General features: G+C 35.9%; 2 long non-coding RNA genes and 1 pseudogene across 2 annotated transcripts; 1 reads left to right on the plus strand and 2 right to left on the minus strand.

Moving 5' to 3' along the window:
* Positions 1-26953: 26953 nt before the first annotated feature.
* LOC126952367 (suppressor of cytokine signaling 5-like) lies at positions 26954-29492 on the minus strand (annotated as a pseudogene).
* A 15218-nt stretch (positions 29493-44710) lies between these two features.
* Positions 44711-104881, plus strand: LOC126953619 (uncharacterized). The gene is made up of 3 exons (XR_007725277.1): positions 44711-45023; positions 46244-46506; positions 104737-104881. It is a non-coding gene; the product is annotated as an uncharacterized LOC126953619 (long non-coding RNA).
* Positions 50547-63917, minus strand: LOC126953618 (uncharacterized). Its single transcript, XR_007725276.1, has 3 exons — positions 63785-63917; positions 60362-60481; positions 50547-50769 (listed from the first exon to the last, which is right to left on the minus strand). It is a non-coding gene; the product is annotated as an uncharacterized LOC126953618 (long non-coding RNA).
* Positions 104882-144179: the final 39298 nt, after the last annotated feature.

Below are 144179 nucleotides of genomic sequence, written 5' to 3' on the forward strand. Positions count from 1 at the left end.
GACTCACAGTTACATGTGGCTGGAGAGACCTTATAATCATGGCCAAAGGTGAAAGGCATGTCTTACATGGTGGCAGACAAGAAAGACAGAGAACCAAGTGAAAGTGATTTCCCTTATAAAACCATCAGATCTCGTGAGATTTATTCACTCCCATGAGACCAGTATGGGGCAAACTCCCTCCATGATTCAATTATCTCCCACTGGTCCCTCCCACAACATGTGGGAATTATGGGAGCTACAATTCAAGATGAAATTTGGATGGGGACACAGCCAAACCATATCACTCTCCTCAGGAGTCCAGCCTGTTGCTATAGGCCCGAGCTGGAGGAAGAAAGAAAATTCAACCTTTAATAAAGAGCATCAGGTTTCTTCCCATGAATTACCTTCTGTGAGGTCAGTGTGTCTGACATGCCAGTCATACAGGGCATTATGTTGAGAGCCAGCAAACCCACCGTGGGCTCTGCTGGAGCAAGAGCAAGGTGACCCTCTGCTTCAGAAGTTGGGGTGAGAGCAACCAGGCCAACTGGCACATACAGCAGACTCAGCAGGAAGGGGAGACCGAGTCCACGGAATGAGGCCATTGAGCTGAGAAAGAGTAGATCCCAGAGGAAAGGAGGTAAACATTATCCACAGAGGCGCAGAATGCACACCGGGGATACAGACCAAACAAGGCAGCCAGAGCCATCTAAAACCCAGGTGATGCTGCCTGAATCAGCTGAGTCTTCCCTCTACCCACAGGGTCACACCAACCCCTTCCTTACATATCTCTGACTCCATCTTAAAGAGAAGAGTACAGAACTAAGAGACTGAGCAGTGTTCCCCCAAACTAATCATGACCTAAAGGGATTGTTTAATTTTATCAGACTAGTTTATAAACTAGTTGGATGTTTGTTGTCTTATCCCCTGCCTCCTAGGCAGTGAGAATGCCTCAGGAAAATCAGAGCAGTAATAGACAAAATAAATAAACATTTGCTTGGCCCTTGGTAGTATGATGAAGTAAATCTGTGATGTTTTCCCTGCACATTGAGCTTGAGCACTTAAATAACATAGCAAAATGTGGGAACACAGATGAAATTCTTATTTGTTCTCTACTTTTAACAAGTAATAGGTATATTTTTCTACTGTTTGTGACTAGAAGCAGGGGCAGTCCTGAACCAAGTTCTTTCTTTAATGTGGTCCTTTCCATGCAGATCATACTTTTTTTTTTTTTTTTTTTTTTTTCACATACCTGGTATGTAGTTGTGCACAGTGCAATGAATGGACAAACAAGGCATCTTCTACTACAATAGTTCATTTAAACTTGATGGTTCCAGGCCTCTGGATGCCTTTGCCCTTCCTGAAGTCCAGTTTCCAGTGTATTAAGCCGCATAACTTAATGACAACATCTGTTTTTACTCTTTCTGAAAATGTTTTGAATTTCATCTCTTTGTCTCTCCACGTTTGCACCCTTGTGCTTTGCATTAGACTTCTGAATGGGAGACATTCCTCTTCATACACTCGTAAAAATCTTTTATGCATTCACTTAGAGCTCTGCATTAATCTTTGCTAGGATCGGTTTTCTTAAGCGTCACTAAACTACTGGACTTTCATCTTGTGCTGCTCTTTGCATCTTAACTTTTCCTGGAAGTCTACTCAAGAAAGCCACTTTAGATAGATTGTATGACCACGAGGTCTGTAATCTTTGATGCCTCCTCTCTTTCCCAACTTGCTGAAATCTACTGCAATGACCTTTTGCTCTACTTACTTGTGGGGACTAGGGCAGCTGGAACCCAACAGTTCTCACCATTTCTTTTTGGTGTCAGCTAAAAAGGGTTAAAGGAAAGGACTTTAATTTTCTCCTAATTTTGGACATGAATAACTTCTGGGTAGTGGGTGGCTATGAAAACAGCATCTCTGGGAATGATGCTTCTTTTCCTTGTTCTTGTAAAACATACCTATTCTTTCACAACATTGGCACAGGGACAAAATACCTAAGTTTAGTATATGCAATTTTGCGATTCATATTTTACCTGGTGCCAGACAAACAGGAAAATACTTAGAACCACTTTAAAAATTTCCCTACAAATATAAAATGTTTATCGATCACCTTGATGTATAAAATATAGACTATTAGAAAATGCAAATGAAAGGTCTGGAAATCTGGAGAAGCTGCTGTCTGAGAAGTCAGAAGTCTCACCCAGGTAGCTGTGATGTAGGCAGCTCACTTGTGCTCTCTGAGGATCTGTTGCCTTTCTCTATAAATTAAAGCAGTTGAAGTAGATCATTGTGAGGACCTTTTCTAACAGGGTATGCCAAATTTAATTAGATATCAACTAGCACAAGGATTGGCTAAGGCCTGCAAGTAAAATCTAAATAAAGTTGTATTGGAACACAGTAACAGTCATTAGTTTACATGTTGGTTGTGGCTACTTTTGCTACAACATCAGTATTGAATATTGTGAGTGTAACTGCATCTCCTACAAAGCCTAAAATATTTATTATTTGATCACTTAAAGAAAAAGTCTCTTGACTAATCGTCAACAGTTTTGAAGTTGACAGGTATTCCATTGATTCAACAATGTCATATTTTTTATTGAAGTATAATACATATGTGTAAGAGTGTACATACAATAAACAAAATAATTGAATTTTACATACCTGTTTAACTAGATCCCAGGTTACAATAAAAACCAGATCACTGCCAACACTCTAGAAGACCTTTTGTGCTACCTTCCAGTTACTACTCTCCCCAAGGATACCCACTGTCCTGATTTCTAACATTGATTTCTATCAATGCTTCATAATTCTATTTTGAATTTCATAGTATGTGCTTTGTTGGTGAATAGCCTCTTTAACTCACATTATGCTTGTGAAATGCACCAGTGGTATGCTGGTAAACCAGCTCTTTGGGGGAAGAAAATGCCTACTTTGTAGCATTTGCTGGTTTCTGTGGCACAAATACACCCGTTGTGGTTGATTTCAAGGTGCCAACTTGACATCATTGAATGAAGATTAGGAAGAGATGCTAATAGTTCTTGCTAGTGGGGGTAAGTCAGTTCTGGCATGCTATTGAGTTATATTGGTGAGGGTAGTTGCATGTTTATTCTCATTTATATACAGTGTTTCATTATGTGAATGTACCACAATTATCTTTTATACTATTGATGGGTGTAAGAGTAATTTTCAATTTGTGGCTTTTATGAATAGTGCTGTCATTAATATTCAGTATATGTCTTTTGATAAACCTATGCAGGTGTCTCAGTTGGACATATCCCTGGTAGTGGTATTGAGAGTCATTGGTATACACACACTCAGTTTTAGTACAGGCTGCCAAAGAATTTTCCAAATTAGTTTTTCTGTTTTATATTCCCTCCAGCAGGTATGGGACTCTGGTTACTCCAAATACTTGCCAAAACTTGGTGTTTTCTAAATTTTTCATTCTAGCATTTTTGGTGTGTGTAGTGGTATCAAATTTTGATTTGAATTTTAATTCCCTTGAATTTATTTTCATATGGTTATTGGACATTTGATACTCTTTATGTGAAGCATTTTGTCTTTTATTTCTCTTGGGCTTTCTTTCATTTCTTATTGATTTGTAATGATTTTAAAAATTACACATACTGTGAATAGAGTGTTTCTTATTGTTGTTGTTGGATACACCTCTTGCAGTTATCTTTAGAAAATTTAGGGGTTGCTTTTTCATTCCCTTAATGATGTCTTTTGAAATACAGAAGTTTCATATTTTAGTATAGTCCAGTTTTTATTGTTTTATGTATGAGTACTGTTTTGTGTGTTATATTAAAGAAATCTTTCCTCCAAGGCCATGTAAAAGCTTTGTTATTTTGCATTTATATCTACAATACCCCAAAATTGATTTTTGCTTAAGGTATGAGGTAGGGATCCAGATTTATTTCCCATTTATTAAAAGAATCATTCTTTTCCCACTGTACTGAAAAGCTGCCTTTGTCAAAACTAAGGTGACCATATATACATATGGGTCTGTTTCTGGACTCCTTTTTCTTTTCCAAGGTCAATTGTTTGTTCTTGTACTAATGCTACCCTGTTTCAATTACTACAGCTTTATAACAGACTTTTTATCTGGGAATGAAAATCTTCCAGCTTTGTTATTTTCCTTCAATATTACTTGGTGGCTATTCTTGGCTCTTTGCATTTGTCAATTTAAACAAATAAAACTGCCATGATTTTATGGGGATTTCATTGCATTTGTAGATTGTTGGTAACTTTAATTATATTTTAAATTGTTTATTCTATGTTTTTGTTTCTAATATATAGATGTATACTTAATTATTTTTTATATAGCCTTGTATCCAGCTCATTAACACTGTCTATGAATTCTTTGGTTTTGTAGCTGTGTAGTATTGTTTCATGCAAATGTTGAACAATTTATTTCTTTGCTTTCCAATCTTAGTTTTTTCTTTCTTTGTCTTGCCTTATTGGACTGGCTAGTTTCACCAGTACAATTTGAATAGAAGTGACAATAGCAGATATTCTTGTCCTATACCCAAACTAAAATGGATAAAATGGAATTGCTTTTACTATTTCACCATTGATATACTTTGACTGCCCTTAATCTTTTATTTCCTTTCTTTGTCCACAGGGAAACAAACTGATCCATGGTCCAATACCCAAACTATATGTTACCTGAATACCCATAACATTTCACTGTAATGCCTATTCACCCATTTGATTGACACACATTTAAGTTACTATGATGTTTCAGGAGTTAAGGAATTTTAGTGATAATATAAACAACCTTTTATTTTTCAACAGAAAGAGACTAACAGAGGGGTTCAGATCTAAATATTCATGGAAAGTAGTGTAGATTGCTAGGACTTTTGTTGTTGTTGTTGTTTATTTATTTTTTTGAGACGGTCTTGATGTGTCATCCAGGCTGGAGTGCAGTGGCACAATCATGGCTTACTGTAGTGTCAACCTCCTTGGCTTAAGCAATCCTCCTGCCACAGCCTCTCAGAGTGTTGGGATTACGGGCATAAGTCACAGTGCCCAGCCAACTTGTGTTTTTAATAGGACTCAATGCCTTTCCTTCTATCTTAAAAAAATTAAGTTCAGAGGTACATGTGCAAGTTTGTTCTATAGATAAACTTGTGTCATGGGAGTGTGTTGTACAGATTATTTTGTCACCCAGGTATTAAGCCTAGTGCCAAAAAGTTTTATTTTCCTGATCCTCTCCTTCCTCTCACTCTCCAACCTCCAGTAGGCCCCAGCGTCTGTTGTTTCTCATTATGTGTCCATGTGTTCTCATCATTTAGCTCACGCTTATAAATAAGAATATGAGTTATTTGGTTTCCTGTTCCTGCATTAGTTTGCTGAGGATAATGGCCTTCAGCTTTATCCATGTTCCTGCAAAAGACATGATCTTGTTCTTTTCTTATGGCTGCATAGTATTTCATGGTGTATATATACCACATTTTCTTTATCTAGTCTACCATTGATGGGCACTTAAGTTGATTCCATGTCTTTGCTATTATGAATAGTGCTACAATAAACATACATGTGCATGCATCTTTATGACAGAAACATTTATATTAAAAATGTATATCCCTTTGGGTATATACCCAGTAATGGAATTGCTGGGTCAAATGGTAGTTCTGTTTTTAGGTCTTTGAGGAATTGCCTGTGTTCCACAATAGTCAAATTAATTTACACTCCCACCATCAGTGTATATACATTCCTTGTTCTTCATAACCTCACCAGCACCTGTTATTTTCTGACTTTTTAGTAATAGCCATTCTGACTGGTGTGAATCATGATAGTATCTCACTATGGTTTTGATTTGCATTTCTCTAATAATCAGTGATGTTGAGCTTTCTTTCATATGTCTGTTGGCTGCATGTATGTCTTCTTTTGAAAAGTGTGTGTTCATATCTTTTGCCCACTTTTTAATGGGGTTGTTTGTAAATTTGTTTAAATTACTTATAGATGCTGGATATAAGATCTTCGTCAGATGCATAGTGTACAAAAATTTTCTCCCATTCTGCAGATCATCTGTTTACTCTGTTGGTAGTTTATTTTGGTGTGCGGAAGTTCTTTGGTTTAATTAGATCTCATTTGTCAAGTTTTGCTTTTGTAGCAATTGTTGTTGGTGTCTTTGTTTAGAAATCTTTGCCCATTCCTATGTCCAGAATGGTATTGCCAAAGTTATCTTTCGGGTTTTTTATAGTTTTAGGTTTTACATTTAAGCCTTAAGTCTATCTTGAGTTGATTTTTGTATATGGTATAAGGAAGCAGTCCAGTTTCAATCTTTTGCATATGGCTAGCTGGTCATCCCAGCACCATTTATTGAATAGGAAGGCCTTTCCCTATTGCTTGTTTTTGTCAGCTGTGTCAAAGATCAGACAGTTGTAGGAGTGTGGCCTTATTTAAGGGCTCTCTAATCTGTTCCATTGGTCTATGTGTCTGTTTTTGTACCAGTACCATGCTGTTTGGTTACTGTAGCCCTGTAGTATAGTTTGAAGTCAGGTAGCATGAGGCTTCCAGCTTTGTTCTTTTTGCTTAGGTTTGCCTTGGCTATTTGAGTTCTTTTTTGGTTTCATATAAATTTTAAAAATAGCTTTTTCTAGTCCCACAAACAGTGTCATTGGTAGTTTGATAAAAATAGAACTGAATCTATAAATCACTTGGGGCAGTTGGCCATTTTAATAATATTGATGCTTTCTATCCATGAGCATGGAATGTTTTTCCAATTTTTTGTATCATCTCTGATTTATTTGTGCATTGTTTTGTAGTTCTTATTGTGGAGATCTTTCAACTCCCTGGTTAGCTGTATTCCTAGGTATTTTATTGTTTTTGTGGCAGTTGTGAAGGGGATTGCATTCCTGATATGGTTCTCAGCTTGATGGTTGTTGGTGTTTACAAATGCTAGTAATTTTTGTACATTGATTTTGTATCCTGAGACTGCTCTGAAGTTGTTTATTATCTTAAGGAGCTTTAGGGCTGTGACTATATGGTTTTCTAAATATAGAAATCATGTTTGTAAACACGGATAGTTTGACTTTTCTCTTCTTATTTGGATGCCCTTTATTTCTTTCTCTTGCCTGATTACTCTGTCCAGGACTTCCAATACTATGTTGAATAGAAGTGGTAAGAGAGGGTATCCTTGTCTTGTGCTGGTTTTTAGGAGGAATGCTTCCAGCTTTTGCCCATTCAGTATGATGTTGGCTGTAGGTTTGTCCTATACTGCTCTTATTATTTTGAGGTATGTTCCTTCAATGTCTAGTATTTATTGAAAGTTTTTAACATGAAGAAGTGTTTAATGTTGTCAGAAGCCTTTTCTGAATCTATTGAGATAATAGGGTTTGTGTATTGATTCTGTTTATGTGATGATTCACATGTATTGATTTATGTATGTTGAACTGACCTTGCATCCCAGGGATAAAGCCTACTTGACCATGGTGGATTAGCTTTTCAATGTGCTGCTGGGTTCAGTTTGTAAATATTTGGTTGAGGATTTTTGCATCAATGATCATCAAGGATTTTGGCCTAAGGTTTTCTTTTTGTTGTTGTTGTGTCTCTCCAAGGTTTTGGTGTCAAAATGATTCCGGCCTCATAGAATCAGTTACGGAGGTGTCCCTCCTCCTCAATTTTTTGGAATTGTTTCAGTAGGAGTGGTACCAGCTTTTCTTTGTACATCTGGTAGAATAGACTGTGGCTCCTTATAGTCCTGGGCTTCTTTTGGTTGGTAGGCTATTTATTACTGATTCAATTTTGAAGCTTGTTGTTAGTCTGTTCAGGCATTCAGTTTCTTCCAGGTTCAGCCTTGAGAAGAGTGTATGTGTCCAGTAATTTATCCATTTCTTCTAGATTTTTCTAGTTTGTTTTTATAATATTCTCTGATGGTTATTTGTATTTCTGTGGGGTCAGTGGTAATATCTCCTTTGTCATTTCTAACAGTGTTTATTTGGATTTTTTTTCTCTTTTCTTCTTTATTAATCTAGCTAGTGGTATATATTATTAATTTTCTCAAAAAACGAACTCTTAGATTCATTGATCTTTTGAATGGTTTTCCGTGTCTCAATCGCCTTTATTTCTGCTCTGATTTTGCTTATTTCTTGTCTTTCACTAGCTTTGGGGTTGGTTTGCTCTTGCTTTTCTATTCATTTTAGCTGTGATGTTAGGTTGTTAAATTGAGATGTTTCTAACTTTCTTTGTGTGAGCATTTAGTGCTATAAATTTCCATCTTAACATTGTCTTGGCTGTGTCACAGAGATTATGATATGCTGTGTCTTTGGTTTCATTAGTTTCAAAGAACTTCTTTATTTTCTCCCTTAATTTCAATATTTACCCAAAAGTCATGCAGGAGAAGGTTATTCAATTTCCTTGTACTTGTTTGGTTTTGAGCAATTTTGTTAGTCTTTATTTATAATTTTATTGCACTGTGGTTTGAGAGAGTGATTGTTATGATTTCAGTTCTTTTGCATTTGCTGAGGACTGTTTTATGTCTGATTGTGTGGTGGATTTTAGAGTATGTGCCATGTGGCAATGAGAAGAATGCATACTCTTTTGTTTTTATGTGGAGAGTTTTGTAAACGTCTATCAAGTCCATTTGGTCCATTGTGCAGTTTGGGTCCTGAATATCTTTGTTAGTTTTCTGCCTTGTTCATCTGTCTCATACTGTCAGTGCAGTGTTAAAGTCTTGCACTGTTATTAGGTGGAGTCTATGTCTCTTTGTAGGTCTCTACGTGTTGGATGCATATATACTTAGGATAGTTAGGTCTTCTTGTTGAATTGAACCCTTTACCATTATGTAAGACCCTTCTTTGTCTTTTTTGATATTTGCTGCTTTGAAATCTGTTTTATCTGAAATTAGGATTGTAATCCCTGACTTTTTTTGCTTTTTTATTTGCTTGATAGATTTTCCTGCATCCCTTTATTTTGAGCCTACGAATGTCATTACATGTGAGATGGGTCTCTTAAAGACACCATACCATTGGGTCTTGGTTCATTATTCAGCTTGCCACTCTATACCTTTTAATTGGGGGCATTTCATCCAGTTACATTCAAGATTAATATTGATATGTGTGGATCTGATTCTGTCATCATGATGTTAGCTGGTTATTTTGCAGACGTTTGTGTTATTGCTTTATGGTGTCACTGGCCTGTGTACTTCATTGTGTTTTTGTAGTGGCTGGTAATGATCTTCCTTTATGTATTTAGTGCTTCCTCCAGGAGTTCTTGTAAGGAAGGTCTGGTGGTAACAAATTTCTTCATCATTTGCTTGTCTGAAAATGATCTTTCTCTTTCGCTCATAAAGTTTAGTTTGGCCAGATATGAAACTTTTGGTTGGAATTTCTTTTCCTTAAGAGTACTGAATATCAGACTCCAACCGCTTTCGGCTTGTAGGGTTTCTTCTGAAAGGTGCACTGTTGGCCTGATGGGCTTCCTTTTGTGGGTGACCTGACATTTCTAGCTGCCTTTAACATTTTTTTCTTTCATTTTGACTTTGGAGAATTGATGATTATGTGTCTTGGGGATAATCTTCTTGTGAAGTATCTTACTGGAGTTCTCTGTGTTTCCTGAATTTGAATGTTGGCCTCTCTAGCTAGGTTGGAGTAGTTCTCATGGATGATATCCTGAAATACATTTTCCAAGTTGCTTTCATTCTCCTCATCTCTTTCAGGGACACCAATGAGTCATAGATTTGATCTCTTTACATAATTCCATATTTCTCAGAGGTCTTGTTTATTCCTTTTCATTATTTTTTCTCTATTCTTGTTTGTCTTATTTCAGAAAGCTTGTCTTTAAACTCTGAGATTTTCTCCTTAACTTGGTCTAGTCAGCTATTAATACTTGTGATTGCATTATGACATTCTTGTAGAGTGTTTTTCACCTCTATCAAATTGATCATATACTTTTCTATACTGGCTATTTTGTCTGTCACCTCCTGTATCATTTTAGTTTGATTCTTACCTTCCTTGAATTGGGTTTCAATGTACTCCGTCATCTCAATGATCTTCATTACTATCCATATTCTGAATTCTATTTCTGACATTTCAGCCATCTCAACCTGGTTCAGAAACCTTGCTGGAGCGATAGTGTGCTCATCTGGAGGAAAGAAGGAGCTCTGGCTTTTTGAGTTGTCAGAGTTCTTGCAGTAGTTCTTTCTCATCTTGCTGGGCTGGTGTTCCTCAATCTTTGACGTTGCTGTCCTTTGGGTGTTTTTCTTTTTTTTTTTCTTTTATCCTATTTGATGACCTTGAGGGTTTGATTGTGGTATAAGATAGGTTCAGTCAACTGGTTTTGTTTCTGGATGATTTTAGGGAGCCAAAACTCAGCTCCCAACTCCTAGACTACATGCTGTAACTCTACGGGACTTGCATCAGGACCAACTTCGTTCTCTGGCTCCTTGAGATTAAGAACCAACTGGTGCTGGTGGGGCTGAGGTGTTCCCTGACCACTGATTACTACACTTTGATAGGTGGTGTCAGCCAAAATCTTTCCTAGGGCAGTGGCAGTAGGACCTATCCTTGTTCACATGTGCCAACAGCGGCAACATCATGGTGGGGTGCGTACTCATTGGCTGCAGCCGGGTGTTAGCAGGTGTCGGATGCCTGCCTCCACGCATTCACAGCAGCAGTGGAGGAAGCACAGCTTGGGGAGGGGGCCCATTGGCAACTGTGCACACAGTCGCACTGGTGGTGGTATTAGCATGGGGTCAAGACATTTGATGTCACAGGAGGCCTAAACAGTCTTCCTTGTTCAATTCTATAACCAAACTAGTCCTCTCAGAAAGGAATGAAAATCAATCCCCACAGAGCAGAACCTCTTACCCTTGACTTATGTTTAGCATCTTTCAAAGAGGGAATAAAACTGTTAACGACAGTAATCAGATTTCATAAAATTTAAAACGGATCTATTCCAGCAGTAAGACTCCTGACCTTCCAAAAATATAGCTAAATCCTCCAGACGGCAAATCTCTCTTAATAGATTCTATAGTGGAACAAGCAGTAATAGACATTCTACAACATGGAAGGAACAATTTCCTCAACTAGTCCTTCAAATTACCTCTTCCCTCACAGTCATTTTGTGATTTCAGTTGGATGAGCTGCCATCTTCTAGATTGTGGTTTGAAGGAGGCTTAAGACAGACTATTTTGTAAAACACGAGAAATCAATGAATTCTCTATACCCCTCCTCTTGACCTCCCTTCTCTCTTTCCTTCTTCTCTCTCTCCCTAACTTTTTGTCTCATTCTAACTTTGACTTTCTCTCATTCACTGACTGTAACTTTGCTGTCTAGTGATTGACTGGACACTGAAAAGAGAGTGACTCCAGTCTCACATTTGGAAACACGTAGGACTTGGTTGAAGGAAACAACTAAAACCCATGCAGTAAGGCCTCCACCGTCCTCTGACAGTGTTGGGATTGTAGCATCAAGATGCTTCTGATGATGGTACAAGCCACAGCAGGGGAATGATTGCTGATCTGAGCACTGACACTAGTTTAGCTCTCTGCAAATGTAGTAGCTGTACATGTTTATTTTTATTTTCACTTTTATTTTTTAGTGTTTTCTTATTATTATTGTATGAAAAGCACAGCTCCCATCCAGCTGCTTCATAATATCCTGGATCATAGATGAAATAACAAAGCTCTGCTGTAATGAGCACAGGAGCTTTTACAGTGTGAGGCCTTTGAGTGTATGCATTACTGTTTCTGAGCAAGTATTGCCACTAGAGGTTTACAAGGTATGAAGAGAGCATCAAAAAGGTATCTCTAGATATTTGCAAGTGCCCTGGCATGCAAATTAGATTTTGTTATTTGTCTCAGGAGTTCTGCGCAGGTTACCTGTTGTCTCAAACAAACAAACATAAGGCATATTTGCATTTTCCAAATTAAAACTCAGTCAATAATAGCTTTTGCCAGGCACTGGCACAAGACGGCTAGTCAGATATCAAATCTGGGGGCAGCCATGCCAGGTTGGTAATAGGAAAGTGAAACCAGGAGTTAGGTTGTTTCCAAGGCCCTGGAGGAGAGGTAAAAATGTGTGGCATCAGGGGAGGGAAGAATAAAGAATAAGGAGCAGGGTCAGTACCAGCTTTCCTCAGAGAGCAGTAGAAGTCTGGATGCTGGGTCAGAGATTAGAGGAAAGGGTCAGGTGGGAAAGAGAAGACAAATTTTACTGAATGATTAGCTTGTTGCCTCTACTAGCTTTCCCTTAGCCAGCTGTGAATCATGATTCTTTGGTTCTGTCTGACATCTAAAAGGCACCATATGATTCTCTGTCATAGCTTTAACATGTCAACAGAGACATGGAGATTAAAACATAGAGTGTGGATTCAGACCAGTTACCGTCTTTTAAATTTTACTTTCTAAACTGGCTGTTCCCTTCAGATATAAGCAGAAGGATTAATTCAAGCTACACAAAGTTCTTAGAAAGGTAGATGCTAGATAATATTCTACTTTGCCTTAGCCATTATAGAAACCAGTTTTATATAAAAATACCATTGTATGGTTGAAAGGTTTTATTTTTTATTTTTCTAATGTGAACAGTAAAAAAAAATTAGGTGGGAAGTAGGAGTTCACTGGAGTAGGACTTAGAAGACTGGGATTCTAATCCTGGCACAAACACAGTGTTGTGGGAAGTCAGGGACCCCAAATGGAGGGACCGGCTGAAGCCACAGCAGAAGAACATAAATTGTGAAGATTTCATGGACATTTATTAGTTCCCCAAATTAATACTTTTATAATTTCTTATGCTTGTATTTACTGCAATCTCTGAACATAAATTGTGAAGATTTCATGGACACTTATCACTTCCCCAATCAATACCCTTGTGATTTCCTATACCTGTCTTTACTTTAATCTCTTAATCCCATCATCTTCTTCTTAAGCTGAGGAGGATGAATGTCGCCTCAGGACCCTGTGATGATTGTGTCAGCTGCACAAATTGTTTGTAGAGCATGTGTGTTTGAACAATATGAAATCTGGGCATCTTGAAAAAAGAACAGGATAACAGCAATGTCAGGGAACACCAGAGATAAGACTTCTGGCTGCCGGTGAGCCGGATGGAACAGAGCCATATTTCTCCTTTTTCAAAAGCAAATAGGAGAAATATCACTGAATCCTTTTTCTCAGCAAGGAACATCCCTGAGAAAGAGAATGCACCCTGAGGGTAGGTTTATAGATGGCCCCCTCAAGGCATGCTGTCTTTTATTGTTGAAGTCGAAGGGATTAAATAAGCCCCGGTCTCCTGTAGCGCTCCCAGGCTTATTAGGATGAGGAAAATTCTTTGGTCAGACAGCTAGCTTGTCTGCTCTCAAACCCTGTTTCCGGATATGATGTTATCAATGACAATGCATGCCCAAAACTTCATTAGCAATTTTAATTTCGCCCCATCTGGTGGTCCTGTGATCTCGCCCTGCCTCCACTTGCTTTGTGATATTTTATTACCTTGTGAAGTATGTGATTTCTGTGACCCACACCCTATTCATACACTCCCTCCCCTTTTGAAAATCACTAATAAAAACTTGCTGGTTTTAGGGCTCGGGGAACATCACGGATCCTGCCGACATGTGATGTCTCCCCTGGACACCCAGCTTTAAATTTCTCTCTCATGCTCTTTCCCTTTATTTCTCAAACCAGCCCAGACACCTAGGAAATAGAAAAGAATCCAAGTAACCATCGGGAGCAGGTTTTCCCGATACACAGGTGTAAACTTAGGCAAATATTTAACCTTTTTAGACCGCAATTTCCTCATTACTAAAAGAAGCACATAATTTTTTCATTTATGTGATAATGCATGTAAATAGCTTTGCATTTTTTTCCAAAGTCAATAAAATAGCCTACTTAATTTTAAGTTATTATGATTGTAAAGAGGCTGGGGCTGATTTTTGTATCATCATTTTATAAATAAAGAACCCTAAGTTACCATTTGGATGGATGATTGTAAGACATTGCTGCCCTACCTTCTGGTAGGAAAATAAAAATCATGTCAAGTGGATGTCTCCTAATTGTCTCCCCAGCATCCATTTCTCCTTGTCCTTTCACAACATGGATCTGAATTTCCCAGCTGAATGGATTTAAGTGAAATGAATGCCCCCATTAATTTTTATAATTGGCTTAGGTTCATCAGAGGTCTGAAGACTGGTTTTTGGAGAAAGGATTTGGTAACCACATCAAGGCTGATCGGAGTGAATCTCAGATATTCTCTGGATGTCAAAGGTAGATTCTTTGTGCTAGGATTAATACTATAAGGATGAGAGGCTTGTTGCAGCCACAGCCACAGAGAGAGAGCCAGGAGCTACTTGCAATCACCCAAGAGGAAACAGAACCTATATGTGGATCCTGGTGATATAATTTAAGTCCATGATAAAATACTCACTCCTACCCTCCCAATTTCCCCTTATATTCCTGGATATTCTAATATAATAAGCCTGTGATCTGGGACCCCAAGGCACTTTTAACCACCTCTGCCCTCCCCACCCCCAGCCTCCATGATCCTCACTTGCACTGGTTTTGAGCATCTCTGGTCCTGTAGATTATTCAGGGAGAGAACCAAGAGCGCTATTGTGGAGATAATCTCATAATGAAAGATTCCTTCTGAACATGCACTTCTACTAACCACATTTATCCATGTCTTTATTTAGAAATTTTTCTTTTGGTACAGTACACTTATATATTATTTACAATTCATTTGTTGACTGATTTCATTATTTTTGTAGTATTATTTAAATACCTATTTAGTGCTAAGCGTGACCATGAGTAGTGGCAGGATGGTGTAAAGGAAGAGGGAATGGGCATGTTCTCTATTAAATTCTGACAGGTAGAGCTATGTAACTTATCTCACAGAGCAGGCATTTTATCAGGGCTAGGTGGGACTGGTTATAAATCCCATTTACCACACAAAATATGATGGATGTAAATATAGTAGGTAAACTTCTCTTGATGTCTTTATGAAGTATATGAGGCTATCTATGTTGAAAGAGAAAGAGATTGATTCCAATTGAGGGAGTGGTCTGGGAAGGCTTCCCAGAGGAAGAGGGACTTGCACTTGACCTTGACAAATAGTTACAATTTGGATATGGAGAGAAAGCCATAAAAAAGGCAAAGCAGTAGAAAAGCATGTCTGGGGCACAATGAATAGACTGGCTAAACTGTTTCAGCTGAAGGTGTAAATCTAGGAATAGCAATGTTTGTCTTCTTAACACGGAATGCTGATACACAATTCCACACTTGTTCTTTCATGAAAATGAAGTCTGTAAAAAAATTTTTATAAGCCATTTACACCTCATCTGTTCACATGGGCAACAGGCTTCGATCTGAATGTAACATGGGTATAATGTAGTAGTGTTGGTCCCTGTTAAGTTTGTTGAAAAGGTGCTCTACCTGGCATGTAGTCAGCCCATTTCGGCCAGCTCTTAAATCAGTACATAAATAAGGAAATCAAGTGACCCAAGGGGACAGAAAGCTTTGCCATGATGTATATCTAAAGGTTCACCTTAAAGAAGTACAGAAAAAAAAAAGTGTTGAAAACTTAGGAGGGTTTAAGGAGTGCAAAGTGCTTTCTTTTTAGCATGCTGTTCTTGGACCCAGGCCATTTTCACAGTATCCAATGGTGTTTTATGTTTTCCCTAATTTATTGGTGATTTTATTTCATGACCCTTAATCCAGGAAATGCCACATAAGAAACACACTGAGGAAACTTTCCTATCATAAATTTTAAATACACAAAAATATGGTCATCTCTGGGCACCGAAGTGCCTTGGAAAGCTTGTTCCAGTGCAGGTCATGGAGCATCATTAAACCTTGAGAAGGCATAGGAGAGAACATTTTCCTTCAACTGTACTGATTACAACAATTAGAACAAGGTTTGATTAGAACACATTATAATACATTTGCCATTAATATAATGTGCCTCAGCAATTCCTTAGCTGTATTAGAAGCAAATGCCAGTTCCATAGGACCACATGGGATGTCTCAGGTTTCTTCTTCAGATGGACTTTTTGGTTAGCACACGAAAGTCAAATTGCCTCTGGTGTCTTTGACACTTGGCACTGTTTCAACCTGCTCCGTTTCTATCTTTGGACACCCTGACTAAGGTTTGTTTCTACCCAGAGGTTCCTTTTAGGTGGGTGCCTCTTGGTTTCTTACTGAATGCAGGCCTAGCCATGATTCAACTTCCCTCTTAACTCTTTGGCTTTCATTTTGAACCTGTAGATTCCAGGTTACGTGCTTTTGGTCCCAGCATGGCTCACCTGGTGAGCTGGAGCTCTTGGCTGCCCCTTTGTATAAAACTCTCTACTGAGCTGAGTGTGGTGGCTCATGCCTGTAAACCTAGCACTTTGGGAGGCCAACGCAGGCAGATCACTTGAGTTCGGGAGTTCAAGACCAGCCTGGGCAACATGGTAAAATCGCATCTCTACAAAAAAATACAAAGATTAGCTGGGTGTAGTGGCATGCACCTGTGGTCCCAGCTACTTGGGAGGCTGAGGTGGGATGATCGCTTGAGCCTGGAAGGCAGAGGTTGCAGTGAGCTGAAATAGTGCCACTGCACTCCAGCCTGGGTAACAGAGCAAGACCCTGTCTCAAAAACAAAAACAGTCCTTTCTGCTTCCTGCTACATTCTTCCAAGTGACAGAAATGACTGTCTCCTAAAGGAAGTACAACACCGATTTAATCATTTGAGATGGAGGGAGATTTAATATCTTTGGTTCTGGCAAAAAATATCTTTTTTTTTCTTTCATCTAGAATTTATCACCATTAAAATTCATGGAAATGTATTTTAAAACAAAACAGCATTTGTTGATATAACCTCTCCAGATTATATCAACAATGGGCCCAAAGCAACCAAATGCATATAATCTAAGTACCTTTGTTTATCTCAACAGGCTATGATTTGGAATTATAGTTTTCAAATTATTAAAATTTATTGTGTAGCAAAGTCAAAAGATACTTCCACAAAAGTTCATCTACATATTTAAAAAACCTTCTTGAATTATCAAACAATTGTTTAATTGGCTAAACTCTCAATATACTTAGTCCTCCGCCTTGATTGTAGGTGTCCGTATCTTTATAAACACAAGTGATTCTTATGTGCAGTCCAGTGTTTCATTGAATGTGTACATGAAACACCTGATGATCTTGTAAAAATACAAGCTCTGATTCGAGAGGCCTGGTTTAGGGCCTTGGTTAGGGCCTAAAAGTCTGCATTTTTAACAAACTCCCAGGTGTTACTCATGCTGCAGATAAACTTTGGGTGGAAAGGCTCCAGACAATGACTTCATCTATATTTTTAGGATCCTAAGGAAACAACCTGTAATACACAGTCTATGCTCAATATATACTAGTTAAATGAAGGAACAAAAGAATAAAAATGAATGTGAATAATTAGGGGAGTTTAGTAGTTTCTTGCATTAAGAGACCCAGGGACAAGTAGAAAAGTAATATAGACATAGGTCATGATCCAAAATGTATTCCATGTTATGGCCTTTGGAATGACACTATGTGATGTTTCTGACATACTTTGCTGCCCTTACTCATGTTGCATTAAGTATACAACAAACTCAACGTGTTGAGACCAACTACATACCAAAGACTGTGCTAGGTAATACAAGGATGACAAAGGAATTAGATAGCCATGTCTGAAAAAAAAATTATTTTGTATTACTGTTCCTGGAAACTAACATTACTCAGGGAATACCTAAAGATAATTTGACTTTCATATCTACCATTAGGGTTACTTAGTCTGTTATAGCTGATCAGTCACATCTACTTACCCAACATCAAATGCAATTCTGTCATGAAACTGATTGCTGAAAATGAAAAGGAAAGGTTCTTAGGTGGGCTAGGACCTTTGAATGGCATATGATAAGCCACCCCACATTTTCAAAGATGGTGATGACAATGTTAATCTAATAAGAATAATAAAACCTTTTATGGAGCACTTAGTATATACTAAACACTTTATAAAGATTACCTTCATTGATTTAACTATCCAAATTTTCCTATGAAATACATACTATAGGTTTTCCTTTTTATGTATGAGAAATTAGACTCAAAGACACATTAACTTGCTCAATGTCACATGGATTAGTAGGTGGTAGAGCCAGAATATAAACCCAAGTGGTATTGACCTTCTGCAGTTCATTCTCATAACTTCTGATCTATGCTGCTGTAAGAGAAGGATAAGTAACTATGATGGAGATGCTAAGGAAAAAGAGGCCCCATGTGACAGAAGGGATTGAGACTTGAAAGATGGTGGAATTTTGATAGGTGCATTAAGATGGAAGGACATTCTACAGACACATCACAACTTGAACAAATGCTCTGAGACCAAAAAGACTGTGACCAAAGTTTTAATCCTGGATTTAAAAAAAATGATGGTGTATAATTAATACTAATAGGAAGTCAAAAGGAAAATGAGGGATTTTCTTGTTTTATTTATCAATGGATTATACCAATTGTTAGAAAATTGGAAACTATGTTCTTAAATTCCAGGAAAGAGATCAAGACTAAAAGTACTAATTTTAGAGCTGGCCACACATTTAACAATAAATTTATCACATATATACTTTGTTTTGATAGTAAAAATAATTAGGAGATGGCAAAACTACAACTGTTTTTATGTGTCTTATAAGAAAAAATACTTACTTTTGAAGTAATTATGACCATTTAATCTCCTCATTTTATTATTATTATTATTATTTTGACACAGGGTCTCACTTTGTCACCCAGGCTGGAGTGCAGTGGCATGATCATGACTCACTACAACCTCAACCTCCTGGGCTCAAGTGATCCTCCCACCTCAGACTTCCAAGTAGCTGGGACTACAGGTGCCTGCCACCATGCCTGGCTAATTTTTTTTATTTTTTAAATTTTTTGTAGAGATAGGGTCTTGTCATGTTGCTCAGGCTGGTCTCGAACTCATAAGCACAAGTAATTGGCTCGCCTTGGCCTCCCAAAGTGCTGGAATTAGAGGCACAAGCCACTGTGCCTGGTCAATCTCCTTGATTTTAATTCTAATAAAATGAAATTCCACACTGAGGAGGCATATTGTATACAATTATTCAAGTTTAGCAAATATTCTTTCTTTAGTGTGCTAATTTAATTAAATCTAATTGGAACATTTGTTACCAGAGGACACGTAAAATTATTAGATAAAATGAATGAGCGTTTTCTTTTTTTATGTCTCAAGCAATGACCCTTAAGTACATGATGTATTGATAAACTTAACTACAACAGTGACCAAAAATAATGCTATGTGTTTTTGCAAATCTTCAATTTGAATCTGGTGCATGAGTAGTTCAGAGTCCTGGCCTAGGTTCAGATCCTGGTTTGTGAGGTTGAGCATTAGTGTCCTCATCTATAAAACAAGAGGAATAATAGACCTACCGTTTAGAACTTTCCTGGGGAATAGTTGAATACAGGTAAATTTCTTTAAGTAATATCTGATATGCAACAATAGTAGCTGACATTTATTGAGCACTAGTTATCTGCCAAGAACTATTTTTAGTAAGAAATTAAGAAACACTAGGTATTATTATTACCATCAATAACCTTTAGGCAAGCCTCACTTTATACCAGGAACATTTCCTTTTAAAATAACTATAAATTATCTGAAAGAGATGAACAAGTCAGTGCATAGTGCATATGCCTTTTTTTTTTTTTTTTTGGCTTTCTTATATTTCTTCAGATTTTAATCCATTTAATCTTTGGAATACTGCTACAGAATCAAAGTTGATATTTAAAGATGAATTTATTCTCCCCCAAAAGTTATAGAAGAGTAAACATTTCCCCCAAAGTGGTACAATGCACGTTTATAACTGGAGCAAAAAAAAAAAAAAAATACTTTCTTGGTATTTTAGGGACAAAAGTTGAAATAAGAACTTGTGAATTATAAATGCAGTTATGTGGTAAGAGTTGTGAATATTTGTTATTTGTTTTAATTGTGAGTCAATTGAATACTAATCAAATTCTACCATTTTTTTTTTCATAGTGGCTGTACCAATTTATATTCTTACCAAATGGTAAGTGCTCTAATCTTTCCATATCCTCGCTAATAGTTGTTATCTTTGTTTTCGATAATAGTCATCCTAATGGGGTAAAATAATATCTCATTGTGGTTTTGATCTTCATTTCTCTGATGATTAGTGACAGTAAGCACTTTTTTAGAGACCTGGTGGTGTCTAAGTATGATATGTCTTCTAAGAGATATTTGCAGCCCCTGTTCATTGCGGCATTATTCACAATAATCAAAATATGCAAACAACCCAAATGTTCCTTGACAGATGAATTAAGAATATGTGGTTTATACATAAAAAGAAATACCATTTTGCCTTAAAAAAGAGAAAATCTTGCTCTTTCCCACAATATGGACAAGCCTAGAAGACATCATACTAAGTGAAAAATCAGTCACAGAAAGAAAAATACTGTATGGTTTCACTTACCTGAGGTCTCTAACAGTCAAACTCACAGAAGCAAAGACTAGAACGGTGATTCCCAGATAATAGAATGTTGGAGAGGGAAATGGGCAATTGGTTTTCAATGGGTATAAAGTTTCTGTTGTACAAGATGAGTAAGTTCTAGAGATCTGCTATATAACAGCATTGTTATAATTAACAGTACAGTATCATACACTTTAAAATATATTAAGAGGATAGATTTCATGTTACATGTTTGCACCAAAAAACAAACACCTCAAAAGAACACAAGGACATTTCTGAAGGTGATGGATATGTTTCTTACTATAATTGTGGTGATGGTATCATGGATGCATGCATATGTCCACCCTCATCAAAATGTATATGTTGTGTACATTTTTCATGTATAAATTATATCTCAGTTAAGGTTAAAACCAACAAAATAACAATAAAAATATTACAGAGCAATTTAAATAAGAAAAAAATCACATCTATGATGTTCAATATAATCAAAACAAAGTTTTTAATATAAACGTAACCAAATAGTCATGCTTTAATATACACACAGAAGCAAATGCACTATGTTTATTATTCAGGTTCTCGTATCTTTGAATCTATGTGGACATCACTTTGACTTAGGAATGTAACTTATATTTTTAAAAGTTTAGTAGATTAACCAAAATTTAAAGAAAGAAATTTGATAAAATGCTTGAGGGAAAATATAGATCGTGTTCACAGTGACAAGACAAATTATAGTAGAGAGACCACGAATTCAAATGCCTCAAGAGGCCAAGAAATTAATATAAGTGTGTTAAAAAGCCTCGTGTAAATCAATGGGCAGGGGTGGGGTTTCAGGAAGGCATCTTGTACACCACACCTGAAAGTATTGTAGAAGCATTTTGAGCCAAGCAAACTACCTGTAGTTTGGCTATGTTTGTATGCACTGACTTGTAATGTGCTGCCACTTATTTTAAGGGATTTGACTTACACTAGCTTTAAATACCATTTTTTTAGCTTCACTGACCCACATCTGTTCGCTCATTTCTACTCCAGGACTGGAATAATAATTTATATCATTAAGTTATATTAGATGTTTGGAAGACAGTTAATAATTTGAATTAACACAAGGAACATATGTTGAATATAAACTATCTGTCATATACCATCTGCTGAACATGACATACAGGCAAACAATTTACGATAATTCGATATGACATATTATACCAGCTACCGGAAAAAGCTTCAGGTAGGCCTGAGGAGAAGCATGTTAATCCATCCTTTCCTCTTCTTATTTACTGGAATGATTTAACCTGGTTATGCGTGTATCTCTGTCACTTCTGTGCTTTTTATTTTGACAAATCATGAGTGACAGCTATGTCCTTAGCTCTGAGGGTTGGGGAGAGGGAAGTAATGAGGGGAAGAAAACAGCAAAAAGTCAAACAACAAACAAACGCTCTCTTGCTTATGAGAACCTCAGGGTATATGAAAGACACGACGTGACAAGGGCTCCGATAGAGCCACTGCTGCTGAGGGGAGTGAGGAGAAGCTTCACAGGTGAGGGGAGGTGGCGTGGGTTGTGGATTGCGCTAGCTCTCTCCACAGGATACAGAGGTCAGAGGAAATTCTAGATGTAGGCAGCTATAGAGGTCTGAAGATGGCTGAAACTGGAGTATACTTGTAAATGATGCCCCTACATCCTGCTTCCAAAAATCATGGTCAACAGCAAGATCAAATGACATGGTTCTTCCGGCAGGCAGAGGTTGCAGTGAGCAGAGGTCACGCTGCTGCACTCCAGCCTGGGCGACAGAGAGAGACTCCATCTCAAAAAATAAAATAAAATAACATAGTTCTTGTGTACTCATTCATTAAAAATAATTAAGTAAATCAATCCCTAACCAGTGGACAGTAAAAGAATGGGTTGATGGATGCTTTCTCTTTTCAATTATTAAATCTTTGCATTAAATGATTACTTTGCTTTCAGCCTCATGTCACAAGAATCTGTTTATCTCTTATTGCTGAAGATTTCACCCAGTGCTTATAACCAACAGCTATATCATGAATATTTTTGATGATGATGGTGTTAATCTACTGTAAAGCAGCCTGAAAAAAAAATTAATAAGAGAAAAATGATAATGTTTGAGATTCAGTACTCACTGAACACAATACATCCTAAATTGCCCTGGATTGTATAGGACTGTGCTGTAATGCAGCATAGGGAGCATGTTAAGTCATTTCGAATAACCTTAACTTCATCTCATTGCTTTATTATCTGTAACATCTTCATCATTCCACTCATACTGTTCTTTAAAATGCCTCTCTTACCTTTCCTATTCCATTGCTCCATACCTTATTTGTAAAACAAAGAAAGGAGTAATGTGTACTCTACAGGCTCTTGAAAATATTAAAATATACAATGTATGTAAATCACTTAGCACCATGAACTGGTAGGATCAATAGTTGTGTGATGATAGTGGTATGGGCTGTATCACTTAGCCCAGAACTATAGCAATGGCTTGCTGGTAGATCTCCCTACACCCAGATTCTTATTTATTTATTTATTTGAGACAGGGTCTCACTCTGTCCCCAAGTCTGGAGTGCAATGGCGTGATCTCGGTTCCCTGAAGCCTTGACAGCCTGGACTCAAGCAATCCTCCCACCTCACCTTCCTGAGTAGCTGGGATTACAGGTGCACACCACCATGCCCGGTTAATTTTTAAAAATTTTTTGTAGAGATGGGGTTTTACCATGTTTCCCAGGCTGGTCTCAAACTCCTGGGCTCAAGTAATCTCGGACTCCCAAAGTGCCAGGATTACAGGTGTGAGTCACCGCGTCTGGCAACTATATCCAGCCATTATCTCCTACTTCCTGTTCCTTAAAGGTCTGGAATCAGAATATCTTTGAGAACATCTGTTTGATGTATGACTTTTTTCCACAACAGAACCGATAAGAATAAGATCTTTCAGATCAGTAGTGCTGAATTTGCACTTTCTAAGTCACTCTATGCCGTGTTCAGTTTAATCAAATAGTTTTATATTTTTCTCTGTGAGCAAAATTCCTCCTTCTATGATTTATACTCACTGGTCCTAGATGTATCCTTTAGCCACAAAAAATAAACCTAATTTCTTTTACATATTTAGATTAAATTTAATTAAGTCTACTCTATCTTTTCTTCATAGATGATTAAAATCTTCAAGTGAATTCTATTTCCTCAAAGATAAATCCCAGATTTCTCTACCTACCATTGAGAGTTTTTTTTTCTTAACCTCAACTTACTTATTTTGCCTTGTTTGCTATTTTAATCTTTATAACATAAACCATAAGTTAGCCAACCTAGTCATCTTGCAATTCTTCTGTTGCCCTTCATTTACTCATACTCTTGCACATTGCTTCTGCTTTCCTTCAGCCAGCCAAACTCGTCTCTTCCCCTCTAGATTTTAAGAGTCTCATGGTTCTTTAATGCCATCTCTCCATAAAAAAATCACATCAGTTTCTATTAATCTTTCCCTCTCTGAACTTTTGTAGCAAACCATCCCCACCAGCAAACTTTACCCAATTCCAGTCTTTGGATGCTATCTGTTGGTTTCAGGACTCATGTTATTCTTCTCTTTCTATTATGTTTATATGCTTAATCACATCTGATATTTTTCTAATTCAGTTTTATGGTTATTAAAGTTAGAAGACAATTTATATGTAATTTTTCATGGTGTTACATTTTTATTTGTTGTCATCTTACCATTTCATATTTGTGAGCTTGGTTCCCCCAATAAGACAATAAGTTCTACAAGGCTTCAGTCTTGTATTCCTTTTGGGACTCAATAACACATCATATATTCTTTTCTAGGACACACTCAACAGTGATTTGATTGAAGACACCATATACTCATAATGGCTACTGCCTACTTGGCTCTATACTGGTTATTGTGAAGAAATATGAAGACAAGGCAGGAACATTCCATCAAACAACTTGTTGGGAATAGATTGTTCTTCCTAAGATGTTATTCTCTTATCAGAAAACGAGATCAAATTATTCTTCAAGGTGTTTAAGGATACAAGAGTTTGTTTAGTTCATTTTTTTAAAATCAAATGTGTATCTCTATCTAGTTATGATGTCAAATCAATAGTAATCTTGAAAGAAAATTTTAATTGCAGCTTCTATAAGGTCAAATGTCTGTGTCCTGGGACATCTTGTCAACACCTCATAGAAATCCTTTTCATTAGATATATATATATATCTAATAGAAATATATATATATATATATATTTCTATATATATATATATATATATATAGAGAGAGAGAGAGAGAGAGAGAGAGAGAGAGGTTCTGAAAACCCTTAGCACAATTCTAAGAACTGATTTAGCAAAGCCCATGTAAGTTGGCCATCTTATCTTGAATGTTTAGGTCAGTATAATATTTATTTCAAACCAGCAGTTAACAGTAATTTCTTGTTTTTCTTAAGAGGTTTATTTTCCAGATACATTATAAGCTCAAGAAAACAGACTCAACAATATAATTATGTCACAAAAACTTAATTGCACATAATGCTTTGAAGTAGGTTTGGATCAAGTTCTCAAACACTTTGGTATTTGATTTTCAGGGACTTTAATTAGAAACAATAGAAATTATTGCTTTAAAATGGACAAGTCCTTGGTTAAAGTTCTGCATTTGGGGCATTTGTTTTTGTTAAGATGGTCCCCAAACCAATTAATGGTGCTGATATATTACTAGTTTACAAGACTTCATTTACTCTACCTCTGATGTGGTGGGAGATTACAGATACTCATTACTATAATATGTCACTGGATAGTTTCAATCTTTCACTGATAAGCAGAGAAATCAATAGGTTTATTATTTCTCTGTCAGTTTTCTGTTATAACCTAAAATGTACAGTAATTTGCAGTAACCGTAGACACGGTTCCACAGTATATGTGATTATGATTGGTAAGCTGTAGAGCATTAAGTTTAGAGTTAGCTTATTCTGATAAGTCAGTATTAGACTGTACAGTAACTCTGCATTAACTATAGAAAGGTTGTAAGTTAATGCTTATTTAAAAACCCAAATCATTCAATTTATAAGAGAAACTGTTGCAAATGTATAAAACAGCAGATACACAAGGAGCACACTAAACATACTTTATTAGAACAAAAAAGTAGCCGTAACAAGATGCCGCAAGTAGAAACATACATAAGCAGTTAAAGGATTAGTGTTCTATAAAATAAAGGTTTTCTTTTTTGTAGCCTTGGCAATAGCCAAAGGGATGTAAAATAACATTCTGTAGCAGTAGGTAACGAAACTATGGAATACTCACCAGTGGTACGGAGCACATTAACAAAAAGACACAAGAATGAATTCAGCTACTTTAGTGCAAAATGTCTAGAACAGAACTGTAGATTCAGTTCAGTTACTAAGAAGCAAACACTAGAATTTAATAACTTCCAGAAGAGCTCACTCAAGTAATAGTACACATTATTTTAAGTGATAAAACAGTGCTAAGTAAAGTTATTTACAGATATGATCATTGTACAGTACCTTTTAAATCTGCAATTTAGGTTTCAGGTTTTCCATTAAGAATTAACTGCACCAAAATTCTATATATTATACTTAAGCAATTCAGCTATGAGCATTTATAAAAAAAGAGATAAATGCTGCCATCTGAATTATTAATTACAGTTCAACAATAATATCAACATCAGCAACTACTGTAGTTACTATTATCTGACTTGTTTGGGCATCTTCTAATCTCATGTACTTCATGGTTCACAAAATCATCCTGGGCATAGGAAAAGATCCAACTGTTATGTGACAAAAATTAGACTGCACATCAACTTTGAAAAATAATCACATGCAAGACTACATTGCAGCAGTTATTTCAAATACCTGTTTTAAGTTAAAGCACTCATTTAAAAAATTAATACCTAGGGCCTTTCAATAAAATTCTACTACTAACATTGTAAGTCTGAAATTTATGAGTGACTTAGAAAATCTGTATTACCTAACAGTACCTTTTGCAGAAGAGAAAAGGAGCCTGAATATAAACTATGTCAACACGTAAGTGAACTGCACTATGCCCTTGTGGACAGAAAATTGCATTTTTTTTTTCTAAAAGGAAAACATTCTTTTTTTTTTGACTTCCAAAGCTTGATTTATAGTAACTACAAACATCATTACTTTTGGAAGTTCAAAGAAAAACTCTCAGAAAAAATAATTTCAAACATTAGTCACACTGTTGAAATACTCATCCAATATTAATGATTTGTTCTTCAGTAAGATACAGAATTCTTCCTAGCAAATGCCCCAGAGGTGTCTCGCTCAAATACTACAACCGTTAAAAACCAAACTGTTAGATAAATCAGCGAAATGTTCTTGCAGTCTTACTGAACATCTGTAGCTCTATCTTCTGTTGTTCCAATAGGCACCATGTTCTTCTGAATAAGTAACAGCAGGTCGCATTTGACAGATGCTAACACTACGCTAACATACTGTATGAAAAATCTTAGCACTGCTATGTGTGCTTTCTATAGGTGTACCGTCTGATGCACATGAAAGCGGACCTAGTGTACACCCTTTGGGAAAGGAGAGTTTACTTTGCCTTGAGTGGTTCTCATTCTAACCAGCGAACTCTAACTTTTTCTTTATAACGATACTCTTTTAAAAAATCCTGTAACGTTGAGGGTAAAGGGAGCCCATCAATTCCATCATACTTAGTGCACCTGCCGATTACCGCGCCACGGATATACTTCAGGCTAAAAGTCCCATTGAGATATAGTAAGCAATGGTTCAAAAAACATGCACGAACTGGGATCTTTATAGTGTTCTAAAAGTCCCGTTACAGTGGAGGAGTGAAGTACACACGAATCATGGGCATCAGAACTAAAGTTGTGATTTCACTGCTCAATTTGGGTATGCGGGGATCCGTCGCCACCGCTAAGCTCAGAGAAAAGGTAGTCCTCTTGCGCAGAGTCCTTGAGCAAAAACGTGCTTTCAGGCCTCAGGTTTCACTTCAAGAAGGCCTTCTGCTTCATAACGGTCCATTACTCCCCAATAGTAGGGATTCCCCGTAATTTGAAGCAAATCAGGCACAAGACAGTGTATGTAATCAATCTGTGTGCGGACTTTCCAAGTTCCTTGTCTGCTAACACGAGCATGGCTGTCTCCAGATACCTAACGGTTCTTCTGCTTCCGTGACTGCAAACACAGGTTGGTTGTATCCTCTTCCGAGTTACAATTAGCTTGTGAAATTGCAGAACTATCCCCAGTTATTTCAGTCATTCCAGGAGCTAACTTTGGTCCCAGTTTACACGATGGATTATTTACCTGTGCGGTAGCTTCAAATGTATGTATTTGTGCATTGCGAGGGGATCAACTTCTTCTTCAGTATTAAGCCGCCTTCTCTCTCTAAGCCTATCTTCATCTTCTAGAAACCAAAGATGGATCAAATGTATCAAAAAATGTTGAATGTAGGAACTGTATGCTGTTTAATCAAATGCCATTTTGGGGCTAAATCTGAGTCAACAGGAAAGGGGCATTTCTCAAGCATTAATTCAGAAAGATGATTTTTTTTTTTCTTTTTTGAGACAGAATTTCGCTCTTGTTGGCCAGGCTGGAGTGCAATGGCGCGATCTCGGCCCACTGCAACCTCCGCCTCGTGGGTTTAAGCGTTTTTCCTGCCTCAGCCTCCCGAGTAGCTGGTATTACAGGCATGTGCCACCACGCCCTGCTAATTTTTCTATTTTTAGTAGAGACAGGGGTTTCACCATAGAAACGTGGTTTCACCATGTTGGCCAAGTTGGTCTCGCACTCCCAACCTCAAGTGATCCACCCACTGCAAGTGATCAAGCCTGAGATTACAGGCGTGAGCCACCACGCCTGGCCTGAATTTTTCTTTTTATTGGAAAGGAAAGGCTTTGAGTGCTTGCCGTAAGCTCTCATGGGAAAACACAAGCCCACAGTATCCTGCAACCTCTCTCTCAGAGGGCGACTTCCTACAGTTTTGCTGGAAGTACCGTCCATGTTGTGTACAGAACTTACGCCGTAGCGCCTCTTTCTACTTTGAAGTCCACTTCGAGTTCCACCAAACTTTTTTTTTTAATTAATTTTTTAATTATTATACCTTAAGTTCTAGGGTACATGTGCATAACGTGCAGGTTTGTTACATATGTATACTTGTGCCATGTTGCTGTGCTGCACCCATCAACTCGTCAGCACCCATCAACTCGTCATTTAGGTCAGGTATAACTCCCAATGCCATCCCTCCCCCCTAACCCCTCCCCATAATAGGCCCCAGTGTGTGATGTTCCCCTTCCAGAGTCTGAGTGATCTGATTGTTCAATTCCCACCTATGAGTGAGAACATGTGGTGTTTGGTTTTCGGTTCTTGCCATAGTTTGCTGAGAATGATGGTTTCCAGCTGCATCCATGTCCCTACAAAGGACACGAACTCATCCTTTTTTATGGCTGCATAATATTCCATGGTGTATATGTGCCACATTTTCTTAATCCAGTCTGTCACTGATGGACATTTGGGTTGATTCCAAGTCTTTGCTATTGTGAACAGTGCCTCAATGAACATACGTGTGCATGTGTCTTTATAGCAGCATGATTTATAATCCTTTGGGTATATACCCAGTAATGGGATGGCTGGGTCATATGGTACTTGTAGTTCTAGATCCTTGAGGAATCGCCATACTGTTTTCCATAATGGTTGAACTAGTTTCCAATGAACTCTGGGCCTTCGTAGAACAGGAACGTTTTTTCTTTCCACCCCATGGAGCATGTCCAGAGTAGGAATCTCTTCGGGCAAGCCTTTTTCCTGGGGTAACGCCAGACTCATTATCCTTTTCAAGGCTTATTTCAACAGTTTGAGGGATTTCAGTGGCACAATTTTGATTTCTCCTTGAAGAATTCTTTGAAGGGCTTAATCCCAGTTGCAAGGCAACATTTTCTCTTAAGGGACTGCTTTGTTGCTGAGGAGTTGAGTCTCTATGCTGATGTTTTTCTCTTTGACAGACAAACATCTGTTGGAGTTCATGTCCACATTTTCACTACGGCTTCCTCCCTCATGACGAAGAGATTCTGACACCTGTAGGTGAAGTTATTCCACATTTTTCCCACTTTATCCATCTATTATAAAGTCATTCGGGGCGCGCAGGCAGCCTCATCCAGGGCACCTGCGGCCAGGCAGGGCTGGTCCGGATGGCGCAGTTACCAGCAGGGCGAGTCCCCTAGCCCTCTGGTGCTTCCCGTCCCCTCCGACTGCCCAGCGAACGCAGCTTCACCAGCCTCACCAGCCTCACTTCCTCTGGATGGAGCCCGGGGACTCCACCTCCGCCAAATGCTCCCACCAGTCCCCACCCCGTTCCCCGACCGCCTCCAGCTCTTCCCTGGCTTCCCCTTTCCCTCCCCTGTTAACAGTTATTTCTGCAAACCAACTGGAAGGACAGTTTATCAGACCACGTCTCCTCTCCTCCCAACTTGTACCAGATTACAGATTATCTGCTGAATGGAAAATTATCTTTTATACTCCCCAGGGGAGTCGTTTTGGATAAAAAACCCTAAATTAGTTAATAAAGCAAAGTTTGATTTGGCAATTTCACCAAAGACTAACAACATTTACATGTGTAACTATTCAAACAAGGGAATGTTTAGATTGTTTCTATTTATTTATTAGTCTTTTAACGCTGATTTTGCCAAAAGTCAAAGATAGCTATTCACAGGTTTCATGGGCTGTTTTCCCTAAGTCAACATTCTGGGGCTTTGCCGCTGGAGAGCAACAGTGGTTGCAATGCAGAATGCCTTTGAGAACTGAGCATTTAGACAGCATCACTAAGTCATAACGTCTGCCTATAGCATTTATTTTTCTGAACATGCTAATGAAGGAACAAGATGCAAAGGTTTTGATTAACTGCAAATGGCATCCAAATTTTGGAAAAATTGGAAAATGCACTTACCAAAGGAAGTTCTGTTTTGAAGATGGTTTCCTTCAGTTAATGCAAGATGAGCTATTTATGTTGTAGAAATTTTGAAAGAAATATACTAGAATTAAAGAGATTAGAAAAAGGATTCTCCCCCAGTGAATTGAACTAAATTATGTTGGCATTATGAGAATTAGGTCTCAAGGACTGAGTTTTAAAAAAAATTTTTTTAAAGTGACTATAGATGATTTCAATGGCTCCCCAAGCTGGGCTTGCCTCCTGTCGGTTAATCATCTGACTCCTACTTAACAATTTCCACAAACCTCAGATGCTTTGGATCTGTAACAACTGTGATACATTAACATCGTAATGATTACATTCATGTGTGTCCCAAAATACTTTCTGTGCCACTGTAGATTATTCAAGATTAGAGGTGCTGGAAAGAATAAATATGGTAACAACATCTTTTATTAATTTCATTAAAAGGTAAAATAAAACTGATGTGCATGGTGTGCATGCGTGTGTGTGTGTGTGTGTGTGTGTCTATTTCCTATGAAGTCTTTTATTTGTAATTTTATTTAGAAGCTGTGGCTAGATTTTGTACTATGGTCATGGAAATTTAGTTTACTTGAAATTTCAATAAATTGTTTTTCCTAAGGTCAACAAGTTTCTTTTGTGTAGCAGGAATACATTTTGTTTAGGTGTAGAGTTTAAATCTTACATTCTCATTATTTTTATGACTTTTGGATAACTCTGGTTGTAAATTTGCTAATAGGTTGGATATAGAATGTTGCTCTGCCATCCAAGAATATCATAATTTATTATTTATTAATTAATTTATATACTAAACAAACATAAATTGGATACTCACTATATAAGAGGCACTTTAATAGGTACCAGGGAAGAGAAATGTAATATGTGACCTCTGCCCTCAACCTAGTGAAGAAGACCCACATCTCCACAACAGGCTAATGCATAATGAGAAATGTACAATGTGTTATGATAGCACAAAGGAGGGAATATGTAAATTCTCTAGGTGGGGTATTTGGGGGAGGAGGGACTTTTCAACACAGCAAACATTTGTGAAAATGTCCATAGTTTGGAAGAGAGGGTGGATTGAAAATGCAGTTAATCTCATCATATGGCAGCTGTGGACTGTAATGAAAACAACAAAAACCCTTAGGTTTTATAACCTTTTACAGCTCCAAAGTACTTTATAAATACCTTCTTACTGGATTCTCAAACAAACTGGTGACATTGAACATTACTGTCAAATAAATGTAAGCCCGGTAAGCTTTTCTGCAAGAGAAATAGGCCTCTGTATAGGCCTCCATGTGGAAGTGCAGGCTGGGTAGGGGGGTGTGGTCATGACCTCACTTGTGACCACACTGTGCTGATGTTGCCTGAGGTAGGGAAGCAGTCAGGAGCTGAGAGACTCCTTATACAGGAGTGAAGGTAAATTATTAATAGCAAATTATTCTCTGTTCTTCACACTCAATAATGTGATTTAGAATTTAATTCTAGGAGCCTTAGTCACATATTGACTCCTGGAATCAAAAGAGAAAAAGTAAGTACAAGTTTACCAAAACTTCAATGTTACTTTCTGGCGAGTAGTCTTGTTCTTTCCCATTTGTACTTTCTTGTGAAACAGTTGAGAATAAGATTGATTCCCTTCCATTTTCTAGGGGGGAGTGGGTTCTTCCCAACTTTGGAAGGGAAAAATCAGTGCTGAATGCATGTTATTTGCTTTCCTTCAAAAATACCTAACTAGGAAGAGCAGAGTACTATGTAATTTTGCTAATCACATGCCTTACTAAGTAAACAAAGAATACTTTAGGATAGATTTTATTTAAAGTCATCACCTTTCATAATCATTTTATTCTGCATCATAATTTCTTAATTAGGCAACGTAATTATAGGGTGAAAATCCTATAATCATATGCATTTAGGTTAATTATGTTAACCATTAATTATTGTTGAACTACCAAAATGGTAACCTGTGCAAATGAAATGCTTATAAAGAAGCAATTCAGGTTTTAAAAATTAGGCAAAATAATAAAAACAAAAAAGTCTAATATTACACAGATTAGAATCCTATATGGCATAAATAAACAATTTTAAAATGCAGTTAACTTGTCAGTATTTAAACAAATTCGATTAGCATCTCTTTCATGTTGACTTCAAGATAATGATAGAATTATGTTCAGATGAATTTTTGATTTATAATTTATGTCTTTCCACAGAACAGTAATAAATACCTTGGGAAGGGATTAACTACCAGATATGCTATAGCTAAATGGTGCCTATTCCCTAATGGAAAACACAATGAAGATAAACTAAAATGTTCACTAGTTGTATTTTCTTTGAATAAATAAACCTGGAATCATTTGCTAATTTAAAAATGTCTTTGCCATTGGGTAAGTTAAAAATGTTTGCATTGATATAGGAATATATTAATTCATGAAGCCATTATTCGACCAGATTCTGTTTGTGGTAAAAATGTATACTAGTCCTGTTATCAGAGCCAACAGAAAGAAGAATGGTGTCTTTCCCTATTCTGAGGACATGACCTTATTATTTATATTCTAAGACCCTCCTTAGAAGAAATTTTAGGCTGGGCGCGGTGGCTCACGCCTGTTGTCCCAGGTACTTGGGAGGCTGAGGCATGAGAATTGCTTGAACCCGGGAGGTAGAAGTTGCAGTGAGCTGAGATTGCACCACAGCAACTCCATCGCACTCTGGAAAACAGAGTGAGACTCTTTCTCAAAAAAAAGAAAAAAAAAAAAAAAAGAAAAAATAATTAAACTGTTAATTGCTATGGGTGTGGGGGAAACTAAATACTGATTAGGACAAAAATAAACTTCTAATCTGAAGCAGATTTCTTCTAGCATGCAGTCGGGTAGCACTAAATCTATTTTATAATTTAGCCTATTTAGTCCATTGAAATATACAGGTAAAATTGGGGTTCATTAAAAAATACATATATAATTCACAATTTTAACTTAAAATACATATTTTAATCTAATACCAAACTTATCCATCAAACTTTAGGTGTAAGGTCAAGGTGATATTGTCAAGTATGAGCCCTTTGAATAGAGTCTGAGGTCATCTTTCCTTGGAAAACTGAATCTGTGGTAGATTCTCTGGTATCCAGTTTCAGATTCTTTAAAATGAAAACAAAACTAAATAAAGCCAAGGATATTTGCTAAGTAATCTGAGCATACTATCCTAGATTTGGCTACTTTAAAAAAGTTTTTGGTATAGCAAGTTGAGTAAGTCATACTACTTATTTTGTGGCCCATTGGTTTGCTCAAGGTCAATTTATCACTTGATTGGCATGAATACCTATTCCCTAATCTTGAGTTCTTTTCCATTCCAATGTGTTTAGCAGGATGGCAACCATTCCAATATGTTTAAGTGTGTAAAATTTGAATTGTATATGTTCTTGTACAATTTGTAGTATTTTGTGTGCTGTATTATAAATGTAGTATAAATTACAGTATATCTCATTTCTTGTCTACTTTCATTGAGCACTATATTTTCAACAGCCCTCCATGTTGCTTTCTGTGCAATTTATCTACTACTTCTAACACTACATGATATTCCTTGATGTGAATCCATTGTATTTTGTATATTCAGTTTTCCATAATGGGCACTCACCGCTACAAAATTACGGATATATTGTGATATACATGCATATCACATACGTCTCATTTTGGCCTGAGAATTTCTTTGATGTAAATATTCAGGAGAGAAATTGTTGGCTCATGGCATATAACATATTATCTCCAGAATATCTGCAGTAGTCTACAGTGCCATTACTAATGCGTAAGAGTTTCTGTATTTGCACAACTTCTCCAATACTTCACATTTTCCAGTGATCTAAGTTTATCAGCCTTAGAAATGTAAAGGGATATTGATTTTTTTATTTTTAAAAATCTTTTATATTTTGAAATTATTTTAGATTTACATGAAAGTTGTGAAGACAGTACAGAAAGTTTCTATGTACCCTTCATCCAGCATCCTTAACGTTAACATAGCCATGATACATTTGCCAAAACTAAGGGATCAACATCAGCCCAATACTATTAAGTAAACTACAGATTTTATTTAGATCTCACATTTCTCCTTGTAGGTCCTTTTTCTATTGCAAGATTCACTTTGGAATATTACATTGCAGTTAGTTATTGTATCTCGTTAGCTTCCTCCTATCTGTGATAATTTCTCAGTCATTCCTTGTTTTTCATGACTTTGAGACTTTTGAAGACTGCTGAACAGGTCTTTATTTTGTAAAATGGCCTTAATTTAGGCTTCTCTGACGTGTTTTTCCTTATTAGACCTTGGTTTCAGATTCGAGAAGTATATAATAGAGACAAGATTCTCTTCTTATTATGTCATGTTAGAGAATACATAATATCAACATGACTCAACTTATCATTGGTAATTAAGTCAAATGGATCTGATTGTTGTTTTCAACTGCATTTATCCTTTTACTAGTCAGTCAGGGTATAGCTTCATATATTCGATAATCTTCTGTAAATGGACTGTTCACATCTTTGCCCATTTTCATTTGAAGATCCTGTATTTTTCCAGTTAATGCAAAGACATTTTTATTTTATTCTAGAGATTAGTCCTGTCAGTTTTAGACATCGAAAAAAATATTTTCCATATTTACATATCAACCTACTTCTTCATGGAAATCTTCATTAACCAGAATTCCTTATTTTTTTATGTAATCACATTATTTTATTCTTTTTGTTTTATGGTATAGGCTTTTGAAGTTTTGAGAACATTTTCCTTCCCTTAGATTACACAGATACTCTCTATTTTTTGTTCTGTTAAACATTTAGTTTTATCTTCAACCTTAAGTGTTTAATCTATCTGGAATCCACATTATGTGTTGTGGTAGGTAGAAATAAAATTTTCTTTTTCTCTATATAATGAACCCATTTTTCAAATTTCATTTTCTAAACAATCTGTTTCTCCCTATTAATTTGAACTACCAACTGTACAATAAATTAAGAGTCTTCTCTCAATTCTCTATTCTGCACCATTGATGCAGTGGTCTGTTGCAAAGTGTGGCTTAATATTTGGGAGGGCAAATCTCAACATTTAATCTTCTTTTGAAGTCTGGTATCTATTCATGCTCCCTTATTATTCCCTCATGTATTGTAGAATACTAATTTTCTCAAATATTCAAATATAATTTATATTGGATTGCACTGAGTTTACAAATTAATAGATAAGAATAATTGATATAAACATCTTTTTTTCAGATTATCTTTTTCTTTTTTTTGAAATATTGAAATTTTATTCATGGAAGTGTTTTAGACTCTTGGTTAAGCTAATTCCTTATAATATTGTGGCTATTGTAAACAATTATTTTTTAAACTGTTTTTCTAATTAGTTATTGCTGGTAAAAAGAGACACTTGGTTTTCAAAATTCGACTTAGTACTCACCAACTCATTTGCTACCTACATTTTATAGCTATCTTGTTCACATTTGATTTTATTCATTAATTCAACTAACATTTAGAGTCTAGTTTGCACCAGGCACTTGGGGGCAGATTAGAAAACAGAATGCTGTCATGGAGATTATATTCTGCCTGCCTCATGAGTACAAACAATAAATATAATAAAAAATAAATAAATAAATAAATAAATAAAGTAGTATATAGAAGTGGAAAGTGCTCTAGGAAAAGGAAAAGCAGTGTAAACGGAATTAGAATTGTGGGAATTTGTGGTCCCACTTGAGAGGTCAGAGTTGGCTGGCCTCTATATTAAGAGAAGATGGCATTTGAATAAAGACTTAAATGAGGCCAGGCACGGTGGCTCATGCCTGTAGTCCCAGGACTTTTGGAGGCCGAGGCAGGTGGATCATTTGAGATCAGGAGCTCAATACCAGCCTGCCCAACATGGTGAAACCTCGTCTCTACTAAAAATAAAATAAAAAAAAAAATTAGCCAGGCGTGGTGGCAGGTGCCTGTAGTCCCAGCTACTCGGGAGGCTGAGGCAGGAGAATTGCCTGAACCTGGGAGGCGGAGGTTGCAGTGAGCTGAGATAGTGCCACTGCACTCTAGCCTAGGCGACAGGGTGAGACTCTGTCCAAAAAAAAAAAAAAAAAAAAAAAAAAAAAAAAAAAAAAAAAAAACTGAATAAATTAGCTACATAAACATCTGAGGGAAGAGTCTTCCAGGAAGGGCATCAGCCAGTACAAAGATCCTGGCAGTCATCTTGAGTATAGGCTCAAAAGGCAAAAAATAATAATAATAATAAAAAAAGAAAGAAAGAAAGAAAAGAGGAACAGGACTGTCAATGAGCAGATTATTTCAATAATCCAGAGGAAAAATGAAAAATAATGGCTTAAATCAGGATGGCACCAGTGAAGCTGCTGAGAAAGAGCTGGATTTTGGATATATTTAGAAAATTTTACATTTTTTTTAAAGCAAGATTCTTGTATCAATCTCTATGAAGTCAGAAATTAAATTTTTAAAGATGTAATCTGTTTTTACAAGGATATATTCATAAGGATAAATGCAACTTAATTAACTAGGGTAAATATAATTTCACAAGGATAAATACAATTTAATTAAATTGGTTATTAAACTAACAAGCAGTACAGGATGAAACCAGTTTGGTGGCTCACGCCTGTAATCCCAGCACTTTGGGAGGCCGAGACGGGCAGATCACGAGGTCAGGAGATCGAGACCATCCTGGCTAACACGGTGAAACCCTGTCTCTACTAAAAAATACGAAAAAAACTAGCGGGGCGAGGTGGCGGGCGCCTGTAGTCCCAGCTACTCGGGAGGCTGAGGCAGGAGAATGGCGTAAACCCGAGAGGCGGAGCTTGCAGTGAGCCGAGATCCGGCCACTGCACTCCAGCTTGGGCCACAGAGCCAGACTCCGTCTCAAAACAACAACAACAACAACAACAACAACAACAAGAACAAGCACAACTGATCTAAGTTTGTGTTATTACTGGAGACATATATATACTAGCATAATGCAAAGTTACTTTCCAACTGAATTTTAATGTGCCCTGGGCAAAAGCCAAAAGTTTTACAGAAGAAATGGAGAACATTGGTTAGTCTAACAAGGAAGCCAAGTGGGGATGAATTCAGAGGGTTTCGCTTTCTCTGCCAGTCTCTGTATGCACATATGTAAGGACATAGGTATGCATAGTCCATTTAACTCCAGAAAGAATTTACCCCAGGTTTATAAACATGGAAAGCATAACAAGGTAAAATGTATTTTGAAGTAAGTAGATGGGAAAAGCAGGTAATAAGGGAAAATACAATCTGGAAAGATACCATAAAGACAAGAAATCTGGTTCTAGCTTTTAAGCAGGTTAAATCGTCACATTAAAAATCCTTTAGGCTGATCCCACATATAAATAATAAACTAACTACACTTTTGGGTTACTTGATGCTAATATTTCTTTCTTTTTTTTCTTTTAGAAATACATTTTAACTGTATGCCATTTAGTTAAGTATTTAGTCAAGGGTCAAGATGTGTGTACATATTATGTATGTATATATGTATATATACACATACATACATAAATATATACTATATGCTATATATAAATACATACTATGAATGTATAATATATTACATTAACTGGTGGTATGTATAATAATGACCACATAGTTCCCTTCAAAGTTTACGTTTTTGTCTTTTTAGGTTGAATTTCAGTGCTTAGTTTCAATTAACAATGGGCATTCTGTAGACTATTTTCCTCTTTGACTTCCAGGAAGCTCAGGGGTGATTGCTGGGGATTTTCTTAATTTTTTTTTCTGTAATAATAATTTTATTTATTCTCAGACCTTCATATTATTTGGCTCTTCTATTTTTAAGTTTTGAAATAATTTTGCTTCATTTTATTTGCGATGCGAACACTTCTAATTCTTTTTAAAAATTTCGTGTGTGTGTGTGTGCACATGTGAATTAACTAATTTATAATTCCTTTCCTTAAAATTAATAAAAATATATCTTCAGCAAAATATATGGAATATACTTTTAAGATTATAGGAGTCAGGACTGTAATGTAGATTTCAGGAACAGAGATTGAAAAGGAATCAGACTACCTGTTGCCCATCAGGTCTGTTTCTCTTTCTTCCTACTGTGACTGGCTTCCTCTGCTTCCTGGACCCCCATGCTAGATGCAAAAAGTCTATCTCAGGTCCTTAGACCAACAGCTTTTGGGACAAACCACCCAAGAGGACTGACCTCAGTCCTCAGTTTCTCTCTTTCTTTTTAAAATTACATAAAATAAGAATTTGATTTGAAAATATTTATCAGGCACTTACTGTGTTCCAGAAGACAGTATTCTAGCTTCCTGATTCTGGGGATGTAAACAACGTTGTTTATGGCTGCAGAGGAATAAATACCTTCCTGCGTAGCTCTATGTCCAGATTGTCAAAAGATGGGTAGATAGCTGAATATCTCTTCACATACAAAATTTAGGGTGGTATATATGTTTCTGTACCCTATACACGTTCCCACATTATATACATGCATATACATTCCTGTTTACATTGACATTCTCTATGAAAGTAGGTCAAGCAAGAATATTGATGAACTAATAAAATCATGTTTTATTTTCAAAATAGCTAATACTTACAGAATGCACAATTACAAGCTTATTCTTCTATTTGCATTATTCCAAAAATGTGTGTATTAAAACAAATAAATAAATAAAACTGCAATGATTTTAAAGCTGGATTTATGTTTATTAGTGAAAAGTGACTTCAGTTCTTAGCCCAGCTGGGCCTCTGAGACAGCCCAGATGCTGGGTCACTGTTCAAAGGCTGCAGCCCATCAGAGGTCAAGGTGTGCTGGCCTCCTCAGGCACCAGAGCCGCAGAGGAGACAATCCAGATGCTTTGGGAAGCAGGAACCTGGAATACCTTCATGGGAGGTACCAGCAGGTATTTCCTAAAACGGAAGGGCAGGGGAGTACATAAACACAGGTCTTGCTCTGGGACAAATCAAGGAGTAACATGAGCATGTTTAGCTTGGTGTTGGTCTTAGCTGAACAGAAAAGGTGGTCAACCATCTCCGCGGTACTTTAGTGTATTGTTCTAGCTGATGATGTGGTCATTTTATCAATAAAGTAAGTAACTCGGTATAAGCACATATTTGATTTCTCATTTCAAGACAAAATATTTAAATATTGACTACTCATTTGATTTAAAACATTGAACATTATAATTTTAGCAAATTAATTTTAAATATTTAATGTCTAATGTTAATGAAGGGGGCGGCAGGGGAAATAATAGGCCCAAATAGGTGCCCCCCTAGGCAGTACAGTATAATATTAATACAATTGATTTAGTTAGACAATCTCAAGTTCCTATTTAAAAGTAATTTGTAGCCTTCTTTATGAAAATCGTGGTGTTTGACAAATGTAACCTTTTCCTTTGCAGTTTCTGCCCAAGAATTCCAAGCATTTCACATAGGAAATAAAAATGAAAGAACACTCACATGAACACTAAGGAATGCTCACATACACACCCAAAGGGAAGAAGGATGTACACATACCATCAGTTTGATTGAATTGGTAACCAATTTGGTGACCAAATGAGACTCGTGAGATTCATTATTTACTTTCAGTTTAATATCTAGTGTGGATTAATTGAATACATTTTTCACTCAAGTTGGTTAATATCACTAATATAGGCAGTCATTTTATTTAGGCCCCCTAAGTCACACTCCCTCGCTTGTGAGATGGCGAGGCCTTGACTTTCATCCTTCATAATACCCTCTGTCATCAGGAAACGCTCTGTCTTTCCTGTCTGGGGTTGTATTATTCCTTATTATTGGTCATCATGAGTTTGTGGAAGTTAATGCAGCACTTTTGAAAAGAAGAAAAACAAATGACGGAATCTCCCCATATTTGATCAGGATGTAATCTAACTTCTGCCAGTAAAGCTCCTGTATCAGACAGGACAGGTATTTTATTTGGTGGCGATGGCATTTAATTCGGATCATTTGCTTTCCATTAAGTAGTGCATATAAAACTGAGCAATGGAGATTTTTACTTGCAGGCTGTGGTGTGATACCTTGGATAATGGACACACCGACAAAAGTTAATGAAGTTCAAACTCCTAGGCAAATAGAGTTTAGAAGGGAAGGTGCCTTTTCAAAGCAAGATTGAGGCTGTCACTCAACACTATCAGCACTAATTGGTGGACTAAATATCTAAGTCAATCAGAATCTAGTCCCTAGGAAAGCAGAGAAAGAAACAGGTAAGAATTCAGAAGTTTCTTGAAGTCAAAAAATGGCGCTTGCTGGCCGTGCGTGGTGGCTCACACCTGTAATCCCAGCACTTTCGGAGGCCAAGATGGGTGGATCACAAGGTCAGGAGTTCAAGATCAGCCTGACCAATATGGTGAAACTCCGTCTCTACTAAAAATACAAAAATTAGCCAGGCATGGTGGCGGACACCTGTAGTCCCAGCTACTCGGGAGGCTGAGGCAGGAGAATGGCATGAACCCGGGAGGCGGAGCTTGCAGTGAACTGAGATCGTGCCACTGCACTCCGGCCTGGGGGACAGAGCGAGACTCTGTCTCAAAAAAAAAAAAAAAAAAAAAAAAAAAAAAAAAAAAAAAAAAAAATCCCTTGCTGTCAAAGTCAATTTAATTCAAGCAGGGAAACAATCCATCTGGTATTATAATTTATTTTAAAATTATGGGAAAATTGTCTTTTCTCCTATTACTCCCTAAACAGTAAGTAGGCTTTTAATTCTCCTTTCTAAAATCTTGGTTAACAAACAATAAGAGCTTGAGAGGATGCACAGTTTGTTTTCAGTGTCTCTCTTTTTTACCCTGTGAGTGAAGTAATATTATTTCTGAAAGCTGGGGGAGAATATTGCAATGAAATTTATTGGTGATGGTTTTCGGGATAAAGAAACCTTCCAACAGCAGAGCTTTTTATATCTGTAACACAATGGAAGGCTTTGGTTTGATTTTCCCTGTCACATATGCCATTGTTGTCTATTCATGAATAGCCTTGAACTCCTTCTGCAAGAAGAACACCACTTTAGATAGATACTTTATGAACTCATAGTGCAGGCAAAATCTCCAGGATGGGGGATAATATGCAGTACCACACAGATTGTGTTGTTTTCACAGTTTGCTGTTGTGTTTCTTAGTAATTCACATTGAACATGGAATACGGGATATTTTGAAGTGATATATATTCATCAAGAAGATGAGCTGCAGCAAAGTCGATCTGTTTTGCTATGTTATAGTAAGTGATGAAAGATTTAGGCTGAAAGGGACTGTGTATTATTTCAAATGAGGAAACGAGGAATGAGAATAGATGCTAGATGTGCAAGTACTGGTTCAGTTTCCATAAGCTGTAGAAAATAAATTCAGTTTATTCAGAAATTCCTTCATTCCGTCAAGATAGTAATTCTTAGAGTTCGTTATCAGTGTCTCTTGTGCCCTCTTCATCCCACTGTCCCCTATCCAAGGTATATGTGGAGCTACTTATTCCTATTTGGGTTCCTTTTTTGACTTTCCATTGATTACTGGGAAAGGTAAAGGTCCATTTGAAAGGTAAGAATTGTTCCCAGCTCTTCTATAGGAATGCAGCATCTTCAGTCTCCTCAGCTTCTCCTATTAATCTCCCGCCTGGCTTTCACCTAAAACAGATAAAGAAGGGACCCTTCAGAACTCTTTTGTTTCAGTCTTTGGCACCTCCAGTGCCCCAGCTAGATTGCAGATTCAACACCATCTTCCCTCCACCTTCGCTTTAGGATCAGAAGTGAACAAATAATTTCGGGACTGGAAGATTAAAGAAGAAACTTGGGAGCCCTAACTTCTAAGTCTGGGTGCAGGTGAAGGCTTAAGGAGATCAGGGCAGAGATAAGATGGCCTAAGAAGAGAAAATATGACTTGGGTACAGATAACTCGTCTGAGAAGGCCAGGAGGAATTTCTAATCCAAGAGGGGAAGTAGGGAAAGAACTAGAGCCAATGATGGATCTAGTTGTCTCTGCATCACCCTTTGTATTAATGAAGAAATCCCTGTCTCAATGATAAAACAAACAATAAGAAGATAATCAAGAAAATGACAAATTAGTAATGTTTTCCAGGACAAACACCATAATGCCTTTCAAATGTGCATCATCACTGTCCACTTAGAAAAAGCCCTTCTGAGAGCTGCTGGTGAACTTCTCTGCCCTCATAAGGGACCCAGTCTCCTCCCCTCTTCTTGATTTCCTAATAACAATTAGGCAGTGTGTGTCAAAGGCCTTAGACTGGACATCATTTTAAAAACTCTGTAATTTTTATGTCTTAAAGAACTTAGGTGTAGTGGTTGCAGAAGAATTCTCACTTTCCTACTTCCTGCATGGAAGTGATTCAAATGAAAGTCTTATTTCCAGTTTTGATTGTGAGGTCTCTTATTTCCTCATTATTAACTATATTTACTTCCCCGGAACTAAGAAAGGTTTTGGAGGAAAATTAATCATCAGAATGCCCTAATGTTAACATATTTCCATAGAGAAGAAACAAAAAGAAGGGATAGAAAAAGGAAGGGAGGAAGGAAGGGAGGAAAGAAGGAAGGAGAGAAGAGAGGAGAAGGGAGGAAGGAAGGAAAATGGAGAACAGGCATGGAAGAGCAGATCCACTGTACTGACTGCTAAGTATGTTTAAATACATCATTCCCTTTGAATCTTTGTAAGACTCCTAAGCTAGATGTGATTCTCCCAGTTTTACAGACAAGGGAACAAAGACTTGGAAAAATTTTAAAAATTTCCCAGGGTCACAGATAGTAAAACCAAAGGAAAGAAGGAGAGGAAGAGAATCAGAAAATGGTAGTTGGTCTGACTGCAATGTCCAAAATTGACCTTTTCCAATAATTTTAGAAGGTGACACGATTATTGAAAGACTATTGTGAAAAGCTATTAGAAGAAGCTGAATGAAATTGAGGGATTCCCCAGTAGTCACAAGACCCGGGAGAAGTTATAGGGGAGAGGCTTGTAAGGCTCTAACAGGTACTCAGTACACAAGGGTAAAATAAGTGACTCCTGCTCCAGCAGCCCCCACAAGCAAGACCCTCGCACCCTCCACACACACACACACACACACACACACACACCCACACCCAGGTATCAGCATGCATGTCGGTTTTGAGGTGATTTGGAACAGAGACTGCATGTCTAATAAGAAAGTGTACAAAGAATAGTGACTGCAGGTAGGCTGGCTACATAATTTGCAGGGATGCTTGTATAAAAATTATTAAGAATTTTGAAACAGTGATAGCAGAGCTTTAAACCAAGTACAGTTTTTCCGAGCATGAGGTCCTGTGCAGCCGTGAGCTGACCCTGGATGCAAGTGATTTTGACAGATGACAACTGCTCTCAAGAACTGAGAATGGCTCTGCCAGTTCTTTCCTCATCTAGGTGAGAATACAATCCACAATCTGTATTTCCACCTTTATCAACCATTGTCTTAATCCTCTTCCCTACTACACGGAGAGGTGATGTCATGAGATCTGGCCTGAGGCCTCCATCCTTGCTCCTTTATCCAGCCTTTCTGGCTGACTTACTTCTTTTCTTTTCTGTTCTTTTCTCTTGTTTTCTTTTCTTTTTTTCTTTTTCTCTCTCTTTCTTCTTTCTCTTTCTTTCTTTCTTTCTTTTTCTTTCTTTCTTTCTTCTTTTTTCCTCTCTCTCTCCTTCCTTCCTTTTTTCCTTCCTTTTTCTTTACTTTTCTGTTTTCTCTCCCCTCCCCTCCCTTCCCCTCCCCTCCCCTCCCCTCCCCTCCCCTCCCCTTCCCTTCCCTTCCCTTCCTTTCCCTTCCTTTCTGAGACAGTTTTGCTGCTATTGCCCAGGCTGGAGTGCACTGGCATAATCTCAACTCACTGCAACCTCTGCCTCCTGGGTTCAAGCAATTCTCCTACCTCAGCCTCCTGAGTAGTTGGGATTACAGGCCACCATGCCCAGCTAATTTTTTTTTGTATTATTAGTAGAGACAGGGTCTCACCATGTCTGCCAGGCTGGTCTCGAACTCCTGATCTCAGGTGATCCTCCCACCTCAGCCTCCCAAAGTGCTGGGATTACAGGTGTGAGCCACCATGCCTGGCTGACTTATCCCATTTCTCCCTATTCTTAGTTGCTTATCTCAAAATCCATTTTCTCTATAAAATTTTCTGTTAAAACTGGCAATTTGATAACTTCCCATCTGATCTCACACTGTTTAATCTGTATATTTAGCCCCTAATGGTGTTTAATTTAGCAGTTTGTTTGTTTAACTTGTTTTATGTCTAATTATTTGAGGTGTGAGACTTCTGTATCCCCCAAATGATGTGTATTTCTTGGAGGCTGGGATTTTACAAAATATTCAGTACTCTGGGAATGAGGCGAAGGGAGTAAAGGCACTGCGGGGCTGGGCTTCCTCCCTCACATCTTCAACAGGCTTCCGGGACGTGGGGAAATGCCAGTGTGTGCAAGTTTCTATGGCAGTGTCCTGACCTGAATGTCGCTAAAAGAATTGCTAAGTGGTCTCTCGTAGGAGTGGAGCTGATTTCCCCAGAGCTGCCCCTCTCAGTGTGGTCCACTGTGAAAACACAGTGAGAGCTAATTGTTTTCTGACAGATTTATAATTCCACTAAATCAATGCCACCATTTAGACCAGATGGAAAGCTGTGGACCAGACTGGCGAAAAGAAATATGGGCTTCCACTTTTCCTTTTCCCTTCTTTTAGAGGACAAGTAGCCATGGAGGGAGTCACAGGTAGGTGGGAACTTGGGTGTGCTGGTATCGCCACATGTGGGATGATGGGGGCGTAGTGATCCTATCTTGCCGTATGTGTGAATATATGTTTAATGTATTAGGCAACAATACTGTGGTGCACATTTATTTGTATTCTTTTCCAGATACCACACACTGAAGGCATTACAATAGCTATTCAGCTGTACAGCTACTTATAATTATACACAGCTTAAATCTCTCTGAGCCACTCTCTCCCTGCTGCAGCCTATAGGAAGCAAACATATAATACATTTGGTTCTCCCCATGCATTTTGACAACTTTTAAAAGGCATCAGGATAATGTTTGCATGCATTATGTAGCTAGAAGAATGAAAACCCCATTACAAGATCTAAAATTACTAGATTCTTTTAAAGTGACATAAATCAAGCCCATTTGACATCACCATTTCAGGCACTTATGTTGCAGGCACCAGGAAGAGTATGCAAATATAAATGGTGCGTTTTAGTGACAGAGAGGGTGAAGCCTCAAACAGAAAGATTTAGAATGCAGCTACATTTGATACCCAAAGATATAAAATACTCTTCCTCTCTTGGTGGACACAAGTGAGTGTCTTGGGCTATTTTAACTGTCAGTGATCATAATAGCTTCATGGTGTCCTATTGATCTGTGTGATTAATATCCTTATCTAATGGAGTGCAGACCGTATTGGATGTTTATAACCTCCACACCTCTTCCCAACACTAATGTGGGCTTGGCTGTGTGTAACAGGGCTATAATTCCCCCATAAGCTCCCAGGGCATCCTAACCTGCAAGTGATGCTACCGTGATTTAGTAATGCCATCAGTGATCTGGGGCCAAATTATCTTTACATGGGCAGTTGTTAGTTGTTTATAATCTACTTTGTTAAAATTTTAATGATAATGGAAGATCATTCTCCTGCTTTGATGGTACATTTTATTTGTTTTTAAAAGGTGAAAGTATCTGTTTAATTCTTTAAGACAACTTTTACTGGTAGCTTTACTGTCTTAAAAGTTCAGATTGTAAAATAAACTATTCTAGAAGTGTATGGTTTCTTAATAGAACATAAAATCTGAAAGCCAACTAATTTGTATAAAAATATCGAGGTATATAGCCTCTGGCATAATCTATTTAAGATGATCTTGGTCTGAATTTTCTTTCTTTCTTTTTTTTTTCTTTTCTTTTTTTTTTTTTTTTTTTCCCTTTTTCTTTGTTTTTTTTAGAGATTGGATCTCACTCAGTTGCCCAGGCTGGAGTATAGTGATGTGATAACAGCTCACTGAAGCAGCCTCGACCACCCGCCCAGGCTCAAGTGATCATCCCACCTTGGTTTCTTGACTAGCTGGAGCACCACTGCCCTGGCTACTTTTTTGTATTTTTGTGTTTTTTGTATAGACAGGGTTTCACCATGTTGTCCAAGCTGATCTTGAACTTCTGTGCTCATGTGAGCTGCCTGCTTCGGCCTACCAAAATGCTGAGATTACAGGTATGAGCTACTACATTTGGCCTGAATTTTCTCAATATTTCTGTTATTTTACCAAAAATGTATGTGAACATCAATTAAGGGTATGTGTGTGTACATGTGTGTGTATCAAAGAGAGATTTCCCAGTACCAGATACTGAGATCATCTTTATTTCAAAATATATTTTTGTAATATAAAGTGGAAAAATTAAGTAACAAAATACCCCTTCAGCTATTGTTTCTTATTAAAATTAAATATGCAAATTACTTTCATTGTTTTAAGAGAAAAGATGCTGCATTTATTTCTACAGTAATTTAACTCATACTTTCTTTAATATTTCATTTGTCTTGCCGTAAGCAAACAAAAACTGACATAAGCTCTGAGTGTACACATTTGCATATGTGCATACACGCATGTGTATGAGCATGAATTTTATGTATCTGTGTGTCCCTGCATATTTTTACATGTATACTAGTGTATGTTTGTGTGCATGGGCATTCATGTGGGCCTTTGCGTGTGTGCATGTTTGTGAATATATACATGTGTGTAAATAGGCAGATTGTGTAGACCACATATTAGGTTAATTTTCAAGTCAACATAAATTCACTGAGCATATACATATGTTCCTAGCATTTAGTGAGACACACACGTATGTCCCTAGCATTTAGTGAGACACACATGATCCAAAAATGAGTATGATCCTTTTTTAGACCTTAAAAATATCAGAGCAAAACAGGAGAGATAACTTTGGATACAAAGAGTAAAATTTTATTTTAAAGTAATAAAATGCATGTTTTACTAATTTAATGTATGAAGCACTTAGCAGATAGGATGGGCTTACACATTCAGAGAAAGGATAGACAATCAATAGAGGAAGATCATGATGATATGTGAGAGAGTATTGAAACTTAAATAGAATTTTGCCCTTTAGAGAAAGGCAGGAGAAGGTAAATTAGAATAAAGAGAGCAGAGTGAACAGACAAATGGAGTTGTGACAGCCGATGCTGTGTTGGAGCAATGGTTATTTAAATGTTAGGAGCATAGGAAACATGAAAAGAGACAGGGAATTAAGATTGCCTGAGTGCCTACTGCAACACAGGGAAACATGGTGGTGGAAAAGGTGGGTTTTGTCACTGAATTGTCCACATGTGACTCTCATCTCTTCCTTTTACTAGCTGTGTGATTCTGTGCAAATAACCTCTCTGAACCTTGGTTTCTTTTTGTGATGGTAACTGCAGTGAGGAGTCATTGAAAGGATAAACTTAATACAATGACTGGTATAGAGTAAGCATTTAAAAAGGAGTATTTAACTGCTATCTTGTGCTTGTCCTGGAGATAATATTGATAGTTAAAAGTCTTTAAGCTTCCTACATCACAGATAAATACATCACGCCATTTAATTTTTACAATAGCTATTTGACATGATTACTATTAGTATCCCCACTTAGAGATGAGGACATCTAAAAAAAGTAAATTCGTATAGTCAAGTTGTTCCAAACACACTTAAAAGTTTTTCAATAAACTGAATCGAGTATTCATTTTTAAAATTTAAGTTATAATTAATTAAAATTGAATAAAATAAAAACTTCAGTTCCTCAGTCACACCAGTCATATTTTAAGAGATCAACAGCCACAGGGAAGACGGGTAGTTACCCCACTGGGCAGTGCAGAACAGGGGAATGAGACTATCGCCAGATCATTCAGGTCATGTAAAGCTCATAAAGGATTTTGTCTTTATTCCAAAATCAATGGGCCCCACAGAAGAGTATTAAGCATGGGGTGACACGAAGAGGTTTAAAATGTGAACAGATCACTCACAGGCAGTGTGGAGAATGTTGATAAATAGGAATGCCAATGCTACAATTTAGGCAACAGATCATGATAATTTGGATAAAGGTGTTGATGGAGATAGAGAGAAGTTCATGGATTCAATAAATACTTAAAGGAAGAAATCTGCAGGAGGAGTTGATGATGGAGTTGAAACAGAGGGAGATACTGAAAGAAGACCAGATTGCAATTGGTTGTTGAATTATCAATGGGTCAAGAATTTAGGCAGGACTTCATGAGGATGGCTTGTCACTGTTTCATGGTATCTGGAATCTCACCTGAAGAAAATCCAATGGCTGGAAATGGCTTGGATGGCTGAATAGATGCCAGTATCTGAGGACTCCTTCATTTGCATGTTTAAAGGCTGGCATGGGATGACTTAAAAGGCTTAGGCTCAGCTGGGGTTGTCTACTGGTATAACTATATGCAGTGTCTACGTGTAGGCTGGGCTTCCTCATGGCAGCCTTAGCGTTGTTGAATTTCTCTCATGGCAGCTTTCCATGAGCATTCCAACAAATAAGGTTGACATTATTCTATATCTAGTCTCAGAAATCACATACCTTCACTCCCACTGTACTATTGGTTGAAATAATCACAAACTCACACAGATTCAAAGAGAGGGTACAGAAACTCCACCTCTCAATGGAAAGAATTTCAAAGAATTTACAACCATGTGGTAAAACCATCTCAGTACAATCTGGGACATTCTCACTTGAAGGTACCCCTGAGTCATCTAAGAGAGGTAGTTGAATACCCTGGTCTGAAGATCAGAGATGAAGTTAGGATGGAGACATACATTTATAAATTGTCTGTTTTGGTGTGGTAATTAAAGTAAAACAGAACTCCTAAGGAGAGAGTCTAGGTGGCTGAGTAGAGTGCCTTGAGGAATTTCAAGCAATGACTTCTCTGTAAAGAAAGAACTCTGCAAGAGGAGCAAAGAAAGTGAAGCCAGAATCTCGGGAGAAAGACAGGAGAGAATCAAGCTTGGAGAGGCAGAAGAAACCTGCAGTTCAGGAAGGAAAGAGTTATTTTAAAACTTCTGTGATGTCAAGAAAGGAAAGGCAGGTAAATATGTCTTGTGTTTATTGACAAGGAAGTCTTTGTTTACCTTTTGAAATTATTTTGTTTTAGTAAAGAAAAAAATCTGAATGCAATGCAAAAGATGAGTGGCTGCAGGAAAAGCCTGAACTCAGGAAGAAACTGGGGATTGATCTATTCAAGCCAAAGAGTCGAAATGACACTTTTTTTCCCCTTTTTTTTTTTTTTCTTTTTTTCTTTTTTTTGAGACGGAGTCTTGCTCTGTCGCCCAGGCTGAAGTGCAGTGGTGCTATCTCAGCTCACTTCAAGCTTCGCCTCCAGGGTTCACGCCATTCTCCTGCCTCAGCCTCCCGAATAGCTGGGACTACAGGCACCCGCCACCTCACCCGGCTAATTTTTTCTATTTTTTAGTAGAGACGAGGTTTCACCGTGTTAGCCAGGATGGTCTCGATCTCCTGTCCTCGTGATCCGCCCGCCTCGGTCTCCCAAAGTGCTGGGATTAAGGGCGTGAGCCACTGTGCCTGGCCTAAAATGACACTTTTAATTGGACTGCAGAGAGCACAAATTGGTGAACTAAAAGCATAATTTCTCTTTTTTATAGAGATGAACAGTTTCATCTAGTCGTGTGTGTCATATTAAATACAATATTACCCAAAATAAAGAAAATAAAATTCTATACTGGGTTTCTTTCACACAATATTATAGACTGGAAAGATCTAAATATTTGTGTAGATGTAACTAAAATTTTTGTCAGATTTGGAAAAACATGTCTAGCTACTGTGAGTTCATGCTAGATGTAACCACATAAGACTGCTAAAATAGATCAGAATTTTTAGATATGAGAGAAATAGGCTTTCCATATCTAGATTCCATTCTGTCTGAAAATTTTTTATGTAATAAAATACTCCCACAATTTTAAAAGGAACTCAAAGTTTAGTTACTTAAAACGCACACAAACATACAAACACATATACAAATTTAATATTGTGGGACAAAAATATTTCTTCTCGAAAAATGAATATACTTCTAATGTACATATTAGTTTGAAATTTCATACGGATATAGTTATTTATTCAACTGATTTACAATAATTTCATATTCAAATAACAAGAATTTAAAGAAGATTCTAGAAATATGACTACTCCTAAAATTATAACTACATCTAGATTCTTTTAAAATTATTCTTATACAAATATGAAATGATTTTTAATGAACTGGAGTTAGGTGTTTTCGGTTTGAATTACCCAGATACATCCTTCAAATTCCTGCTCCCTTTGTGATGATCGATCCAATCATATTATTTGTTTTTAAGATCAGTACTGAAAGCTGCTGCTGGATCAATACCAGTTCCAAAGAAGGTTATGATGACTGGATCATGTATCCCACAGTTTCCTTGCTAATATTCACATTTCTGCCAAAACCTGGAAGAGAAGCCATAGAAATAGAAAACAAGAGTTTATTTTTCTGAATAAACTAGCTTCTGTCACAACATAAGCCTTAACACCAGGATTTTCTTAGTGCCAAATCTGCATTTAAGACTTAAAAAGCACAGTTTGGTTTAGTGGAAAAAAATATTAATTGTATATTAAACAAAGTAGTCACATATGTTGCTTTGTATAATAAAAATAGATCAACCATAGGTTAACAATTTTAACCTATCTCCCTGATATGCAGACTCAGTTTCCCTTACTTTCCAATCCCTGTGAAAAGACAGCACTTTTGTCTGATTTTGTAAGAAGAGATATCCCAGGAAAAAGAACTGGTAAAGTACGCATTAATGAAGCTATATTGAGCACTAGTTCTATTTCCGTTTCCTTTTAGTTAAAAAAATAAAAAATCTTTCCTTTTGCTGTTTTCTTTGATAATTTGGCTTCAATGATCTTACTCTTTCTTTCTACTAAACTGTGCATTTTATCTCTTCACTGTGCCACCGTATTTTTTAAACTTGGCAGTTCACTAGATCTCACTATTCATAACAGATTTATTTATACCTGGTGACTTTTCTATCTGAATAATGCATGTTTTAGAAGATCATTGCATATTAGCATTAATTGTGGAAACAAAAGGCCAACAGGTGGAATCTAATATTGATTTACTTCAAAATAACAACTGATATTCTTCAATGGTGGCCTGCTATTGTGAGAATTTTATGAGCCCTGTATGCAGTGTTTCTGAAATTTGAGTAATGCATTAGCTTATCTCAAAGAAACAGTCTTCTAGACCTATAGTGTTGTTTTATTAGAATGTGACTTACATATATAACATAAAATTTGGGGCCAGGCACGGTGGCTTATTCCTGTAATCCCAGCACTTTGGAAAGCCTAGGCAGGAGGATCACTTGAGGTCAGGAGTTTGAGACCAACTTGGCCAACATGGTGAAACCCCATCTCCACTAAAAATACAAAATTAGCTGGGTGTGGAGGCAAACACCTGTAATCCCAGCTACTGGGGAACCCAAATCCCGAGAATAGCTTGAACCGGGAGGCAGAGGTTGCAGTCAGCCGAGATCTCACCACTGCACTCCAGCCTGGGCAATAGAGTGAGATTCTGTCTCAAAAACAACAAAAAAAGATAATAATAAATAATAAGTAAATAAATAATAACACAATTTGGTATAAATTTACTATGATTATGGTTTCTATACAACAATGCAATCAAAAACTAATCTATGAATTAATACAAAATAATAAGTAAACATAAAGAACTTCTAATTATAGTGAGAAATATAATGCTTTTGATCCATTTTTGTCTTTATTACTATCCATTGACTTTAATCAAGCAAATTCAGAATATGACTATTGGCATTACAATAGTATCTAAATAGCAATAAATTAAAATTCAGCATAATCTGTCATTCCTCCACAAACAAAATCCTAATGTTTAACTCTCTTCATTTCAAGATAAATTTAGCATGTGTAACATTGAAATTTATATTAAATTGGTATGTAATCCAATTATTTCTGGAATCAGAGACTGGAAAATTGTATATGAAGTTGGCTTCAACTCTTGCAAAGTAAGAAAAAAATTATATTTTCAACAAAGTACATCACTGGACTCTTGAAGGAAATTACAATTTATTAGAAATGAATCCTCTCATTTTGCATTTAAAATTTCAAATCCTCATGAAGCTATTATTTGTCATTAAGCCTTTACTTGACTTGAATATTTTATTTTTTTAAGTTACTGTTCTATTCTGTTCTATTCTCTGTAGTCTAAAAGGATGAAGGCAATGTATTGCGTTTGCACACATTGTCATTTCACCATGTAGAATTGAAGCCTTATTTTATTTTAAAAATTAAGTTTTTATATCATGGAACTGTCACATGTGGATGTTTCATGCAGTAGATACATTTCATATTTATTTCTAGTAAAATAATTCAATATAAAAACAATAATTTAGCTCAAACCTGCTACTGGTTCCCAGATATATTGATCCCAAATTAAATATACCTATAATCACTTGGCATAAACATGACTGTAAGAAATACAGAAGTGTGTATACCAAGTCTTGTGGTAAAACTGTTCTAAGATGGTGATCTAGATTAATTAGAATAAACATTTTTAAAAAATCTTTTACATTCAGAAAAGTTTTAGATTTACAGAAAAATTGTGAAGACAGTACAGGGGGTTCTCATACAACCCAAACCCAGTTTCCCCTTATTAACATGAATGTGGCACGTTTGTCACAATTAACAAACCAATACTGATATCATTATTAACTAAAGTCCAAACCTATTTAGATTGTCTTAGTTTTATCTAATGTTGTTTTTCTGTTCTAGGACCCCATCCAGGATACTACATTGCATTTCATTGTCTTGTCTCCCTAGGTTTCTTTTAACTGTGGCAGTTTTCAAACACTTTCTTTGTCTTTGATGACCTTGACAGTTTTGCAGAGTACTGGTCAGGTGTCATGTAGCATGCCCTTTATTGGAATTTATCTGATGTTTTTCTCGTGATTAAACTGGGATTATAAGTTTTACAGAGGAAGATACAGGTAAACCACCATTCTCATCACATCATAGCAAGGGTGCACGCTATCAAAATGACTTATCACTGTTAATGTTAACATTTGCTATATTGTTGAGGAAATGTTTGGCATATTTCTCCGTTGTGAAGTTACTTTTCCTCCCATTTTTATACGTTACTTTCTGGAAGGAAGTCACTGTGTGCAGCCCGCACTTAAAAAGTGAGGAGTTATGTGCCACCTCCTTGAACCTAAATTATTTGGAATTCCTCTGTATAGGAAATTTGGTTCTTCTCTCTTGCTTATCTATTTATTAAATCACTTATTTATTTCAGTATGGACTCATGGATATTTATTTAATTCTTTGGGCTATAATCCAATAATATTTTATTTATCTTGTTGCTCAAATAATTTTAGATTTGGCCATTGGGAGCTTTTTCAGTTGTCCCTGGTATCGCTTGGCATGTTCCCAAAATTATGTGTGTTTTTTTTCTTTCATTTCCTTACTTACTGGCACTACCAGATGCTTCAGTCTAATCTTATATATTTCCTTCCCCAAGCCTACAATCAGCCACTTCTCCAAGGAGCTCAGGGAAACAGTCATGATCTGAACTCTAGATGTGCTTACTGCTACTTGGGTGTCATGGCTTCTAGGCCCCCTCAGTTCACAGAGCAAGGACATATATATGTGTATATGAATTCATACATATATATGTTTAGAAGCATCTCAATATCTAGAGGCTAGAAAAGGCATGAAATGAATTTTCCCCTAGATTATCCAGAAAGAATGCAGTTCTGCTGACTCCTTGATTTTTGCCGTAAGTCATTTCAAACTTCTGATATACAGAACTGTAAAATAACAACTTTGTGTTGATTATGCCACTAAGTTTGTGATAACTGATTACAGCAGCAATAGGAAATGAATACAGATAAAGACAAATGAGACTGAACATGTTTTTGTACACTTATTCATCACTGTTCACCTTCTTTGGTGAGAGGTCTGCTTAGATCTTTGGGACATTATTAAATTGGGTTGCTTGGTTTCTTGTTGCTGAGTTTTAAGGGTTATTTGTATTTGTTTTAATATAAAACCTTTATTAACTATGTATTTTGTAAATAGTTTCTCACGGTCTGTAACACCTATTTATTCTCTTAATATTGTCTTTTGGAGAGCAATTTTAATAAAGTCTAACTTATCCATTTATCTTTCATAAATTATGTTTTTTGGCATTGTATCTAAAACTGATAAACAAATTCAAATTCATGCAGATTTTATCCTATGTTTTCTTCTAGAAATTTTAGAGTTTAGCATTTTACATTTAGATCTGTGACTCATATTGAGTCAACTTTTGTGAAAGGTTTGTGCGTAGGTTCATCTTTTTGCATATTGATGGACTACCTCCCTGACCAAACTTTAGTCAGGCTCCTCTGATCTTCTCAACTAGTCCTTGAACATCCTCAGATCATGGTTTTTAACACTATTCTCCAATAAAGACAGTTTTATTTCTTTCCAATTTGCATGGTTTTTATTTTATTTCCTGTTAATATTGCACTAACTAGAACTTCCAGTATGGTTTTGAATAGGAGTCATTCCTTGTTGCTGATCCTAGGGGTGAAGTGTCCAGTTCCTCACCGCTAAATATGTTGTTAATTGTGTGATTTTTTTTTTTTTTTTTTTTTTTGTAGATTTTTTAAATCACTTGAGCAAATTTCCCTCTGTTTTTAGTTTGCTGGCATTTTTTTGTCATGAATTGATATTAGCTTTTGTCAACTGCATTTTATGCATCAATTGATATGAGCATATGATTTTTCTTTTTTAGCTTGTTGATATGTAAATTACATTGATTTTTGAATGTTGAACCAACCTTGCCTACTTAGAATAAATTCCACTTAGTCATGGTATATAATTCTTTTTATATGTTGTTGGATTTAATTTGTAATATTTTGTGGGAAATATTTACATCTTTGTTCATGAGATATATCGCTCTATAGCTTTTCTTTCTTCTTGTTATGTCTTTATCTGGCTTTACTATTGGAATAATGATGGTCTGATAGAATGAATTGTAAGTTAGGATGCTCTAACTTACAGAGAGTTACTTACTCAGACCATAATTACTTTCTCTAATGAGCTGTAAGTTAGGATACTCTAGAAGTCTCTCTCTAATTTTTGGAGGAGATTGTGGAGAAATGGCATTTCTTCTTTTTTAAATGTTTGGTAGAATTCAACAAGAACGTTGTGTTGTAAATGGGGGATTAAGTTACTCTTAGAGAGTCTTTAAGAATCATTCCAACATGGCCACGAATATTACTCTCAGGTGTATATGAAAGTGAAATATTTATTTATTTATTTTTATTTTTTTTATTATTTTATTTTTTGAGATGGAGTCTTGCTCTGTCACCCAGGCTGGAGTGCAGTGGCTGGATCTCAGCTCACTGCAAGCTCTGCCTCTTGGGTTCACACCATTCTCCTGCTTCAGCCTCCTGAGTAGCTCATAGGTCTTAGAGACCAGAGGCATGGCATACCACACAGGGAGCCATACGGGAGGAGCTCCCAAAGTGGACTTAACCAAGCACGTAGGGAGAAATGGTGGCATAGTGGGGTGGGAGGGAGAATGAATGAGGATCAACCTGTGGGTAAATGTCCTTACTTACAGTGGGATTTCACAGGCAAAGGACATGAGGGAAATTTGTTGGTGTGTTGAATGTCATTAGGTCATAGGCAGAGGAGGGCAGGAAGTTTTAACTTGTGGTAATGACCAACTTTGTGGCACTGATATACCTAGTCACCTGAGTGGAGTGTTTATAGCCTGTTTGTGGGGACATTGAGGCTTTAGAAAAGTATGAAGTTTGAAAGATTTATGGTGCAGAGACCGTCTAAAATTGGTGCTTTTTGGGGAAATATTAGTAATTATTGATTTAATTTTTCTTAGATACAGGCTGTATTTTCCATTTCTCCTTGTGTGAGTTTTTGATACTTTCTATCTTTCAAGGAACTGGTCCATTTCCTCTAAGTTAATGAATTTATGGACATAGACTTGTTCACAGTATTTGTCTCTTATGCTTGTAACATCCATGAGATCTGTAGTGATGAAACCTCTTTTAATTCTAATATTGATAATTTGTGTCTTCTCTCTTTTTGACTTGGTTAGCCCAGCTAATTTCTATTTTGATAGTTGTTAAATTAAAAATTCAATTTTCTTAATAGTTATAAGGCTATTTAAGCTATATATTTCCCTTTGTATAAATTGTGATAGGCTTATTTTTTTAAGGAATTGTTTCCTTACCTCTGAGTTGTCAAATTTACATTTGTGGAGCTATTTGCAGTATTTGCTTATTATTATTATCATTGTTATTATTTATGTCTTCAGGGTCTTAGTGAATATTCTCTTGTTTTATTCCTGATACCAGTAATATACATCGTCTACTTTTTTTCTTTGTTAGTTTTGTCAGAGTTCATCACTTTTCTTGAATATTCCAAAGAATTTGCTTCTGTTTTTGTTGTTTTCTAGTTTTCCTGTTTTCAATTTCATTAATTTCTTCTCTAATTTTTATTATTTACTTTCTTCTGCTTATTTTTTTTTTTTTTTTTTAATTTTTCTTTAGTTGTGTATAATAGAATCCAGGTTATTGATTTTATATCTTTCATCTTTTTATTGTATAGATTTAGTGTAAATTTCTCACTAAACACTGTTTTACTGTACACAAATTTCTGATAAGTTGTATTTTCATTTAATTTAAAATACTTTAAGGTTAGAATGACACTTTTGAAATATTAAAATTGCAGTGCAGAAACAAACATTTTGCATAGAGATACTTTTGGATTTCTGAGAGTACCCAAGGGTTTGCAGTCTCCATTTTGGGCTGTCCTAGAGTACCCAGTAATGATACTTTCTCATGCTACCTACTACAATCTGTTTCGCTGACAAGTTGAAAGTTGGACAACTATGTTCAGAAGGACATACCACTGTGATTTCAGCAAGACCAGAGAATTTAAACTGTGTTCCAATGCTTAATGGCAGAAAAATTTCTCCTTCTAAAGGAAACCATTGGTTAAAATGGTCAAAGAGGTGAAATCAACCATTTTGTGCCAAACAGCTTCAAGAGGTAACCTACTCCATGAGAAATCATGATAGAATCAGATTTTCTAAGTCCCCTAATCATCCCTGAAGTTTGACTTATTCATCTTTTATGCTTCCTCCATGCCCTAGTAAAAATTTATAAACTAAGTATTGTATCCACAAAAGGACATATATTTATCTAGCACTTACCATATGCCTAATCCTGTGCAAGCTACTCTGAGAGATGCATACAAGAAATAACGACACCCTCATCAGAAACTACAGTCTTGTTGGGTGAACAAGACTGTCACCAACAAAATAACTAGTAAGTAATATAAGTCAATATGTAATTAAGTCATGAGTGGTTAAGTGACGACTGTAAATACCACCAAAATTTCATGTGAAACTGTTCACAGTATCTCTTTTACTTAGGGGGAGTTTAGAAATAGAGTCTGTTTAATAGACTAGGCAATAACATCTCATTAGTTGCTTTTATTGGAAGGGACAGAAAACGAGTGGAAACTGAAATAGCCATAGAAATAGCTCAGGTCACTGACCCTGCAAATTACTTTTAATGCAAAGACATATCAATTCCTTTGATTTTGTCTCCTTGGATGAGTTCTGAAATGTGATCTCCACTGGAGTGGAAAATAATAATTTTTGACTGAATTCCAGAAAGGAATTCCTCCCTGCCTTGTTCTGTGCCTCTGTGTGTGTGTGTGAGCACGCGCGTGCATGCGTGCAAACGCATGTGCGTGCAGGGGCACACATATGTGCACATACACACATGCATGCACAAGGGGGAAGTAAGATCCATTGCTTCATGTTCAAATCAAATGCTTGACTACCTATTGCATTAAAATGGAGAGGGGTATCTTTCACCAAAAACCACTCAATTCTGTTTCTTCACATCACAAGCCCGAGCTAACACCTGGTGTTTCCATCAGGCAGGAAGAAGGCTGAGGAAGATGGGTGAAACTCAGAATGGGTACCCTTTGTTAAAACCCAGAATGGCACTGATTGAATATCTGGGACAAGCATGTAATGACATGCATGGTAACTCCTGCTGATGGTTTTCACTCGGGGAGACTATTGCAACCGTCCTTTATTATCTCTCTTATGTTTTTCAAACTGAAGTCATTTATATACCACTTTTATGACATTTGCCACATCTAATTACCACTCATATAATTACTTAATGTATCCTTTTATTTATGTCATAAAACATTGGATACATTTATTATTAGTAGTAGCAATAGTGCAGGGCATTTTATATTACTTCTACAAATGTAAAAACCTGTATCATATGGCCTTCATAGAAGAAACTCATTTTAAAAGATTTTTCCCCCAAATTTTTGAATAAAAATAACCAAAGTATTCAAAAACACCCAGAATCAGCTTATGTTCCATTAAAAGCACACATGACACACTTTGGGAACTATGGTCATACAGGCAAGTCTTCATTATTGAAGTACACAAAGCCTTCATGATCTGGCCCTGGTTTCTCTTCATCTCTTTCTGAGCCATGTTTTACACCCCATTGTTTAGCTTGCTTGAATAATAATGGTAATTCATGTTTCCCTCAAATCCACTCTATTTTAGACACCTGGCTCACAGCAATTCCTAGGCGCTAGAAAACATTTCACTCCTTGGTTCACCTAAAAATAATCTGCATCTCCTTTAGACATTAGCTGGAGCATCATCTTTTCCCTGAAGCTTTTACTGACACCCTAAAGTAAACTTCTTTTTTTGTATGTACCCTATAACATTTAAATAACCTTCTTTGTTTTGAGGTCTCTTTTTGTCTACTAGATTACAAATACTTTCTGATATCTTGAATAAACCAAAGTCTCTTTGGTAGCTCCACAATTAGTTTCTGCAAACTTGCTCAAGCCTGAAATTCTGCAAAAGCAGATACAATTCTTTGCTTTAAGAAACTGTGTTTGCTCTTAAAGTTCAATTGCACCTGAGATTGAAATTACTCAAGTATGCTAAGGTGTTTGCAGATCTGTGCAGAGGTTTTTTGCAACCCTTCCTGAAAGTAAGTTTTGAGAGACAAAGATGGAGAGAGACGTGGAAATGTGAGAACTGAGGGGAGGAGACATAACAAATTGTAGAAAGAGATTGTCCATTCTGAAAGTTGCCGTGTAGGCCACTATACTGGTGGTTTCTTTTTTTTTTTTTTTTTTTTGAGACGGAGTCTCGCTCTGTCGCCCAGGCTGGAGTGTAGTGGCCGGATCTCAGCTCACTGCAAGCTCTGCCTCCCAGGTTCACGCCATTCTCCTGCCTCAGCCTCCTGAGTAGCTGGGACTACAGGCGCCCGCCACCTCGCCCGGCTAGTTTTTTTTTTGTATTTTTAGTAGAGACGGGGTTTCACCGTGTTAGCCAGGATGGTCGCGATCTCCTGACCTCGTGATCCACCCGTCTCGGCCTCCCAAAGTGCTGGGATTACAGGCTTGAGCCACCGCGCCCGGCCTTATACTGGTGGTTTCAACCAGAGTACACTACAGCAATACAGAGAAGCCTAGGTCCTGGGTAAATTGTTATTCTCTCTGTATGAGAGAAAAGATTTATTTCCTCGTCCAACCCTGGGACAATGGCTGAGATCCCTTAACAAAAGACAGAATAGCAAGAGGAAAGCATGCAAATATATTTAATGTAAGTTTTACGTGGCATTGGAGCCTTCATAAGAAAATGAAGTCCCAAAGAAACAGAGGAAACTGTGTATTTTTATGCTAAATTTGGTGAAGAAGTGGATGGTTGTGGAGAAGTGTGATTGGAAATAAGGAGCATTACCTAATGGTAATAAACTGGGGAGAACTTAGTAAGGCTTGTTCGTTTAAATTATTATTTGTGCCCCTGTGTCCTCTGAGATAAAGGTAGAGGGAATGCACTCTCAAATGAGAATCTTAAGACCTGCTTCAGTGGAAAGTCAGAAAATTCTCTTATGGCTTGCTTCAGGGGAAAAGGGTAGAAGAAGATCACAGAGACCTTTCTGCTTCTGCTGTTCTCTCACATCCAAGGAGCCACATTTTGAGGAAGTGTGTGTTGATAGTTCCCATCACCTCCACGCCCACCTTGGAATTCATCTCAGCTCCAGAGTACAAACGGCTGTGGGGATGGAGAAAATTCCATGAAAAAAACACATTGGGCTAGTAGGAAATGAACCATAGCATAAGAAGTGATACATATCCTAAGGAAACTCAGTTCTTGATCTTTTGATAAATAGAAGAAACAGTATGCACTGAAATTGACCTAATAGGCAAAGGTGTGATGCCATGGGATGTCAAAGATAGTCACTGTTTTTAGACATGCATAGTCACAAGCTCCTATATAGAGGAGGAAAATAGAAAAAAAAAAAAGGAAAACATATTATATTGGAAAAAATCTAAAAATAATTTCACAGTGCCATAGTTGAAGATTGCTACAAGTCCATGGAATTGAAATAATATTATAGCAAATAGCCTGTGCACTCTTCAGCATGAGTTTCTCAGATCTCTGGCAGAAGGAAGTAATTCTGGTTCTCAGTGGAGAGTTGGAAGGTGGAATGCTTCCAATTTAGAACAAACTCTCAGGTCTGTTTGCCACATGTGGTTTTTTTAATAGTCATTTAAGTTTGGCGAAATCGCTTTGTGGAACTATGGAGGTGCCTCCTTTCTGTCTCTTAGCTTGCCTCTTTGAGGCCATTAATTTTCACAGATAAAATAAGATCTTACTATGTCATAGAGCATATTTAAAACATCTGAATTGTTTCTACAACGAAAAGAAATAAAGCCCAATTTCCAGAGGCAAAACTTCTCCCCTAATTTAAGGTGAATGTGACCCTTTTATTTCTTTAGATAAATTTATTCGCTTTATATAAAACATAAGGCATTGCTTCCTTCTGTAGTCTTAAGGAGGTGGTGAGATACATGATAGACATATGAGACAAGGATTTTCTCTTAATTTGAAGACTATGGAAGCCTGTGACAGTTATTCAAAGTTGTTATAGAGATTATATTTCTCTTCAATTTCAAGAATTCTGAATGTAGAATTTATAACTTTCTATGGACGTATCTATTTCAGTGATCTGAAACTAGAAATGCACTACATTTTAGAAACAAATATCTAAATTAGTGAAAAGTCCTGAAAATAAAAGTTTGGTTACCATCACTGCAGGGGAGCTAGCTGTCATAATTATATCTTATTTGGGTCTTTCACTTGGGGGATCCTATTCATTATCTTTGGAATGTCACATAAATGATTCTCTGAGGATACCATCTAATAAAAATACTACCCAGCTGTGTTCTGTTCTTCCTGCCCGTTCCTTCCTTACAAATTCAGGTTTCTAGTTACAAACAGCAACTAAATTCAAGTGTGTTTCTTCCCTTTCAGCAGCTTGTAGTATCTAATTTTACCTCTTTGCAATCACAACCTAAACAATGGAAAGATAACGTATTTTTAAGAATAATTTTATTATGTTTTTATATTGTAGACTGAAAACACCAAGTTCCCATTTCTACTACTGTAGTTTATACCATGATGTTTCACATGGAAATCATGAAGTTATTCAGAAAACTCGATGCCTGCCTCAGCTATAAGTTTCAGATAAGCATATTTTGAAATCGTTCAGGCATTATCTTATAATATAAGCATATTTTGAAATCGTTCAGGCATTATCTTATAATATAAGCATATTTTGAAATCGTTCAGGCATTATCTTAGACCTACACTTTGCTTGGACAATATTTTACAGTATTCAACTTCTTTTTATTGACAAATTCCTTGTAATTTATTATTATTACACAGCAAGAGCCCATATACTGATATAAAACACAGTAAGTAGAGCTTATTTAAAAACAATTTGTGTTAGAAAATTGTATCTTTAAATTCCGTCCTTTAGAGATATGTGAAATCTGAACTCCTATGTTTCTGAAGAGCGCAATACTGTGATAGATTGTGTGTGTGTGTTTGTGTGTGTGTTTGTGTGTGTGTGTATGTTTGGTGTAGGGAGACAATGGACAGTTTGGAATGAATTCTCATGCACACATGGCCTGATGGAAGCATTAAATTCCTAGGCATCCCAAAGTACCTTCCTTCTTTGCATTCAGACTCTGTAAGATTTCCATATTATTTTCAGAAGAGAAATGATTTCTTTTTTTTTTTTCAAATTCCAAGACAGCCAGAATGACGCAAAATCCCAGTGGTACTTTAGCATGTGAACCAGGAGAATGACATAGGGGCAGCAGCTCTTCATCATGTCTTGTACTTTATTCAGTGCTATGTGGCATGAACATAATGGTTTTTTTACTAAATTATAAGCATGTTTCTTATACAGGGAAACATGCAGGCAAGAAGACATTTGAAATAGCTGAAGTAAAGAAATACAGACTGGGCTCGGTGGCTCATGCCTGTAATCTCAGCACTTTGGGAGACAGAGGTGGGTAGATCACCTGAGGCTAGGAGTTCGAGACCAGCCTGACCAACATGGAGAAATCCCATCTCTACTAAAAACACAAAATTAGCTGGGTGTGGTGACTCATGCCTCTGATCCCAGCTATTTGGGAGGCTGAGGCAGGAGAATCACTTGAACTTAGGAGGTGAAGGTTGCAGTGAGCCGAGATTGCACCATTGCACTCTAGCCTGGGCAGCAAGAGCGAAACTCCATCTCAAAAAAAAAAAAAAAAAAAAAAAAAAAAAAAGAGAGAGAGAGAGAGAGAAAAGAAATATAAAAATGATACAATGTATCTAGCATAGATGTGGCTCACAGGAGGAGCTGCAAGATATGCAAGGAGTCCCCAGGAGCCACACAGCAAAGTAAACAGCTTCCAGCAGGTTTTCATTTCAGCAGCACCACCAGCAAACACCTACCATCCCAGCCTTTTTTTGTGAAATTATAAGTTCAAATTCCAAGCACCTGGGAAATTCCCAGGGGTTGAGCTGGAACAGCTGTGGCCCAGAACTCCTTTTGCAGTTCTCCAGGAAGAATACTGTGTCCTGAGAATCTGAACTCTGGAATAATTCAGCTCTTCACCATCCCCACATCCGTCCCCACATAGTCAAGCATGACAGCAAAATAAAACCCACAAAAAGGGGACATGGGTGCCACTTTGAATCTGTGGTCACTCATCGGGGCTTTTAACACTGCATAGAAATTCTAATGAGATTTTTTGTTAGCTTGCTTCCCCACTCCCTGAAATGGCAATTTAAAATATTTTCTACTCAATTCACATCTGCAATTTTCTCTCTTCTCATTCTCAGCAGATGTCCTACCTCAAAGAAAATTAAAACAGAAACCATGAAAACAAACCACCTCAACTTCCTGACATCATAGCTACAAAGCATTTACTTGCTCCTTTCCTTTTCTTCTTCTCTCCTGGTACAAAGTAATAAGTGCCCTTTTTCCCAAGTTACTTCTTGTCTGGATGTACTCACCAGTCTCCAGGAAGCAAACCTGGGGCTCTGCCGCACTGTGGTCTCTTCCCTGGATTACAGCAGAGGCCCTCTGAATGGCACCTTGGCTCTTGGCCCACCTTCTGTCCTGGCCCTCTGCTACACTTTCCAACTTACAAGCAGAGTGCGCATGACAAGCCTAAATGGGGTTATATAATTGCCCTCTGCTAAACCTTTTGGTACAGGCTGAATTGTGCATCCCCTAAAAATTTATATATTGAATCCGTAGCCCCCAGTACCTCAGAATGTGACTGTATTTAGATATAGGCTCTTTAAAGAGCTAACTTAGTTAAAATAAGGTCACTAGGATGGGTGGCTCCTAACCCAATATGACTAGTATCCTTACAAGAAGAGATTATGACACGGATACACACAGAAGGAAGGCCATGTGAAGACACAGGGAAAAAGACAGCCACCTACAGGCCGAGGAGAGAGCCCTTAGAAGAAACCGACCTTGCTGACATCGTGATCTTGGGCTTCTAACTTCCAGAATTGTGAGGAAAATGAATTCCAGAATTGTGAGAAAACAACCTTGCTGACATCGTGATCTCGGGCTTGTAAATTCCAGAATTTTGAGAAAATGAATTGGTTCTGCCACTCAGTCTGTGGTACTTCGTCAAGGCAGCCCTAGCAAAACTCTTCCACCTTCTAATGATTTTTAGTCATCTCTGGAATAAAGCCCACAGGCTCTAAAAAGTTTCTAAGGCCTAGGATGATCTGACTGACTCTTGCCTCTGCTGCCTCAGCCTTAGACACTTCCTGCCTCTCTCCATTGCAGCCACACTAGTCTCTGTGCAGTTCCACATACATCATCCTCCTTCTTTTGGAGCCTCTGGATGTCCTGTTTCTTCAGCTTAGAGTCCTCCTACCTGCTCATGCTACTTACTCACCTAGTCAGTAGCACCATCCTTCAAGTCTCAGCTTAAACATCGCTCCTTAGAGAAGCCATCCTTGTTCCCTTAGACTAGGGAACAAGGGAATCTGTGGTAATTCTGTGGTAATCTTCCACAGAAGTTTGTACTGGTACTTTAAAGCCCTTATGACCCTCCAGTCACTTGGTCAACATATCTCTTCTATGCAAGATTGTATCCTCCAGGTCTCAGTACCATTTCTGCTGGATCTGTGATATATTTGGTGCTCTAGGTGTGTTTGAATGAAGCCTCAGAATGAACAGGTTAACAGTAGCCAGGATCATGACCATTCTGGCAGGAAAATGGACAGAACTGCTTTGGACACAGTGTTAGTAAGATTTCCCCTGATTATCAAAATTCAATTAGGTAGATTTTATAGCTTAAGTAATGAAGTGATTACCTCTAGAATAATCTGTTAGTAAGTCAGTTCAGTTTATGAGGCAAAGGTTATATTTTTATTTCCTCAGTCAACCTTAGAAAATGTTCAGAATTTTTTGACCAGATGTATAGTAGGTCTAATTCATTTTGGGATACAGATGAAATGATTATATGAAGGACTGATTTTATATTGTCACCTGGAATTTCTGATCTTTACAGAAACTGCCAAAGTGTGTTGGAGTTTGAGCCCCATCACAAGACATTTAGCAATGCATGTTATTGTGACTGGAAATTGGGTTTGCTGTTGCCCTTCATCTCTGCTTCATACAAGTGGGTGGAAGCCCTTTAAAAGAAGCACTCTGAAGTTTAAAGCTCTTTTCTTGTGCTGTCCAATGGGAGGTGCCAGTCTTATGAGGCACTAGCATGCAAGTGTGGTGTGTCCACTTTTTGTAGGGTAGCCCACGGCTGCTAGAAGAGGTACTTTGTAGCATGTGTGGACCTGGTTTTTGTGGCATGAAGAGAATGGGTGCAACACTGATAACTTGCCAAGTTTATGGTGCTTTTGTGATAAGTACAATGGTGCCATCTATTTGTGACTGATATTTTTTAATGGAGTTGACTGTTCCTGAGTGGTCCGAGGACAAAAAGAGTAATGTAGCTGAGCATCATTTGCACATTTATTTACATGTCAGGGCTTTTGTTCAAATTGTGACTGAAGTCTATTTGTAGAGTCAGGCATAACGAAGTAAACCTCATTGAGATTCACTTCAGGACATATCCAAACAAACAACATCTTCATTCTGAGCCCATCCAAATGTCCGTAATTTGGTAAATTACTCATTCTATTTGAATGCATTAGTCATCATTTATGAATGCCAGTGAAATTGAATGGACTTCCCTCAGAGCTCTATAGAACTTTTCCATCATGCTGCAAATGGCTGTTTTTAATTTTTTTCAAGACATATTTTTTTGGTACACTTTAAATTTCTGGTTCATATGCCAAATAAGCATTCAAAAAATAAAGAATCATGTCTAAATAGCTAAAAGGGTCTTTATAAAATAAGTTTTTTTTCTTTAGGTTTAAGTAGATTAAGGTCACATCACAGGATGTTAAAATGCATAAGCCTTCATAATCTTCAGGTTTAATCTTTACTATGAAGTACTTTGGGAATGTTAGTAATCTTCAACATAAACAGCTGTCAGGGGGAATCAAATTGTAAGTGTTTTAAGGAAGATAATGCCTCAAGTGCTAACTCCCTTGAATTTTTATTTTTTTGGAGTGATGAAAGCTTTTTATTGAGTATATTGATTAATAGCCAAGAAAGGTGGTGAACCTTAAACAGAAAGACCATATAGAAATTTTCTGATGCTTTGACATTTTATGTTCTCTTTAAAATCAAATGGTTCTAGTAATACAGCAAAGAGGGGAATATGACATTTTGACATTCATCAGGTATCTGCAGTACTTTTAAGTTACATCAGTTAAACTTTCCTATCCCAACAAATGTTTCATCTGCTATATGGCAGCTATCAGTCTTTGTAATATATTGCAAATGCATGAAGAAGATGGAAGATAAGGAAAAGCTGACCCTTGAACTTCTGAGTGTATTTATGTAATTTCCTAAATTTTGAGTAACCTTGGCAAAAGAGATGTCATGAGTTCTTTTTTACATTTATTTAAGGCAATAGTATCTATAAATTATTATTACTCTAATGTCTAGGATTCTTTTAAATATAAAAAAGGAATGGTTCTTCTTAGGAAACGACCATTTTAACTATCTTTGAAAATTTCATAAATCAAAAGCTGATTTTTAAAATAAAGTGTTAACAAGTTGTTACTGGTTTAGTTTTCCAAAGATAAACTTTTGTCCTTCTTATTCTGTGTCCCAGAACCTTCCCTATTCTCTCCATTATCAATGCTGGTTTTTCTTTTTTTTTTTTCTTTTTCTTTTTTTTTTTTTATTATACTTTAAGCTCTAGGGTACATGTGCATAGCATGCAGGTTTGTTACATATGTATACTAGGGCCACGTTGGTGTGCTGCACCCATCAACTTGTTTTTCTAAGGGGAAAAAGCAGACTATTCTTTTAGACTCTCTATGCAAGATTTCTTGTTAGATTGATCCATTATATTTCAGCTGTGTACATGCTGCCCACCTTCTCCATGCATTCCTTGTATTTTAAATCCTACAGGGCTTTCTTTCAATACAGGAGATACATCTCCCTTTTAGTAATTCACACTTGAGGATGATTTGATTCATCAGTATGCATATACTTTGTGTTTTTAAGTGTGTGTATGTGTGGGTGTGCAGCAAATATTTATCAGTGTGCCATATTTCATCTTGAAATTGAAAGGCTAGATCATTCTTGGAAGGGATATTATGCTTCCTCATGCAAGCATTTTTGCACGCTAATTCAAGGCCCAGAAAGAAAAGGCAATGAATAAAGTAGTTGTGGGCAAGTGGCTAGAGAGCACTTGCCTTGGCTTAGGGCGCCAGTGTCTATTCAGCTGCAGTCAACTGCAGCTATGCAAGAACAGTCCCAGTGTTGTTCGACCATCCAGGTTTACAAGAGTAGTCAGAAATTTGGATTTTCATTTTCAATTTCAAAATATTTAAATGTTAGTAATTAATTTTAATTAAATACTGTGTGAGCTAAACAAAATAAGTTTATGGGTGCCCAGTGTGCCAGTTCTGTAAAACAGAGGGTATAGCTAAAAAAGAAAATGCTATACCATACTTTACTTACCAACTTTACTTAATAGCTACATAAAATATTTAGAAAAGAAATATAAATATAATATGCGTATTTAGATAACATGTTTGTTAGAAATATCTTGAGTAAGGGAAGAAATTTTCCATCCCTCTACCAATGCCATTGATGAGTCTCTGGTTCAGAAAACTGGTTCCATTCAATACCACCCACTTCCCCATCCCAACTCCCATTACAAGTATAGGGACTTAACACTTCCTCAATGCCTACCTCCTTGCTTGCTGTCCAGAGAAATACACATTTTTCATTTAAGGATGTCCTGGGATGCTATAAAAGTCAAGGAAGTTATTGAAGGACATTTTTAGATAATAGACAGCATCAGTCATGCTGGGCACATATGGAAGAAAGTGATGACAAAGAAGGGACCTCTCTGCCCAACAAGAGCAGGACCTTGGAAAGAATGGTCCTTTGTCTCTTTGGCCTTAATGTACAAGGAAAAACTGAGGACTGGACAGTTTACATATGGTCCCTCAGATGTTAGGCAGTGCCAGAGCACCAATGAGCATGAGGCTGAGTGATCTTCACCGGGAGCAGTCTATTGCTGCACACTCAGCTCCCATAATGAAAGGTTGAGAGTAAGACCCTTTGCAGAAATGTTCTTCATATCTATGTTGTTATCTCCTTTCAGATGTCTTCTCCACACCACCTCTCAACATCTCTGCTCTCACTATATTCCTTTCTGGTGGGAAGAAACTTCATTCTCTCACTTTGGATGTTTCTTCTCTGAATTTTTCTATGTCCTAAGTCATCCTCTCCATGTTCCTAAGTCCTGAGGATTTTGGAAATCACCTGTGTAAGAGTCTCCTCTTCTCAACTTTACACTCTGTCACATTAATCTCTGAGGCAACAAACACATTGACTGAGCTTGAATGGAGAAAAGAAAAAAAAAATCTAAACATCAAAATAAAAAAAATTGTTAACATCTCAAAAACTGTTATCCTACTGCACAAAGTAGTTTAATGCAATTTTAATTTTTATTTGTATTAATTTACAAATTTGGAATCACAGTCTTTTTTGGTCTACAAACAAAAGTCAGACATTCAAAATCAAAATTGCATACTCAAAATTTCTACTTGAGTGGATACATTTTCCATACTTCTTCCTTTTAGCCCCTTTAGAAGGAATGTGAAGGTAGCAGCCAGTCTTTGGTTGTGTGCCATTGCTTATGCAACCAAGGAAAAATACACCTGAGAATACATGGGATGCAGATTATTTTCTAACTTTAAGCATCATCTATTATTAAGAGTATCATAAAGTATCAAGCACTCTTCAACCAATGATTAATAAAGTCAGAGTGATTTGAATACTGTACCAGGACTGGCCATCATCTATAAAAGACTCTACATTTTTTTTTTCCTTAAAAGGACACATTTAGACCTATTACTTTTCTGGCAAATGACTAGAAGTATATCTCCCCAAATGACAAAGGATATAGAGAAATGTGGGCCTATTTAGCTCTACTGTTTGTAAATTCTTGTCAGTGTAAAAAAAAAAAAAAAAAGAAATTCAATAAAATTCTCACCTCAGTCACTGTATCATCAAAGTCACTGAAACATTTTTTCGCCTGCCAGAAAAATCCTCTTAGGTGTTGTTGCCTGAAGTACAAGGAGCTTTAAAAAATGAATAAAGGAGACTTAAAGAAAGTGTTTGCTGATGCCTTCAGGAACATTTTGGCAGGACTACAGGGAAACAAAGAATTTTGTTTTCAATTCTCATATCTTTGGTTATTCTTGCCTCTTTAGACCCCTTGTTAACATCTGAAACCATCATGATCCCTTTACCTTCCATATTTCTCATCTTAAAATATCACTTCCTTCAAATGGCAAGACATTATTTGTATATTTCACATATATCAAGAATTTTAACATGCTATGTTGCATGGAATTATCATAATTATCTATTCGTTTACTCAAATTAGTGAGCATCTATCTATTATGGCAGATATTATATGCTAGGTTTTTTTATATAAGAGAGCTGGAAGTAGAGGTAGGGGAACAGAATGTGCAAATATGATTATGATATGTTGTTATATGTATTGAAATAGATGTAAGGCATTTGCTTTGGCAGATCGTAAGAAGGGATTATGTAAGACTCCCAAAAAGAGATGATCTTTATACTCAGCCTTCAAGAGTAGGTGGAGACTGTAGGTAAAAACTGGGTATAAAATTCAGAAGAGGAGATCCCTACAAACCAAGAAGCAAGATAATTTCAGGTAGGAGAGAAGGAGCATAGTTGCTGGTGTCAAATTTAGTGCAGGGATTGAGAAATAGAAGAATTACAACGAATGATTGAGATTTAGCATCCTGTTTGATATTGGTGAGCCTGTGGCAGTTCTTTCAATATGTAGTGGGTCAGTAGACAGACTTTAGGATTTTGAGAATTAATTGGATTGTAAGGGGCCCTATGGCTTAATCTGGTTATGTATGGGATTTCTTGAATGAGAACCCTCAGCTAAATAGGTGAGTGTGGGTTAAACACAGCTACTTGTTCCATTCAGTGAGTCATGCCCTGGCACAGAGTCACTTACATCCAGAGAAATAGGCAATTTTTCTTAGGTTTTACAAAGCTGTTGATGAGTTAACAGAAGCCTGATGGCAGGTACTGTTTTCCATAATATGAACTGTGAAGAGGAGAAAGAGGATAATATCAGAGAGGTGTAAGATTTGTTTAATTTTTTTTTAAGATCACCTGAACTTGAATATATTTAAAGGCTAGAGGCTAAGACATAGTAGAAATGGAAAGTTTAAAGAGACAAGTGAAAGTAAAATAAAATAATCAATGGAGAACCATGAGGACACAGAGGAGAATGGGATCTAGAAAGTTACAAAAATTAGACATAGATAGAAGCAGAGATTTCTCTTTTACTGACTTGGAGAGGAAAAGATAAGAATGGGAAAAGATGCAAATAAGCTTATGGGTGAAGGGAGATAGACATGAACTAAAAATAGGCAGAAATAAAACAAGAAAAGGATATACAAATGGCAAACAAACATGAAAAAAATGCTCAATATCACTAATCATCAGGGAAATACAAATTAAAATCACAAGATACCACCTTACCCCAGTCAGAATAATGGCCATTATTAAAAAGTCAAAAAATTATAGGCAGCATGGATGTGGTGATAAGGAAATGCTTATACACTGTTGATGGGAATGTAAATTGGTGCAATTTCTGTAAGAAACAGCATGGAAATTTCTCAAAGAACTAAAAGTAGATCCACCATTCAATCCAGCAATCTCACTATTGGAAATCTACCCAAAGGAAAAGCAGTCAATATATTGACAAGCAATCAATATATCAAAAAGACAGCTGCACTTGTATATTTATTGCAGCACAATTTACAATTGCAAAGATATGGAACCAACCTAAATGCATGTTGATCGATGTGCGTGGATAACGGAAATGTAGCGCACACACACATACACACACACACACACACATACACACACACCCCCCATGGAATACTACTCAGCCATAAAAAATAATGAAGTAATGTCTTTTGCAGCAACTTGGATGGAGCTGGAGGCCATTATCCTAAGTGAAGTAACTCAGGAAGAGAAAACTAAATACTTCATGTTCTAACTTATAAGTGGGAGCTAAGCTATGCATATGCAAAGGCCTACAGAATGGTATAATGGACATTGAAGACTCAGAAGAGGAAAGAATGAGAAAGTGATGAGGGATGAGAAATTACCCCTTGGGTACAAAGTACACTATTTGGTACTAAATAAGTACACTAAAATTCCAAATTTTATCCCTGTACAATTCATCCATGTAACCAAAAACCACTTGTACCCCTAAAGCTATTGAAGTTGAATAAATAAATAAAACAAATGGTAGCCAAAATAAATTAATTATAAGTACTAAAAAGATAAATTTGCTAATTAAAAAACAGTAGATATGTTACTCCAAACTGGATACAAAGTGAGATAAGAAAGATAAATCCAGCAGTTTGTCCAGAAGGCAGTAAAACAGAGACATAGAGAGACAAAGTTTTAAAAAAGAGAAGAGAGGCTGGGCGTGGTGGCTCACGCCTGTAATCCCAGCACTTTGGGAGGCCGAGGTGGGAGGATCACAAGGACAGGAGATTGAGACCATCCTGGCTATCACAGTGAAACCCCATCTCTACTAAAAATACAAAAAATTAGCTGGGCATGGTGGCACACACCTGTAGTCCCAGCTACTCGGGAGGTTGAGGCAGGAGAATAGCTTGAACCCAGGAGGCGGAGATTGCAGTGAGCCAAGATCATGCCACCACACTCCAGCCTAGGCAACAAAGCGAGACTCCATATATATATATATATATATATATGAAGAGAAGCTACAATACACATATAGTAGAGTGAACAGGTCCACAGCTATCTAAAAGAAATTCTAGAAGGTAATAAAGGAAGTGGCTTATAAACAACAACAAGATGGAAAGGAAACAGGAAAGTTTTCTAGAATTGAGGGAAGATATTTAAATCAAAAGGTTCATAACAGCTGTCAAGCAGTTTGAATAAAAAATAGTGATTGTGATAGATCAGGAATAAAAATGAAATGTTCAAAGGTACAAGAGAGGATATACAGTTTGCCTATGGTAGTAGGTGGTATTATTTGCTTACAAATCTTCTTGCTTACCATTGCCGGGGTGAATGGTATATACTTCCCTGGATCCTTGATTTGGGGGTTGGCTCTGTGATTAGTTTTGGTCAAGGGCAAAATGACAATGTACAAGCTCCAAATCTGAAACCCTTTTGAGTTTGCACCTTTCATAAAGAGTATGTCCCAGCTAGGCTGATTCCTTTAACGTAGGTCCCAGGATAAAGACATGAAGAACATACCTGAACTCAACAGAAAGCTTAGAACCAGATTAGGCCCAAATAAGCCTGTCAAGGTCAGCTGTGCTGCAATCCATTTATAGATCTGTGAATATGAAATAAGCCATTGCTCTTTTAAGTCATGGAGATTTGGGGTTGTTTGTTATGTAACATTACTGGAACAGAAACCAGGTAAATTTACAAAGAAACTGTCATTAAAGGAACAATTGATTTCTCATCTGGGTTGACATAGTTGAAGTTGACAGAAGTTGAAGAAATAATATCTCACATAAATGACTGAAGCAGGTGGGATGGGGATTAAAAAGGCAGTATAGGAGCTATGGCAAATCGGAGGGCTCGCCTAAACATGTCATTTGAGCTTGTGGAGACACACACTCAGTTTTGTCAGATTGGCTAGTTTCTTAAAAGGAGAATTTGAAAACCTATATTTCTACGTATAGCCTGCTAATTTTAAAAAGTTGATGACATACTTGATTTTTGTCTCCTAACTTTTTGTGAACCAGCCTCACGTGTTCATAGGCTGCTTGTGTTTTGAGGGCCAGATATAGCTTTTCAACACCTACAGGATGGTTAGGGAGAAAGTAGATTTGCCCATCCTCTCTGACCTCACATTGCTCAGATGACCAAAGCCTCCTTCTGTGGCCAGAGCTCAGTTTTTGACTGGGGGCCAGGGATTGTACTGTTGGTTCAGCATTTGTGTTTTTCCTGCTCACCACCTTGCTCTAAACCATTTAGTTATCTTGTGTGCTCCCATACCTTTTCTTCACATTTAGCCATTTCTACTCAAATGTGTCTGTCAGCTTTTAAATCCAAACTTCAAGATGATCACAAAGATCTATAGAGTCTTTTCTTCTGCCTTGTTTTTTTTTAAAGGTTGATGGCAGTGAGGTTGTTCTCCTTTGGAGTATGTGTGGTTCATCACTGATACATCAGAATTCCTTTATGAGCTTAAAGGCAAAAAATGAATGTCCTTCAAGCTTCTTCCCTCAAATAAGGATGATCTTTTCAGTAGAATACATAGTCCAAATATTCTCTGCAAATTGTCCTTCAATGGGAAAATCTGGTATTATTTAACAAAACACATGAAACCAATATTCTTTTTGGTATTCAGTGACTATTGTATTGAACGTCATATAATGTAGTTTTAGTTGATATTTTGATAAATTATTATTCTTTTTGTTTTTGCTCTTCTTAGTAAGTTTTCAACATTAATACATGAGGTTTGTCTCCATATTTAGGGCTGTGCCGTTAACACAATACCAAGATCACAATCAGAAACAATTTATATGTATTCTTTACTAACACAGGGGCTTATCAGAACAGGTTCCATAGGTTGCCAAGAAATGTCAGCCTATTATACAATAGAAAGTCAATTTACTTTTAAGTAAAAGTACTTTTAAGACAATCCCTTCTTGAAGGATTTCTTAATCAGATTATGTGTATATACAGAAAGCAAAGAGAAAAACAAAGGCACTGACCTTAATGATCTAGCTTTACAATTTTTTGTTGTTGCTATATTAAGATAATTTCAGTCAAAGTGATATTGAAAGACCTCAGTTATCTAGTTTGTTTTATCTTGTTTTTTTTTTTTTTTTTTTTTGGCAATTTACTTTGTGCATCATGACACGCCCAGTATCAGGAAACAGAATGGAAAGTACAGTTCTTATTCTAGGTAGGTGGTGGGACACCTAGGGGATTCTTACAGTCGGTACATGAGCATTTTTATTTTTTTTACAATAAAAAGGAAAGATTGTTAAAAATTATGATTATCTGGCCAAAACTTCTTTCAGGTTTAACATTGCCTACATTGTAAAGCCTGCCATTACTCTATCTGCAGAATAAAACCTATATGAACCATGAACATTAATAGGTAGAAATTAACTCGAGCAAGAATGTTTTCTATTTTATTTAGCATTCACAACCAAAACAGGGCTTTTTGATGACTACAATCAACTGCCTTCATGCTTGAGTCTAAGCTTCCTAAATCAGAAAGTGCCAGAAATTACACTTTGAACCTCCAAATAGTGTGAGTTGAACAGAAGTGTATTTTTGGATACCAAATGTGCTCTCATATCCTTCCAACTCTGAAAAATCAAACAAGCAGGAATTTCATTATCTGGGTGTCCAGTCTTTATCCCTCACAACTGACCCTGTCTTCCTGTGACCCTCTTCCACAGCACCAGACAGAGCCATAACTGTTTCCCAGTGTTCTTTTCCATTGCACCACCACCCCCTCTATCTCCTCCTCTCCCTGTCCCCTCCCAACAGAGAAATGCTTCAACAGAAGGGAGAGAAAACTCAAAGAATCCCCCTTTACTAACTAGAACTAAGATGAATTGTGTCAGAGTTCAGAGCCCCGTTGTTGCTTTGGCATGAAATCACGGCCCTTGGTTTCTGCCAAGGCGGGTGTCAGCTGGTGAATTATAACACTGGCAGACAGGACTGAGATAAGCAAAAAATACAATGACAGCTGCTACACAGAACTATTCTTTCTGGCCTGGTGAATACAAAAATACATTGTGTAAATAAAGACAGACAGCTTCATTATGCAATTGTCTGCTACTGTGTCACTGCTAAAGAACAAGTATTGATTTTGGAAAATATATCCAGACTCTTCAAGCTAATATGCTCTTGCTTTCGCAATATATGTGGCATTAAGGAAAGAAATAATCTAATCTAACTTCCTCACATTAGAGCTGAACCAATACGTAAATTTAGTATAATATCTCCCTACATTAGACATTTAAAATATAGCTTTTTAAAAAACGACCATTTCACATGCAAGTCTTCAATTCTATTATTTTAATGTAAAACTCTAGAGCTTGGACTGCATTTTCATGAGTTATAATGTAAGTGGGTGTATTAATCTGTTCAGGCTGCCATAACAAAATACCATAGACAGGGTGACTTAAAGAGCAGAAATCTATTTTCTCACAGTTCTTTTGGCTAGAAGTTGCAGGTAAAGGTCTGGCAGGGTCAGTTCCTGGTAAGTGCTCTCTTACTGGCTTGTAGATGGCTGCCTTCTTGCTGTGTGCTCAGATGGCAGAGACAGCAAGAGTGAGCACGTTGGAATCTCTTTTTATAAAGACATTAATACTATTGGATCAGGCCCCTACCCTTGTGACCTCGTTTAACCTTAAACTTCCTTAAAGGCCCCATCTAAAAATGCAGCCACACTGAGGGCAGGGAGGAGTTGGGATTTCCATATGTGAATTTTGGGGAATATACAACATTCAGCCTGTAACAGTGACTTGGGCAAACTTGATTTTTGTTATAAATAAACTACTTGATGAACCTATTTACCTTTTGATTGGTGATTTCTAATACACTAAATAGTGTTTTCAGAAATGTATCATTTAGTGACTATTTTGTTCTCATTTAGCAACCAACACTAGGAATTGAGCAGGAGAAGCAAGGAATGTTTAGAGTGAAACAGTCTTCAAAGCAAGGTACACGAACACTTGTGGGTTCCTGAGAGCTATTCTGCAAGGTCAATTCTGTTTTTAGAATAACCCTAGAGTTGTTATTTGCATTTTTGACTATGCTGACATTTGCACTGATGGCACACACAAAAAATAGTGACAAAATTGTTGGCACCTTAACATGAATTGAGGCAGTGACACCAACTGCTCTAGTAGTCACTATATTACTTACCGTCATGTACTTGCAGTTTATATAAATATATATATATGCATATAGATACATATATCTACACACACATACATATACACACAGACATACACATGTCACCGAAAATTGCTCTTGATGAAAAAGTAAAATGTATATTAGATTTTTACTGTTGATCACCCATCTCTTTAATACTGTGTGTCCTAAAATGAGAAATAAGCATAAAACACTTGCTGCATGCTGAAGTAGGATGGTCAATGGTGATCTGGAGGAAAATAATTTGTGTGATTGTTTGAGTTGCAAGCTGAACTGACCACTTTTTTGTTGGAACACTATTTTTACTTTAAAGAGCAACTAACAGACACTTTATAGTACTCAAACTTGAGTATTTGGCAGACATTTTCTTGACAGTGAATAAAGTGAGCACGTCACTTCAAGAAAAACAACTGATGGAATTTTTTCCAATGATAAAATTTGAGCTTTCAAGTGAAAACTTGAATTTTGGAAAACTTGTAACTATCATTGTAGCTTGAAGGTCAGAAGAGACTTCAGTGATCTTAATAGACGTGAATTTTAAAATCATATGTAATGTATCCACATTTAGAAGTGGCATAACTCAGTTTATTTGTCTATTCTTGCATTGCTATAAAGAAATACCTGAGACTGGGTAATTTATAAAGGAATGAAGTTTAATTGGTTCATAGTTCTGTGGCTGTACAAGAAGCATGGCATGGGCGTTGACTCAGCTTTTGGTGAGGCCTCAGGAAGCTTACAATCATGGCAGAAGGCAAAGGGAGAGCAGGTGGTCACATGGTAAAGAGCAGGAGCAAGAGAGAGAAGGGGGAGGTCCTAAGTTCTTTTAAACAATCAGATCTCACCTGAACTAACAGAGGGAGAACTCACTCACCATCAAGGGTGTGGTGCTAAGTGATTCATGGGGGAACTTCCCCCAAGATCCAATATCTCCCACCAGGCCCCACCTACATTTAAACATGAGATTTGGAGGTAGGAATACCCAAACTGTATCACTCAGTGAAACAATATTTTCCACATAAGCAATGGTTGACAGTACAAAGTCATTCATGAGTAAAGGAGTTCTTCAATGTGCAATATAGACCAATAGATTTAAAACCAACATGGTACAAAAAAAATTCACTGATACAGTTGTTTACATTCCATTGGCGCTAACTACCCTTGGTTGAGCTTTTGTAGATATCAAAGATTAATATCTACAGTTACCTGAAAAGGCTATTGAATTTCTCCTCTCCTATCCATCTACATGTTTATGCGAGGCTGGATTTTCTTCATATACTTTACCCTAAATAATGTATTTCAACAGATTTAGCAGAGGCTGATCTGAGAATCCAGCTGTCTTCTGTTAAGCCAGACATTAAAGTTGGCAAATATGTAAACCAATGTCACTCTTACTAGTAATTAGTTTTTCAGACAAATGTAGTTGTAAAAAAATAAAATGTCTGTTAGCATATGTGTTTATTATTTTCTATGAATTAATAAATAATATCATTTAAAAATTTTGTTTTGTAATAAACCTTGAGAGAGATAGCCCACACAAACACAAGTTGTTTTGGATCCTCAATAGTTTTTAACAGTGTAAAGAATAGGAGAACCAGTGCTATATAGGGAAGACGAGAGCATTTGGCAAACTGGAAACCTTTGGCTTTTTAATGTAACTTTTGCTAGTTATGGTGTGATTTGGGGCAAGTGACATAACTCTGAGTCATAGTTATACCACTTATGAAATAGAGATAGTAAAGTCTACTGCACATGGTTTTTGTGAAGATTTATTTGATAAGACCATACATATAAAAGCCCTTTATAAACTGTAAAGTGCTGCATGATGTCACACTTGAAGATGCTACACTATCTTCAAGGCTTACTTCAGACCCTAATAAAGCAATTCCAGCCAATCCCTTCCTGTCCCAAATTTGGAAATATCTCTTTTCTGACTCTGCATATGAATTTTGTGTGTTTACATATGTTTCTACTGGTACACTTGCTTTTATACTTATTTAATCTCAGGCCACTCCTCTTGGACCATAAGCTTCCCCAGCAAAGGGATTTTGTATTCACCTTTGTATTCTTTGCAGACAGTATTAATCATAAGAGGTATTTAATACATTTGCATTGAATAGAATATAACTAATGAATATCCCCAAATCTTTTTTATTTATTTATTTATTTTTATTTATTTTTTTTTTTTGAGACAGAGTCTTGCTCTGTCACCCAGGCTGGTGTGCAGTGGCACAATCTCAACTCACTGCAACCTCCACCTCCCATTCAAACGATTCTCCTGCCTCAGCCTCCCAAGTAACTGGGACTACAGGCACACACCGCCACGCCTGGCTAAGTTTTTGTGTTTTAGTAGAGAAGGAGTTTCACCATGTTGCCCAGACTAGTCTCAAATTCCTGAGCTCAAGCAATCTGCCTGCCTTGGCCTCCCAAACTCACAAACGTGAGCTACCATGCCCGGCCCCCAAATCTTTTTTATGTGGTGAGATTACATTTTTTAATAAGGGACAAGGTGGCATATGAGGCTCAAATTCTTTAGAAGGCTAAAACCAATTCTTCTAACATGTATTGTAGGGGGAACATCAAAAGATAACTATACATCTGTGATATTCCTGTTGCAATAGGTCATCATTGCCCTTTTCTCTTATCTCCCTCATAACTCCCTGTCACTGGTGATACAAATGTCATACAGAGCTTTGTTCCAAACCTGTGTTTCCATGGGCAATGCCATGAGTTAATTCAATATATTTAATTAAAAACTTTATTTAAACTGTTTGCAGTCCATTTAGGAAGGCCTATTTTGCTTTTGCTTTCTGGTTTTCCCTTTTCAGGAATTAGCTCATGTCTGCGGAAATTATGAAATTATTTTTTCAGAGGGATCCCTTACCTTTAACTTGTGCTTAAAGTTGTCAGCTAGAGGAGATAACTGATATGGTTTGCTTGTGTCCCCAACCAAATCTCATCTTGAATTCTCACATATTGTGGGAGAGACCTAATGAAAGGTAATTGAATCACGGGGGCAGGTCTTTCTCATACCGTTCTCACGATAGCGAGTAAGTCTCATGAGATCTAATGGTTGTTATCAGGGGAAGTTTTTCTGTACAAGCTCTCTTTGCCTGTTGCTATCCATATAAGATGTGACTTGCTCCTCCTTGTCTTCCGTTATGATTCCTAGCCAAGTGGAACTGTAAGTCCAATAAACTTCTTTCATTTTTAAATTGCCCAGTCTTAGGTATGTCTCATCAGCAGCATGAAAACAGACTAATAGAATACCCATATTGGTTCCTTGTCCCTTTTGATAAGTTGCAAATGTGGAAACAGACTGACTAGCAAGAATCTTCAGCAGTCATAGCAACATTCCATATCTGTGCTGTCCAGTACAATAGCCAATAGGCAAAAGCAGTGTTTGAGCACATTTAATGTGACTAGTGCAACTGAGGAACTTAATTTTCTTTAGCTTAATTAATTTAAGCTTAAATTTAAATAACTACACGTGGCTAGTGGCCACTGTATTTGACAGTGCTGGTATAGAGTGTGAGTCAAGAAGACTTTACCTATTTGGGGCAAGTGGCCCATGAAATGATAAATTGAGGGTCATAATCTAAAAGTAACTAAAGTCACTCTTTTTCCTTTAAGAAACATAAAAGATAAAATTTCTTTTATTTTTAAATTAAAAGAACAAGGACAAATTTATGGTGAAAGATAAACAATAGGGAAAATGGAAACACAAATGCAGATATACACAATGACCACACAAAACTGAGAACTGAAGGAAAGGAAAAGGTAGACAGGAAATGAAACTCTTGGGGCTCTGAGGAGTTAATTGGGTAAACGTTTACCTTATCCTGTGTTTCATTTAGATTGTGTCTTCAGATTATTAGCATTTCTAATATTGCTCTTTTCTCTTCTGGCTATTTACTGCTTGTAGTTATTTAGTTTTTATTTAATCAAATTTAAAGAGGACTGCTGCTTCCTAAACTAATTCTAGAATTTCACTAAGATAAAATTATTCACTGTGTTGCTGCAATAATGTCCTAAAATAATGTTATTCCTAGGGGTGCATGAAAGAAAGCCAGCAACAAGTACAGATGTATCAGAAACATGAACAAAGAAAGTATCAGAACAATAGTATTCTTATTAGTTGAGAAAGAGAAAAAAAATACTGTTTTAAGTTTTATGGAAAACTCTGATATATATTAGAGAATCTTCTAATCTTACTTGATCTCATCCTTTTGGTAAACGATCTATGAAGCTGTAAAGTTTAAGATGTTGATACCTGGGAAATACACTATGTTTAGTAAAGGTCATTAAGTTCTGTAAAAAAGTAAACAGATTTTACCCTTTAGTGATCTTTAGACGGTGAATACTATTGATTTAGCTACATCTGCAAAAGCAGGTGGTAGGCCTAATGACCACTTTAACAATAAATCAGAATCACAATATTACTGTAAAAACTGATAATGTTCTTGAAGACCACCTCTAAGGTCAAAAAGGTAGTAAATGGAAATCTTGCACACAATCTCAGCTACTTAGAGCACATAGTTAAAAATGGAAGAAACTTAATTTATCTTACTTCTAAGAATACTTCTTCTTGAACTTTTTCAACATTCCCATAACCCCTTGAGCTGTGATAAATTATAATATTGCCATAATTTCACTACAATTAAAAAAAACTCAGTATAAAGGAACTTAGAAGTAAGTTTCATTATATCTTTAGTCTAAAAAGGCAGCGTTTCTTAAACTAATGATCTGAGAACTTTGTGAAATCCATTTAAGAGCCTCAAGAGCTGTGTTTATTTCATTTAAATTGGATACAGCAGACAAGAGTCCTTCGCATAGAGTAAGAGTAAATATTATATTGTGAAATTTTGTTTCATTTAGATAAATATATATTTATTTGCTTATTGGTTATGTTGTACCACTCTTTTCTATTGTGGATTACCTTGCCAAACACTCTTCTAACTAAATATCCAATTGATTTAGTGCTAGTTCAAAACAGGGCTAGACTTTCTACACACTGAAGCATGCTTTTTATTTATGGAAGTGGACACAAAATTTTAACATTCATATAAATTTCCTTATTGGTAGTTTTGGTTCAAAAGATAGTGAAGTGATTAGGATTTATTGAATTGAATACACAAATAAATATAGGGGACATCTGAATATTTGTCACTTGAGTTCTGTTTGTCACTCAAGTTCTGTAGTTAATTGGTGCTGGGCACTCTGCTGGCCTGTTTTTGTCTTGAAATACGGAATCCAATTCTGGGATTTTTTCTTTTTTTTTTTTTTTTAATTACCAAATAAGTAGCTTGGTAATTTTCCTCCTCTGTTTCTTTTGTTTTCTCTTTCTGGAACTTCTTTTATTGGGGTTCACCCTTAGTAGACTAATCATCTAATTTTTCATGTTGTTGCCTTTTGGTCTACCTTCTGAAAGATTTCTTCATTGTTATAACCCAAACCTTCATTTGGGTATATATATTTTAACCGCACTTTTAATATCCAAGAGCTCCTACCCTCCTTTCCACCCCCTTTTTCATACATATTCCTTTATTTATGGCATCATGTTTCATTGTAGATATGTCTTCTCTTCTTTCTAATGTATACTTTTTTATTTTTTGGAGATGAAGTCTCACTCTGTCACCTAGGCTGGAGTGCAGTGGCACAATCTCTCAGCTCACCGCAAGCTCTGCCTCCCAGATTCAAATGATTCTCCTGCCTCAGCCTCCCGAGTAGGTGGGATTACAGGCGCATGCCACCATATGCGGCTGATTTTTGTATTTTTAGTACAAATGGGGTATCACCATGTTGGTGAGGCTGGCCTAGAACTCCTGACCTCAGGTGATCCAACTGCCTCAGCCTCCCAAAGTGCTGGGATTACAGGCGTGAGCCACTGCGCCCAGCCTACTGTGTGCTTTTTAATAATTATTGGATATCTCATTTTATCATGGATTTTCTGCATCTCAAAATATCATGTGACTTTTACACCTTATCCTTTTATGTGGCAAATTAAAAGGATTGATTTTCAAATTTCAAATCAACTTGAAGCTGCATTCTTGAAGTAAATCCATTAGATCATGACAGATTATCATTCCTATATATTGCTATACTTTGCTAATATTTTCTTTATGATTTTCACATATATGTTCATGAAGGTGATTGCTCTGTCATTTTCCTTTCTTATACTGTCCTTGTCAGTTTTTGGTATCAAGTTTTTCTGGTTTTAAAAAAATACGTCAGTAAGTATTTCCTTTTTCTGATCTCTAGAAAAATTTGTGTGAGATTTATTTTATATTTTTCTTAAATGTTCGGTAGAAATGAATTGTAATACCATCTGAATCCTTGAATTTTGGGGGGAAGGTTATTAATTACAGATTTTAAGAACTGACATAGCAGTATTTATGCATTTTATTATTTCTTATACTAATGTTGGTTATTTGTGTTTTTCCAGAAATTTGTCCATTTCATCTATTTTTTAAATGTATTGGGCTGAAGTTGTTTCTAGTGTACTCTTATTTACTAGTAAACAATGCTATAATCTGCAGTGATATCCCCCTTTGTATTCCCAGTATTGATGATTTGTGTTTTTCTCTTTCTCTTTTTTGTCTTTACTATTCCCATCCTAATCTCATGTTTATCAATTTCTTTTAGTTGTTTCAAACATATTGTGTGTTTTATTTTGTTTTATTAATTTTTACTGGCATTATTATTTCCTTCCATATAGTTTCTTTGAATTTAGTCTCGCTCTGTCACTCAGGCTGGAGTGCAGTGGCGTGACCTTGGCTTACTGCGACCTCTGCCTCCCAGGCTCAGCCTTCCAAGTAACTGGGACTACAGGTGCACGCCACAACAGCCGGCTAATTTTTATATTTTTCATAGAGATGGGGTTTCACCATGTTGCCCAGGCTGGTGTTGAACTCCAGAACTCAGGTGATCCACTGCCTTGGCTTCTCAAAGTGCTGGAATTACAGTTATGAGCCACAGTTCCCGACCTACTTATATAATCTCTTGAGGTAGAGACTTTGATCTTTAGTATTCATTCACTTTTAATATATGCTTATACTTAATATGTTTAACTGTAAGTATATATTAAATATAAACATATATTTTAATATTTTAATGTATGTTTATACTTAATTCTATAAACTTTTCTTTAAGCAGGGCTTAAGCTGCATTCCATAAATTTGATGTCATAATTTCATTAGCATTTAGGTCAAAATAAATTCTAACTTCCATTGTAATTTCTTCATTCCCTCAGTTATTTAGGTATATATATTTTCATTTTCAAGCATTTGTGGGCATTTTTATTCATCCTTTTTGTTTATTTTTAGCCTTATTTTCCTGCTCTCCATTTTCAGCTAGCTAGTGAAATGCTCTTAAATCAGAAGGTATCCTCTTAGAAACAAACCGCAAGCCAGATATATACCAAGGCTGAGAACTGCAGCCCGAATTCCTCTGAGACTAAATTAATAAAAGAGTGATGCCAGGGATCAAGGAAAAATAATTTTAAGAAAAAGTTTCATGAACTGACATTATTATTTAAATAAAACTTTTGCAGATTCAACATTTTATTGCATTTTTATTACTACCTTAAAAACATTTATTGCAGTGACCATATTTTATTTTTCAGGCTGTGTTAGAGCAATGTCAAGGACCAGGTATAAGATTTATTGTAATAAATAAAAGTTACTTAAAGCATCTATATGCCATTTAGACCTATAGTTCTTTTACTGATTTTTAAAATATAGATAAAATTATAATGTTAATTTAGAGGAACTAAGTCACAGTCCAAGAGATTTACCAATAAACATGAAAACATTTTAAACAATACAAAGCAGGATGTGGACTATTGTTCTCTATTTCTAGCTTTAGCACTAGGATGGAAATCTGTAGCATTCTTCCCTTACAATAATCTTAGTTTTATTCTTTTATGTTTAAGCAATTCTTTATTTCTTCTCCCAGGAGCAAACAAGACTCAAGGTCTACAGTTGCCTCCCTCTGCCCTTGGACAAGTGAAAATCATTGTCATTGGACAATTATAAAAACATGTACCTTCCTAAGTCAATCAAGGGGGCATATGGCATGAATATTCATAATTTATTGAGAAGTCCTAATTTAAAAATTGTATTAAATGAATACTTTCTGTGAGAAAATTGCAAGCAGTTTTGTGAGAGGGAATTTTAAAATCTGATAAGATTATGTGGTTCAAAATATCTTATAAAGAATTAAAAGATGAAAATTAAATTAATAGATGTCATAGAAAAAAGCTACTAAATATAGCAAAATTTGTTAAATTATTAATATAAGGAAGAACAAAATATAGAGATTTTTTCTTTCAATTACATATATATTATATTTTTTTATGGTTCTATGAATTCATTTTTGTTGGGTAAAATATGCATACAAAAATTACCATCTTTACCATTTTTAATTGTACAGATCAGTAGTAATAAATATACTTATATTATTTTTTCCCTTTCATCTTCCCATCCTCTCTATCTTTCCAAGTCTTCCCACCACTCTACTCTTTATCTTCATAAGATCCACTTTTTACCTCTCATGTATGAGTGAGAACATGCGATGTTTGTCTTTCTGTGCTTGGCTTATTTCACTTAACATAATGGCTGTCAACTTACGTAATCATTCAAATGACCATGAAGTTAAGTGAAATAGGGATTTTTAAATTCATAATAAGATGATGTACAAAATGGAAATATATTAATTACAACCAAAATTAAATCAAAATATGAAATGTAAATTTCAAATAAGTTACAATTATTGATGTATTTCAAATTTCAAAATAAAGTGGAGAAGATCTCACATATTATTAGTTTTACTTTCAGAAAACGCAAAAAAGAAGAGACTACTATAATCTTCCATATGTAATTTAAGGAATTTATATATTAAGAATCAGCCTCATAAAAATATGAAATGACTTTTGTAAATGTAAATGACTTACTCTGATTTCAAAATTTACCATTGTCAAATAGAGCATAGATTGGATTATAAAATTAAGATTTCAAAGGGTTTAAAAATTATCATAGATTTATAAAATAATTTTTTCCCTTACACTTCTGCTTTGATAATCTTTCTTTTAACCTCTTTTTTTAAACATGTGCCATGGTCTAAGCCTAATTTAAAATATCACTCTTTTAGAGCATAGGAAGTCTGTTTAAAATAAGTGTTTTCATTAATATTTGTAGTAAGTGAACATTCTTTCTAAAGTAGTAGTAATGGTTGGGCAGTCATAGTTTGTAAGCAACAATGAGGATATAATTTTGTATAGTATTTGTATAGTATTGGTAAAGCATCCTTAAGAAAATAACTGGTTATCCAGACTTGTAATCTAGGATAGTGCTTATCATTTAGTAGTGATCAGGTATTTGATATGTGCTATGTAGTGTAACAAGCTGCTTACATGCAGAGTTTCATTTAATGTTAATAAATAACCTATAAATAATTATTTGACTCCTTTAGTGGATAAGAAAGCTAAGAACTAGAGAGGTTAAGCGTTGGCCCAAGGTCAATTGAATAATACTGATATTTGAATCCAATAAATCTGATTAAAATGCTCTCTTTTAATGTATTATTTTAAAAATACACAATAATTAATAAATATTATCAATCTCTATTACTTAGACAAATGACCTGATGAACTATGATATCTTTCATGTGAAAGATAATTATAGCTCTTTGATTGTCACTTAGAGCTTTCTGATGTTTGAGATGGTCTTGAATTTGGAATAGGAGATTCCAAAATCTATTGATTCTAGGAGACACCACTGGGAACAAAGAGTAACAAGCTATTCTTGTTCTCCAAATACCCTCCCTTATAGAAACTGTGCTAACTTTAAATATTGTTCTGGTTAATTTTGTTGACACCCAAAGAAGCAATGATCCAATAGGAATGAACAATAGATTTCTACTCTTGGAACTATACCTTCACCTCAACATCCAGATTTAACTGTTGAGGCAAATTTTAAACATAGTTACATGACAAATGTGCAGGTGATACAAATAATTAAAACTGGTTGTTTTTAAGTGCAAGGGTGCTCTTAATGCAAACATAGTTTTATTTTTAAATACTACACAAACCTTAGAAACGTAACCTTCTTTTCTTGTGTGAATTTCATGTTCAAATACCTGCTATTTCCTGGGAGTTTTAGACAAAGAGTTTCACTTTTATAGCCAAGGCTGCTATTCCAACTCCTTTCTAAACAGATGTAAGCTGTATTTTTGTGTGTTCAGGGGAATAATTGGTCCCCAGTTAGGTAAGGCTGATGGAAGAAAATCATATCCCACCCAGAAAAATGTTTCCTTACTGCTTTCAGCAATCCATTTTACAATTAACAGAAAATTGCTAAAATTGTGGTGGCAAGTTTAACTTACTAGCAGAATATGGTCAAAAAGGATTGTGGAATTCGCATAGGAATTTTTTTTTTAAATGTCATGATTGTATAATTTTAACTGGCTTTCTGATAAAGGAAAGGAATTCCCTTCTGAAGCATGAAACAAAATGTCTATTAACAAGCACCCCATAGGATTGTTTCTTTGCAATCGCTGTGTTTTTGTGGCAGTGAGAGATAAAAATTAATGTTCTTGGCTTTTGTTGTTGTTGTTGCTTATAGCAAAAACTGATGACATTCATGCATGATCTTTATACTATGTCAGTGTATTAGAATATCCATGAATAAGTGAGTTTATTATAAAGCTTATATCTCTTCTAACTAAATTGGAGACAGGAGATGTAATCATCTCATGCATTTTATTGCTATTGTAGTCTCACGTGATAACGCATTGTGGAATGTAGCTCACATGAGGACTTTATATAGTTTCTTCCAAATTTATTCAGTTCATCTTTGCTCTAGGATTTACATTGCCGTGGGTATTATTCTTAAACATCTTTACTTCATTGTATTCCCAATCCATCTCCAATTTTATTTTCTTCTCAATCTCCTCATGAAATAATGCCAAAACAAAGCAAACAGCTTAAAAAGGATATTACTTGTGAGTGTTTTTTGTTGTTGTTATAATAAATGAGTTGTTTCTCCATCAATTTGAGGCTATCTCTAACAGAAGAGTTACAGTAATTTAAATGATTATGATGATGTAATTGTATCTGTTCTTTGCTTTACTTTATCAAGAGCCAAACAAAGTCAGAGTCAACAGACTTTGCTTCTAATATTTACTAACATCTTAAAATTAGTCCTTAGAGTGCCATAGCATTTTCTCTAAACAAATTACATTTTGTCCAGGTAGAAACAGGTCACTCTAAGTCTCTGTATTTTATAATGTAAGAGATCCTAGAGCTCATCTAGATCAAAGTGTTTATTTCAAAATTAGGAAAGCAGAGGAGGCCAGAGACCTGTGTGCGGTGACTTGCTCAAGGGCTCTTAAACATGTGGCAAGTCTGAAGAATCAACTTAGGCTTAGACTCCCAGTCCAGAACCCTGAACATTACGCTGTCTTCACTATGTGAAGGCACATTTATGTCCCAGATATACGTAAATATACTTCGTGATTCTCTGTGTCTCTAAAGGTACAGCTATTGGTGCAAGATCAAAGCAAGTGGTTAAATGGGGAGAAGCATAGAATTTGACTGGTATTTTAAAGGTACAAATACAGGATCATACATGACAAGTGAAAGTTATTTTAAGCCATGAAGGTCATAATGAGTTCATGTTCTGTCAACAATAAATTTGAACAAGCTGCAAGGTAGAGAAAGTATATACCAAGGAAGTTTTGCTGAAAATAAACAAAATACAATATTTACATAAAAGAGATGGCCCAATGTCACCTTTGATGAAAATATTTGAATTATGTGCTTTATTCTGCAAACAAATAATTGAAATAATTCATAAGGTAGTTTTGAACAAAGAATGTAAAATGTCAATTATTTATGTGAACTATAGGAATCACTGCTTTGAAAATATAAAAATGTTTATTTTTGATTATTTTTTTTCTCCCTCAGGAGATATCTACTTAAGTAACTAATTCAACTTAGTACTCTTTTTCACTCTTACCTGAGAATATGTCTTATTGTCTGAAATACCATAGTTTTTTCTAATTTAAATAAATAAATATATAGTAAATATATATTTAAGTGATATTGTGCATCTTTATCCCATATCTATTATCATATCTATTATCTATTATCATATCCCATATCTATTATCATAGCAACAACTTCTTTTCAAAGCATTTTTTTCTTTTGAGAATGTTAAACTGTAAAAATGCTAGAAGTGGTGCATAAATAATACTAGCAAAAGTGTCATGGGTTTCTAATCAATCATTTTCTTTAAATGATATAGAAAGTATTTTAAACATGTCTAAAATTAGTAGACGAAGTACAATGTGATAATCAATGAATTGTACATATTTCAGAATACCCACAATCACTAAGTATCTGTCAAGTGTACTTAAATTTAAAATAACCAGACTTTTGCCTTCCAAAGGTTTTGTTGTTGTTATTGTTGCTTGTTGGCTTTGCTATCATTATTTATTTATTTTTAAAAGATGCTCAAAGATGTGATCCCTCTCCATAGAGAAGGATGGTTTTGCAGATTAGGCATTGTTTGTGGCGTTATTTATTATTTAGAATGGTGGTGGGAAGTTCCTTGCTCAATTCCTGTTTCCTCAAGGTCCCAAGTAGTTATTGTTTCCTTTAGACACAAATATTCTGAAGGTCTGCCCTGCCTTGCGTGTGCTTCAGAGGAAGGGAAGGGATGCTGTTTTTCCCTTCCCGATTGTACACCTGATTCTGATGGTGGAATGGGGGTGGAGGTAAACCATGTGTCAGAGAGCCTGTTTACCTAAATGAGGAAGCTCCCTCTAACTGCTGGATTTTGCTCTCCCTTCACATAGTTAAATGCATGTTCGATTGTCGCAAAATGTTACCAAATTGTTTAAAAACCTGCAATCAATTATTTTTTCAAAACCTGAGAACGTCCTTTAGAGACTATAGATTATTTTATAAGAAAGTAAGCTGATCATGTACAACTCTTGGTAGGGGCAACACATACATAGGTTAGAATATCTACTGTTCTTTTTAAAGAAATTATATTGTGTTCAACGTATTTGTCACTTTTAAAGTATCTAAGGATAAGTCAAAAGGTATTGTTTACTGATAAGATCTTCATTACATTCACTCCTTTCAAAGCACTTGCAACCTAGCATAGGTAAAATATTTCTCTTTATAATGTTTATTCAAAAGATTCAAAATCTTTTGAATCTTTTGATTTTTGCCTCCTTTCCATTTTATAGAACAAACTTTAAAACATTCCAAACATATATCGAACTCTTACGATGTGCTAGGCACAATATTAGGTGTGAAGAATATGAATAATAAGAAAACTCTGGCCTCACAGACCTTTCTAATGCAAAAGATGGATACTATAATAATATTTGTGTAATATAATAATATGGATACATAACAATCATATGCATAGGTATAAAATTGAAAATTATCAATCCGTGGAATAAATGCAAGTACATATCACAAGAGATAGGTGAAGGGTGACAGATTTGGGGCAGGCTTCCAGAGGAGGACCTTACTCAACAGATTTTGACAGGTATATAATAACTCACCAAATAAGGAAAAGGTAATGGGGTGGGAGTGGGTTCTGAATAACCCAAGAAGAGGGCCGGTGTGATAGGTTCAATAGTTCCTTAACAAATTCATGGATTAAAATCTGATCCCCAGTACTTTATAAACTTATTTGGAGATAGGGCCTTTACCATGTTAAAATGAAATCATTAGGGTAGGCCCTAATCCAATATGACTGGTGTCCTTACGAAAAAAGGTACATTTGGAGACAGAGCGGCATACAAGGAGAATGTCACATGAACATCAACACAGAGGTCAGAATGATGCGTCTACAAACCAAAGAACACCAAAGATAGCTGGCAAACCACCAGAACTAGGAGAGAGCCTGAAACAAATTCTTCCTCACTGCCCTTAGAAGGAACTAACCCTGTTGACACCTTGATTTCAGAATTCCTGCTTCCAGAGCTGTGAGACAATACATTCTTGTTGTCTAAGCCACCCATTTTGTGATATTTTATTACAGCAGCCCTACCAAACGAATACAGATGTGCTGAGTCTTGGTAGTAGGAAGAATAAAAATATGAGTTGCGTCAGGAACTACTAATAGTTGTGAATTCCAGGCTCATAGAAACATTCAATGGCAAAGTACTTGAAAGTGAGAATACGGGAGTAGACAATAGTGGCTTCCAGAGAACCATGCTCAGGAGTTGGATTCTATCAAGTAGATAATGGTAAATAAATCAGGAATCTTAATTAACAGAGTGATATGGCCATATTTTTGTTTACAAAAAGATCATCCCAGCAGCAATCTGAATACTGTTTTGAGGAAAAAAAGAGTGGGAAAAGGAGGTATTATAAATAGGAGTTCTCCTTGGCAATGCTTACCAGAGTTTAGTGATGCATGGGCAATTTAAAAGTATTTGTAGGGGAGTTTGCAGATGGTACCTGTCTTAGTTTGTTTTGTATTGCTACAACAGAATATCACAAGCTGAGAAAATTTTGAAGAACAGAAACCTATTTGCCTCACAGTTGTGGTGGCTGGGAAGTTCACAATCAAGACGCCGTATCTGGCGAGGGCCTTCTCACCCATCCTATGGTAGAAAGGCAAAAAGAGGGTGAGAGAGAAAAAAGATCAAACTTGCAGCCTTAAATCCTTTTACAATCCTCATTAATACATTCATGAAGGTGAAGCCCTCATGATTGAAACACCTCCCATTAAGTGACACCTTCCAATACCGTTGCATTGGGAATTAAATTTCCAATATATGCTTTAGAGGGGACACATTTAAACTGTAGCACTTCATCTCTGGCCCTCAAAACTCATGTCCTTCTCACATGCAAAATAAATTCTTTCAACCTGATAGTCCCCTAAGTATTAACTCATTCCAGCACCAACTAAAAGTTCAATGTCCAGATTCTCATCTGATATGGTTTGGCTATGTCTCCACCCAAATTTCATCTTGAATTGTAGTTTCCATAATCTCTATGTGTCCTGGGAGGGAACTGGTGGGAGGTAATTAAATCATGGGGGTGGTTGCCCCCATCCTGTCTTCATGATAGTCAGTAAGTTCTCACAAGATCTAATGATTTTATAAGAAGCTTTCCCCACTTTGCTCAGCACTTCTCTGTCCTGCTGCCATGTGAAGATGGATGTGTTTGCTTCCTTTTCTGTCATGATTGTAAGTTTCCTGAGGCCTCCCCAGCCATTCAGAACTGTGAGTCACTTAAATCTCTTTCCTTTATAAATTACCCAGTCTCAGGCAGTTCTTTATAGCAGCATGAGAACAGACAAACACATCATCTAAATCAGATATGGGTGAGAGTCAAGGCAGGATTCTTCCTGAGCCATATTCTCCTCCAGCTGTGAGCCTGTGAAATTAAACAAATTGTCTAGTTCCAAAACACAGTGGTGGAACAGACATAGAATAGAAATTTCATTCCACAAGGAAGAAATTAGCAAGAATAAAGGGATAGCAGTTACCACGTAAGTCCAAAACTCAACAGGGAAAACAACATTAGGTCTTAAAGCTGGAAGGTAATTTTTTTGACTCCATGTTCCACATCCTAGATACGCTGGGACAGAGTTGGGCTCCCAAGACCTTGGGCAGCCCTGTCCCTATGGCTTTACTGGGCTGTCTACCCAGCAACTCTTACAGATTAGAGTCTAGTGCTTATAGCCCACCAAGGCTGGAGTTGCATGCTGGTAGCTCTACAGTTCTGAGTTCTTAGGATTTGCCTTGCTCTCCTGGCTCCACGAGGCATTGCCCTATTGATGTCTCCCTGCAATGGCTCTTCCTTTGTGACAAATCTCCACTTGCTCCCCCAGTCTATCTGGGACATTCTTTGAAATTTAGGTGGAGGCCACTATGGCCCTACAGCTCTCAAATTCTGTGCGTCTGTGGAGTCAGCACCACATGGACATTGCCAAGACTTACAGCTTGCTCCTTATGGAATGATCGCCCAACCACACCTGGGCCCACTTGAGCCACAACTGAGGTGACCAAGGAATACTGCGCAGGAATGTGGGGAACAGAGGCCTGATGTGGCCCTGAGTAGTGAGTTTCTAGACTGTGCTCTGGTTCCATCTACTGAAACCATTCTGCCCTCCTGGAGCTCTGGGCCTTTGATGGCAGGAGCAGCTTCAAAGATTTCCAAAATGTTTTTGGAGTCATTCTCCCTTTGTTCTGATGAGTAGAACCTGATTTTCTCCTATCCATATTGATCTCTCTTGCAAACAAATGCTGGGCTACACCCTTAATATTCTCTCCCAAACATGCTTTTTTATTCATTATATGACCAGACTGAGAGTTTTCCAAATTTTTCTGTCTGATTCCCTTTTAATTATAAATTTTGCCTTTAAACCAATTTTATTTTCTCTCATTTTACTGCAAGTGACTAAAATAAGTCATGCACCATCTTGAATTCTTTGCCACTTAGATATTTCTTCTGCCAGATATCCTAGTTCATCATCTTAAGTTTTGCCTTTTACAAAGTCCTAGTGCAAAGTTCTCTGCAACTGTATAAAAAGGATGGCCTTGGCCAGGGGCGGTGGCTCACGCCTGTAATCCCAGCACTTCGGGAGGCTGAGAAGGGTGGATCACGAAGTCAGGAGTTCAAGACAAGGCTGGCCAAGATGGTGAAACTCCATCTCTACCAAAAGTACAAAAAATTCGTTGGGCGTGGTAGTGGGTGCCTGTAATCCCAGATACTCAGAAGACTGAGGCTGAAAACTGCTTGAACCCAGGAAGTGGAGGTTGCAGTGAGAGGAGATTGTACCACTGCACCACTCCAGCCTGGGTGACAGAGCAAGACTCTGTCTCCCCCCTGCCGCAAAAAAAAGGATGACCTTTACTTCACTTTCTAATATCTGTTTCTCATTTCTATCTGAAACCTCATGAGAATGTCCATATTTCTAGCAACATTCTGATGACTACCACTTAAGTAATCTATAAGAAGATTTAAGATTTCTCTACTGCTCTCTTCTTCTGAGTCCTCATCAGAATTGTCTTTAATTCTTTATTCATGGCAAGATAGGCCTTTTCTAGCATGCTCCTCTAAATTATTTCAACCTTTGCCCATTGCCCAGTTTCAAAGCTGCTTCCACATTCTCAGGTGTTTATTACAGCAACAGCCCTATTTGTTGGTACCAATTTTCTGTCTTGGTCCCTTTCAAGTGACTATAAAGAAAATAATACAAACTGGTAATTTATAAAGCACTGTGGGAGGCCAAGGCAGGCAGATCACCTGAGGTCAGGCGTTCGAGAGCAGCCTGACCAACGTGACAAAATCCCTCCTCTACTAAAAATTACAAAAACATTAGCTGGGTGTGGTGGCACATGCCTGTAATCCCAGCTACTCAGGAGACTGAGGCAGGAGAATTGCTTGAACTCAGGAGGTGGAGGTTTCAGGGAGCTAAGATTGTGCCATTGCACTCCAGCCTGGATGACAGAGCAAGATTCTGTCTCAAAAAAAAAAAAAAAAAGAATAGATGTTTATTTAGCTCACAGTTCTGGAGGTGGGAAGTCCAAGATTGAGGGGCTGCATCTGGTGAGGGCCTTCTTGCTGTGTCATCTCATGCCAGAAAGGCAAAGAGAGTATGAGACAGAATAAGAGATTGAACTCACAGCCTCAAGTGCTTCTATAATTGGCATTAATCTATTCATGAGGGTGGAGTCTTCATGACATAAATTTCTTCCCTTAGGCCTCATCTCCCAACAATATTGCATTGAAGATTAAGTTTTAAACACATGCACTTTAGGAGACACATTCAAATCATAGCAGTACCAAAGAGTATACCCTGCAGAGACCGAAAGCATCAAACCAAACCATTGGGAAGTTCATTCAAATTTTTCTTCTCTACGTTAACTAAAATCAAAGAATGAGGAAAATGTTGCCTGCGCCTGAGAAAGGCTCACTATTTCTTTTCTTTAAATTATAGCCATTATACTCCATGGAAAATACTAGACAGGGATTTTTCTTGATTTATTAGGAATAGACTCCATACGATAAGGTGCATTTTGGTAATCACGAGTACTCTTACTTACTAATGGCTAAACTCCCTAAGGGTTAACCACAATCTTTTGTTGGCTGTTTATTAAGCAGCCTGCAGTATAGGTAATTAATTTACCGAATGTTTCATGCAGGCTAGTTGAACCAGCCTGAAGAAAATCACATGTTGGAAAGCCAGAGTCTTAGAAGTGAAAATTACAAAGCAGAGAGTCTTTTGAGCCAATCGGTCTATTCAGTCCCTACTTGATGTTTGACAATATTACAAAGGAGCATGACTGTAAATAAAAGCAAGTCTAAAAATACATTTTTGTGTGCTTGGCAAATTATTACTTTAATGTGGTGGCTTAAGTACTTCTTTGTGTTTCATTCTTTTTTTTTTTTGGCATAAACTTAGCACATATGATAGCATATTGACGTTTCCATCTGTGGCGTCCCAGAATATCTGTGCAGAGCCTTATATAACTATACTGATAAATAGTCTTGTTATATAATTATTTATTATTTATATGAAATGTATTTATATATTTATCTTTATTATATAAATATAGCTTGTTTTATTCACGTTGTCTTATTGCACTTCACAGATATATTATTTTTATTTTAAGATCAAGGTTACAAGTGCAGGCTTGTTACATAGGTAAACTTGTGTCATGGGGAGTTGTTTTACAGATTATTTTATCACCCAGGTATTAAGCCTGGTACCTATTAGTCATTTTTCCTGATCTTCTTCTTCCTCCCATCCCCTCAACCTACAGTAGGACCCAATGTCTGTTGTTTCCCATCTTGTGTCTGTGAGTTCTCATCATTTAGCTCCCACTTATAAGTAAGAACAAGTGGTATTTGTTTTTATGTCCCTGTGTTAGTTTGCTAAAGATAATGGCTTCTAGCTCCATCCATGTCCCTGCAAAGGACATGATCTCATTCTTTTTTGTGGCTGCATATAATTCAATGGTGTATATGTACCACATTTCCTTGATTCATTCTATCATTGATAGGCATTTAGGTTGATTCCATGTCTTTGCTATTGTGAATAGTGCTGCAATAAACATACACATGCATGTGTCTTTATAATAGAATGACTTATATTCCTTTGGGTATACGCCAAGTAATTGGTATATCCTAGGTCACTTAAGAATTATGCTATATTTAATCTGCTTCTAGATTTTTGAGGAATCACCACAGTGTCTTCCACAATGGTTGAACTAATTTAAACTCCCACCAACAGTGTATAAGCATTCCTTTTTCTCCACAACCTCATCAGCATCTGTTATTTTTTTGTCTTTTTAATAGTAGCCATTCTGACTGGTGTCAGATGGTATCTCATTGTGGTTTTGATTTGCATTTCTCTAACAATCAGTGATATTGAGCTTTTATTCATATGACTGATCATTGACCACATGTATGTGTTCTTTTGAAAAGTGTCTATATTCTTTGCCCACTTTTTATAAGGTTGTATGTTTTTTTCTTGTAAATTTGTTTAAGTTCCTTATGGATGCTGAATATAGACCATTGTCGAATGCACAGTTTGCAAAAATTTTCTGTCATTCTGCAGGTTGTCTGTTTACTCTGTTGATAGTTTCTTTTGCTCTTTAATTAGATCTCATTTGTTAAATTTTACTTTTGTCAAAATTGCTTTTGGCATCTTCATCATGAAATCCTTGCCCTTGCCTATACCCTGAATGGTATTGCCTAGGCTGTCTTCCAGGGCTTTTGTATTTTTAATGAATTGGAGGTATGCAACAACCCTGCATGGAGCAAATCTATTGACACCATTTTTCTAATAGTGTGTGCTCACCTTGGGTCTCTGTGTCACATTTTGGTAATCTTGCAATATTTTAAAATTGCTCCATTTTATTACATCTGTTACGGTGATCTGTGATCAATGATCTTTTATATTACTATTGTAATTGTTTTGGGGGCACCACAAGTCATGCCCATATAAGATAGTGAACTTAGTAATTTTGCATGTGTTCTGTCTGCTTTGATGACTGGGTGTCCCACCTTCTCTCTCCTTCTCCTCAAGCATCCCTGTTTCCTGAAACAGAGTATTATTAAAATTAGGACAATTAATAACACTGCAATGGCCTCTAAGTATTCAAGTGAAAGGAAGAGTTATACATCTCCCACTTCCAATTAAAAGCTAGAAATAAATGATTAAGCTTAGTAAGGAAGCCAGGTCAAAAGAAGAGATAGGCTGAAAGCCAGGTCTCTTGCTACAGATAGTTAGCAAAGTTGTGAGTGCAAAGGAAAAGTTCTTTAAGAAAATTAAAACTTCAATTCCAGTGAACACATAAATGATCATGAAAGAAAAATAGTCTTATTGCTGATATGGAGAAAGTTTTAGTGGCCTGGATAGAAGATCAAACCAGCTACAATATTCCCATAAGCCAAGGCATAATTCAAAACAAGGACCTAACTTTCTCTAATTTTATGAGATAAGGAAGTTGAAGAAAAAATGTTGAAAGCTGAGAGCAGTCAGATCATGAGGTTTAAGAAAATACGCCATCTCCATAACATAAGAATGCAAGAAGAACAAATGCTGATGTAGAAACTGCAGCAAGTTATCCAGAGGATCTAGCTAAGAACATCAATGAAGATAGCTACATGAAACACCAAATTTTCAATGTAGACAAAACTGTCTTCTGTTGGAAGAAGATACCATCTAAGGCTTTCATAGCTAGAGAGGGGAAGTCAAAGCCTGCTTCAAAACTTCAAAGGACAGGCTGACTCTCTTGTTAGGGGGTAATGCAGTTGGTAACTTTGAGTTGAAGTCAATGCTCATTTATCATTTTGAAAATCCTAAGTCCCTTAAGAATTATGCCATATTTGCTCTGTCTGTACTTTATAAACAGAACAACAAATCCTGGATGATAGCACATCTGTTTGAAATATGGTTTACTGAATATTTTAAGTCCACTGTTGAGACCTACTGTTCAGGAAAAAAGATTCCTTTTAAAATAGTATTGCTCATGGACAATGTACCTAGTCAGCCAAGAGCTGTGACAAATATGCACAAAGAGTTCAGTGTTGTTTTCGTATTCGCTAACACAGCATTCATTCCACAGTCCATGGATCAAAGACTAATTCTGACTTTTAAGTCTTATTTTTTAAGAAATACATTTTTTTAAAGCTGTAGCTGCCATAGAGAGTGATTTCTCTGATGTGTCTGGGCAAAGTAGACTGAAAACTTTCTGGAAAGCATTCACCATTCTAAATCCATTAGGAATATCCATGATTCATGAAAGGAAGTAGAAATGTCTACAATAATAGGAATTTATAAAAATTTGATTAAAGCACTAAGACATAGCTTTGAGTGGTTCAAGCTTCAGTGGAAGAAGTAACTGCAGACATGCTGTAAATACTAAGAAAAGTGAGATTAAAAATGGAACTTGAAGATGTAACTGAATTGCAGCAATCCCATGATCAAACTTGAACAGATGAAGAGTTGCTCAATTCTTATTGAGCAAAGAGAGTGGTTTCTTGAGATAGAATCTATTCCTGGCAAAGATGGTATGAACATTATTAAAAGGACAACAAAAGATTTAGGGTATTATATAACTTTTTTGATAAAGCAGTGACAGAGTTTGAGAGAATTTATTTCAATTTTGAAAGAAGTTCTAGTGTGTGTGTGTGAGTCAGTTTTATGTTGCTATAAAGGAATACCTGAGACTGGGTAATTCATAAAGAAAAGAGATTTATTTGGCTCATGGTTCTGCAGGCTGTATAAGAATGGCTCATGGTTCATGAAGGTTATGTAAGCATCTACACTACTTCTGGTGAGGCCTCAGGAAGCTTTTACTCGTGGTGAAAGGCAAACTGGGAGCACACATGTCACATGGCAAAAGGAGGAACAAGAGAGAGATGCCAGGTTATTTTAGATAATCAGCTCTCATATGAACTAACAGAGCAAGAGCTCACTCATTACTGTGAGGATGACATCAAGCCATTCATGAGGGCTCTGCCCCCTTGACCCAAACACCTCCTACTAGGCCCCATCTCCAACACTGGGGATCACATTTCAACACGCAATTAAGAGGGGACAGACATCCAAACTATAGCAGTGGGTAAAATACTAACAAACAGCATCATATTCCACAGAGAACTCTTTTGTGCAAGGAAGAGTCAATTAATGCAGCAAACTTCATTGTAGTCTTACTTTTAAAAATTGCCACAATCACTCCCTTGTCAGTGAGCAAACATCAACACAGAGATAAGACCTTCCAGCAATGAAAAGATTAGGACTTGCTAAAGTCTCAGTTAGTCGTTAGCATTTTTTATCAATAAGGTATTTTTAAATTAAAGTATGTACATTTTAAAGACATAATGCTATTGCACAGTATAGTGTAAACATAACTTTTATATGCATCAAGAAACCAAAAAACATGTGTGACTAGCTTTATGGCAATATTCATTTTATTGCAGTGATTCTGAGCCAAACTCACAATATCTCCAAGGTATGCATGTGTATTTATCAGAGGACAACTCACTACCAGTCCACCCATGGCTTTTTCAACTGGAAACAGAATTAAGACCAGATTATCACATTACTGTAGAGATAGGAAAGATTTCTGAAGAATTTTCTGTAAATGTATAACACAAAAATAAAATCCATGCAATAATTACCAGACTAAATTGTACCTTGTGTTCAGGATATTATTCTCCAATTCTTTTCAGAAATGAGATAGAAGTGTTTCAGAAGGACAACCATTGCTTCAGGGTATAAAAACATATATTAACAATTTTCAGCATTACTGATCCCTTATCATATACCAAGGACTTTTCCAAATAATTTGTATGCTTCACTTTATTGAATTCTCATAATAGTGCTATATAGAATTATGATTATGATTCTTATTTTACATGGGAATTTAGTCTTAGAAAGATGAGTAAATTGCCTAATAAGTGTAGAAAATGATGAAGCTGTTTTCCTGAAAAAGCAACAACTATTAGGAAAAACGATGTCAAATGCTCATATAAAACAGTGTATGTTTCTGTGTATATAGTGTGTGTGTATGTGTTTGTGTATGTGATTGCATGTGCTGTGTGTGTGTATGTTTGTGATATATGAGAGTGTGTGTTGTGTATGTGCATGCACTGTGCATCAGGGTCAGAGACTGAGGGAGGACAGAGGAAGATTCTTTCATCATTCTTTAGGAGACTGTGTTGGTGTGGTCCATTCCTATAATGAGGGTAATATGATTTTTTTTTTGGATTTGAGGAGACGTGTCAGTATTTAGTAGGCCCCCTCAAATGAATTGTCACTTGAAAAATGAGGTTATTTATAATCATAGATTTGTATTGCACAAGCCTTTTCCCTTTCCTTCATACTAGCCATTCTCATAGGAGCAAACACAAAGCTGCAACCCAAATGACTCGGTTCTCATAAGGTCTTATAAACTGAACAATAATCACCACATTAAAATAAAGCAGACTCAGGAACCTTACATGGACATTCAGAATGCACCTAATTATGTACCTGCGGGCCCATCCTGTGCACTTAGATTGTGTAATGCTTAAATTTGGTTTGCAGCTTTTCTTTGCTGGGGTTGAGTGATTCAAAGAGAAGAGATGAAACTGTATAGCCTAAGGAAGAAGTTGTTTCTAACAGGCCTCAGGGTTTGAAAAATGGATAGACTCCTGATTGCAAAATCCCTGTCTCCGAAGAGGAGGGGGATTATCTTTTCTCCCAACTTCAAATATTCCTGTCACAGAACTTGCACTTCTATGTTTTGGTTTCCTTTTATCCAGATGGAAACTTTTATTTGACGGGATTTAATCTATATAAACAAATGCAAAATATTAAACTTAACAAATATGACGAAACATATATTTCACTTTTTAGACTCTCTATGACTTTGGGGCTTGTCTGCCAGTTTGCTATAGTCACTTCATAGAATGATGTTGCTGACCTCAACCAGTGCCTCTCCAAGAACTCAAAGGGTAGCAGAGCTTCTTACATGGGACAGGGACTCCTTAATTTAAACATTTTGTTTTCAATTCCCTCACACCTGCTACTGGATCCAGGGAGGAGGTTTGAAAAACAGGGAGATACAGTGGGTGAGATCTTAGTTCAGGGCTGCAAAAACAAGCACTGTTTGTTTGTTTTGCAAAAACAAAAAATGGCCGCTTCCTCTCTGAAGACGCTTGATAAGCACTCCTGAAGGTCTGTGTTGGGCTCTTGATGAAATTACTCTTTCTATCTTAAGTCACAAAAAGAGCCTATAGTCCTCATTGTTAACACAGGAGTTCACACCCCATTTCCTCAATACCTCCCTTTCTTTTTCACACGCCTCTTTCCTTTTCCTTCTGGCTTCAACAAACGTAGGGAGCGTGAAGACACAAAAACAACACACACCCAAAGGCACGTACATGCGCACACACAGACAGCTCACACCTCACAATTGTTGTACTAAAATGTAAAATACCAGTATTTTCAAGATTAGCATTTCATTTGCAAATGGATTGTCCAAAATATGGCAAAGAAGTAGAAAAGAAATATGTGCATTTGCTCCTTTCCCCCATGTTATCAGAATGAGAGTACACTTGAGTCTGCAGATATGAGAAAAAGTAATCTCAATAATATAAAAACACTAAGTTCAAGTAGTTATTTGCTTACTGTAACAAATATTTATTAAGTGCAGCAGTCTTGTTCACTTTGTATAACGAGAGTAGCAATCCAGGTTTGTAACACATAAACATAAATTACTACAAATGTGCTAATTCTCAGGAAAAAGATGGATCTTTTAAGATGTAGATAAGAATACCAAGTTTAACTGTTTCTGTGACTATACATTTGGAATTCACTTACTATATTGGCTTTCCTAAAAGACAATTTATAAGGTAAGCAAAGCCTTCTGAAATAGGATGAACCCCCCGCTGAGAAGGAATAGACAGTAACTCATAACCACCACCATATGATTGAAAGAAGATACAGTGGCTTTCTAAGAAAACATTTGTGACTTAAACTATTTTGTGAGTTCATGTTTGACTTATAATTCACTAAAAGAGCACAAATACCGGAAGGGGAAATTCTGCTACTGACTTTTATAACATTTCAAAGAAGGAGAAGCCCAGGTTTGAGCTACCGAAGTCATTCTTGTCACAGTTTTCCCAGAAACATGAGCCATTTGTTTCTAAAGACAGTTATCATTTATGGAGATAATATTGTCAGTATTGGATTTTATCTAACATGTATAGAGAAAGCAGTTTTCCTCTATGTCTGTACTATATATGCAAATTTGAGTATTTGAAATGTGTCTTGTTCAAAGAGAGCTATGTGGTAAATATTTCAGAGACATTAAAAAATGTACAATATCTTGTATATAATTTTTATACTGATTACATGGTGAAGGATATTTTGGATACATTGGGTCAGTAAAATGTATTATTAAAATTAATTTTACCTGTTTCATTCTACTTTTTTAAAAATGTGGCTGCTAAAGTTTAAAATTACAAAAGTGACTCACTTTCTATTTCTATTAGGAAAATTCTCCTCTAGATATTTCATTTTATTTACATGATGTAACCAGCTGTGAGGATACCTTTTGAATTAAGAGGGTTAAATTTTTTAAAAATGTAACTTTAAATTTGTGATTAGATGTTCAATGTCACTTTTTTCCCTACGAAATGCCAAGGAGTTATTAATAGCGAAAAATTTAAATTTAATAATAATCTGTCTTTTGATATGAGCTTAATATTTCTCCATTATATGTGTGTATATTTCCAAGATGATTAATGGCTACTTTCCGTCTTCAGATTAAGGTTTTGCTCAAAAATACATCATCTTATTGCTGCCAACACAGCTACTTTCCGCCATGGCCACACTCTTCTATGTTGAGATTCTTGGATATTCTTTCAATCCTAAGAGCTTATATTTTTACAGTTTTGAATATTAACTCCATAGACAGCAGCCTACTCTGCCCTGAAAAACATACAAGCAATTAGTGTGTCCGTCAGTCAATCAACAACATTCATTGAGTGCTTTCTTTATTGCTCTCAGCTAATGCTTTTTGAAGATGGAGAATGATAGTCTTGGCTCCTATTTTCAAGGAGGTGATAATTTTACAGTTGAAGAAACAAAATGACTTGCACCAAACAAAAGTGAAATAATACGTGATAGAAAGATTTCACATAAAAATAAACATTTTGGCTTCTCTTGAAAAATGGCAACCTTAGCTTGCAGTATTGCAATGGCAGCCATTGTCTAAAGCTATATAGCTACTGTATACATTAGACGGACATACGAGCTGAAATGTGCTACTTTACATTATCCACCTGGCTCTGATAGGTATTTGAGTTTTCAATTCCATGTCTTGGTAATTATTAATGCCCCTTTCAACTCCCAGCTTTGATTACGAGACCCTTGACTTGGTAATTTAGCAATCTGCCTTACAGGCTGTACTATCAAAGTAGAGTTGGATTCATTATCCTTCATAATTTCTATTAAAAAAGAAAAAGCCAGTAAATATTCCTTACCTCCAATAGTGGCAGGAAATATTACAGTGGCAATTTAAATAATAAACATTATGAAAAATCATCAATTATCCAGATGAACTTTTTGTGATAGTATAATTAACTCAGTATTTGCCAGATCTGGTTTCTATCACTTGTATGGGATTTTTTTGAGATAAAGAAATACTGGTACGGGATTAGTAATAATGTTACCCATTTGTTTATGTTATCTAGCAGGCAGAAAAGGGACAATCTGTATAGTAGATACTATGATGTCATTATTTAGTAGTTCATTCATAATTGAGAATGACAAGATGTCATTATGAAAAAATAAATAGCCAATTTCTCCATATGTTCCTTGATATTTAAAAAATGTGTTTGTCACACAAAATTCTCTATTGAGAACTACAATGGAGCTGGATTGTAGTGCTTGTATGTGGTAGAAGTGGCACAAATACCGGGAAAATTTAGCCAGACATTTCTTTCACTTGCCATTTCAACACTTTATGCTTCTTTTAAAGAGTGTGACAAATGATGCATTAGAATTCTGAGTAAACTTCTTCATCTATGAAAAGGAAACAGCACTGAACACTGTACTTTCTTATTTTCCTGGCAATTCCTTATAATATAGGTTAACAAGGCACCCTATTTGCCATCCTGTTCTTTCATAGGTAAAGAAACTGAAGACTCACCAGATGAAGTGTTATGATTAAGACTACTCAGTTGTTCAAGGTGTCCATAAAGAAAATAAACTGATAACTACTACCCTGCCTAGATTGTCTAATCAATAGATTAGGCTTGCTTGCTGACATCAGCATGGTATGACTTCCAAAATATTTTGGCAGAGCATGGCAAAGACTTTCATGTCGACATTAAAAATATGTTAAGAAAATAAAACCTTTGTTGGATCTCCTGATACTTATTTTATGTTTCGGTATTGTTTTTATTCTAAATTTATAATATGGATGAGTGGGGAGGTGGGGACATGATCATTTTAGAGTGTTGGACCTCTTCAAATCTTCTTCGGGCTTTCATGTTTGAAATTTATTTTGGTCTTTTATATTGATGACCACCTTTATATTTTTATTGAAGAGTCTCAAACTAACTTTGCATTATTTATGATTCATACAAAAGTCTGTGTTTTCATATCAGCCTTAGTTTCTCTGGGTCTTTCCCAAAGGTATGTGCTCCTTCGTTGAGGAATACCAGCACCTGAGAACAAAATTTCACTCCCTTGTACAACGCATGAGTAGAGACTGAATTGGGCATGAGGATGGAATGAGTGAAGCAACAGCCATAGCAGAGTGTTCTGAAGCCCGACTTCTGGAATTTTTCCTTCGTATAAAAGAACTTCTCGGGCGCCTAAGGCAAAAGATCACATGCAGATAAACAAGGCAGCAACTCCTCTCATCAAAAATACAACACATCTATCACATTAGAAAGTACTGCTATGAATTAGAATCCCCAAGATTAAAGGGACCATAGACTTCCTCTAATCTTTGCAAAAGCCGTATTATAAAATTGTGCATTTTAATGGGAGCACCTTTACATGAGTTACTACACTAGTGAAAGAAGATGGAATTTAATTATCCCTTCATTTGAATGCAACATTATAATCAGTTAAAGGGATGATTTTTATCTGTATCTTCAATTCACCTAAAATGTACGTGGTACACTTGACTTAAACATAATAAGAAACAGCACTGGATATTTGAAATCTGTGTTTTTGGCATCCCTTGGAAAGGATCTTGTAATATTAATAACACAGAATAAAAGTTTTAATATTCAACCATTAGTATTTCTTTAACAAATTTTGATGATGTGTATATTGGAATAAAGCAAATCAAATATGCAATGAATTTTTTTTTTTTTTTTTTTTTTTTTTTGAGACAGAGTTTCACTCTTGTTGCCCAGGCTGGAGTGCAATGGTGCAATCTCTGCTCACAGCAACCTACGCCTCCTGAGTTCAAGCCATTCTCCTGCCTCAGTCTCCAGAGTAGCTGGGATTACAGGCATTTGCCACCATGCCCGGGTAATTTTGTATGTTTTTTAAGTAGAGACGGGGTTTCTCCATGTTGGGTCAGGCTGGTCTCAATCTCCCTTTTGTATTTTAATAGCTTGTGATGAGGTAGGTTTACTCTCTAGCTATTGAGTCAGTTCCATTTGATATGGAGTTAAGTAACTCTTTTGATAATGATTTGGCTAATCACAATGCCAAGCCTCCAGTGCATGCAAAGTGGACGTGAACTGATGACAATGATATAAATTTAATTTGTCAGTGCCATGAGGAAAACAATGAGCCAGATATTTATAATAAGGAAAGACATAAAAGTATATCTTTACCAGACTCAACTAAGAGTTTCAGCTTAGATTGGACATTTTCTTTGAATCACCCTTGGAAAGGATAATAGATGTAATTTATATGTGTCTTGACTTTTTATTTATTTATGACACACAAACACCTTCCACAAAAATCTAAGAGAAGTTTGGCGTACGGTAGATGCATGAATGGCAACATTGTTGGTGATAATGATTGTGTCCCCCGTTCTACCTGTAGTATTGCTTAATTGAATAATGGGATTATGGGGAAAGCGGCAGAGCTCTCTATCGACCTACTACCATTAGGCTTTTACTAATTTGCTTATGTTGCATGTTTTATCAGCAACACACTGAGCAAATAGGTTTTCTGCCTGAATTATGAAATTCATTTCTCTGTTGATAGTTTATGAATATTAGCCATTGAACGACAGATTTTCTTGTGTGTGTTTGTATTCATTGCTCCCTAGAGTGGTTGTTATATGTTGAATATGCCAGCTGTCTCTTGGAACTACTTTACAAAATAAGAGGATTTTTTTTTTCCTTCATAAAGGGAAAGTCAAGCTCTATTTTCCCCCTACATTATTTGATAAAATTAAATATTGTAAAGGAACATTTCCTTTCCAAATTATTTCTTTCACATAAATGGCACTTACTTCAAAGATATTTTTCTTTATTTTCCCAAGTAGTGATGAGCAGCACGAAGGAATCTGACTTGAGTTTAATGGTGTTAGATGGTAAACACTGCATAGCACTTAGAATCCTCTTCAACAGTAATATGTGATAAGACATTTATATCAATAAAAAACTATAGAATAGGATCTGTAATTTCTACAAATTCTTTATGTTTGATATTTATTTCTGCAAATAGAAAATGGATATCTCGCTGAGAAGAAATGCAAAACGTAAGGAATCTGGGCAATGATAATTGTGTCTAGACATGGATGTTTTCATCTTTTCCTCCTCACCCCCATGCAGTGAGAAGTGGCTGTGAATTCTAAATCAAGAAGGCTGATATTGAAATCTACATACATTTCAATATAAGCAAGAATTATGGTTTGATGAAAGGATCACACCTTCTGGTTAAAATACAGTGGATAAAGACATGAGAAAGTGAAGTCTCATATGACACTGCTGAGAGTAATAAGCTTAGGAGACATCAGCAGGAAGAAGACCATGGGCTAGCTCAAGTATGACAGATCAGTGAGAATGGGATTACTTCTAAAACTGTCACACTTGCATGGGAGGCTTCCGTGCTCTTCTGCATAAATTCTTGGCTGACTGATGGAAAATTCTATAACCAGAGGATAAAAGTATCATCTCTAGAGCCTGACTACCTAGTACAACTGGGAACTAATTCAAAATATACAGCAAAAGCAATCCATGAGAATGCAGCCAATGGAAGATGAAGAAAAGTGAGCTATGTGGGAATAATATTCCATGAAAATGAAGGTCAGCTTCATAGGAAAAAAAAAACTCAACAGGATTTGCATATTAAGGAATTATCCTGACTTCCAAACTTGTTCCAAAGACCAATTAAACTGCAGAAAGAGAATCCATGCGATTTAGAAAGCCATTTTGCTGGGTCCTCCACAGGGAGAAAGAAAACAAGCAAGCAAAAATTCCTGCTTTGTGGTTATATTGAGATACAGAAAAGTTGTATCTGCCAATGGATAGGAGCCCATACACGCACATTCACTGTTCCAACATCCAAGCAATCACTGTCAGCTTATTCCAGTTAGCAAATCAGAGTGGGTTGTTTGAAAATCTTATTTTCTGAATGCAAAGACAATGTCACCTATCATTGGACCACATTAGCTAACTAGAAAGTGACTGCTTTTCCTTAGGCCTACTCAGGAACACACTTCCATCATTATAGGGTTTTATCCCTTACCAGGAGCTGGGATGAATCTTGTCTATGTGGATTCAAATCCACATAGACAGAAGTAACTAAAATATCAAACAAAATAAATAAATATCAGAGGTAAATTTTTTTTTTTATTTTTTAGGATTCAAATTTTCGAGATCACTTTTGTTACAATATGTTTTTTTATTCTGGAGACTAAAAGATGGTGAGTGAAAAGAAACCTCATATTTCAGTTAGGCTAAATGTGAAAGTACTTGTTGAGATATCAGCTATCAAACACAGCATCATTAAGATACATTAATATATTTCTCAAGATTTCCTACCCAAGCAGTGATATTTTCCTAGAAAATTCTTTTCTTAGCCAGACTGAGGGACTCCATAGGAGCCCCCAGCATAGGAACGTAGCCAAGAAAGCCTAAGATAATTTATTTGATTATATTGTGAGATCTAGAGGAATCCTCTCATGCCATTTGAATGATTAAGAAAACCTTAGTCAATGCAAGAGCAATTAAAGGCAGAAAGATAATGATCACCCTCATAGTTATAAAAGCTGGTGTGTACTGAGGATGTTTCAAATGCCAAGCATTGTGTTAGATGCTTGATAAGCGGTACGTTATTTTATTGTCTCAATGCCTTTATAACATAGGTATTAATATCCACCTGTTTTTCAGTTGAGAAAACTGAGGCTCAGAAAGGTTAAGTAACTTGCCTAAAATCAAACAACTACTAAAAACCGGAGCCAGGTTTCCAACTTAGACTGTTTCCCAAGTCTGAGTTTTCAACAACTTTCCTACTTTAACTCCGTTAAGAAGCTATGAAGATAAAGATTTGGTTTTATAACATTCAAACAGTGTCCAAATGTCTAAAACATTACAAATAATTAAAATAATAACAATTATCATTAATTTTGTACTTGCTGTTTCTTAGAACTATTTAGCATTTATGTCCATAACGGGTTTTACCATCCCTATTTTATATTATGTTAAAGCTGAGTTTCAGTGAGCTCTAGTAGTTTGTCTAAAGTCACATAGCTTGTAAATTAGAGAATTCAGATTTGAAACCCAGGTTTGCCTAACTCCAGAGTCATTCTTTTACTGAAAGACTATTTTGTAAAGGGCCATCTGAAAAATAATATTTGTTTCATTTGTCACAAATGGTTGTTTTCATATATCGAAACCAAATATCACTAATAAAATACAGAAGATAAGAAAATGTACAGAATGTATAGAATATAATAGAAAAGTAAGCAAAGAAAAATAATTAAAATGGCTAATAAAAAATCGATAACAAAATAAGAAATACAAATAAAAACAAATAATGAGATAACACAGTTGAACAAAATAATTGACCCTGATTTTTTATTTTTTAGTAGTATCCAGTGACCGTGAATATGAAAAAATACAAGTGTTCCCAGTGACAGTGCATATGTGAGAAAGCAAGTGTTAATATACACTACTCATAGGAGAGTAAACTGATACAAACTTTTAAAGAGGAGAATTTGTATATATTAATAAGAAGCTTTAAAAGTAGACAATGACTTTGGCTTAGTAATTCCACTAGTAAAAATTTATCACAGTTTTAACAAAGATTTGATAAAATATTAATTGAGGCATCTTTTAGGATGGGACAAAGTCAGAAGCACAGTAGGTGTCTCAGAGTAGGGATTAGTTAAATTGGTTAGAGTCATTTACATAATGGAATGCCATGCAGATGTTATTACCATACTTCAAATGTATAAGGGTTGATAGAAAACATAGTCACAATGTAATGAACAAGACAATAAAGATACTCAAACAGTGTGTATGCCTATGCCTCTTTTTTTAATTTTTGTTAAAATAAGCTTGTTCATAGAAAATTCTGAATATACACTTACTAAAGTATTGATAATGATTTTTTGAGTAGTGGTTTTCTAGATAACTTTCTTTTTATGCTTCACTAAATTTCTAATATTTTGAGTTGAGAATCTTTAATTAAAAAATAAACTAAAGAAAGGAAAAGTCTAGTATACCCATCCACATAAATACACATGCACTTAGGCACACACGAGAAACTCTCAAGTTTAGTAAGGGATGAGAAATTGCTACCAGGTTGCCCTCAGATGAAAAAGAAAATCTTTCTGTATTTCCAAGCAATTTCATGTCTGAAAAATTAGCTCCTAGGCAAAATCTAGTTAAGAATTGATACAAATTATGTGAACGCTGGTGGGTACCAATTTTTCTTTATGGATAAGCTTCTTCAACAATTTATAAGAAGACTATTGAGATGAAAAGAATAGGTTTTTTTTTTCCTGACTAAAAAGTCATCTCTTTACTAAAAGGAGAAACCTACATCAAAATGAAAGACATCCCATAGACGATAGTAGAGTAGGTCAGATTCTCTCATTTTGATGACCAATCCTGCTCATGTTCCCCAAAGTATAGACCGACAGACCACTGTTCACCAACAGCATTGCTCCCCAACAGTGGACTGACTCATTTTGCCAACTAGTAATTCTTATACAGCAAATTGAAAAGAATTTGACATTTATTCTTAAAATGAAACTTTTTAATCTTTAGGAAAACAATAATATTACTGGTTATTTTAGTTAATGAAAGTCTCTTTGATGCACCTTTATTAATTTTGTCTTCATGTGGGTGATCTTGATTGTATATTGCAATTGTAAATTGGTTTTACTCTTTTAGAATTTTTTTTACAGTAATTCAAATTTTAATCGTTATTCTTGTAGGATAACAGGAGGATTACATTTTAATGTTTAGGCTTCTTAAATATTATGTAGGCACAAAATTGCAACTAAAATGGTGGTATAATTTTAGGTCTGATTCCTCAGCTGTGTAGACTTAGCATCTACTCATCTGTCATATCTATCATCTACCTATTATCTACCTGTCTATTATCATCTTTTTATCATATATATGCATTTACAGAGACTCAGTTGTAGAAGAAAAATGAACACATATATTACCTTGCCAATTGGATATACAATTACATACAAAACATTATTTCTTCACACTTTATGAACTAGAATAAAAGTTTCCTAGATGTAAAGAATATAAATTTTTTTCTTAAAAGAATCTGTGATTAGTAGTAATTTTTAAAAAATTTATTTATTTTGTATTGATTTACAATGACAAGCAAATAGATTGCTTTATCAATTTTGGAAATACATGTTTTCTATCATCCTTCCCGCTTCTTTTTATTATTTATTTTTTTGAGGATTATTTCATAAATATAAATTAAGATGATTTCATAAATATAAACAGACTTCTGAGGCAGAATGTTATGAGGATTTCACAACTTAAATGAAAATAATTCATTCTTTAAAAAAAAAACAAACAAAGGAAAATACAAAAATAGAAGAATGGCATCAGGAGAAAGACCTTGTCATTAATAACGACAAAAATTCCTGTCATGGAACTCTTAGCACAAGACCAGAGAATCTAACCCTAGCCCCCTAACCCATTACTTCTTTCATCCTATATACTTAAGTAACTTTAGGTACAAAAACAAATGGTCTTAAATGGTCTCAAATCTGTGAAGCTATGTCTCATTCAATACAATAATAAAATTGAAGCTGTTTTTAAACTGCCAACTATCTGCTTGAGTTGAGGCCTCCTGAATCTCATAAATGATTTGTTCCTCTTGTGACATTTATTGTTACAGACATATTCTCTTTTCACCTTTGCTGAGAAGTGCTGTGTTGGCAGTCAGTGTTTAGGGAGTGCAGACTGTACTTTCCTCTCCAGCTCACAACAGACAGAGGAAAGGAACGTGTCTTCCTGCAGCCCATGCGGCCCTCCTGGTAGGCGCTCTCCACAGCTGCAAGGCTGGCCACCTGGGCCGGCGGCCGGGTTCAATAGCTGGATATCCTGTTCTGCTTTTCTGCTGTTGAGCTGTCCAGGATGATCGCCTGGGAAGTGAATTGTGACTTTCCAGGGTTTTAAGCTTGCCAAGATTAGTTAGGAAAACACAGTTTGGGGTTATACAAATTCCACATCTTCTGGCACTCTTGTTGCGTGAAATTTGAGAGAAGGAAAAAGTATTTGTGGGAGTTGTGAACCTAAGTGTGTTCAAAAGCAAGGGGTTTTTGTTGAAAATATATGAATTATCAGTATATATTTTTATATGCAAGCCAAGGTATACTACTGACATTTTAAGAAAATGGTCCCATTAAAATGTATGGTCTGCTGCCGCTGTGTCTCATGGATTAATATGTGGAGATTGTTCTTGCAGTATGGCAAAACAAATGCTGAGGGTGAAAATTAAAAGACATCTTTGAGGCTTGTTTGAATATTGAGTGCATTTCAGTTTTAGAGGAATAGTCTTAATCTGGAATTTTCTTGATGCTCTAGGAGAAAAAAACAAAACAAAACAACAACAGGAGAAACTTTGGTCATATGCCTCCTCATGGGCAATCCTGGCATTTCATACACAGGTTTTATTGATAATTTTTGTTGTTGTTGTTGTTTGTTTGTTTGAGACAGAGTCTCTCTGTGTCGCCCAGGCTGGAGGGCAGCGGCACGATCTTGGCTCCCTGCAACCTCTGCCTCCTGGGTTCAAACGATTCTCCTGCCTTAGCCTCCTGAGTAGCTGGGATTACAGTCACCTGCCATCATTCCCAGCTTCCCAAAGTGCTGGGATTACAGGCGTGCGCCACCGCATCCAACCTGGTGACATGGTGACTTTTGCTATTCATACCATATTAACATCGAGCAAATGTCACCTTTGCTAATGTTGCTGTTCTCAATCTATTTCCTTTCATTAAAGAACCTTTAATGAAGGAAAGACTTGGAAACTATTTAAATCCATGGTTAACCATACTGGTAGAAGAAATTGAACACACATGTACATAAAACACCCACACGTGTACATGCTTATTATAACTAAAGATTGAATGTTAACTAACATTAACCCTCACCATAAATGAATCTCCAATCTGTTCTTTGTTTTGCTTTCACTAAAAAGAGAAGACAGCTCTGCTAACAACAGAGAAAGGAAGACCACAGTTGTGCATAAAATCAAAATATGAATAATGATATTTATTTTCAACTAGACTTTCAGTATCCACACTCTGAGTTTTGGATGCTTCTTGCTTTAACAGGAAAGATATGCCCTTTTATAAACTACTGCAATCACAGAAACTTACAGATGATGATAGTAGAATGGAGAACTTGTTATAGAAATAACATAATAAATGTTTTTCTGATATATGTGCACATAAATGTGTGTCTGTGTGTGCACATACACATTTAGGAAACAGTTTCTCACATTCAGATGGGGCTTTTAGTAAACCTCATGCATAATTTGAATGACAGAATATAAAAATTCATTTTTGGCCAGAGCATGTTAGAAGTTTACATTATACACAACTTTTCAAAAGATACACTAAAGATAGATCTGAAAATTAAATTTTGTTTCCAATGTATTAAAATCTCAGTGCAGTTTCAAATTGAACTATGTGAAAATATTGTATAAATAAATTACTTTAAAAAACATTTAGTCTGTTCAGTCTTTCATATTAAAATGGTAACTTTAGTGTAAAAAAAATGGAGGCCAATATTCCAGTCCTAGAAATAACTTTTTGAAGTTTGATGTTAATAAATAACCATTGTTCCTCTTCCAGCTTGTGAAATGTTAAATGCTTTGTTCTCTACTTAATTTTAGTTTTCATATTCTAAAACTAAGATTGGCAAAGTGAACTGCAATGTTTCAATGAAGATTTGGTTGTATAACTCACATGCAAAAATGCAGACTTCCAAATTAATACCAGCCTTTAGTGAATGCTTGGTTTCTTGATGAATTTGATTTTTAAATACCTCTTAGAATATCAGTCTTTCTGATTCTGACTTGGCACAGCAAAAGGTGAAATAGTGATCCAGAAGAGAAGGAAAGTCCTCTAATAACTATCCTCCTAGAGCGTCTCCTTGAAATTGCTTGGTATGGAATCATAACGTATGACTGTGGGGCGTGGGTCACAGGTGGTAAAAAGGGATGATGTGTTTTCTGTGTTCAGTGATAAATTCATTTTCTTTCTTTGTCACTCTCAAGATACTTGCGCAAATAATTTTAGAATCATGAAGATGTGTACAATGCTACGTATTCTGATTTTTGTAAGCTCTGACATCTGACATCAATGATTGAACTTTTTAATAAAATGATATACTCATTTTTCCAATAGATTCAAGTCAATTGCAAAAGCAAACATCTTCAATTTAGGGATATTAGTTTCATTCTTTTTTGGGGGGATAGGTTTTTGGCTATATAAAAGAACTGATACTATTGTCTCAAGGTTCATTAATGACATTCCCCCAAAAAAGAAAGAAAAAAAGAAAAGAAAAAAATTTATTCTTTATCTTACAACAGAAAAAATATTTTAGACACTTTAATGAGAAAACTTAGGACTTCATCTCATATGAAATTAGATGAGATTTTGAATGTTGCATAAGAGGCAGATACAAATAGGTCTATCTATAGTCAAGGTAAAGTGGTGAGAATTTGGTTAGATCTGATGTCCTGTCATAAAAAACTCATGAGTTAATCCATTTCAAGTGAGGCTGAGGCAGACTTTTTTACTTGAAGTCAGTAGTTGGAGACCAGCCTAGCCAAAATGGCAAAACCCCATCTCTACTAAAAATACAAAAATTAGCTGGGTATGGTGGTGGTCACCTGTAGTTATAGCTACTCAGGAGGCTGAGGTAGGAAGAATTGCTTGAACCCAAGAGGCGGAGGTTGCAGTGATCCCAGATCATGCCACTGCACTCCAGCCTGGGCAACAGAGCAAGACTCCTTCTCAAAAAAAAAAAAAAAAAAAAAAAAGGGTCATCATGTCTTGGAAGCCTAGTTACTAACATAGTATCAAATAAGCTAGCCTGAATTTATTTGGTTGCCATGCTTCATTCATTTCATTCATCCATTCAGCAAGTCTTTATTGTCTAACAAAAGACTAAATCAATTTATTGAATAAATTGACCATAATAACATAAACTTTGTGAATATTTTATATTTATTAACATTGCTTATTAGTTGCTACTAAAGAATAACAAACACTATTTTAGGATTGATTATGAAAGGTAGCTACATTTTGGGGGAACTCCTATTATCTTATTTTTCTAATTTCAAGCATGTGAATTATTTCACATGGGTCAGAATCTCTTGCCATATAGCAAACATTGTCCAAATTCTATGATGGGACATGTAAAAATGTGATATAGTTCTAAATAAATGTGAAAATATAAGACAAACTATTTTAGTAAGGTAAATTTTTGGAATAATATTTTAACATTTTTTTCATATTTTGAAATTCATATATTTCATATATGAATGTGGGTGGCATACTTTATGTGCTTTAGATTTCATAGCAAGTATTGTAAAAATTGTAAAAGATACACATTGACAATATGGATATAACAATTTTCAAAGGATTAAAGTCATTGTTTTAACAGATATATTTTTTCAATTTTATATTTTATATAATAATAAAGTTTTAAATCAGGGTTTACTATTTAAGACTCATAAGGATTTTAAGACCATTTATCAAATAATGTAGGCAACAAAGGTATAAGTCATTAAAGTAACTTTAAAATGTACCCATGAATAATATGTTTCCTTTTCAGACATTTATGCAAGCTTGCTTTCTAAAACTATTCATGGTAAAGTTTCCCCTAAAGAGCTTAACATTTTGAAGAAATCCATAGAAACAATGAGGCAAAGAAAAAATAATAACGAAGTAGTAAACATAGACAAATTTTACTGAAAATGTATTATCTAGATCTAATAACCTTTGTATTAGTTTGCTTTATGCCATAAACATGTACCATAGACTGGATGGCTCAAACAACATAAATTTATTTTCTCACAGTTCTAAAGGCTGGAAGTCCAAGAACAAGGTATCAGCAGGGTTGGTTTCTCCCTATGCCTTTCTCCTTGGCTTACTGATTGCCACCTCACTGCTGTGTCTTCCTATGTTCTTCCCTCTGTAAGTGGGCATCACTGATGGTTTTTTGTGTGTCCAAATTTCTGCTTCTCATAAATTTCAGTCTAATTAGATTAGGGTCCCCCTTAAGCATGTCATTTTAATGAATCACCTCTTTAATGAACCTATGTCCAAATACAATGACACTCTGAGCTACTGAGGGCTAGGGCTTCAACATATGAATTGGGGGTACAGAGGTGAGGGACATAAATCAGCCCATGACAACCTTCTATGAAAAAGAGAAAACATATGTACTTTTAAAGTAATTGAAAAAGTTTGCTCACAACATTTTTAATGATTAACATTATTTTATTTGACATTAACAATAACGTAATTCAACTACGTATGTGTTATCAAACATATTGAGAGGCAGCGTTCTTCTAATAGTTTAATAATAGTCTATAATAATAGTAGCAACAGCAGTAGTACTATTACTAATATTACTATTTGCAGTAGCTTAATGGTAATAAAGACATTATTTACCCTGACTCCCTTTACAGTATTTTTTTTCTTTACAATCACACAAAATTATCACCCTCACTTTACACACAATGAAACTATGAACCAGAGAAGCGAAATAACATATTCAATGTCCTTAGCTATTGAGTTTTAGAATGGGGATTGCTTCAATTACAAAAAGTAGTAATAGCAAAAGCTGGGTGTTCACTAACTATGAAAGCTACATGCATTCTTTATACAATATTGCTTAAGATCCTTGGCTGAGAAAGTACTTTAATTTATGTAATCACTGAACAATTGTTATTGAGCACCTCTTGTGTGCCAGGTCTTAAGGTACAAATACAAAAAAGACAGATTTAACATTATTTTTATAGCTTATTGTTGCTTAACTATGCCAGTTTTAGCCTTTGCTTTTGACTTCGGTGGGTTATTTTTTTAAATTTTTATTGCTTTGTTTTATTTTTATGTTTTTACAAATAGAACTTCATAATTTCAAATGAGTTAGCCTAGTAAAAGTGATTTTATGTTGATACAAGAAAATATTTTAGAAATATATCTTTCCCCAAAAATAGTTTTACGATTGAAAAGTTGAAAGAGTCAGAGAAAAACTAAAACAAGGCAGTCTAGAATTCCAGCTCCACATCCTTTACAATGATAATCAACATCTTTTAATTGTGAAAAAACAGGGCAAAAAATTAGGTGTATATAATTGAAAAGAAATGCAAAAGGATAAAGTCATCACAAATGTTTTCATTTGGAGTAAAAACGATCACCAAACATTTGTCTTTGTCCCGTTTCTTATTTTATTAAATTCATGACCATATTGAACACTGTGTCCTATTTCCCTGACATTCTAGTGAATGAAAAATGAGAGAACACAGTTAATGATTTGATTATGGTACAAAATTGTATTTTATATGTCAAGATAAATGTTAACATTGATATAGAATTTATGGATTTGTAGACAGTATTTAATTTCTGGAAAATATTTTATCAAAATTATTAATCATTTATTATTGTCAACAGAACTATGTGGCAGATTTCATTACACTGTGGTAAAAGATAGTGAATATAAAATCTCTTTCCAGACTGACTGTCATGCAACACCCAAAGCATTTTGAAGAGGAACAATTTTAATATGTCTTTTCACAAAGATTTATGCCATCATCAGTTTTATATAAAGAGAAACCCTGTGGCCAGGAAAAAAGACACCTGCAAATGAAATGTGCATTAATATAAATGTACTTCCAATGAGGTCACTGGGGCCAGGGCTTTGCTTACTAATCCATTGTGTATTTGCAGCAAGACAAAAAAAAAAAAAAAAGGATGCTAATCTTCTAAACATTAAAAAAAATTTACAAGTTACTTTAATGTAAAATTAATTTATAAAATATTTTCCGTATCTATTGGTTTAAAGTAATTCCTGCTTTTGTTTCAAGCAAGACAACTCACCAGTAAGGACGTATCTACTCAACATTAAATATGCCAACAAATATTAACTTTCAAAGAGTTTACAAAATTTTAAGTACAGTTCCATCTTTCTTCAAAGTAAAGTGTTAAATTGAAATGTGGCTTTTCACCTGATCTTTGTGGTACTGTAAGTGTTGTTGTTATATAATTGTCGTGTCAGTCTTCTTAGCAAATTAACTCTTATTATGCAGAGCAAAACAAATACCAAAAAAAACACCAAAAACAAAAACAAAAGCAAATTATTCGTTGGCAATCCAAATTGGAAAACCCCTGCTATTAGCTTCAGGAAGTAACTAGCTATAACAAACAGAAACAGATGATTTGATTTATCAGGATCCTTCATATTAAAATGAAGTGATTACGTAAATATAAGATTTAAGTCATACGTGCTAAAATCATGTGAATTAAGTGTTCTGGCAAATCATTTGAAAAATAATGACTTCAATACATTGAAAACTGAACACCAGTAATCTAAAGAAGTGAATGTATTTTTAAAAAAGAAAAATATAAATAAAGATCTCAATTTATTCCCAGGGAATAATTTGTGCAATGTGAAAATTGGGCTGAAAAATGAAAATGTGTTAATAAAAGCCATTCTTTAATGTGTATAAGCATAAAAATCCATAGAATACACACAAGCTAACAATACGGTTTTAGTGCATTTGTTTTGAAAACAGACCATCTTGATTAGATCTCAGAAAATGATTCAACAGGTAAATTACAGGTAAACATTTTTAAAAATAATTCATTTTAAATAATCTTCTGTGCGGCATGAGAAAAAGTAAAACCGGAGGATTTAGGTTTTACATTGAATATATATGTGGCTTAAATTTTCTTCCAGTTGACTACTTTCTCCTGTGGTGAGCCTTAAACCTCTCTCTTAAGAACAAATATTCCCTGTGCTCCTTGTAAACTGCCGTTTTGCTGTCAGTACCAAATTAATAGATAACAATAGAAGAAGATGTGAACACTCTTCCTGTCACAAATAAGTAGTTTACATAGAGAGTATTAATGTGAGTAATGCTCGCTTGTTTTTATTAAAAATGAGGATCAGTACCTACTCTGAAAACAGAATTTTAAAATGAATTTGGAAAAAAAACAAAACAAAACAAAAAACAGGAAAAGTACAATTTTACCTAAAATGACAATTCCAAGTAATTGTCCATCCCTAACATGGATGTTTAGTCCAAACTGACACACCCACATACAATGTCTTTCTACAAAGATAAACTACAAACATGCAACTGCTGATTCAAGTTCTTCTGAGTGGCCTCATCTATCTTGAGTTGTTTCTGAGCTGACTTCACTTCTAAATTGTTCCTTATCTCTTATTTATGGTTTCACTCCTGCCTATTAATTTTTCTTTTCTGAATGTGTTCCTCCTTCATCAACTCTTGGGCCTCTCTCAGGGACCTGCCTAACCCTCCTGACTGACTCTCCCTGTTCTCAGCCCCACATTCAACGAGGCGCAGACTTATGGTGGTGTTCAATCTTAAGTATCTGTAGAATGTGCCTCCTACTGTCCATCATCACCACCAGTTTCTTAGTTCAGAATTTTATCATCTCTCACTTCAAATATTACAATATCCTGCTCACCAGTTTTCTTGCCAAAGTCTTCGTCAACTTCCAATTGATTCACTACACTTTTTCAGAGTAATCTTTCTAAAATGAAACTTAGATCAGTTCTCTGCTTACAACCATTCGATGCCGCCTAAAGCCTTTTTGGATCTAATGCGGGCTTCCTTGCATGATATACCAGGTCCTTCATGATCTGGCTCCTCTCTTACCTGTTTACAGCAGTCTCCTACCAATCTTCAAAGGGAACACGATACACCAGCCACAATGAGCTGCTCTGTCTTCTTGAAACACAGCATGTTGTTCCATAAATTCGTGCCTTTGTACTTGTTGTCCCTTCTGCTTAAAGTACTCTTTCTTATTTGTCTGTGTCAAACGTAAATAAAATTCTGAATATGAAGACCAAGTGCTCACTTCCATAGGTACGGAAAGTGTCATAGTTGAGTTTGCATATGCCTGAGGGGTTTCTTGGGACACAGGATTTTCAGCTATAAATCTGAGATAGCCCTGAGTAAATTAGAATGGCTGTTCACCCTTGTTGAAACTCAAAAACTAGACAGAAACAAGTCTTCCTCTTGTATGTTCTTCATGTTCTCCGAATCTCTGCCCTAGCCCTTACTGCCTTCTATTGTAACTGTTTTAAATTTATGTCTTATTCTTACACCAGGCTATGAGCATCTTCAGAGACTAGACCTTATTCATCTTTGTATTTTTATCAACTACTCTATCATCAGGCGTAGGTTAGGTATTCAGGAAATGTTTGATAACTTCGAGTAAAGAAATTGATTAATAAATGCAGGAATGGTGGAATGATATAAAAAGATTCTAAAGGGACGACAGGATTTGTGTCCCAAAGAGTATAGACAATTTAAAAAATAAACCCAGGAACTAAGGCCTGGCATGCAGGTCTCAGAAACAAGCAAGAAAACCACTTGTCAGATTCTAGAGCACATGAGTAACCTAGATTAACACAAGTCTCTTGACTTCTAGAAATCTCAGGAAAGTTAGTTAAATTATAATTTCCACATTCTGTGGAAGTCCAAATCTCTCTTTAACACATTCATTCATTCTGGGAGGTGGAGAAGATTTATGTTCTTATAGTCACATCTGTTGCTGGGTTCCTGTTTCCTCAAGTACCACATTTTGGTACCAGTCAAAAACAGATGTAAAATTCAGTCCTGCCCACAGGTTCCACAAACAACCCATTCACTCAAAGCATTGGCAAAGTTGTAGTATTTACTGATGATTTGAGTACGGTAGAAGAAATGCTTATATGGCAGAAATGTAAAAAGTAGCATCAAGCAACAAAACTTCGAACTGAACATTTGGCATTTGTGTTCCTGCTCTGTAATATCCTCTGGAAACCCACCACAAGAGAATTTCACCTAACCTTTCTCCTGAGAGCCCTCTCATCTCTTACTAACTTTAAGTTTTCTGCCTCTTTCCTCTTTCTTCTCTGCTCTTGTTTTTCTTTGCTCTTCTTCCCTCATAGAAATAAAGAAATTTGCCCTCTTATTTCTTACTGAGCAGTGCAGCTCCAGTTTTTTTCAAACATCCAAGTTCCCTCAGAGTCACTCTCTACTCCCAAAGGGCTGACCAAGGTATATTCCCATAAAAAAAATAATTTCCACCCTAAAGAGAAGTTATGGCCAGTCTTTACGATGATTACATATCCACCTCATTACCAAAGGTCAGAAACGAAATAAGCACAATGATGCAATGATGAAGAATCACAATGATGACCAAAGAAAATTAGTAATTTCATTTTACCTAATGACAGGCAGAACAGACTGGGACTGGAACCGGATCCTAATCAGCTTAAGGCTAGAGACTGTAATGGACTTGTCCATTTATGGATCATTGGCAGTTAGCCCAGCATCAGACATGTAGTAAGTACTCACTAAATGATTTTGAAATGTGAATACATGATTTGCAAGTTTGGTCACACAAACATTTGTTCTAATTAAGCCATTAAAATAAGTAGTCAGTTTAAGGAAAAACAACCTGTTAATCTATTATCTAAAGTGGATGACTTATTAAACACAACCAGTTATTAGCCATCGTGAGACTTGGCAATGCAAGTTAACAATTGGTTGAAAAGTTAAAAAATAAAATTTACTGAATGCTTCTTTATTGTACTTGAAAAAACATTTTTCTATGTTGACTAAATTAATTTTTACTTTAAAAAATTGCACAGGCAGAAACAAAACTGCAAATAAGCATTTTTGTCTAAGTGTACTGCAACAGAAGGCATGCAATTATTTGGGTTTGAAATTAATTTTAAAGGATTAAACACATAAGTGTACATATTACTTGGATATTTATAATTAAAGTAAAGCAAATAGGCTCTTAAGAGAATGCTTTAATATTGTTAACACTACTTATTCAGAGTTATGTAGAATGCTAAAGGCCTAATTTGTTTCACCAAACAATTCATAAATCCAGAGAGACGTCAACATTACCAAAGATGTAGGAGTGATTTCTTCCTATGCCAGAGTTAAAATAATATCTTCACTGATAATAATAATAAATATAATCATCAGTATATGTAGAATACATTTTAAAAAGCAAAAATCTTAACTGCATAATCATAGCTACATAAAAATTATACTTATGCAAGAATGATTTCATAGACTTTGTTTTTAAAACCCTTTAATCATTTTCTAGTTTAAACATACGTACATTAGAAATACTATATATGTTATTTACCTTCGGGAGCCTTGGAAACAACGTTTTAGTATTTTAACCCATTTCAGTTATTCTTTCCATTGTGTTATTTTCACATTTTTAAAATTCAGAGTCAAAGAAACTATTCTAATGACTTTTTAATTCTGCTGTTAACAGAGATAATTATAGATCATTACATCATGGGATTCTGCTTTCCAATGTTTATAAGAACATTTAATAATTATTAGTAAAAGACTGAGAATTATAGAGAAGCTGGATATTGTTTCACTTCACTAAACCTGCATATTAAATAATCATGAAAACATTTAAAACCTATCAGTGAGTTTCCTCATAAGATGCCCTTTCAAGTGTTTGCCATTTTCTCCTTCCGTTTACAGAGTTAAAACAGGAATGCACATACCTTACCTTTCTTGTGGCCTTCTTTTTTCATTAGCCCCAAGTGTGGCTCAGACATCACAGCTATTTTAGTTAAAACATGAGAATATTCTGCAATGTGGGTAAACTCTGATTTTTAAGCAGCTCTAATTACAAATATTCTTGCTTCGCTATTTTTCTCAGGGATAGGAAGAGCTGCCAGCATTCCAATTTAGAAAACCTTTTAAGGGAAATAAAAAACTAGTCCACGATGCTTTTTAAAAGTCTTGTGTGGTGAAAGGGAAACAATTTTTTTATCTTTGTTGAGTCAATTTTTCAAATAAATCTTTTAAATGATTAAAATATTAGTAAATACATTCATGTTTAATGTGTCATTTTGAGGAGTTTAGAGTTTTTTTAATGAAATACTTGCAAATATGGGGCAAAATGGGTGACAACATTTTTCTTCTGGAAGCCCCCCACTGCCGCCCACAACAACCTTGTTTTGCTTTGTTTCACATCAACTATAGATCCAAACAGACTCTGTTGATTTTACTTGGATTGTTTATGGTAACACATTCTGTAACTGACTTCTCTTGGGGGAAAGGTGCCTGGGTAACATTTTTATACAGTTCTGAAAATTGCGAGATCATTCATCTTTTTTCCTGTAATGAACTCTTTAATTGCATTCCTATTGTATCAGATGTGGGTAAAGTTCAATATTTTAAAGTAGTATAAAGTTATCATTGAACAAATAAATAAAACTTAACTAGAGGAAAGTTTGTAAGTTTTACATATTAGTTTCATATATACACACACACACATATATATATATGCTATTTTTATTTTTTTCTGTTCTCTTAGATAAAATAGGATTGATCAGAGCCTATGTCACGTCCAAGTTGTATTCTCACAGGCAGCCTGGGGAGTTCCATGACGTGGAAAGACCATGGAAGTGGTTTCCAGTGAGTTGAAAGAGTTAAAGCAACTTTCAAAGGCACCTCCTAGCATGTAATTTATATGCATAGAGAATCCACCTCATTTTCCCTAAACACCAAAATGTCCATTCCCATCTGCTAGCATATTTTTAATCATTATTTATTATCATAGATGTTGGAAAAGGAAATACTTATTCATACCACCATGTTCCCAGAAGCATATTTTTTCAAGATATCCTGACAACTACCCTAGTCAAACTTTAAATAATTCCAAGGTTTTTTATCACTGACTTAAAAAAATTTCAAATTAGCACTCCTGAGTTTTTCCCTTGATATCTGTAATTAATCTGTCAACCTCACTAAAACCAATTTTTCTAAATCATTCTATGTGCTGATAGTCCTCGACATTTGCAAGATAGAACAACTAGAAATGCTTTGTTTTTGCTGCCATAAAAATTTCTTTAGGTCATTTATTAGGCCTTAGTATTTGTCTTCTTTGACTTATTAGATACACTTTTCCGTATTTTTAAGGTCAGAGTATCTGTGCTACATTTAATAGGAATTCTGTTATTGTTTTTTTCTCACAAAGTATCACTGAATTATGTATAGAATTATGTCATTTGTATATGAGATCTTTGCACTAATCAATGTACGTTTCTAATAAAGTAGTTCAATCTTAATATAATAGTTGTATTTTTTATTTGCTTTAAATTAAGAGTGAAATGTACATTTTGACTGTATATACACACATATTAAATAAATATCGTATCTCTGTATTTATTTAACCAATATTAATTGCCAGTCAGCTATGCCACCATCCTAGGCATGAAGAGAGAGTTGTCTCAATAATTTGAGACAACTATTTTGTCTGTAAAAGCATCTAATCATTCATAAAATTTCAGACAATTGTATCTGCTATATCTTTGCAAATGAATTATTAATCTTATGCTTAATAGATTCTTAAACAGCAAACACAGATTCCTAATAACTTAAATGGTTGCTAACAAGTCCATTCACATATTGCCTGAGAAGACAGTTTTTAAAAAGGACGAACAATTCAAAACAATTGCAGATTAAATACTTTTCAGACTTGGAACTCTGACTTCATAATAAGTGATAACGTAAGTTATTAGTTTCTGTAAATTGTGTCTCTTACTATATTCCTACAGCAGGTTCTCCATTGAAAAGAGTAAGGAAAAGGATAGCTCACTTCTGTGGCTACCTAATCCATTCTGCAACGTCAAATCCATCTCACAGAAGCTCGATCTCAAGAGAAAAATGAAATGACACAAATAGCGTTCCAAAAATTGAATAGCATGGTAGTTACTCAAGTATCTATACATGTGTGTATTTGTGTGCACTTTATTATATATAGACAGAGTTGCTCTTTTATACTGGGCTGAAACCCCCCAGAAAATCTGTAACTCTTAATAGGAAGAAAAATAGGAAACAAACGACCGAAGTCTAAAACAGTAAACATCCAACTGAATATCAAAATTAAGACATAAGGACCTCACACATTCTTACAAAAGCACATGCCTGCTAATGAATACTAATTTCAGACTAATTCAAAACATCTAGTTTCTTATAGGCTTTTTACAACTCTAAGAATACACACACACACACACACACACACACACACACATAATTTTCTAAATTTTTCTAAGAATTTAATTTATATTTTCCTTGTCTTATTAATCAATGTAAAAATTAGAGTGGAGCTGAAATGATCTTACACTAATTCATAAGTTAAAATTTTGCTATTAGGAGAACAGTTTAGTTAATTCTATCTAGTAAATACATATCAAAATGTAAGCTACTGAAAATTAATATTATATACTTCCATGGTAAATTTCAATGTTCACTGAGCTTATTTAAAGTTTTTATAATGGAATACACGCACACACACACATACACACACACACACGCTTCTGGATATTTAGAATAACTTCCCAAAAGGCAAATTCATTTCTCAGTAAAGGTATCTCAACCCAAATATACTAACCTTAAGTATTAACAGCTTTCTTTGTTATAATACTAATCATCTATGAACAGTATAGAAACAATATTACATGTATTGTTTTGTAAGATTCTGCACATTGTAAAAATATTGGAGGATATCTACATTTTTGTCCTGCTTTTAAATTTGTGGGACCACTTTTATGCCACACAAGATTCGATTTCATATTCTTAAATGCCTCAGAAGTGTTCTAGAGATTCATTCCCTGAACAAGACACATTGTCAATCCCCACCCAGGCAACAGGTCGATGCTTAGATATTAAATAGTCTTAGATAAAACAGTAACCATTGGTGTTTTCCAGACAGCTGTAAAATACTTGATTTTCTTGCAAGGATTCCGTTCTGATGTTTAAGAATTCTTATAGTCAAGCCATAGCATTGTACGGTTAGCTATAATCCTTCATGTCGGAGCTAAATCTCGCGCTTTTTTTGTACCCTCAGTAGAAACAAAGTTTATCACACTTGCTAAGCTCTCAATATATTAATTGAAATGTATGAGCAAACAGATAGCTATTCATAGTGTTTTGTTTCTGCACCTCTTTTGGTCACTATTTAACTATAAAAATCAATAGCTCAAATTAAATTTTCCCATTTTATTTTCATTGCATTGAACTCTGTTGAAATACATTAAATATAATATATATAGCAGCATACTAAGGTTGAGCATTTCATATGTAAAATAGAGATGGTCAATTTCTTTCCTGCTTCTAAACCTGTAAACTTCCCTGTCTGTGCTATCCTGATCTCTCTCCATTCCTTCTCTCTCCACCTCATATCTAATCTTCCTGCCAATGCATGGTATTTCACCCTCTCATTTCCTAACAGAACTTACTCCATCAGTGATCCTTCTTTTTCTCCTGGGATTCCACTTTCTTTCTTATTTATCTAAAGGTATTTTTTCAATATCAAGTGTCTCCTGGCTTAAAAGAAAAAGATGAGGAGTGGTCCACATTTGCGGTCTTTCTTTACTTCATTGCTAGTCAGACCTCAATTCACTGAAAGCTAGACCCTTCCCTCATCATTTCATTTCAGCTGCTCATACAACCTCATTACTGGCCTCTTTACTGCACCTTTTCCAGTTTTCATTTTACTTGACTTCTCAGTGGCATTGACAGCATAACAAATGACTACATTTTCCTTGTTGGAATTTTGCCCATTAGCTCTCAGAATAACCATTCAGTCTAGGTTCTTCTCCTAATTTGCTAGGTATTGCTTCTCAGGTTTGGATGGTCACATTTTTCCAAGCATTCCTTAAATACTGTTCTTTCCTACCCCCAGAGTTCAATCCTGGGTCTTTATTTGCCCCTCATCCTGTTAACTCCTTCTGTGAATTCATCCTTACAGTTGGCTTTCACTGACACTGAAAGGGATGATGACTAAAGCAATTGAAATTTCAAGCCCAGGATTCCTTCCTGAGCCATTGGGGCATGCTGGAGTCCCACAGTACCAGAAGTACCTCCTGGCTGACCCCTCCAGCTTCTAGGAGGCAATTATTAAACTTCTGACTCCAACTGGCCTGCTCTAACTCTTCATGGCTTTGCTCTTGTTTTTTTTCCTACTCAATTTTGTGTGACTTAAAAATAAAACCTCTATTTAACTTAATAAATCTATCAATATTATAATTTTAAATTCTATTTTATAAATAACAGAAAATATAAATAATTGAATAAACATGAGCAAAGATGATAACAATATAATGTAACACTTATTTGATTTTTTTCAAATAATATTTTCATATTTATTCATTAAATCCTCACAGCCAACACATAACTTTATTATTATTGTTTACTGTAGGGAATTTAGGCTTCTAGAGGTTTGGAGTCTTGCCCACGATCACACACTAGTAAGTGACAGAACAAGAACTTGAAATATTAGGAAAAATTACGTGTCTTCACATAAATATTCTATGGTCTTTAACTGTCACCAATTACAAAGTCCCGCTCCAGGGCTGAGAGCTGTTTTCCTCAAAGATGCTACAAAGAAGGAAATATTTAAGTTTCTTATTCCTTGCTGACTTTTATTTTTTTGATAGAAGAAATAATTTTGTCCTAAAGCATTAGAAAAAATGAAAAATTAAGCAGGGAAATGAAAGATCATGAATCACCTACAAATGGAGTTTTATATTCTACACAGTCAAGAGTTAATAGCATATGTATGGTTTCTTTTGCATGAGAGTCAACAAATTACAAGCGGGACAAGATGTATCAAAATTCAAAAATAAATCTTAAATTTTTATAAAGGATTTAAAAGCTACTTCCGCAAGATTCAGACAAATTGCTTGTCCTCAGTGCATTTTGCTCAGTTCTCTCATATGGTGATGGCCTTTTGACATTGGCCTTAAGGGCCTTTGCTGATCTTGCCACTCGTTCCATATGTTTAAACAAAGCATGTGGTTTTTGCCAGCATCCTGCCACAGACAGAGAAACATAATCTCTGAATGAGGCAGGAGCCCAGACCCCAGAAGATCTTCAGAGTTATGCTGGGACGAGACTCTTGTCTAGCAATGAGGGGCAGTAACATTCCTCCCTGGCGCCTGCTGAAACAAATTTCAAAAATGGTAACAGGCTTGTTTTAAGGTTTTAAAACTATCAGTCTGGGATCAGCAGCCTTTTCTGAGAAGCTGTGGATGCCAAATTCCAGCTGTCACAACTTGCTTCTGTGAGAACCTCATGCTCAGTTGGTCAGAGACTTGGAAGATGAACCTCATTAAGACTGTGAGCCACAACTCTTTTCAGACAGACCAAACCCAAACCACAAATCATCCTTTTGAAAACCCCAGCCTTTCCTTCTTGGTTTGGAATACAGGGTCAACACAAGGTTATCTGTAGGTTGGATGTGAGCACCCAAACAAAATATTTAGCCAACTATATGACTAGTTTGTGGTTTCAGGTTTTTATTTCAAAATATTTGCAGCCCATTAATCACTACCATGAAAGAGTCTTCATCAAGGAGTTCACACTCAGTTCATTTATTAGGCTACAGAATCAGTATTTATATACTTGTATCACAAAGAGAAAAACAATAATTGACCAAATTGAATCGGAGACATGTCTAGGATTTGAGGCCTTCAAGCAACATTCTTTTCTCTTTACAAGATTTTCAATTATCCGATCGTGACTGTAGAGTGGCAACTTGGGTGACATCAGTTCTCTTAGGGAGGGAAAGGTAAGGTTTCAGCTCCACATGTGCTTTCTTAAGGCCAGAACCATGACTAATGAATTGCTCAACAGGAAAAATAGCTGATCTTCAAAGAGTTTAGAATGTGTAGCTGTAGTGAATATTATACATAAATAATGTTTATTGGACTTGAGTGATCTCTCATTACACTCCTTAAAAAGAATTTCCTGAATTATTTTCATGGGCAATTAAGTCATAGTTAACAATAATTACATGCTTCATATGTGCAGGGCACTATTTTGAGTCTTTTACTTGCATTAATGCATTTAATCCTCACAATACTACTTTGTGGTGGCTCTTTGCATTATGTCTATTATATTGATAAATACTAGCCTAGAAAAGTTAAATAACTTGCCCAAGTTCTCACAGCTAGAAGGTAGAAGGGCCAGAATTTATCTTTGATGTTATAATTTAAGCAATAGATGGAAAGTTATGTTTTCTATTGTGGAACGTATTGTGTCTTTTGGCTTCTCCTCCAAAATGTGTAGGGGCTACCAATTCAATAGGTATATGCCTATGAAATAATAGTATGATTGGATTTTTGGTGATGTGGCTTCTTCCATTAGTACAGTTTGTTACTTTCAGTAAGTCAAGTGCAGTATTGATACTTTGGATCAGAGTTTTCTTTGGACACGGGGGTAGGAGTTAGAAGCCCTCAGTAATAGATTGATCTCTGCCATCAACGAACTCTATTTCCTTAAGTAGTCTTTTAACCATTTTGAGCCTCTGTGTCTCCTCTCTACCTGAAGGTAATAAGTCTTGGCTGTCCTGGCCAACAAACAGAATCCCTGACATATCAGCAACAAGAAGTTTGTTAAAGTAATATGTCCATAAAATTATTATATGGATATATGTTGCTATTAATTTTTTATTAAACACCAAGCAACCTTAAAGCCATGGGAGTGAGTTAAACAAGAAGTTTGAGTAGCTATTTCTTATACAGCAGGAAATTTTGCCCAATGTCACTGTGTTTAATTTTGATAAAGTACTGCTTATCTATTTTTGCTTTAGTGCTTTTGGTGCTATATCTAAAAACTCATTTACCAAACAAAAAGTAACAAAGATTTTCTCCTATATTTTCTCCTAGAATTTTATAGTTTTGAATTGTACATTTAGGCCTATGATCTAGTTAGAGTAAATTTTTTGAAAGGTGTACAATCTATGTACAATCTATGTTTATTTACTTATTTATTTTTTGTTTAACATTTATTTTAAGTTCAAAGGTACAGGTGCGGGTTGGTTATATAGGCAAATTATGTGTCAAGTTGTTTGGTGTACAGAAGATTTCATCCCCCAGGTAATAAGCCTAGTACCTGATAGTTAATTTTTCAATCCTCTCCATCCTCTCATCCTCCACCCTCAAGTAGGGCCCAGTGTCTATTGTTCCTTTCTTTGTGTCTGTGTGTACTCAATGTTTAGCTCCCACCTATAAGTGAGAACATGTGGAATTTGGTTTTCTGTTTCTGTGTTAGTTCACTTAAGATAATGGCCTCCAGCTTCATTCATGCTGCTGCAAAAGACATGATTTCATTCTTTTTTATGGCTGCGTAGTATTTCATGGTGGATATGTACCATATTTTCTTTATCCATTTCACTGTTGATGAGCATGTAGATTAATTCATGACTTTGCTATTGTGAATAGTGCTGCGATGAGCATATGCATGCATGTTTTTCTGGTAGAACAATTTATATTCCTTTGAGTCTACACCTAATAAAAGTATTGCTAGGTCAAATGGTACTTGTTTTAAGTTCTTCGAGAAATCATCACACTGCTTTTACACTAGCTGAACAAATTTACCTTCACATCAGCAGTGTGTAAGCAGTGTCTCTTCTCCACAACCTTTCCAGAATATCTTAGTTTTTGAATTTTTAATAATAGCCATTCTGACTGGTGTGAGATAGTATCTCATTGTGGTTTTGATTTGCATTTCTCTACTGATCAATGATGTTGAGCTTTCCTTTATTTGCTTGTTGGCCATGTGTATGTCTTCTTTTCAAAAGTGTCTGTCACGTTGTTTGCCCACTTTTTATTGGAATTCCTTGTAAATTTGTTTAAGTCCCTTACAGACTCTGGATATTATTTTTTTTTTTTTGTCAGCAGTATAGTTTGAAAATATTTTCTCCCATTCTGTGGGTTTTATGTTTACTCTGTTAATAGTTTCTTTTGCTGTGCAGAAGCTCTTTAAGTAGGTATCATTTGTCAGTTTTTGTTTTTGTTGCAATTACTTTTGGCATCATCATCATGAAATCTTTGTCAGGGCCTATGTCAAGAATGATATTTCCTAAATCATCTTCCTGTGTTTTTATAGTTTTAGCTTTTCCATTTAAGTCTTTAATTCATCTATATATGATATTTGTATATGGCTTAAGGAAGGGGTCCAGCTCTAATCTTCTGTATGTGGCTAATCTGTTACCCTGGGACCATTTATTGAATAGGGAGTCCTTTTCCCATTGCTTGTTTTTGTTTACTTTGTCAAATATCAGGTGGTTGTATGTGTATGGCTTTATTTGTGGGCTCTCTATTATTTTCTATTGATATATCCGTCTATTTTGTACCAGTGCTGTTTTGTTTGTTGCAGCCTTGTAGTATAGTTTGACATCGTGTAACGTGATGCCTCCAGCTTTGTTATTTTGCTTAGAATTGCCTTGGCCTTGGCTATTTGAGCTCTTTTTTGGTTCCATATGAATTTTAAAATAGGTTTTCCTAATTCTGTGAAGAATGTCATATGTAGTTTGACAGGAATAGCATTGAATCTGTAACTTGCTTTGGGCAGGATGGCCATTAAAATGATATTGATTCTTCCTATCCATGAGCATGGAATGTTTTTCCATTGTATGTGTCATCTCTTGATTTCTTTTAAAAGTGTTGTGTAACTCTCTTTGTAGAGATCTTTCATCTCTCTGGTAAGCTACATTCCTAAGTATTTTATTCTTTTTGTGGCTATTGTGAATGAAATTGTTTTCTTGATTTGGCTCTCAGCTTGGATGTTGTTGTATATAGAAATGTTACTGATTTTCATGCGTCGATTTTGTATCCTCAAACTGCTGATGTTATTTATCTGCTTAAGGAGCTTTTGGGCAGAGGCTATGGGATTTTCTAGGTATAGAATTGTATCATCTGTGAAAAAAGATAATTTGACTTCCTCTCTTCCCATCTGGATGCCTTTTATTTCTTTCTCTTGCCTGATTGCTCTGTCTAGAACTTCCAATATTATGTTGGAAGTGGTGTCATTGTGGTGTAGGAGTGGTGAGAGTGGGCATTCTCATCTTGTGCTGGTTCTTAAGGGGAATGCTTCCAACTTTTGCCCACTCAATATGATGTTAGCTGTGGGTTTGTTATAATAGCTTTTAGTATTTTGAGGTATGTTCCTTTAATGCCTAGTTTGTTGAGGGTTTTTAATATGAAGGAATGTTGAATTTTATTAAAAGTCTTTTCTGCATTTATTGAGATGATAATGTGGTTTTTGTTTTTAGTTCTGTTTACATGGTGAATCACATTTATTGACTTGTGTATGATGAACCAATCTTGCATCCCAGTAATAAAGCCTACTTGATCATGGTAGATTAGCTTTTTGATGTGCTGCTGGATATGATTTGCTTATATTTTTTTGAGGATTTTTGCATATATGTTCATTGATAATATTGGCCTGAAGTTTTCTTTTTTTTTTTTTTTTTTTTTTTTTTTTTTTTGCTGTGCCTCTGCCAAGCTTTGGTACCAGGACAATACTGGCCTCACAGAACGAGTTAGGAAGAAGTTCTTCCTCCTCATTTTTTTTGGAATAATTTCAGTAGGAATGGTACCAGCTCTTTACACATCTGGTAGAATTTGACTATGAATCCATCTGATCCTGGGCTTTTTCTGGTTGGTAGGTTTTTATTAGTGATTCAATTTGGGGAATCATTATTGGTCTGTTAAGGGATTCCATTTCTTTCTGGTTCAATCTTGGGAAATTATATGTTTCCAGGAATCTATCCATTTCTTCTAGATTATCTAGATTGTGTGCATGGGTGTGCATGGAGGTGTTCATAGTAGTCTCAGAGTTTTTCTTTTTTTTTTTTTTTTTTTGGTTTTGTGTGGTCAGTGGTAATGTCCCCTTTGTAATTCTGAGTGTGTTTATTTGGATCTTCTCTTCTTTTTTTGTTTTTAGTCTAGTTACCAGTCTATCAATTTTATTTATTTTTTCAAATAATCAACTCTTTGACCCATTGATCTTTTGCATGGTTTTTTGGCATCTCAGTTTCCTTTAGTTCAGTCATGATTTTATTTTTTGTCTTCTGCTAGCTTTGTGGTTTGTTTGCTCGTTTTTCTCTAGTGCCTCACGGTGTGATATTATTTTGTCAATTTGACATCGTTCTAACTTTTTGATGTGGGCATTTGGTGCTATATAAACTTCCCTCTTTACATTGTTTTAGCTATGTCCCAGAGATTCTGTTATAGTATATCTTTGTACTCATTAGTTTCAAACAGTTTCTTGATTTCTGCCTTAATTTCATTGTTTACCTAAAAGTGATTCAGGAGCAGGTTGTTTAATTTCCACGTAATTGTATGATTATGAGTAATTTCCTTAGGAGTAATTTCTTTTTTTATTGTGCTGTGTTTTAAGAGTGTGTGTGGTATGATTTCAGTTTCTTTTTTTTTTAATTTGCTGAGGATTGTTTTATGGCCAGTTGTGTGGTTTATTTAAGAGTATGTGCCACGCGGAAGAGAGAATAATGTGTATTCTGTCATTTTGGGGTGATGAGTTCTGTAGATATCTGTTAGGCCCACTTGGTCTAATTTTGAGTTCATTCCTCAATATCTTTGTTAGTTTTCTGCCTCAGTGATCTGTCTAATACTGTCAGTGAGGTGTTGAAATCTCCCACTATTCTTATGAAGCTATGTAAGTCTCTTTGTAGGTCTCTAAGCACTTGCTTTATGAATCTGAGCGCTCTTGTGTTGAGTGCATACATATTTAGGAGAGTTAGACCTTCTGATTAAATTGAACTCTTTACCATGATGTAACAATCTCCATTTCATTTTTTTCCATCATTGGAGGTTTAAAGTCTGTTTTGTCTGAAATTAGAATAGCAACTCCTGCTTTTTTCTGTTTGCTTAGTGGATTTTTATCAGTCCCTTTACTTTGAGTCTATGGGTGTCATTGAATGTGAGGTGAGTCTCTTATAAAAAGCATACACTTGGGTCTTACTTCTTTATACAACTTGCCACTCCGTGTGTTTTAACTGAGGGCATTTAGCCCATTTAAATTCAAGGTTAATATTGATATTTGTAGGTCTGATTCTGTCATCATGTTGTTAGCTGGTTATAATGCAGACTTGATTGAATAGTTGTTTTATTGTGCCAGTGGTCTATGTACTTTAAGTCTGTTTATGTGGTGCCCAGGAGAGTCTTTCTTTATTTCCGTATTTAACACTCCCTTAAAGACTTCTTGTAATGCAGGTCTGGTGGTAATGAATTCTCTTAACATTTGCTTGTCTGAAAAGGATCTGATTTTTCCTTTGCTTATGAGGCTTAATTTAGCTTGATATGAAACTCTTGGGTGGAATTTCTTTGAATATAGGCCTCCAACCTCTTCTGGCTTGTAGGGTTTCTGCTGAAAGGTCCAGTGTTAGCCTGATGGGGTTCCCTTTGTAGGTGGCCTGCCCATTCTCTCTGGCTGCCTTTTATATTTTTTTCTTTCACTTTAACCTTGGAGAATCTGATGACTATGTGTTTTGAGGATGATTGTTTTGTGTAGTATATTGCAGGCATTGTCTGCATATCCTGGATTTGAATTCTGGCATCTGAGAGAGGTTGAGGAAATTTTTGTGGGTGATATCCTCAAATATGTTTTCCAAGTTGCTTTCTTTCTCTCTCTTTCAGGGACACCAGTGAGCCATACATTTGATCTCTTTACCTAATCCTATATTTTTTCTGAGGTTTTATTTATTCTTTATTGTTTTCTCTTCATTTTTGCCTGACTGAGTTATTTTAGAGAGCTGGTCATCGAGCTCTGAGATTCTTCCCTTAGCTTGGTTGATTCTACTGTTAATACTTACGAAATTCTTGAGGTGTGTGTGGTTTTTTGTCTGTTTGTTTGTTTGTTTTTTGTTTTTGAGATGGAGTCTCGCTCTGTTGCCCAGGCTGGAGTGCAGTGGTGCCATCTGGGCTTACTGCAAGCTCCGCCTCCCGGGTTCATGCCATTCTTTTGCCTCAGCCCCCAAGTTGCTGAGACTACAGGATCCCCGCCACCACGCCCGGCTAATTTTTTTGTGTATTTTTAATAGAGACGGGGTTTCACCGCGTTAGCCAGGATGGTCTCGATCTCCTGAACTCATGATCCACCTGTCTCGGCCTCCCAATTTTCCATGCACGTTCTTTATTTCCCCTTGCCATGTTACATAACATATACATAGGATTCTGAAATTAGAAAACAAACATATTTGGAAAGGGCTGGTATTCTGCATACCAGCCTATTTTTGTGAATGGTCAACCCATAAGCCAAAGCCTAACATTATCCTAGACTCCTGCTCTTCCTTAACTCTGAACGCAGTATGTTACCAATACTTTTTAATGCTATACTCTGATTTTTCTTAAGTTATCTTATCTTTGCCCTCTCTTAAATCTCTTCTGTCTTCTCAAACACAGAAGTTCATGTTTTCATCACACTTCTAGCTCAGGTAACAGAGGTAGCTACCTAATTGTTCTTCCTGTGGTGTTGCACCACTTTTCTTCCATAATCTCAATTCTCCTTGCACATTTCTACATCTGTCCTCTACTCTGCATACATAGATAGATAGATAGATAGATAGATAGATAGATAGATAGATAGACAGATCGATCGATCCAGATCTGACCACTTCATTTGTTTTTGTTTTTGTTTTTTGAGACGTAGTCTCAATCTGTCCAACAGGCTGGAGTGCAGTGGCAGAATCTCTCACTGCAAGCTCCGCCTCCCGGGTTCACGCCATTCTCCTGCTTCAGTGTCCCTAGTAGCTGGGACTACAAGCGCCTGCCACCACACCCAGCTAATTTTTTGTATTTTTTAGTAGAGACAGGGTTTCACCGTGTTAGCCAGGATGGTCTCGATCTCCTGACCTCGTGATCTACCCGTCTCCGCCTTCCAAAGTGCTGGGATTACAGGCATGAGCCACTGCGGCCGACCCGACCACTTCATTTTTATGTAACCCTAGCAATGAGTCTTCACAACATCGGGCTGTGAAGGTCAAATAGCCAAGATTGCCACTCAAAGTCTTCAGGCCGGCCTCTTGCAGACCTATCTACCCTCCATTTCCAACACAACACACTTTCATATGCCTATGTCTTAGGCACAACACATTCTGCTGAGTTCTTCTTTAAATGATGCTGCTTCTTGCTTTATTTGTTTTTGCAGTTGATACATCTATCATGTCAAATACTTGCCTTCCTCCATCATCTTGTTTCTAGCTATCTACACACATCCTTCAAGACTCTGCACAGACAATTCTTCCTTCAGAAGACTCTCCCAATTAGTCAGGGTGGAGAGCTAGCCTGTGTTAACAGAGTACTACATTTCTATGAGAATACTCACTCTGTTGTGTTATAATTCTGGTTTACTTGTCAGTCTCCTTCATTACTTCTTTGAAAACAAGAGCTATGACTTTCATTTTGTGCCATCAGAGCTACAAAGTGATTGGTAGAAAGTAGATATGCAGAACTTGCTTAAAGAATGAAAAAGTCTTGGGGATATAAATCTATTCTGGGAGTTAAAGGAATATTTCATCTGGAGCTTGCTGAGAACAGTACTGGAGCTAATCTAGTCTGCTAAGCTTTCCCCAAGTAGAAGCAGAAATTTGGATCCTCGACATCCTAAGAACTGGACAAGAATTCAGATGCTTTCTATAAGAGGAAGTCAGGAAAACATTTCCTCTGGCTCCAGTTTGACCCATAAACCAAGAAAGAAGCTTATGAAAGGCAGCAAGGATGAGTCTACTAGATAAATTTTACAGGAGTTAAAATGACATTTCTCTCTTGTCTCTACTCTTAATTGACTGCTGATGGTCACTGGGGTGTTTATACAGCCTCAAGGCTGACTCCATTCTGCTGCCATCTGTCTCAATTGTAAGCTCACTACAAGTTCCATATGGCTGCTTAATTCCAAAGAGTCTAAAGTGTCCTCATGTTCCATAGGGCCATTTGAGACAAATGACTTGCCTTATATGGTTCGGATTTGGACTAACTGAGAAATGAAATTAGCTGTACCCCAAATCTCTCAAAAATACTTTTCCTTTAATAGAGAGGCTGCTATGGGCAACTGGCATCTCTGTCACACTTTATATGTTTATCTACTCTCTAAATAGAGAAGACATTTTTACTCTTAAAATAATGGAAAGAAGATCACATTTTATTTGTGCTGAATAAAAACACTAACATAATTTCTACCAAGTTAATGCTCAATTCACTATTTCTCTCACAGTATAAATAATTATCCTTTTTATTTGATGATGATGATGGTGGTGGTGGTGATGATGATGATGATGATGATGATGATGATGATGTTGATGGAGCTATGCTAGTACCTGGGCACCTTATGGTAAAAAATTACTTATATATTTATTCAATCAAATATATTTTTTAATTCAATAAAGATTTTATAGTTAATCACCTGATTTATTCTTTCAAGCAGACCCTTTAAATCTTCATTTCCTTTGCTTTCTTTCTAGTTTATAACTGTCCTGCAGACTCCTAGTCCTCGATCTTTGCAACAATCTGCCTTTCCCATTGGTAAACAGTGCTAGAGAGTTTGAAAAACCATGCAACTTGACCTCTTTACAAATTCACTGTTTCTCTCTTCTGATGGGTCTTCTGTCTATTTCAGTCTCTTTTTTTCTTCCAAATGCTCCTGTCTTGTCGCCATCAACAAAAACTCCAAAGTCTTACCATTCTCTTCATGATTCAAACTCTTTTCCTTTTCCTCCACACTCTCACTCAACTTCCTGCTTTTTATATCCACAGACAAATCAGTGGGGCCACTGCATGCTTATTCTCTTCAATCTAGTCTGGGAGGGTTAATTATTCCATTGAGGACTAATTCATTCAACTGTGCTGCTGAAAACCTCCTTATCTTCTCAGGGGACTTTGCTTTATCTGTTGATTGTTTTGCCTTGAATTATGATCTGCTCCTTCTTTACTTGATCCTTTTCTTACTGAATGAAAAATTCAGGTCAACATACCCTCCTTATATAAAACATAAGACAAAGACCCTACTATCCATACTCTCTTTATATTCTACCAATCTCTTTAACTCTTTTGTCATCAGAAGATCTTGAGCCCTTTCTCTGTGCTTGCTGTCTTCACTTCTTTTTTCTTTCCCTGTCCCCACTTCCACCTCCATTTACTACCTTAAATAATGCACTTTTATCTTTCATGAAAATTCATGTTTTCCTTATATCTCTGTCATCAGTGTGGGCTTCCTTTTCTCTGGTTGTTCCTTAAATTATCATTATTTCTCAGATGTTGCAAACTGACCAAAGCCAATTAGGCAATTCATAATCCTAGGTTTCATTTTTTGATCGGCAATGGTGGCCATGCTACAGTAGGAATTTGCTAATTCCTCAGCCCTGCTACTCATTATAAAGAAAGCAGAGCAGGCATAAACCAAATTCTGCACAAATACAGCCTACAGACATTTATTCAACAAATGTTCACTAGCAAAACAGGCACTTTATTGTTCTCTATAAGACTGATTTGATATTTAATTTTTATACTGAAATCTATCTGCTTCTTTCTTTAGTTTCATTGGATACTGTGATTTGAGTGATTTTGTATGCATGTACGTATAGGGTGGGTAAATGGTATGTGAGTCCTTATGTGTTTATGTTGGCATGTCATGAAACAGGTGGAAAATTCAGTGACAAAAATCTCAAACAGATTTCCACATTCTTCTGTGCTAACTGTAAGAGGAAAGGGAGGGAGGGAGGCGAGACAGAAATATCTCATTTTATTCAATTTTATTCATTTGAAAGTGCGCTAGAATTTAGAGCTATTTGTGAATAAGTTGCAAGAACATCTGCTGATGTTTGGTCATGAAAATTATTGGGAATCTAGGAATTAATTATGATACCTTTTTATTTCTTTTTTTAAAATTTCCTCTTTTAGATCATATTTATATTTTTTTCATTTGAGCAGAATTAGGTCTTATTTAACCATATCTCACATTTATAGTGATTTGAAATTGTTAAATGGTATGTCATTAATTTTTGAAAAGAATTATTTATGATATACATAACATTCCAATATAATTAACTGAAATGATTATGAAATCACTTATAATCTTTAAGCTCACCAAATGAAATGGTTTTCATTGTTTATATTTCTCTTAGTACATGTAAAACAGTATATCGTTCTTTATAGTTGTAACCATAGCATATATAAAATATCTTTTGTAACATTAATATTTATTTATCCTTGTTAATATTCTGCTTTTATAACTACTATTTCTAGTTGTAACAAATTATGTCATATAGTAGGCAAATATCTTCTTTACTTATACCCCTATTTCTTGTCATTTGCTAATGCTCATTATTTGCTATTATAAATGTGTTATGCTAAACATCTCTATAGATAACATTTTATTTCCTGTTGGATTATTACTCAAAATAAATTTCCAGAAATGATATTACTAGATCAAAATATGGACATTTTTTATGATTCTTGCTGCATACTGTACATTATTTCCCAGAAAATTCAAAAATATTTTAATAGTTATTTATTGATTATATAGTAAATTTCAAGAAACATATTGCTACTAGACATACAGAAGTGAAAAACAGAGTTCTTTTCCTGGGGGAAATCATTCTATATTTTCTCCTTGGGTGCTTTGACTTCTGCTATGGGTGAGCAAACTATTTATCAACCATTAGTGGGCTTAACATCTTCAAACTATAGTACAGGGCTACAGTCACCGAAACAGCATGGTACTGGTACAAGATCAGAAACATAAACCAATGGAACAGAATAAATAACCCAGAAACGAGACTGCACACCTGCAACCATCTGACCTTTGACAAACCTGACAAAAACAATTAATAGGTAAAGTATTTCCTATTTAATAAATGGTGCTGGGATAACTGGCTAGCCATATGCAGAAAATTGAAACTGGACTCCATTTTGTATAGGACACCCTATACAAAAATCTTCTTAAGATGATTTTTGATCATCTTAATCATGTAAAATCCAAAACTATAAAACTCTAGAAGAGAACTTAGGCAATACTATTGAGGACATGTGCATGGGCAAAGATATCACGATAAAGACACAAAAAGCAATTGCAACAAAAGCAAAAATGGACAACTGAAATCTAATTAAACTAATGAGCTTCTGCACAGCAAAAGAAACTATCAACAGAATAAAGAGACAACCTACAGAATGGGAGAAACATCTTGCAATCTATTCATCTGATAAATGTCTAATATCTAGCATCTATAAGGAACTTAAACAAATTTACAAGAAAAAACCAACTCCATTAAAAGGTGAGCAAAGAACATGAACAGACAGACACTTCTCAAAAGAAGACACACATGTGGCCAACACACATGTGAAAAAATGTTCAACATCACTGATCATTAGAGAAATGCAAATCAAAACCACAATGAGATACCATTTGACACCAGTCAGAATAGCTATTACTAAAAAGTCAAAAAACAACAGATGCTGGCGAGGTTGTGGAGAAAGAGAAATGCTTATACACTGTTGGTGGGAGTGTAAACTAGTTCAACTGTTGTGGAAGACAGTGTGACAATTCCTCAAAGACCTAGAGGCAGAAATACCATTCGACCCAGCAATCCCGTTACTGAGTATATACCCAAAGAAATATAAATCCTTCTATCATAAAGACACATGCACACATAAGTTTATTGCAGCACTATTCACAATAGCAAAGACATGTAATCAACCAAAATGCCTATCAATAATAGACTGGATAAAGAATATGTAGTACATATACACCATGGAATGCTATGTAGCCACTAAAAGGAACAAGATCATGTTCTTTGTAGGGGCATGAATGGAGTTGGAGGCTATTATCCTTATTAAACTAATGCAGGAATAGAAAACAAAATACTCACTTATAATTGGGAGCTAAATATGACAATACATGGACACATGTGGGGTAACAACACATGCTGGGGCCTGTTGGAGGGCAAAAGGCAAGAGGAGGGAGAGGATCAGAAAGAATAGCTAGTGGATGCTTGGCTTAACACCTGGGTGATGGAATGATCTGTGCGGCACACCACAAAGGCAAATATTTACTTATGTAAAAAACCTGCACATCCTGCATGTGTACCCCCGAACTTAAAAGTTGGAAAGAAAAATAAAATAAAATAAATAGCACACCACCACAGAAAAAAAAAAAAAACATTAGTGGGCTTAAGTATTATATGAGGTGTTTCAATTAAAATGAAGATTCTTAGGGCCACTCTTGCACATATTCAAATTAAGAAGACCTGATTATTTTAAATTAATGACACCTAGTTTGCCTTGACTTTTTGTAATCTTCTCCAGATGATTCTGATACTGGTAGTCCATAGGCCATGATTTGAGAAACACTGAGTTATATGCCAATGACATCCAAACCTGTATCTCTTGACCTGCCCTGCCCTAAAAGCTTCAGCTCAACTGACTTTAGAGATAAACATATCCCAAACAAAACTCATCATCCTTCTTTTTAAACATTGCCCTTTTTCTGCTTACAGGAAAAGCAATAGCTTCTCCATATTGCTGCACTTGGATTTTATCATATAATGCCTACTTGTGGGGGGTTTTACTTATAAATAACATTTTATATGTGGATCATTTAATTAATTAAGTCCTTAAAGCAGTCCCTGAAAATGGAAGACAATCCTCAAAATATTTTGTTTTAGATTCATGACCCTTCAGTTACCTATTAAATTTTACTCTTGAAAATTTTCCATAAATAGTAATTCTGCAGTAAAGGCTCAAATGCATTTTGGGAAGATGTATTCATTCACATATTATAAATTATAAATATACATGTGTATCTGCATACATATACAGATATGTATAGACATACATGTAATGAAGACCATTCTTATTAGAATAAAAATGAATAATCTGAACATTTCAAATAAGAAACCATACTACTTACATATTTATTTTAAAAATTAAAGTTGGAAGAGGCTATTTGAAATTTGTTAGAAATGTCCTGTATCTATAGATTAAACTGAAACAAAATGAGGAATGTTATTTTTGTCTTTCATAATAGTTTGTATTTTTAAAAATACTTTAAGTTCTAGGATATATGTACACAATGTGCAGGTTTGTTACATATGTACACATGTGCCCTGTTGGTTTGCTGCACCCATTAACTCGTCATTTACATTAGGTATTTCTCCTAATGCTATCCCTCCCCCAGCCCCCAACCCCATGACAGGCCCTGGTGTGTGATGTTCCCCACCCTGTGTCCAAGTGTTCTCATTGTTAAATTCCTACCTATTAATTCTCTCCTCTTCCATAATTCTAATTTTCTACTGAGTATCTCTCTCTCTCTCTCTCTCCCCCCCCCGCCTCTCTCTCTCTCTCTCTGCTATTTCTTCTCTCCTCTGGTTTCTTTAATTTGTACATAAAAATATATAGCAACACCATATACCTTTCAATCCTCTGTGCACCTCTGCATACCATTCTACCTTGCCACATTTATGTTCACCAGTTCAATGAAATTGCTCCTGTAACTATCATAAAAAGTACTTATTTCTTAATTTACTTGACCTCTATGTGTAGTGGAAAATTTAATACACCTGACATAGATTTGCCAGAGTTTATTCATGTTATCAAAAAGTGTGTCTAGTCATTGCCCATTTAATGAAATATTTTAGGAAAGTTTCCTTCCTATTAATTTCTAGAACATGACTCTCTTCTGGTTTTTCAACTCATTTTTCCATTTCTCCTTATCCTTTTGTCTACTTTTCCTCAGCTGTAAAGGCATTTCTTTATTCAGCTATATAATAACCATTTGCTGTTTTTCAGAGCACTGTCTTCAACCTCCATTTCACTGTGATCCTCCTGGGTTAATCTTACATACTTCCACGGTAGTAAACATTATTTATATATGTTATCATCTACCTATTCTATTATCTGCTACTGAACACAGATTTATATATGTCTGTGTTTATTAAATGTACACAATTTTATTTCCCAAAGATACCTCCACAAAAGCTAAAAAAATTATCTAATCATTACCCTACCACCTAAATAGGTCTTCTGTATTCTTCTTTCAAGGAATACTATTTCTACACCAAAATAACACTGAACAAGAGCAACAACAGGAGCTAGATCATTTTCCTAACTCCCCACACACAAAGTCAGCAAATGAGCAGCTCAAAGGATATACTCATGAAAAGGGTATTGGTTTGTGTTTAGCAATAGCCCACATGAGTGAGGAGGCTACCAAGCAGAAAAGAAGGCTTGCTTCTTTTTAACTGCAGGCCTGTTGCTTTGTATATCATTAGGTTCGAGTAGGTGTTCTTTCAGCATTCAAGAGTACACCTATTCCCTTGAATAAGCAAGTTCTTCTCTATGCCATTTCTGATGGCCTTATCAGAACTGTACCAGCTTGGCAGTAGACATTCAAACATACCTTGCCATTCGTGGCCTATCCCAGCCTACTTTTGCAATTAATCAATGATATCTCATTCTTCTTCCATTGCCACCTACCCATCATACAGTTTCCTGAGCAAATCATGTTCCAGGTTTCATCCATGCCATTCTATGCTACATTTTCTATCTAGAATACATTTCCCCCGTCTTTTCTTCTTTGACTGGCTCATTTCCATGTGTTTCCCAATCTTCACTTCTTCTAGGAAGCCTTCCTCTCCTTCCCCATCGTCTCTAGTCCTGGTTGGATACTATTTCTGTGTACTTTCTTTGCCATACCTTTTGTTATATCATTATCTAATTTCTCTTCTGGGTGAACACATTACGAACTTCTTGAGGGAAGTGATGTTGTCTTTTTGGTCTAAGTCTTCAATGCTAAATAGAGTCATTTTTGAGGTAGCTGTCTTAATACAGAATATTTTACTCCATACACTAATGTTGCTGTGAAATGTAAGCTCAAAAGAGTTTAATGACTCATGGAATTTTCTGCCCCATTCATAAAGCATCTCTTTATGGGAAGTTCTAATTCCCAAGCCAAGAACTTGGAATTTAGGAGGTGATTCCATGTCAATATTTTTCAACAAAATTTACTTTGGTTACCACCCACTCTAAGTGGTCAGTGGCATTTTTAGATGTTTGCATTTTGGTTACACAAATAGATATCAAAATTTACACTTAAAATATTGCACTTTAGGGAACATCATAGTCAGAGAGATGGCATCTAGGCTTCCACGGGCTTGTTACAGCTGCCTGTGGACATCTAATGGTGGGTAGACTACAATTCTGCATTTGACACACAGAGTTTTCACGTCCGCTTAAATAATTATAAACAGAAATGTTAACAAGAAGCTAACATGGAACTCATGACACTGAGGTCTTCGAATAATGTTATGCAGGTGAAACATTAACAGCATGGCTTGGTTTAAGGTTTTGAATACTTGCTACTGCAATTCCTCTGATAATACTAGTTTCACTCATGATATTTACCTTTCGAAGTAGCTACAGCTCTTGCTCTTACATTTCCTTTGCTCTTACAATATTCTAAATCAGTAATATAAATATCATCTTTATTCTCTACCCATAACCAATTTAAACTTTATAGTCATAATAACTTACTCTTTGGATTGGCACTTTTTAACTTTATGGTTTACTACAATAGCAATGATTACATTTTTGCCTTCTTTCCAGGTAAAACAATAAGAATTCCAAACGGTATTTGATAAATTATTTATAATACTCTCCATGCGCAAGAAATCAATAAGAATCATGGGTTCCATTTTTTACAAAAGCAAGTAAGTCCTGGTGATGTTTTATGACTTACTCGTGGTACGTGCTCTACAGATCAGTAACAACCGGTAAAGCAAATTGGCACTTGTATAACTACTTGCAGATTCCTAAACATACCAAACCCAGTGGCAGGCATGGTAATAAATCATTGACAGTTAAGAACATTTTTTCCTTAAAACATTCCCAAATGGAATTTTCCTTAAATGCAAACTTTTTTTAAAAAAGCAAAAGAAACAGTTATAAAGAAGAAAGTCTTATCTCAAACAATAGTTTTATTTATTTCAGTGTATTTTTCAAATAATCTAGGCATATGTAGAGTCATTTAAATAATATATATACACACACACAATAAAACAACTCATAAGTGCAAGCTGTAGATAGTGAAAATATGTCTTCGTCATATCCCTTCTCTGTCTCTCTTTTTACTCCAAAGTCAACCAGTTACTGGTTTCTTGACTGATAGTTAAACCTGTGTTTGTGCATTTATACATTTTTCCATGTTTAAAAGATTTAAATTCTTTCCAGTTTCAACTCAAAATTTCCAGCTACTGAAAGAAGGTTGCTGTTAGAATAATATCTATTTTCTTTTT

Source organism: Macaca thibetana, chromosome 4 (genome assembly GCF_024542745.1).
Source record: "Macaca thibetana thibetana isolate TM-01 chromosome 4, ASM2454274v1, whole genome shotgun sequence".
NCBI classification, from domain to species: domain Eukaryota; kingdom Metazoa; phylum Chordata; class Mammalia; order Primates; family Cercopithecidae; genus Macaca; species Macaca thibetana.